Source organism: Netta rufina (genome assembly GCF_964035555.1).
Source record: "Netta rufina genome assembly, chromosome: 7".
Lineage (NCBI taxonomy): Eukaryota > Metazoa > Chordata > Aves > Anseriformes > Anatidae > Netta > Netta rufina.
The window spans coordinates 19,815,131-19,958,450 of record NC_140130.1 but is presented as its reverse complement, the minus strand read 5'-3'; the positions used below and the strand labels follow the sequence as shown (position 1 = coordinate 19,958,450).

At 42.6% G+C, this 143,320-nt stretch overlaps 6 protein-coding genes across 7 annotated transcripts; 2 read left to right on the top strand and 4 right to left on the bottom strand.

Moving 5' to 3' along the window:
* Positions 1-6,643: 6,643 nt before the first annotated feature.
* On the top strand, positions 6,644-15,432 carry ACTA2 (actin alpha 2, smooth muscle). The gene is made up of 9 exons (XM_084289856.1): positions 6,644-6,678; positions 9,224-9,395; positions 10,653-10,781; positions 11,245-11,355; positions 11,860-11,944; positions 12,038-12,199; positions 12,441-12,632; positions 13,568-13,749; positions 14,522-15,432. The coding sequence occupies exons 2-9, from the start codon at positions 9,267-9,269 to the stop codon at positions 14,663-14,665; spliced, it is 1,134 nt and encodes a 377-aa protein (XP_084145982.1). The 5' UTR covers positions 6,644-6,678; positions 9,224-9,266; the 3' UTR covers positions 14,666-15,432.
* Positions 15,433-16,508: 1,076 nt separating this feature from the next.
* On the bottom strand, positions 16,509-28,477 carry STAMBPL1 (STAM binding protein like 1). Its single transcript, XM_084289879.1, has 10 exons — positions 28,351-28,477; positions 27,285-27,502; positions 26,028-26,103; positions 25,290-25,385; positions 23,591-23,936; positions 22,845-22,969; positions 21,768-21,905; positions 20,978-21,090; positions 18,534-18,633; positions 16,509-16,737 (listed from the first exon to the last, which is right to left on the bottom strand). Exons 1-10 carry the CDS (start codon positions 28,429-28,431, stop codon positions 16,681-16,683), a joined length of 1,350 nt encoding a protein of 449 aa, XP_084146005.1. The 5' UTR covers positions 28,432-28,477; the 3' UTR covers positions 16,509-16,680.
* A 15,002-nt stretch (positions 28,478-43,479) lies between these two features.
* LOC311211455 (lipase member N-like) lies at positions 43,480-54,581 on the bottom strand (the record flags this gene model as incomplete). The annotated part of the gene is made up of 9 exons (XM_084290188.1): positions 43,480-43,713; positions 44,714-44,782; positions 46,179-46,250; positions 47,292-47,432; positions 48,406-48,542; positions 50,155-50,264; positions 51,005-51,203; positions 52,026-52,140; positions 54,450-54,581. 9 exons carry the CDS (start codon positions 54,579-54,581, stop codon positions 43,480-43,482), a joined length of 1,209 nt encoding a protein of 402 aa, XP_084146314.1.
* Positions 54,582-62,999: 8,418 nt separating this feature from the next.
* Positions 63,000-72,008, top strand: ANKRD22 (ankyrin repeat domain 22; the record flags this gene model as incomplete). Of its 2 annotated transcripts, XM_084289872.1 has the most annotated exons (6): positions 63,000-63,139; positions 67,461-67,652; positions 68,645-68,752; positions 69,085-69,162; positions 70,264-70,362; positions 71,053-72,008. In XM_084289872.1, the coding sequence occupies 6 exons, from the start codon at positions 63,119-63,121 to the stop codon at positions 71,128-71,130; spliced, it is 576 nt and encodes a 191-aa protein (XP_084145998.1). In that variant the 3' UTR covers positions 71,131-72,008. The 2 variants fall into 2 exon arrangements, with proteins under 2 accessions (XP_084145998.1, XP_084145997.1); XM_084289871.1 differs by lacking the exon at positions 63,000-63,139 and having other exon boundaries at positions 67,437-67,652.
* Positions 72,009-73,499: 1,491 nt separating this feature from the next.
* On the bottom strand, positions 73,500-102,100 carry LOC311211454 (lipase member K-like; the record flags this gene model as incomplete). Its single annotated transcript, XM_084290187.1, is given in 19 exon segments — positions 73,500-73,733; positions 74,195-74,263; positions 76,046-76,117; positions 77,532-77,672; positions 78,263-78,399; positions 79,678-79,787; positions 80,375-80,573; positions 80,966-81,080; positions 85,408-85,530; positions 85,534-85,536; positions 85,539-85,605; positions 89,191-89,414; positions 90,680-90,751; positions 94,984-95,120; positions 95,844-95,953; positions 96,351-96,549; positions 97,561-97,678; positions 98,801-98,869; positions 102,011-102,100. Coding segments are annotated over 19 exon segments (2,289 nt in total).
* Positions 102,101-117,463: 15,363 nt separating this feature from the next.
* Positions 117,464-122,852, bottom strand: TMEM72 (transmembrane protein 72; the record flags this gene model as incomplete). Its single annotated transcript, XM_084289887.1, has 5 exons — positions 117,464-117,924; positions 118,101-118,240; positions 118,950-119,021; positions 119,436-119,502; positions 122,783-122,852. The coding sequence occupies 5 exons, from the start codon at positions 122,850-122,852 to the stop codon at positions 117,464-117,466; spliced, it is 810 nt and encodes a 269-aa protein (XP_084146013.1).
* Positions 122,853-143,320: the final 20,468 nt, after the last annotated feature.

Genomic DNA, 143,320 nt, shown 5'->3' with positions numbered 1-143,320 from the left:
AGCTTTGGACCGGGTGCTTGGTTCTCATTGAATTGCTTTGGTGAGCCGTACTTGAGATCAGTGGTAATTCTGTCATTGTCTCGAGTGAAGCTGAGATCTCACTGCATGTGCACAAAGCGGATGGAAAGACACATTATGCCAGTAACTGGGGACTTACCTCCTTGGGCAGGGCAGGGCTGGCTGCCAGCCCCTTCTTACTCAGCCCCGCCAAGGGGCAGCCCGCTCTGCCTGGAACCTCACACCTGAGGAGTCCCTGCTCAGGGCCATGAGGGCCTTTTGACACATGGAGCTTGTTCTTTGGTCTCCCAGCTACTGTCCTGCTGTTCCTGAGTGATCTGGTCCAAAACCCCACATGTTGTTTTCTTTTCAGAGGGCCCACCTGAAAAACAGGATCTGGCAAAAAGGTCTGCAGAAGAATAACTATGAATTATTAAAATCAGGCTGATGGGGAAGGTTGGGCCCTCACGGAAACAGAAGCTTGTACTGTAAGTAGAGAAAAAGAAATCAGGTGTTAAGTGCTTTTTCCCAAGTGTGATTGTCCCTCATTCCCCTCTCCTGGAGCCTGTTTTTCTGAGAAGACCAGGCTGTTTCCAGTGTAAGTGATGCTCAGTTTTTAATGCTGCCACTACTATACCAACGCTGTTTATACACAATTCAGGAAGGAGAATGTGTTTGTGCTGTAGACCTGCTAATTATATAATTTTCTCCTTTTATTAAGCAATGTGCTCATGCTGTGTAATTCAGACTAACTGGAGTGCAGAGGAAAGATTTATATTTTGTTGAAGAGGTATGAGAATTTGACCTTGTAAGTGAATTCCCAGAGATGGCTAAGTACAGTGCCATAAGTGACAGGCTCTAATTAGGATGCTGAGAAACACGTGTGTAGTTCTGGTATCCTCCTGTGAACACTACCCAGGCATTTCCAAGATGTGTGGGCAACAGTATTTTGCAGCTATGGCTGCTAAATCTATTCAAGAAATTACTAGCGAGGAGCTGAAAGAAAGAAATATGGGAAGTGCTTAAAGGAGTGACAATATGGTAGAGACTGCGATTCTGAGACAGCGGCTTACAAAAGCTTGTCTTTTATTTAGTACTGTTGCTGACTCACAGGAAGAACAGAACATTGTTAAATTCAGGAGTGGATGAAATTGCCCTCTGTAGATCCTTTTCCTTGGTGTCTGCTGGAGGATCAGCTTGACAGGCACTGAGGCTTGTGAAACTGTGATATGACTAAGCATGCAATGAGTAAGTAATAGCCTCATGAAACCTGCTTCCAGTGTGTGTCTTTAATGGGAACTAGCTGGTTTCTCATAATGTGCAAGCTCATCTTGAAACTTTTCTAATTTTGGTAGGATAATTATGGAGCTTCTCTTCAACACAGCCCTTTCCAAAAGTGTGGTGGGGACTTGGTCTCCTTATTGCTGCCAGTCTGGGAATACATTGATTAGGAAGTGAAGAAGTCATTGTGAAAGGAAGAGAGGAGGAAGAACCCCTGTCTCCTGCCAGCCCTCATGCACACGTTCTGCAGGTCTGTGTTCCTTAAAGTACAGTGCTTGTTTCTCACAGTAATAAAGAACATTCCCTTTGCGTTTGGACAAATTTAGATAGCATGTTACCAGAGTGGTTCTGATTAACAGTCTGGGGGAATCCATTCTCTCATAGCTCTTAGGAAACTTGCCAGTGCAACATTATCATGTAGCCTTGTATACAATGTCAGCTAGAGCAGATAACTCTTCAAGAGCGGTGAAGTAGCTACTGAGCAGCTGCTGCCTTAACACACAGCAGGGCCAAGCTCAGCCTTGGCTAGTAGCCTGAGTACTTATCCAGGATCTCTGGTGGATTTGCAGCTCTTGGTATTAAGACTATTGCTTGGACTGTGCTTCTGATATATTTGAAGTTTTCTTTCTAATATGAGGCATGTCCACACCAGCTGGAGTATGAGCTATGGGTGGTGCCTTGCAGATGAAATGTAGAGCTTATTTCCACAAAACATCATGGAGGACAACCTATCTCCAAAACCGTGTTTAAATTAGGCAAGCTTATGGAGAAAAATTGTCTGCACCTATTACACATGAAGATATATGTACAAACTCCTGTCTCAAGACATTCTGACGCTGCACATAAGCAGGCTGGAAGGGTATAAGAAGAAAATTATTGCTGTAGATATCCCCTTTCTATCCTAAGCTTCTGCTATCAGGAAATCTCAGAGACAGGATACTGGGCTAGATGGATATCAGCCTGACCCAGGCGGGCTTATTCTTATGTTCTGTTTATTTACCAAAGAAGGTTGAGGAGGGAACTATTAGCTCATTTTTACTTTGAGTACGTTCCTTTGTTTTTGAATGAGGGGAAACTTTACTTAACATTATCATGGAGAAAGATGCCTTGTTAAGAGGATGAATGAAGTTTGTGAATTAAAATGCTTCATCACCCCACCCAGGAGGCAAAGTGTATCCTTTGGCTCTTGGGCAGCACTGGCAAAACTATTTTCCAGACTTTGTAGGTTGAAAACTCCCGCATTTGAGTAGCTGTCTTGAGAATGATTAGAGACATTTTGTCTTAAGACAATAGAGCCTGGCAATGATAAAGCATGCTAGTCTATATGTCTGACAGCTTATGGTTAATCTGGCACTTTACAGATGCACACTGCATGACAGCTGCAATGAATCAGGTTATTTGAAGGACTTTCTGCTCCCTAAAGCTTATTTATTCCTGCCTTTCTCAAAAGGGCAGAGGGAAGGGGAAAATAAAAGTGTAAAGCCTATCAATGAGGTAGAGGAGAGGGCCTGAAGCCAGACAAACCAAAACATTTAGAGATTCTGCTAATGCTGAGAAGATGAAAGGAATCACCAAATAAAAGGGAGCGGGGACATATTTAGCAGAGCCTCATTCCTAAGCAGCCAATTAGATCTAAGCAGGAAGGTCTCCATGCACATCTGAGAAGTTGTTTTCCCTTATAAAGTAATGGCTTGTAATGTTATGAGTAAAGAGGTTACTTTATTCCCAGTTTTCTATAGCAGTTGGGATAAGACTGCAACTTCTGTCCTCCTTTACCAAAAAAGTATGACATCTACAAGCTAGTGCATGGCCTCAGAGCCTGCATTCTTCAGGACAGCCGTAGCCTGTTTCCTAGGCGTGGTAGCTATACAGCGCCTGTGGCATGGAGTCTCAAGTACATTTTCTGTTCATACAACAATTTGCATAAGTTACTGAAAAATGAAAAGATTGACTTAAGAAACATGTAGCTCTGAGTTTCCACTGGTACCTTGAAAGATGCTTGAAGTCAATGAGGAAGCTCTCAATGTACATGGGAACTTGCTAGTATCACTGTAAAGAGAACAGGGGAAAGTCTATGAAAGAAAAGCAGAATTACTTTTCCCTGTTGTTTTCCTTTCTCTGGTAATATGCTGGACATGCTCATGTGATGTAGGCTGTAAAAGGGCAAACTTTTGAGTGGGTAAGTGTCAAGATCTTGGAGGAACTCAAAGAGAAATCATACACGTTTTGGCTATGGGTGCAATGAAAGAGCTACAACCTCAGGGTGTACACACCCTGGGCAAATTGCACTGTGGTGGTTTCTATACAAATGAGCAGGGTAAGTGCTGAAAGGTAGGCAGCAGGAAGTGGTCTCCAGAGGGGAAATTAAGCTCCTTTCAAGAATGGTATTTTGTTCTTTGTCTTGTGAAAATAGTTGCATGTTTGGGCTAAGTTGGTATGTGTCTGTAGCCATAGAGGAAGGTTCAGAGATTTGATCCTCAGCATTTAAGGCTTGGTTGTCAGAAGACTTGTTCTGTTCCATTCTTTTTATGTTCTTATCCCAGTATCATGCCATGTACATTCCTCCCCTTTCCCTCACCCCTCTGGCAGTAACCTGTGTTGCTGAGAAGAAAGGCATAAACTACTAATGTCATTTTTTCCTGTGTGTTTTTATTTAGCAATATCTATATGATCGTATCTTGAGTAATGAGATCACTCAAAAGAAATACTTATTTTTTGTAATGCCCTTCAAGCTGGACTGACCTCATTTCCTTGCATAGTTCACCTGTTTGCCTTCCTTCCTTCCTGCCCCGGGACCTTCCATAGCGTAACACCCTAGAGACAAGCTGCCTGCTGAGCACTGGTTCACAGTTGTGTGATGAATGCATGGTTGTGCAGCATCTTTAGGGTTTTGCTGTGCTGTGTTCCTTTGTACCCACCACTACTGCTAAGTCAGTCTCTTAAGCAGTCAGGCTGGCTTACCCCTTCCAGTCTGCACAATCCTATCTCTATCAGATATCCTGCATATGGTAGGTCCCTACAAATACCTGTGTATCTTCCTTCTTGCCATATCGACAACTGCCCCTTCCGAGAGAACCTGTGTCTGCTGTGTCCTTCACAAACACCCTGAAAGCTGGGATTCCCCAAACTTTGATGCCTGTGACATGCAAGGTATTTCAAAATGATGCACACTCCCCATCCATAGAACCACTCCTCATTGCAGCCATTGCCACTGCCAGTACTGGGGTATGCACCAGGCTAAGTTTCTGGGACTATGATGAAGTTTAACAGAGAGAAGAAGCTGTCTGTGGTATCTGCTAGACACTGTCCCCTGATATCCACAGAGGTCTCATAAAAAAACTGTTGCCTGTATTTCTAGCTACACTGGGGTGCTGTGTGAATTGCTTGGCAGCCCTACTGAAGCGGTGTTTACTTGGCTTTGAAATCTCATAAGTGCTGTATCCACAAGAGTGTCATCACCAGTAAGGTTTTTTTTTTTTTTTTTTTTTTTTTTTTTGGGTGAGTGAACCTTTTTCATTCAGGTAAGGAGTTTAGATTCTTCTGGATCTTTGTCCCAGTGTAGATATTTCCAAGGAGTAGTAATAGCTTATGCTTCTGAAAACTTTGGACTATGCTTCCTCCAGTCTAGGGGGTAATTGGTGCTTGTAACAAAATCAGACATGATACTGCAGTGAAGGGGTTTCCTGTGTGAAATTCTCATTTCTGTTGACTTGATTTTGCTGATCGCTTATGTTTCTATGAAAGGTACATAATTTCTGTCAGCTATGTCTTTGAGTGTTTGACAAGAGAGTATTTCTTTTCAGCTGTTCTTTGAGGGTCAGTTGGAGATGTGCAAGAAAGTATCTGCTTATATCCTCTGTTGTGGATGGCTTACCTTGGTAGTTTGTGGGAATTTTTTTATCATTATTATTTTTTGGTTATTTTTAAAAAATATCTCTTATCTTTTGCCCAAATGCTAGAAGTGGAAATCACAAATAGCTTTTGCATGGCTCATGATCCAACACTTGTTAGCTTCTGTTTCTGACCCTCAAAGCAATTACATTCCTTAAAAGTTCCTTTCCTTAAAAGTTAAATTCCTTTTGGTTTTCAATCCATAATTCTTCCTGACTGCTATCTTTACATGTTGCCTAATCCTCAGACCTCTGCACCGGACCAACTCCCTCTGCGGTTGTAGGGGGGATCTCTGGCATTAAGACTACTCCATTAGGCAGCACTCTGTAAGCAAACACATGACACTGCTCTCATCTGTAACAAGACTCACAAAGCAAGGATCTCTCTTGGATTTTCATGTCGTTCTTGGCTCGTGTGCATAGACCAGTTGTGAGTTTGTAATTGTCTAGTGATGGAGTTTAGACATGCTGATTTCTTGTCTTTAGTAGTAACTTAATGGCTATGTATTATTGACTATGAAAGGGCAGCTCCACGAAAGTCAGCCTGTCTAGAGAACAGCTGGCCGCAGCTGTAAAAATCCTGTCGTGCTCTGAAAATAACTTGTACAGTGAGAACCCTTGCTTTAGTCGCTAAAAATATGTTCAGTGGCAGAGCTAGCTGGAGGTTATACAATTCAATAACTTCATTATAAGCATTTTGAGATGTGAGTTTACACAGACTTGTGGCCATCACTGGAGTAACACTAGGATGAAGTTGGCCCACGGTTCCTAGGGCTTTGAAAATAAGCTGACAGGGAAAGAAAAAATTGATTCTCACCTATAACAAGCTGATCATAATCTTTTAACAGAATATTTCCACTGCCTTCAAACACCACTGTGAACCCTACACAACAGCAGGTACTTTTTTTCAGTACTTCTAAAACTATGGGCAACATTTAGCATGCAGGCAAAATACTAAGCTTTTAAGGAGAACTTGTAGCAAAATTCAGCAGCTTGCTGGAAATATTATCATTGGTTTTGTCAAAATCTTTTTAATCAAAGTGAAGTGTCTTCTTATAAACACCTTCCCTGTCATAAATGACTGGTCTTCCAGATTTTTACTCTGCCTCTTGGATGTTTCTGTCGAGGCCTGGACCTCTGTCATCTGAACACATGCTCTTCCTGCCAGAGGGTGCCTGTCATGGACACGCTTTGTCTCACTGTGTTAGCCACTCTCCTGAAGTTTTAAAGTGTTTATCTTACACAGCTGAAAGTCTCCTCCTGTTTCATGAGCTCTACATTGGAATGCAGTGGAAGAGACCCAGGGCCTGTGGCCACCCAGATTAGAGGTTTTTGTAATAAGGTCCCTATATGGTTTTGTTAGAGACTTCGGCTCTGTCTCTGTCTGTCTCTGCTCCTTGTTTGGGAGGCTGGTGGGAGGAGAAGAGCTGAAGGGGCTATATAATCTCTGTGCTTTCAGATACACAGAGCACCATCCCAGGGCCGCTATCCACAGCCAAGCACTGTCAGGGTAAGTGGCACTGAACCAACAGTGTGATTTACGGTTTTGTGGAGGACTTTAATTAAGTTATGTCAGATGGAAGTGATTCAGGAGGATGTACTGTTGTACTGCAGTTTGCTTATGCGTTACTTAGTAGAACTGAATTGATAAAATGCTTGTAGTATCTACACTGAGTTGTTTTTATTTTATGGCACTTCTGAAAGGGAAATCAACCTGATGATTTTGCTGATTCCACTAATGCTCCAGAAACTGTCTAAAGGCACACAGGCTGTGTGGTGGTGCAGCTGGAATGATAGCTGTGTTTGTGTTTCAGTGAACCTGTGCCCCTGGGCTGTTGGTGTTGGACACAACAGAGTTCCTGAGGGGGTGGTAAATTTGCCCACTGTATAGCAGGGTTTCTCAGCAGGTTTGCCTCACTGCTCTTAGCTTAGGGTGACACGAGTGTTTTGGAGAATTATGACTGTAATAAGGGCTGGAAGCATGCAAAAAATATGTATATATATATATATCAGTATCTAAAAGGATGCAATGAGGATGCATGTGTATGTACATGTATACCCCTGTCTTCATGAATGTGATACTAATGCTCTGCTAAATGCCAGATGTTTTAGTAAGGAACAGGTTACACACAGTGTTCCTTGTGAGGCTGGGGTTCTCTTAATAGCATGCTGTGGAGACTGGTGAAGGGATTGGTTATCTTTAGATGTAAAGCAGGTAGAGGTAAGAGGCTAGATACTGTGTTAATTGTTTGGGAGAGTATTTTGCTTTATTCCACAGTGCTGAGTGACATTTGCTGCTGCAGGGTTTTACTACTGCATGCCACAGCAATCCTGAGCTGTAACGCACTGCTTGGCACCAGAGAATCCTGGCTGAATGATTCAGCTTTGATTTTTCAACTTTTTGTGCTTTATTACTAAATATGGTTTTCATTTAGAGTCCTCTGAGCTCAGAAATGTAGCCTTTCCTGCCCCCTTCTTTCCCCTCCCCCAAGTGATTTTTGGCATCGCATTCCCTGCGATTGGTTTGAGCAAACCCCCTGACCTCTAGCTCTGTTCCAAAAACAGCCAGTTGAAAAGCCTGCTTCCTAATTAGGAAATGGTTTGTCTAAACCACTCTGTTCATTCACGTTAGATAACAATTATGCCCCATTGAGTAAATGCTTCAATATAAAGAGCTTGTTTCCCCAAGAGTAAATTTAATAAATGCAACCTACTTTTCCTTCTTGGGAATAACGATAAAGTATCTGGAGCACGTCAAGTTGGGTTTTCCATGTCCTTTTCTTCTTCTACACCCATGCAGCCTACAGAAGCAGCACTACAGCCGTGTCTCATGGCTGGGACGGGATGGGGGATCTGAAGTGAAGGATGGGCAGAGGCTGTCCCTGCTTGTTCCACCCGGGTACAGGCTGAGCGGCTTTGTACACACCCTTGCTCATCAGCCATGGCTCTCACTGACCCCGTTGCCACTTTGTCCTCCAGTTCCAATATTCTGTGGCAGAAGGTTTTAGGGACTGTGTGAGGAGCCAGTTGGGTTGGTAGATGACAGCTGTCTCCTTTAGCTCTTAACACACTGCAATTTGTTGAATTCTGCATGGAAGCCTGGGATCCCAGGTAGTCAGGTGGTTCCCTACCACACAATAAATTGTGGGCAAATAGTTCTTCTGAGTGCTGGTATTCAGGGCTTGTTTCTATAATTGACTTTAATACAAAACCCTCAAAGCATTTTTATTACTCATGTTATCTTCCTGTTGTCTGAGGAGGAAAACAATTTCTGTTTTACTGAAACAGGGAGCCAGTATAAATTACTCTGTCACTCTAAATGCAAGATTTTAGCTGGCTTGAAGTTATGATAGAGCATATGCTATGGCCAGTTTTTGAAACACACGCTGTCCCTGACTTCATTTTAAAATTGGGATTTTTTTTTTTGTCCGAGTAACTAAGGGAGGGCTGATTTATTTATTTATTCTTTCCTTCTATATTAGGAACCTTTATTCTATTTTAAAAGGGAAAAATATAATCCTAGCTGGACATCTTGACTCAGTGGGTATGTGTCTTTATCACTGTATAATGTCTGCGTTGTGTACCACTGGTACATGACTAGCAGGTGAAGTGCTAATTCTTTGGGAACTCCAAGACTAAATGGCGATGGCTAAAGTGCTCTTACATCTGTTAGCTTTCCACGTGCACTGGTTTTATCAAAATGATAGAAAAGCAGGGGATGTTGTGTTAAATCTGATGCAAAGGGATCTTTGTTTTTGCAGCTGTCAGTCCAGCAGTCTTTTTTATCTCCCACTCACCCCCCAGCAGTGGATTTCTCTGACCAAATTTAGATAAACGTTTGCTGTCCCAGAGCTGTAATGATCCATCTGTCCATGCAGCAGGATTGGAATTCTCCTCTGGAATCCCTTGAATACTGTCTGGTGCATACAGTATTTCTGTGTGATGGTTCCTTTCATACAGTTCTCTGTCTTCAAGACTGGTTCTCTGAGGTTTGCTTTTTTTTTTTTTTTATATATATATATTTTTTCCTAATTATTTTCCTGCTGTTTTTATAGGTCTGTTTCCTGTCTGGAGGTCCTGAGAACACTGACATAGAAGATGTGTGAGGAAGAGGACAGCACTGCCCTTGTTTGTGACAATGGGTCAGGGCTCTGCAAAGCCGGCTTTGCTGGGGATGATGCTCCGAGAGCAGTTTTCCCCTCCATCGTGGGTCGTCCCAGGCACCAGGTGATGAACTGCTTTATTTATTCCACACTTGGTTTGTAGAAGGTTTTGCTGCCCCATCCCCAGCTGACCACCCAGAGCCACCTTTTCCTGCGTCTGGTGCAAATAGAGCCCTGGGAGGTCAGTGTAACACAGTACTCCCAGGCAGAAGTCCAGCAGTGCAGCCACCTGAGTCAAAGCAATGTCTAGTCTTGTGAGAGGAATCCTTTTAATTTTTTTCACTTCCTTCTATGCTCTCTTCTTCCTGTCCCTTGATTCTGGATCACCCAAAGAACTTGATGAGTAAAGATAGTCTAAAAGCAAACAAGCCTGACAGAGAAGCATCTGTAACTTTTGACTGCCATAAAAGCTGGTGATAGATGATGTATGGAGAGCTAAAGGAGGAAGGAGAAGGTTTCAGTCAGCTTCCTATCAGCCTTCCTGACTTTATTCATTTAGCTTTATAGGCACAAATGGGCACTCATCTAGGATTGATTTTCTTTAGCTTCAGGTTTTACATTTAAGTGTTTCCAAGACAAAACTGTTAGAGAAGCCAAGGTTTGGAGCATGTAATGACAAAGTTCAGATAGGAGTATTATGTAGTCAAAGCATCCTAGTATATACTGTTTGTTAGTTGTTGGTTCTTTTGACAGTATTTCTAATTTAATACATAGAGTAGTTTCCAGTTTCTGGTCCAAGGACCACTTCTACAGGATCCACAAAAATACCCTAAAGTGTAAACTGTACTCATAGATTTAAATTGTTTATATCTTTAATGGCAATATTTTAGTCTCAAAAAAAAAAAAAAAAAAGTTAAAAATAATCATAATAATTTTAAGCTTTGGAAAATGTGAAGTGTGTATTGCTGCATCTTGGCCCTTAAATGGCACAATGTCGCTTTCCGCTTTAACTCCACTTTATTATACTTTAACAGGCAGGTCATCCCTAAACAGTGAACATTATAAATTGCCTATTGTTCTACTTCATCTTGATGAATTTAATATTGTACTTACTTTTTTATGTAATTTACCATGGTATAAAAATTGTACTTGTGTGCTCTTTGTTTTTACTGTACTGGAAACGTGAACTCCAGAGGTTTAAGTTAGCTAAACATTTCATTTTGGAAATTAGAGCAATGTGTAATTTTCCAATAATTAGTATTCTTAAAGTATTTTGTTACTAGTATCACTGACAACTGGATTTATATCAGCCAATGTTGTTATAAGAAGTGTTTGTGACACCTCTCCTTGAGGGAATAACTCCATTTGTGTTATTTTATAGGGTGTGATGGTTGGTATGGGTCAAAAAGACAGCTATGTAGGTGACGAGGCCCAAAGCAAAAGAGGAATCCTGACCTTGAAATACCCCATAGAGCATGGCATCATTACAAACTGGGACGACATGGAGAAGGTACTTCAGCATTGAAATGATGTGTATCACTGGTAAAAAACAAACAAACAAAAAAAAAACACTTGAACCAAATGTTTACAGATTACTCAATAAATTTTAGAGATGAAAGTGTCATGCTATCAAGTGTGATTTAATGAAAAGCTTGTTAACAGCGAGCTGGAATAAAGCCTATTTGGCTCTGTATCTTCTACTGTAAGAATGTATTTATTTTCATTTACTAGCGTGTTCTTAGAAATCATATACCACTAGCAGTGATATATTTAACCTGAGGATTGTGTTTTTCTTTTTCAAGTTACTTTGTAATACCTATGGAGGCAATAAGAACAACTGTATGTGAAACATTACTTATCTGTCTCTGAAATGCTGTAAGCAGAATGCTGGAGCATTATACCTGTCTGAAAGTGATTCTGAGCTGCTAGTTGATGGTATTTCTTTCTCCTTTGCCTTCTTCCATTGCACTCAGATCTGGCATCATTCTTTCTACAATGAACTCCGTGTTGCACCTGAAGAACACCCAACTCTGCTGACTGAAGCACCATTGAATCCCAAAGCCAATCGAGAGAAAATGACCCAGGTAATCTCACTCTGAAGCTATGGAATAATTCCAAGTTTGTGAATTCAGCAGGATGTGAAATTCATAATTTCAGTTAGTCGTGTCAGCTTGACTTTCCAGTAGTGTGCATCTCTTAGTAATGGAAGATGGAAAGTGCAGTGTGACCATGTGTCAAATTTGTACATTATTGCATTTACTTTAAAAAGTCAACATATCAGTTCTGAATATGAAAGCCTTGGTCTGTTCAAGTGTACATCACCTTCATCTTTTTATTAGTATTATTTTTTTTTGTCTAGGCCTATCACAAAATGATCTTTAATATATGCATGTATTATTATTCATACATCATAGATATAGACCAGACACAGAGAAATGTCTTATAGGACAAATACATATGGATTTAGATGTGTTTTCCTTCCTTGTTATTACCAACTATCAATAAATATGAAAATCTCTCTTTCAGTGTATGGCTACAACTAAGCTAAGATCCCTACTGTTAAACTGATTATCTTAATTTCATTTCAGATTATGTTTGAGACTTTCAACGTGCCAGCCATGTATGTAGCTATTCAAGCTGTTTTGTCCCTGTATGCTTCTGGACGTACCACAGGTAGGCCTCTGGGGATGGTGGCACAGGCATATGAAATAGAAAAGCATTTTGGTGTGCAGCTGAGAATGAATTGTGCGTATTGTCTCCTCAAAGGGATTGTGCTCGACTCTGGGGATGGTGTCACCCACAACGTGCCCATTTATGAAGGCTACGCTTTGCCGCACGCCATCATGCGTCTGGACCTGGCTGGCCGTGACCTGACAGACTACCTCATGAAAATCCTGACAGAACGTGGCTATTCCTTTGTGACCACTGGTAAGAACATGCTACTAAAATGAGGAGGGGAGTTATTTAATGTGCAATGCTTCTAGTGGCCTTGGAAGGGATAGCAGTGGTTCCGCAGTTGATTTTTAGCAAGAAAGAATCCAACAGGAAAGGGGAGCAAGACTGGCATTAGAGTAATAAATAGGGAGGGTGTTAGAGGATGAAAGGGAACCAGCTGTTGATACATCTGGGCCCTTTCTGAGCACCATTCTAAACACAATCATCTCAACAGCGGAGCGTGAAATTGTCCGTGACATCAAGGAGAAGCTGTGTTACGTGGCCCTGGACTTTGAAAATGAGATGGCCACTGCTGCCTCTTCCTCCTCGCTGGAAAAAAGCTACGAACTTCCTGACGGTCAGGTGATCACCATTGGAAATGAACGCTTCCGCTGCCCGGAGACCCTCTTCCAGCCATCTTTCATTGGTAGGTTGAGTGATTGTTTGGCCTTGGTAAGCTGCACATAAATATTAAGTCCATGTTTTGGTTTGATTGTACACCTTGCTAGCACACTTAGATGTATACACAAGTGTGTCCTATTGCCCATTATAAACTAATCTTTAAAACAGCACTATTAATACAGTGGGAGGAACTTTATGTCAAACAGTAAAGCAAAATACTTTCCCAAAATAAACCTTGAATGTTTATTCCTGGCTTCGGGCCCACACCATTTTGTATGTTATGGAGTTGGCTACTACAAAAAGTATGGCTGCAGAGACATTTTTCTAAATAGTGTGAGGGTTGTAGTTTGAATGTGCTTGCAGGGAGGGGTTAAAAAAAACAAAACAAAAACCACTACTTTTATTCTTCCAAAAGACTACTCCAAATCCTGAATCCATGGTTCTGTACATTTGCAGAGCAAATCAATAGCTATGAAGGCAGGCTTGCAGCAAGGTCATGTAAAAATCCCGTGTAGTTTCTGCTGATTGGTAAATTTCAGCTTAGAAACTGATACAGTAGCTGCATACTTAGAGGTATTAGGACATATTTTGACTGTTCTGTCTCTGAGCTGTCTCAGTTAAAGAAAGGAAGAAGAAAAAAAAAAAAAACAACAAATGATTCCAGGACCATATAAGGAATTCTTTGGACTTATGAGATTTCTGCAAAAGCCTAGTGGAGACTGTACACCCACACCCCTGGCTTTCTTTTTAAGGAGGCGTTGTGTGTGTAAGCAGGGGAGGGCTGTACCCTCAAGGAACTCCAATAATTTAAACAGCTGCAGAAAGACTTTCCAGTTTCTGTAGCTCTGAAGACTGGTGTCTTCCAAAGAGACACTGCAGTTCATGTTGTCCGTTCTGTATTAACAATTTAAAGTCCCTGTAAGGAGTTGCTTCCTCAGTGTTCTCATGTAACTTCTCTAGGCATGGAGTCTGCTGGCATTCATGAAACCACTTACAATAGCATCATGAAGTGTGACATAGACATCAGAAAGGATCTTTATGCCAACAATGTGCTGTCTGGAGGCACTACCATGTACCCAGGCATTGCAGACAGGATGCAAAAGGAAATAACTGCTCTGGCTCCCAGCACCATGAAGATCAAGGTATGGCACAATTACTTGTAGACTACTTTAGCTGGCATGTGCAACATCCTCAAAAATCTAATGAAAAACAGTAACACTTCACAAAATTCTTTTTCAATCAAGTCTGTATGTTATAGTAAATAATAATTGCTTGGTAACTATAAGAATCACCCTGGTTGCTGGAAGATAATCTCCCCTCTGACTTTCTTTCTCATGCTATGTTCTGCAAACTGCCCTAACAGCATAAATTATAATTTTTCCTGGGGCTGTATCAAGCTTCTTCAGCCCTTTTTGGTTAAGGGAAAGGGGAACGAAGGAGAAATACTGGCTCTGCCCTCAGCCTACAATTCAGTAAAGAAAGAGAGTCTCACCAGCCAATCTTCTCTCTGCTGCTTTGAATCTTCCCCCTTTCTTGCTTTGCAAACATTTTGTCAGCTATACCAGTAAGGGTGTTCTAGGTCACTCATTCTTCCAAACCCTCCTTGGCTACCATTGCGTGTTTTGTCTCATATATTATATGAAAACTGTTTTTCCTCTTTTCTCATTTGCAGTCATGAATACACTCTTACTGGTCAAACTGACTCAGTTGTAAAAATTGAGGACTTAGGTTCAGATTTCAATAACAACTTTTTAACTTTATGACTTGCTGCAATGGCTGACTGGGATGGCAAGGGATGACACTAATGTGTACAAATACACTGTTTTCATTAATATCAAATATCACTGCTTTAATACTTCTGTATAACAAATTCACAGCTGAAAGTTGTGTTTAATGTTTTTATTTCTTAAACAGATCATTGCTCCTCCTGAACGTAAGTACTCAGTCTGGATTGGAGGCTCTATTCTTGCCTCCCTCTCTACCTTCCAGCAGATGTGGATCAGCAAACAGGAATACGATGAAGCCGGCCCATCCATTGTTCACCGCAAGTGCTTTTAAATTGCTTTATCTTTATATGTCTTTTTAGTGTATTACTGTGAATGTATTCAGGAAAATACATTCTTATAATTTCATTCCATAAATCCTTCATCATGACTCATTAATTGGATACTATGTATTTTTTGGAATAAATTTTAAATATGCAAATGAGATTGCTGCTCCTATTTTAAAAAGACACATTTTTGGACGTACCATTACAGCTGGTGTGAAGCTCCATCTTGTGGCGTAAATTTGTTACCACACTATACTGGGCTTAATAGAAAAAGTAGCAAATACCTCTTGCTCAATGGTATCAGTGCTAGAAAATGCTGGACTATCAGGCAGCATGTTGTTGATGTTCAGCCACATTTTAGTCTGCATTTTAGTCTGCAAGCAGAGCTAGTCTTGATTTTTGAAGCTCTGGGCAGCACTAAAGAAGCATAGTGTCTGTTCGATACCAGGATGTGCATGCGCATTCTGCTCTGCATCTGCTCTAACCAGAAATATTATCTGTCTACATCACTTAATTCACAGCTGTCATGCTAGAAGAAGTTCTCTCATTGTATGGCCCAGAGGTACAATGCTTTATACAGCAATTCCAGGTGATTTCTTTAAAGAAACAAAACCTGTTCTTTTAGAGCATACCTAAGTTCTGATATTAGATTGAACACGTGACTTTTCTATTACATGTGCTCAGGATGAGTGTAGTCTATTTTTGTTGTTTGGATTTCTAGCAAGGTCTAAAGGGTAATTAAGCTGGCTTAATACACTTGCTCTTCAGAACTTTTTTTTTTGCAGGGGTGGGGTGGGATACGTAAGGGGATATAATGTAATCAGAGCAGATTAAAATGTTTTTAGAATTTTTTCTTTTTCTGTGACTTTTCTGATTCCACTTATGTCTTAAATACATTGAAATTGATATTAAAATAGAAGTATATGCATAGAAGTTGAAGCCAGTACTACTACTGTCTTACAAGTATATATATATATATGTATGAATAAAGTAATCACGAGGCAGACCTGGAAAAGGTCAGTTCCAAGGAACTTGCTGCACTCTGTATTCATTAGAGTTCAGGATAAAGGATGCTATTTATTTTTGTTACCTCTTTTCCTGTCTTAAACTCAATAGTTTATTTACCTCACTTACCTGTTACTCCTTATCTTCAAGCTGTAAACTCTGCAATAGCACCTGTTATTTACTGTGACTGTGTAACTGTTGGGTTTCAGATCTTGTCCATCTTCTGACTGTTAGCACGCTCCAAACGTTTTTGTACTAACCTTATTATTTAAAGTATAGGTCATCTAGGTTCTTGGAGCAGATATTAAATAAACTCTTGTAAGAGCAAATATTTTTTGTACGATTCTTCCTTCTAACTCTAGACAGATCTTTTAATCTAGCTCTAGACAGACCCAGGGAATCCCTTGCAGAATCAGAACTTGATTTCAAATGGGAGTTTCTGCTAGAGGGTTGCTGGAGAAAACACAATTTTCCACGGGACTCCTAAACCTCTCTGCTATTCCAGGATGTTATGAGGGTCAGCACTCAGGTAAAGGACTTGTGTTTTCTGTTTAATGGCTTAGTCGAAACACGAGCTATATAAGGATGAAAACAAAAATCGCTGAACCAATGTGTTTGTCTCTACCACATATAATGTAAATTCACTGAAGCAGTGAATAGATTTAAGTAGCTGAAAGTCTTAAAAAGCTGTTAAAAAAAACTATAATTCTCAGAGAGCAATTACTGCTAACAAATGACAAAGGAAGCATTACTTATTTTGACTTCATTTCTGTTATTTGAAGTTTGTTTTATTGTTGGTTTTAGCGAGATGATGCTTTTACAGATTCAGGGGTAATGCCACTGAACTCCATCTTGACAGAGCAACAAAATAACTCCAAAACAGGCTAAAGCAATAAATATCAAACCATTCAATCTAAAATGTATAAATATAAAAGTCATTTCTGAAAATGTAGGAAAAACAGGAAGCCATTTTTCTCTTTTGACCACTTATTTAGCAACTTGTTATTGTCCATCTGTATCACCTCAGATCCAGCACAATTATCTTTATGTCTTTTCCAACCACGTGGGTACATGGCTGCAGAAGAAATCAATGCATTACTCACAAATAAGTTTCAGTAAAATTGCGTATTTTAGACAATAGTTTCTTTTTAATTTTCTGAGCCTGCTTAATGTGCTATATATTCAACTTGGACTATACCTATCACTGTGCCTGTTTACAGGCAAACCTTACCTTCGCAGGTGTAGACTGCTGAATAAAGCAAGGACTACAACATGGAAACAGAAAATTTCTACAGAGGATATAGTTTAGTGCTTGGCTTCTGAAGCAGATTATAGTTCAGTGCTATGCTTTACATATCACAGCATGGGATATCTGAAAGGGAGAGAGAAGGAGCTGTGTGTTGCATTAGATCAGGTGCATGGAGGGCAACAGCAAGGGAAGCATAAACTCTGTTCTCTTTCTGCAGTAGCTTCAGCTATCTGCCCACTTTTTTTTTTTTTTTTTTTAAAGATTTAGGACTAGCTTGTGTCTTTAGCCACAGCCTTCTCTAAGTAACAGCATGTGTTGAATCTGTGGATAAGAGCTTTTTTTAAGAAACCTGACAGATGCATGTTAGATTTGTTCTAGTCAGGTTTCAGGAAGCTTCCTATATTAACACCTCTGATATTTTTCCTCCAGGAAAAATGTCTGTGATCTTACTGTTCTTACTGGCAGATAAATATGTTTTGGGGATTGTACTTGCAAGGATATTTGTTTGATATGTGATACCAGCAATGCATCTACTGTTTATAAATGTGCTAAAGTGGCCAGTAACTTAATTTGTAAACTAAGTCAGTAAAGGACTACCCAAAAGAGCTTATCTGGAACAAAAGCATAAATATTTTTTCTGACTTGCACTACCTTCTCAATACCCCTAGGGTCAATGATGTAAGAACAAAGCAAAACACATAAACTCCCCTTGAGTAGTACTGATATTCTGGAAGTTCTAAAAAAATACTTCTTTTTGGTAAAGTCATCTTTTAGTATTACTTGCTTTTAATCATTTTACTTTGAGTTAGAGGTATGACTAGTTGTCTATTTTAACAGAGTCTCATTAAAAAAAAAAATATCTTAATTATTCAAAGATAAATATGGTTTTCTTCCAGATAGCAGTGGCATTTCGGATAATTCTGAATGACTATACAGTTCAGTCATTCATATAGTATATCATGCTATTACAACATTAAAAGATGTGGTAGTTACTGAGAAAAGCTTATTGAGAAGCTGCAAGAAAATGGGAAATGAAGGAAATGGATTTAATCTACTCATAATTGCACTTTTTAGCAGCTGGGATGTTCTGGTGGGACAACACAATTGTTTTTGTTTAAAAACTGAAGCACTCAGGAACAACTCCTACTTGAATCTGTGGCTTTTGCTTCTTCTGAAAACAACTGATAGCAACTGCTTCTGGCTGTCCACTATCTCAATAGCAGTGTGTAACAAAAGTCATGTCAGGGCTGCTACCAACTGCTTGAACAGATTCCTGATGTCTGCCTTTGTCAGAGAAGTATGCATAAGGAGTTATTAAGATGGGGGAAAGTATATTCATTGGAACAGGCTGCCCAGGGAAGTGGTGGAGTCACCATCCCTGGAAGTCTTCTAAAGACGTTTAGATGTAGAGCTTAGGGATATGGTTTAGTGGGGACTGCTAGCGTTAGGTCAGAGGTTGGACTCGATGATCTTGAGGTCTCTTCCAACCTAGAAATTCTGTGATTCTGTGATTCTATAAGGTAACCTAATCTGAAGCAGCTACAATTTCTGCTTGCATTAGAACCACGGGAAAGAATTTGAATAGTCAAAAACATACCAGATTATATAGATTATATACTTACATTAAATAACCTAGGATCCTTTGTATGTGGATGGAATCCCTTCTTTTTACAGGCAGAAACTTCAAGCATGCCAGCATTAGTAAGTCTGAAGATGCCTGTGCTGGAAAGCAAAAGGTGGAACTACTGTTATTTATTGTCCCCATAATACAACTGCACATATTCACATACTTAGCTAAACAGAAGGACAATGTGAGGGTACTCAATAGCCTCTGATATACCGGAGCTAAGGTTGGGTTGAACCTTATAGGAGTCACCTTGCAGCGAAGGGAGACGCGGTGAGGAAATGGGGGGAGAAGACAAAATACTTGGTGCTATTCCTATTAGGCAGTTTAGCCCACTAAGGCAGGAGGTAAATTCATATAGGAACAGCCACAGAGCGTCCGTGTCTGCTCTGGATTGCATTTCACTCACTGAACTCTAGAGGGGCAACACAAAAAGAACAGCCTTGAAGCCCTGTAAGTAGCTACTGGGAGTATACATCCTCTCCAATCACTCTTCTAGGTAGCTTTAGGTAATCAAGTAATACAAAGCACTACAAAAAAACCACTGCTGAATATATATGATCTAACACTCTACTTTGAGTACAGAATAAGTAGTTTAAAAACAAACAAACAAAAAACAAACCACACATCTATAAAAAAAAAAAAACAACACTGCCTCTACAGATCGACTCAAAGGCCTGGCTTTAGAGGGATATTGAATCTATATTCAGGTAAGAAGTCTCCATGAAATCAACATTATTTTGTCAGATGAAAAAGATTTGGAAACTGAGAAAACAAAAGCATGAAGCATTTATTGCATTATTTATTTACATATGCTTGGGATCTTGCTTAGACCAACGAAAGCAGCATACTGGTAAGTAAGGACCTCTTTTGCCACATGTAGATGATGCTTTGGCACAGAGTACTGCTGTGCATATCACAGATGCATACAGAATCCTACCTCAAAGCGTGCCAATATGCTGTAACTGTTTCTCAACAAAATGCTCCATAGATACTCATCTACAGCACAGTCACAGCTGGCAACAAAATCTGACCAGAGTCTAGTCCTGTTAGCAACATTTTTGCTGCATTTAGGGTGCAGTAGAAGCAGCTTGACACTTCCAGTTCCAAAAAAGAGATACACCAAAATCTAAGAAATATCTAGTGAGGATGTATCAAAGTGTAGCCCAATATGTAGTACTGAATTATAAAGTATTATATATTATACATCATATCATATAGTATATAAATATGTATAATAAACATTATATATAGTATAAACATATATGCTTATATATAAAATATGATATATATAATTATTATTATATAATATTATTTATATAATATATATATAATGTATATAACACTTATAAAGCATTACTGGTGATTGCTATCTATTTGATTTACCATGGCCACACCTAAACCTATGCTTATTTTCACAAAAAAGTAATCACCTAAAAACTGCAGGACAACATCTGATCAATTAATGTTACAGACAGCAGTAGCAGACGAGCAAAAGCTATGAAAGCAGTTTACAAGGCCAGAGATTTCTGAAGGTATGCAAACGCTGCTGCTCAAAGTCACAAAGCCTAATGTTCATGCACTTATCACTCAAGCTTTATTTACAGCTCTGCTACCTGAATGGCCCATATGGGAAGTTGGCCAACTATAATAGGAGTCATCTATGTGGGCAGAAGACCAGAAAGGCAGGCTGAAGACAGGTACAAACTAAACAACGGAGTTAGCCACAGAGACTTGAAATGTCAAGCACACCAAAGAATCATCACATAGTTGTCAAAGTTGGAAGGAACCTCTGATAATTTGGTCAAAACTCCCTGCTCAAGTAGAATCACCTTGAGCAGGTTGCCAAGGACCTTATTCCACTCAATTTTATCTCCAAGGATGGAGACTTAACAATGTTTCTGTATAGCCTATTACATTATAAATCTTCACATCATTTGTTATACAGTTCCAGGTTTTTCCACATACTTACTGCTTGCATTTTATGAAATATGAAAATAGGACCTTAATAGGGAAAGTGTCCTTTATCTTTCTACTCCCAGAACTGCAATTTTCATATCATCCTACAAATTTCTAGTCACAGAAATGTCTTACCCTTCCATTTCCTTCATCAGACAGAATGACAAGAGCTCTGTGGTAAGCCACAGGCAATGAAGTCTACAGTAAAACAGCTCCTGTTATTACTACTTGGTTAAGTAGAGTATAAAAATAAATCAAAGTTTAAAACCTGGAGCTACAAACGGGGGAGGAGAGAGAAGCCAGAAACAATACCGTGCATACAGACTGACTGGAATGCAAGTCTAAACAGACTAAAGAAAAACTCATGATATGCCCATTCCTGTCCTTCACCCCAGTTGACATGTGCTGTTTGCATTTGATCACATTTTAAGATAAGGAGTGGGGGAATATATCTCCATATTACTTACAAAAATCAGAACTCACTCGTTATGTTTTGGTGAACAAACAATCGCAATGGCCTCTGGTAACATTAGCTGGTAAGAACAATGCGTATGAAGATCAACGCTGGATAAGAATGCAGTTTGTGTTGGATGTGTCTACAAAAAGGAAGGGAAAACTCAACATCATGAAATACTCCTTATAAGTCACGCTCAACATGCATTCGAGAAGAAACAATAATTTTTAACTCATAAATGCATCAGTACTTTCCCCAGATTGGTTTCTTAATTTACGATTAACCCAGATTCTACATTGCTAGAGTAGCTTTTCATTATGAAGTTCATGGGAACACATTCATGCCCAGATGTACAAGCAGTTTTCTCATCATGGTGGGGAAAAAAAGTAGAATGAAGAAGCACAGGACAAAAGGGAAATTACTTGATTGTTCAAAATCTCTAAGAGTGAAATCACACTCCACATAATTAATACAGAATTTAAGCAACACAGTACCCCCAAAACTTTGAAAGGATTTTGAATACAATGGAAAAGAAACAGCATTAGAATGTAATAAAATACCCACAAACAGACATAAACAAAAGTTGCAATGGCAAAAGCAGGCTCTATTGTGTAAACAGGATGCCTCAACTTCATAGATTAATAGATTCTCATTATCTGCGGAGAACATTAAAGTTCATTTACATCACTATGATTAGAATTAGGTGAGCAAATTCATTTGTATTATGCCAGTTATTTCTTTATTTTTTTTTTTACAGAGTTGTTTACATATAGTATGCAGAGCTGATGCAGAAAGCCAGAATCTATGAGATATACATACATGGATCCAGCCCAAAGTGAGGAGATCATACTGATCCTGAATACCAAATAATTCTTCCACATTCTCCATGTCACAGTAGTCTGGTCCTGCAGATTGCTTTGGCACTATTACATGGGTAATAGTAAATTCATTGTGTGTCTGTAAAAAAAAAAGTTGAGATAACTTAGAGTGAAACAATTGAACTACTGAATAAACGCTGAATGAGAATCTGAAGCAGGTCTGCCTTTCAGCTAAACCAAAGTGGTGTATCTGCAGTGACTGCCACACCACTACCTGACCTAGTACACCTGAAAAGTACGCTGACCTAGTACACCTGAAAACATGCCCTAGCATGTTATCATGGAAACATACAGGGTATTATGAATAACAGCATAAGATTGTTGTATTGAAATGGTCACAGAAACCACTGTGAAAAAGATGTCATTTAAAAACAATAAAAACATTGGAATGAAAAGAGGTTTGAGAATTATTATTTTCTGTGCACCTTGGAACATCACTACTCTTGCTATTCTTTCTCTTTACGTGATTTAAATACAACTGGACATCATCTTCAAAATTCTTTGTATGTCAGCATTAGTCATGACATCTTTCCCTGCTCTGAAAGGACACTGCTATCTAGGTCAAGGGAAAAATAAAACAGGAAAAAAAAAATTAAAAAAATGAAAATCAGATGTTCTACAGGTTAATAGGGATGGTGGTTTCTTTTCTGTTCTGTTGCTGTTATGAATTTGATGACCCCAGTAGATTCTAACAGTCTTTATGTTCCATTGTCCTGTAACTAAACCTCACTTAGCTTAGATGAATGCTAAGAAAGTACTTGAAAAAGCCTGTATTGTACAGCATACTGAAAAAAAAATAAAATTTATGACAACAGCAGGGTTCTTTGATCAAGTATTCCCCCAATAAGGGGAGCTGCAGGCCACACTGGTGAAGTGACCACTCAGGTTATAACATGATGTTAGTTACATTAAAGACTAATTGTTTAAATCTTCTTTTGCTCTGAAGTCAGCATATTACAGGAAAATATTACACTACCAAAAATGTCTTCCCCATATGAATTTGAAGATTGAACTGTACCAGTTTTCCACAGAGAATTCCACATGTCTCTATTCCTCTTAATGTATTTGCCTCTGCTAGCAGCAGAAATTTGTGACAGAGATCCCTGGGTAAAATTACACCTCTGAGTGCTTCAGCCAATTGAGCTAACAAACAAACAAAACCAAAAAGAGAGAGACAGAGAGAGAGAGAGAAATAAAAAGGCATATGTAGCTTACACAGTGAAGTTCCTTAAAATAAGGCAATATACACAGTTACAGGAAATTATTAAAGATTAAGGAATTATCACATCACACATTTCTAATGAGACTACATCTACAGTGCAAGCACGTCATGCCAAAGTGAGGTATAACCTAGCTAGCATGCATCTGAGGTGACAGTGAGTTGATCCCATTTAATAGGCCAGGCTTTTTCAAAAAGCCTCTCTGACTGAGACCCCTGCAGGTTCAGCTTCTGTTCCCTTGAAGCCCTTGACAATATTCAGACTTCGTTCCATAGGAACACTGAGGTTCCATCTCCATTTACTGGCACTCAGATGGAAAATGTGATTTTTTTTTCTCTTAAAACAAGGAAAATATATAGAACTGTTGTGTGTACATTAACCTATTCATGCTTATTTTGCTACAGACACACTCAAAGGGAATAAATCATAGAATCATTTAGGTTGGAAAAGACCTTTAAGATCATCAAGTCCAACCATCATCATATGCATATACAATGTGTGGACTGCTATAAGCAGACAAAGAGTACAAAATCTGTGCACTTACTCTGAACAGAACTTAAAGCAGCTGCTGGCTTTAGGGCCCGGTTTACTGGAGGTGAATGTCCAGTTGAGCCACTCTTCTCATTTTTTTCAAGCAATGTGGTAGATAAGGAACTGTTCTCAGGTACAGAAATACAAGATAGCATACTTCCATCTATCTGTTCAGACATAACCATGCTGTCTTTAATTTTCTGATCCCGAGCTAGTTCTTGCTTCTTAAGTTGATCCTCAAAGAATTGAAACTGTTCTGATTCAAGCTGCTGTTGCCGCATGTGTGCGATTCTTTTCTTCTCTGCCTCTATTAGCCTCTGCTGTTCTAGTTTCTTCAGAAATTCAGTTTTACATTTGTTCTGAAACATGCAAAACAGTTACATTCTCAGAATTTTATATATATACATATAAACTACAAAAATGAGAGGAAAGAAGCAATACAATTGTTCAACAAAACCATCAAACCCTGTCATTAACATTTAAAAGCCTTTTGAAACCTGTTGGCTGAAGTGCCAAATACAGCTCTGGCCCCCAGAGCAGCAAGATATGGAATGGAACACCACAAGCAAGGAAGCTTCCAACACAAAGCTTGCAGCATGCCTACCTATGATGCTCTGTGTTTTATTTCAGTAGTGAGAGCACATGCCTTATTAAGCCACTGCAATATAGGCAGTGAAGGAGTTTTCAGAACAGTGGTGGTAAAGAGATGAGAAGTCCTTACAATTTGCAGTGCAGCAAGAGATCCACATGCACATTGCTTTTCTGGGTAGATTTCATAATCCATGTTATTACCTGATTTGTTGCTTGTTGTTGCTGTTTGGATATGTCAATTTTCTCCTGCTTCTTTCTTTCCTTAGCCTTCCCTGGATTGCTCCTTGTACTGACAGGGGCTTATCTCAACTCTCTGTGCATGCCCTCCCCACTTTCAGACACATTTAATGCCATCTCTGCCACCTGTCTGGGCTCTGCCCCCAGTCCCCGGGCCAACTGCTCTTCCAGATAGGGAAGCTTCAGGTTTCAACAGTTTTTCCTACCCCCATTACAGGGAGAGCACCAAGCATCTTTAAAAGCAAATAAGAAAACTGGAACAAAGTCATTTCTTATCATCCCAAATATAATGGGAAAGTAAGCCTCAAACAAATCAGTGACAGGATTTTTTTTATTTTTTTTTGGTGTGGTGGTTTCCTTTTTTTTTCCCCCTCTCCATAATTCCCCAGGTCCATTTCATGGGAAGGAAAGAAAAGATATTTTTTCCCCAGACACTCTTTTCCAAGACAAGTTTTTAAAACTGCAGATCCTGTCTTCATTGACTTCATTACAAATATGCAGGTATTTACTGTTACTTAAAGACTCAAACGGGATAAATTGAAATTAACAAATTCAGGGTCAACAGGTGTTTTCTATATACTTACAAAAATCTCTGAAAAATACCGTCTATAAAATTGAACCAGAGTGTACTGAAGACCTATTCTGATTTTCTTTGACTATCAATATGTAAATATGACAGAACATGTATTTCCAAGCTCACATGTGCATTACTTATTTTCAAATGATCAACTGATCACATTCTGAGACATGAAAAGTCATTCTAAACAGTCTGCTGGGTGATTATGGTCTTGCAGAACTGCTATTTTACTGCTTTATTTTTAAGAATTTTTATACAATAGAAAAATATTCGTACAACAACGATTTCATAACCACATAAAACTTACTTTGTTTTGCATGTATTCTTGATACTCTAAGTTATATTTCTTTAAAAGATCTCTCTTCAGTTCATCTGTCCGTGGAAATGCAACCTCCTTCAGTTTCTTTAGGTGGGGTGGGATGGGGTAGGGTAGAAAGACAGGTAAGTTAACTTTTTACTTCATAAAAGGACCACCTGAAAACCACACTCATCTGTAATATGGATTTAAAAATAAAAAATAATAAAAAAATACTGCTCTTCTCCCAGGAAAGAAAATAAGAAATACACAATAAATCATCAGCTTATTAAGCTTAGTACATTGATTTCAAATAATGCCGTATTAGTTTCTATCAGTGAAAGGAGTTACCTATAACAAGACTACTTGCTATCTTAGGAAAAGATCATTTTTTCTAGTGATCTGTTATCTGTCTTGTTTAACAGGTGTGTGATAACCAACATTTTTGATGTAGATGTGTTTTATAAAAAAAACTAGGGCCAACTACTATTTCAGAAATATACTTGTGTTTCCAACAATGTACTGACTTATTCAGAGACCATTCTTGTTCTCCTTATAGAATGATAAATTAACTTTCAGTAATGATCAAGTGGTTAAACCAAAATAAAACATAAATGACTTGACAAAGTTATCAGAATTTCAAACTGCATTGGCTGCCTTGGACTACGTTTGCACTGGGAGAAAAGGACTGATAGGAAAGAATAGAAATAGAGGAAAGATTTCTTGAAGTTCAGGAAACAGTAACCCTACCTTAATAATAACTTGTTTCTCTGGTACTGCACATTGGTGATAGTCTCGGTGACTGGGCAGTTTTTCCACAAACAAGCTAGAAAATTAAACAGCATGTTTGTCTTAGTAACCAGAGGAATAACTACATTAGCTTTTACTTTGGCAGAGAAATCAGTTTCACAAGTTATAACCGTTAGACATCGAATTCCACATGACTCCAAGCAGGTTTCTATACGTTCATTTGTTTAAATTACCACTTAATCTCTTGTACGGACTTGTATGGACACAGAGGATAATGACAGGAGCTTATTTTCTACACCTGAATATATTGTGTTTCTCTTTAGTAGTGGGCTTGATTAAAACAGGATTAACTAGAACTCAGCACCTGAAAAAAAAAACCACCATGGCCAGTGTTACTAAATCTTATTTCTGCTGTCTTAATCTGTCTCCTTAGCTGAAATGCTGAATCTTAAATAAAGCGCTGACTATCATTAAAGTAGTTATTTTTACCAGACTAAGCTGCACAGCTAACTGCAGTATTATTAACCCATCCAGACATCTAAATTATCACAGAATTGTCAATGCTTAGCTGCAGAAAAGTTTAGGATTCTCAGCTGCTAATAATTTTTTCTGCAATTTATGCAATGTTCACCTCCAGACCCTCTTTATAGAGATACATAAATTTAAAACAAAGTCGAATAAGAAAGATTTGGCTTAGTTTTTCAGAGTATGATGAAAATTAGGGGAGGGAAGGAGGTTTCTTATTGTTAAAAAAAATAATTTAAGATATGCATACTTTTAGAAGTATCAAAACAAACTAACCAATCCTACAGCAAAGCTAGCTAGACAAAAAGTTTAAATCTGCTATCAATATATTTTTCCAAAAAAAATATGCTTAAACCGCTTGGGGATGAAAACTAAAAAGAAAGGCAAAAATCTTTTTTTTTTTTTTTTTTTTTTTTTTAAAATAGCGCTGTGCAATATTATCATCTATGTCCCGATTTTTGTACAGCTTACAGTATAGTAAACTTCAGCCTTTGTAAATGAGGTTAATTCACACTTGCCAGTTAAGAGACAGATAAGAATATTACCCTAACAGTTGAGATGAAATTGTAAAAAAGATGGGTTAGAGTAAAGATCTCTAAAGAGCACAGCTATTCTGCAAGAAAACAGTAAACATTGTTCTCCTGATCTAAAGGGTTGCCCCATTATCACTGCAAATCTTCGTTTTAATTTACTCAGAACTGTAAGCTCTAATGACCACAAACTTTTTCTTACGTTATGAACTTGTTATAAAAAACAAAAGCATTCTCCAGGTTTCCCTCCTCCATATATACTGATGCCATTCGCTCCATCTCTACTCCAGATCTAAAGTAACGACGTGGAGTGATGTCTTCATTGATTGTGATATTGCTGCCAAGTTTGCTTAAGGCACGTACTCTCTCTTCTGGGGTTACAGAGATGTCTGTATGGTCAGGAATAGCTACTAGCTTTTTCTGAAAAAGAACAGAGATTAGCAAGGAGAGCCAGATACTACAATTCTCTTTCAGTAAATGATGTCATTCAAGAAACTCAAGGGAAATCTTCAGCTTCTCGAAATAGGTATCAGTTTCCTCACTACTAGCAACAGTTAAAATATTTTAATGTTTCTCAATTGCAATAAAAGTAAAAAATTATCTTATCCCTCTCCTCAAATCTTCTCCCTCTCAATGCATACATATAAAAGGAAAAAAAAAACAACAGTAAACCTCAGCAGAAGTGATCAAAAATAACAGTGCGTCCTCTTCAGAATCCCCCAAATATGAAATTCGGTAAGGTTCTACCTTAAGTTACTAAAATAATCTGCATGACTAAGCCAACTACTGTTATATGTTATATTGGATATGACTTCTGGGTACAGGTCACCTAACAAAAAGCAGTATGTTTTCCTGGTTAATCAACAGTTAATTTTACAGTTTCAGAGGAAGCAGAGTCGAAGAACCTAAAAGTGATTCTACTGAAGAAGAAGCAGAGTTGCTTATTGTAATCATTACCTTCCTGTTAAGTGGTTAAATTAAGTGGCTACTGCAAGTTGTTTCGCCTTATGTTGTTGTAAAGGTTTACTTTTTCTATTCAAAACATTTACTTCAACTTCTTAGAACCGTGATCACTGAAACAAGCTAAATCCCCATAAGCCAAACACATGGAAATAAAATTCCAATGAAACCAAGCAGAACATGTGAGGAACTTGCAGAATTTGAGAAAACAGCCTTCCAGCTGACAGCAGCACTGCTAAACAGGTCTTAAATTGTTGCTTATTTGAAAGAGGGTGCTAAGCCATTAAAGCATTTTTCGTAATACATACCAAGGAACTAATACTGAATGGTTGTTCCACATTGTTCTCTGTCTGCAAACCAAGATCGCTCTTTTTCTCAGAAGTCTCCATCTTACTGTGAAGGACAGGATGACTGAAGTATCAATCAGTTCAATATTTGCAGCAGGCTGCCTCTGAGTCTATTAGTCCAAGGGAAACTTAACAGCAATATGCTGATTGTGGTTGGGTGCTGGAAGAAATAGGACAAGTCATTCAGATTAAAAATACATTCAAATGTCACATCAGTCTGCATGCCTGCACCCACTCATCACTTCAGTATCACAATACTTACATACTTAATAACAATCTAGAATTTAGGAGACATCTAGAATTTAAGGTAGGAATGCATGAGGCCTTGCAGGACACTTGTGCGCTAGTTGACCTAACATTATTACAGCGGATTCAAATGCAAATTATTTCTACAATTTTAACAGTAACTTGAAAAAAAACAACAACCAACAACGCAACCAAGAAGCACAAACACACAAGCAAGCCAACTTTCAAGCATTAAGTGAAAAAAACTTCAAAGGCTAAGCACAAAATCTGCTTCCTTGAGCATATGTTTTGACAAACATATTTATAAACAGCATCAATCTAGCACCTTTTTTCCTACTACGCCTATAATTATAAATAAAACTTAGCACATAAACTCATATCAGTAATATAACATACAGGAAATATTTCAAGCACTCTGTGCTCCACCTGTACAACTTGCTGACTTCAACACCACACAAAACACAATGAAATATGACAAGTTGACTGATAGTAGTCGCTCCTTGCACAGCTCTGAACAAGTAAAGACAAATATTTAGACATGGCATGGTCATCATAAAAAAAGGGAAATTAATTATTTAAATTACACTGGAAATATGAAAATGAAGCTGCTAATGTGGCCTTTCACTTTTGAGCTCTCAATCCAAACAGATCTGATTCCAAATGTCAAAGACACTTCATATATTGCAATCCATATGCTTTATGCTTTCACAGAAGCATAAACAGAGGGTTCAGCGAAGATACTTTCTCGGCACATCCTTCTCTAAAAGCAATTCTGGGTTAGAGGAGAACAATCCTAACACATTTTAGCTGGCTCCTAAAGTATTGATTTCTGTATTTGGGTCTTCATTTTTCTCAAAACTAACAACATCTATGTATTAGGTCAGCCTTTACTTTTAATCTTTAGTGTTAATGTTATAACCAAATGTTAGAGGAGACATTACATTCATTTAAGCAAGATGTTTTCTTTAAAATAATCAGAATCATCCTGTTTCTTTGTAATGGTACACTTACTGAATCAACCTTACCCCGTTTTTATGTATGACCTAATCTCAAGTAATATATTCTTGTTTGACTTTACAACCCTGCTTTGCATTTTCAAGATTTTTATTCTCTTCATCTGGTATCTCACAGACCTGTGAATGCAATTTCAAGGCCAGCTTCTTTCAATTCAAGGCATTCAAAACACTTGCATGATTTGTGATACCCTTTTGGAAAGAAAAAAATAGAGCTTGGCTTATGCACTCAAAATATCAACATTAGCTGAGGTGGTAGCACTGATGGAAAAAGTTCTCTAAACAATTTCATTTTATAAAGATGGAGCTCTGGTGTAAACTGGATTAGCTTGGCAGGAAAGCCCTACTCATTGCCAATTCACAGGCTGCAGAAAGATCTCATGGGACCATGATAATGAAATATTTTTGCTTTAGTATATACCGAAGCTATGTTTATAGTGCCTTGTGGCTAGTTCCACTTGAGAGCCTTCTTAGTTGGAAAATGGTAGCCATGGTAGGCTGTGAAAGGAGAGGACTACAAGCCAGGTCAGCACAGAGCTCACATTAGTTTTCTGTCCCTGTAGCTCAGATGCTCAGAACAAATCTTCAGTAAGAGACTGCATTCATATGTTCTGTGTGGCTTAGGAACATTAATAAAACAAACAAACAAGGAAAAGCACTCTCAGAACTAAAAAGCATGTATTTTAAAACCACTTATTCCCTTATCCATCATTTGCAGATTTAAAATATTTTTCTTAGTTCCCCTAATAGCAACTGGGAGATCCACAATGACTGACTGGAAGGCTGGCTTTGATCTAAAGTATGCATATAACTATGACATGCTGCAAAATGGTCTAGACGTTCAATTTATTCCAGAAAATACTGTTCAAAATTAAAGGGTGCAGAAATGTATTTTTATTCAATTCCTATTTCAATTACTTCTATTTCAATTAGCAGTTCTTATATAAGAAAACTGCTTTTCAAACACTGTCCTTATGGACTTTCTACAACATCCAGCATGGAAGCAGTCAAAGGAGGGGATATGGGTTATATGCTTCTTTCAACTGTTAACACAGCTTGAAGACTTTTCAGCCTAGTGGGTAGACAAGTGGAAAAATCTTAGTGTAGCAAGTAGGGAACACAGAAACCACCATTTTTATTTTGTTTTATTTTTTTTTTTGCTAGCATTCTCAAATAAGTCCTTGCTAAAGAAGCTTGTGGTATCCCCCAGCCAAAATCTTTTGAACTGGCAGAAGAAGGCATCACAGAACCCCTTACTTGCAAACATTTCTCATTTAAATTTTTAACAAAAAGAATCATTAATAATAAGAAAAAAAAAAAAACTAACGATGGTTATTTTAAACAAGAGACATCTGGTAAAAGCAGAAACTCACACTTCCTCAAAAGTGTGCCAGGGCTTTGAAAAGCTGAAGCAGCCCTGCAGAGAGCAAGGCACCGAGCACAGTCAGGTCACCGCGCGAGGGGTTAGCAAAAAAATTGCCTCAGATAAAAGAGGAAACGGACTTTTTAAACTTAGCTTCAGGAGCATGTTAACACCCAGACATTTTAAATGAAGAAGAAATACTAGGATGAATTTGTATCACGTTTACAAAAATGCAAAACAAGATTCAAATGCATTAGTTATTACAAGTGGCTGCATAGTTAAAAAAAAAAAAAAAAGGAAAAAGAGTCCTAAAAAGATCATTTGCTGCTTTATGATCGCACTACTATATATTACCCTTAACATGCAGGCACACTGGCCAGAATTATAAATCATTAAAAGGCAGAAGATTAAGCTTTACTAAAACCACCCCCACAAACACATTTGTCTGTTCCCCGGTATGCCTCCACGCATAATGTTCCTCATGCTGCAGCTTTGCACTCTTGCCCTTGCCATATTTTTTTCTACCTCTGCTTTGTTGACGATAGTGACTTCAAGGCGAGTTATATCTAACCTAAATTCAAGTTAAGTAGACTCATTTTAATTAATTACTTCCTTTGAGTGATTTCTCAGCTCAGGACGTATGGAAGGTGGTAGAAAGGTGGAGGTGGTGACAGACAGACTGCCCCTTTCAGAGGGCATGACTGGCAGGAGCTGGCTTTAAAAATGCCCCCTATGAACTTGTACAGAGTCTACCAAGAGCTGCCCAGTCCTGAGCAATGACTACTTATCTTGTGGAATAAACACATACTTTACTCTACAAGAGCAAAGACAAAGGCAAGTAGGAGACCTCTCCATGTAACTGAAACTAACTATATTCAGATATACAAAATAGTTATGCAAATACAGTAAACCACAATCCAGCCCCAAGCATGTGGGATAAGTAGCAACACCAGCATGGAGCTGTCAGAGTCTGTTAGAGTGTGAAGTGCTCTAAATTCTAAGAGTAAACATATTTTTCTGCTATCCGATTTCAGGCACTCCAACTAATTTAGAGGGACATAGGTAACATCTGGTTAAGAAGAAATGTCTGTAGATTTAGCATGCTAAGTTTTCTCTAATGATGAACTTTCTGAAAATCATTATAAGAATATAAGAATGTAACATCCATTCAACAGTTAAGATATTTTTCCTAATTTAATCAGACACTCCTTACCAAATCCCATTTCCATCTCAAAAAGAAAACCACTTATTTTCCTATTCAATCCACGTTATTATACTACAGATTAATTATTCTGAAAATCCAGCTTAATTAAATCAAAGGCCTTCAGCCACAGGAAACAGAGCAAAGCAAGAACTTTAAATGGCATTAAAATCATTCTTTCTGTTCAGGCTAACAAGCATGGTACCAAGTGAAAGGAGAATGAAAGACAGCAATTTTATCAGGAAGTATTGCATATTTAAGCAAATAGCACATCAAACTACATACAGTATTTCAAGATCATCAAAAGTCGAGAGTAAGCTAACGAGACAGAGGTGGTAATGAGAAGATGAACACACGCTCATGGGTTTTCTGAGAGGTACAACACCATAATTCACCACAAATTCTCCAACACCCTCACAGGATGCTGCACTGGCATGTTTGTAACTTTCAGTGTGGGTGGACGTGGACAAACAAGAGCCCCTTTGCCTGTGCACATCCTCAGCTGATTCTGGAAGCTACAGAAGCGTGCCCTGTGATAGCGAAAGGCAGTACGCAGGGCTACACAGCAGGGCCAATTAGCTCCAGTGCAGTACCAAGCTAACAAAGCCCCACAGCTTGTGCTTGCGATGCCTGTGTGGGACCAGCTCACAGTCTGGGCAGAAGGAGTGTGTACCACCTCTGCTCAGAGCTGGGCAGGCTCCGAAACGCCCCGGGAGCACAACCCGGCCACGTGCGACCTGCGAGCACAGCCAGGCCGCATGGCCAGGCTCTGACGGGTCCTGCTGGGGAAGGCACGGCCCGGTGGGGGGCTTGGGGTGACAGCAGCCCTGAGACCCTTGGGCTGCAGAAGCACCAGGATGGGTTTCCCCTCCTTGCTCCGGCCTTGAGGCCGCTTTTCTTTCTTCTGTCTTCACAAGAGTTTTTTAGATATTGAATGAGCTTTTTAGATTTATAAACAAGTAACGGCCTGACTTAACAATGTATTAGTTTCATCATTAGTTTCCACTTTCCCCCCTTGTAACATACTTTTTCAATTTCAAGGGTCTTGCTTAGTCACAACACGCTGATTTCACTACTCCAGCAGCTCTTGTCAATAGTTAGAATGCTGGTCTTACTAAAAAGCTGCATTAAACAGATCACTGGTAAAATTTTCCACAGCACTTTTTAATGCACTGGCTATGATTCTGTTAAAAAATAACAGTGACCTTATTCTTTGCCTATTTTAGTAGTAAATTATTTTAGAAATATCCATCCTTTGTTTGCTATTTTGGTGGAATTAGAGCCCAGATGTGATGCCCATAGAAACCATTCACTTCAGTTCATCGTGATTAGGGTCTAGAAATATTTGCTAGTAAAAGATCTAAAACATGGCACAGTTCCACTTTTTATAAGCTACTCCTGAGAGCACTGTTCTACATTCTTTCTATGATAAAAAAATAAAAAGGTTACTTTAATACTGCAATAAGAAGCTAAAACAGTAATAGTCTGTTTTACTACACTATCAGGTGTGATGACTATAGAATAAAGATGTCTCAAACCACAGAGGCCCGTCCTCACTAAAGTAGTCAAATTAGCAAGTGCAAAAACACCTTTTAACTGCCAATAATAGAATTCAATTGTCTCAGCAAACCCAAAATAGAGCACATCCAGTCATTGCTACATGAAGATAAATGACTGTTTCATGCCAACAAGTCATGCAGATACCTATACTTGTGTGTTTTGAAGTGGATGTAAACTGTCTTTAGTGAAATACAGGCACCTATCTCATTCAAGCCCTTTTTGAAATGTCAAGCATATTGGTACAGAACATAATCATTTACACACACACGGGTTTGATGTAAAATATGCTAAAAACAGCTTAAACAGCAAACTGCCTTCTGTTGGTTCTCTCCAAAAAGAAACACCATGTTTATCTGTCAGCATGTTTTTTGAAACAACAGTTGCCCATTACAACAAGTGATTCAGCTACTATAGTAAGTAGCCTCTTCTGGAAAAAAAAAAGAAAAAGAAAAAAAACACACCACAACAACAAAGCACTGAATGTCATGGCAAGATCATTCTCTTTTGCAGAGAAAAAAAAAATCCCACAACTAACACAAAACAACAGAAGGGCCTTTCAGAGAGAAGCACCACAAGGAACCATTTGCTGACAACCCCACATCATTCAATGGAGAAGTTGCTCTTCATAGTAGGAGCTACCAGTCTTGGCACTAGAAAAGCCTGTCTCAGTAACGGTTCATAATTTAACACTGCCTCTCGGCCCTGTGGCTACGTTTAAAGAGCATTGACAAGATCTCCTCCTAGGCTTCACTAGCACCTACAGGCACCTGCTGAGCTACACAATGCTTTCTCCTGGTTGTGGGTCATGGTTATATCCTTGTTTTCTTCTCCTGTGAAGGACCAGTCCCACACACCTCCCCAGATGCTGCCTAAAGGTCTTTCTGGAGACTGTTGGTGGTGTACAAGCAGTATCATCTTTACCCCCTTCGGTACTGAGAGGGAGAAATCATGTGCAGAGATCTTCCATGCACTGATCTGCCAAACCCAAATGTTCCCTGTATGGTTACACCACTCATCGCTCAATCTTACATCACAAAATTGAGCTTTATTTTCATCTAAACAAGATGAATTAAAAGAATGTGTTTTTCAACAGCTAAAAAAGTGAGAACAATTCTTTGAAGACTTTTAAAGTTGCTCAGCAAACATTTGGTTGACTGCAGTTTGTGAATGTAGCTACTTCCATACCATCGGCTGTTTTCTAAGGACAGTTTTCCCTTTGGAACAGATACAAACATTACTGCATTAAGAAACCACTTCAATAAAATTAGATTGCTATCAGGTCTGCTGAGAATCTGATAAACCACTACAACAAGCAAATAATGCCCAACATGACACATGAAAGAACTGTTTTCTCATCTACGCTTTCTGTTCCTGGTAAGGAAGAAAATCATACAACACAAATGCATGTGCAAAGTCTCTTATCTTTACCCATGGGTAATAAAGTCCATCTCATTATTTCCCCTTCCACAAAAAGGAAGCACACATAAAGAAAACCTCACTTGCCGTCTCAAGCAGTAACTCAAAACTGACAGTTTATTCCACCACTCAGACCTCTTCCACTTTGCCATGATCTTAATTTAGGATCAGTTTCTTTCGGTTTCTCCCTAACACCTGGCACTTACCTATTCAGCTGGCAGGACACTGATCCAACCCACGGAGGTTAACTGCTGATGGTCAGTGACTGAGATGGGAGGGTTGTGCTGATGCATGTTTTAAACTTAGGGTATCAGTAAGTTGACTACGAAACTGAATTAATCACTTTGGGGAGAAGCACCACCACTACAAAGACTATGACTGCGGAACCCACAGACATTTCCCATCACTTCAGAGTACAAAGGGCTCTGACCCGCATCTATTTTCTCATTCCTTTTTACACAGACTGTTTTGAAGTCAAGATCTGCTACGTCTGTGCTACTGTTACGTAACCCTGTGCACTTGTGCTGTATGTGATAATGATGGCTTGCTACCTGATTTATTAATATGCTCTGTCTACACCAATTATTAGCTGCTTTTAAGGGAACGTCTGGAAAAACAGACCGGAGGTTCTGAACACCAAAACATGCACCTGTGAACCAGCGGCCTGTGAACTCAGATGGTTCTTTGTCTTGTGGTTTCTTCTGTCAAAACAAAACACAATTTCTCCCTCTCCCTTTTTGGTAACACCATTCAATTTCAGCAGAAAAGCAATTTTGATGTAACTGATAAAGTATCACCAGAACAACTGGATTTACAGATCAGTAGCATTTTTAGGCAGTGACTGAAATATACTTATGCAACACAGGACAGCATCTCTCCAATAACCCATTAAAAGGATATTTTAGACATTGCATAGAGAAACAGTGCTCTATTCTTCCTTTAGGAAATCCACAACAGTCCCCCATAAAAGTTAGTGTACCTAGGCATATTAAGCCAGAAGAGGGAAGAAACAAAAGAAATGCCTATTATTATATGATTTGTTCTTTGATGGTTCAACTGACGTACTGAAACAAGATACCTGCAACACATATCATCATGGATAAAACTAACTTCCATCATGAAGACAAGAAGCTGTGTTGCCAAGGGAAACAAATGAGAGGCTAAGATCAGCACAGAGGTCTGCAACACTTCAGAGATTTCCAAGAAAGAGAGAAAGCATGATTACTTGCAAATTCTCAGGTTTCACAGATTTCCTGCCTGTAGCCCTACTTCTCTCAGAGACAAAGCCTCAGGAAGGTTTAGAAGTCTTCCTGTTCTTCCTATAAAAGACAACAGTTTGACAGTATTTGCTACTTAATTCTGTAACAGTTTGACATTCCATAACCTCTAATTAGGACACTTGTTAATAGGGCAAGTAACCAGCTGCAACAATCAATTTCTGTTTCTACTGGATGACAAATTCCTATCCTGCCTTATTTGTTATGGCTCATAACATAGGTAACAAAAAAGGGAGAATTAAGTTTAGCAGATATTTTTGACACAAATTCACAGTTCACCTCATGTCTTTTAAATTATCTGTAAAGAATGATGCCTGTCTTGTGGCCTCAAATCTAGAAGAAAAGAAAAAAAAACAACACAAATTGGGGCATTACTTCAATGGATTCTGATTGTTTTGTGCACTAATGGTTAAGTGAACAAAGTGCAGGTAAAAAAAACTGATAGTGCTATTACCTACAGGAAGGAGTGTAGTCAACTAACACAAGTAACCACCTAACCAGGCATAAGCATCATGCTGCAGAAACATACATAAATACTACAGAAACATACAAGATACTACAGTTTGTTGATTTCATAATGAAGTCTTTGACCTCCTGCTCTGACCTAGCTGGAGGATCTCTCATGCTATGAGTATATGGAAAAAAAAAAAAAAAAACAGGAATGTCTGACTTTATAGGAAGAATTTGATGTGCTTTAGTCCTTTTTTTTTTCTACTTGTAAAAAAAAAAAAAAGTATCTTACAATACATATTTTCTCTTTTGTAAGTTTGCTAAGATTAACAATGATAAGCATGTGCTTTATAGGGGCACTGAATGTAACTCAAGCAGCCCTGTAAGCTGGTTTTACTTTGGCTCAATTATCCAGGGTCTCAAAGTTAATAGCACAGTGATGTGCAGTTAACTCATACACATGCAGCTCAACAGGCTGTTCATCCCAGTGATAGGCACAGCCTATCTCTGAGCCAAAATAATTTCCAAATTCATCGTTTGTCCCTTCAGGATGAGTCTGATGATCTTTACAGCCTATCCAAGCTCTGTTCCTTATCAATGGAAAGGGCTAGAAATCTCTGAAGGCCTTCTGACTGTGATTTGGAGACACTAAAGGATGGAGGCACTTTCTGCAATGATTATGTAGAGAGCCCACTGCCTCCCTAACACACTTCAACACATTGCATGCTGAACTGTCAGTCATATAGAACTACTAGTAGGAAGTGGTGGGCAAAGGGTCGTGTCTGAGCAGGTGCCTGACTCACGGCATCACACGAGGTATCATCATCCACATATGATTCAAAATGGTGGATCTTTATAAGAGGGATGCCTGTGCAGCAAGAGTACTAAGCCACTGTGACCCTTCAGGCACCAGATCATTCAGGATCTGTACTGTGTTGGCATGATCACTTGCTTTCAGGGACCGATACTTCTAGTTACAATGAAAACTTTGACCAGAAAATATGTTTTATGGCAAGGCAATCAAAACATTACATGTTTATTAAAATTCGGTAGACAAAGACTTTCATTACAGGTCAGCAACCTAAGTTTCAGCACACAAACTGGATGTGTAACCTTTGATATAGAAATAAAATATCAGGAGTCAGATAAGGCCAAGGAAAAAAAAAACAAAAACAAAACCTATGCATACAAGTTAGGCAAACAGAGACCAAACATTTCTTACTATACTGCATTTGCTCAGTGTCTTCATGTGTAAGTCACCTTGCAACTCCTGCAGCAGTTGAAGATTTCGTGACACCCCTCACCTTGTACTCTCCCCCAGCATGGTGATTAACTTCCAGGAAGTGACTTACGGCCTAATCTTGAACTTACTTAGACACATAAAGGAAACCATGAGAAACGCCTTCACAGTGTTCTCATTGATCAAGACACTGAACCCTGTTTTTAAACATAATACTGCAAAATAAAATTCTTGCAATTACAAGTGCTTAAAATATTACAGAAGAAACACAAACATGAATTTTGCACCTGTACTATAGCACTTGCAAACAAAGCTTTCCACTCTGTTCCATGATCTAGGGATCTCTGGATTGGTCCGCAATGGCCTCTGATTCAGTTAATACCCTGAGCACACAGATATACAGTACACAAGACAGAAATGCATTTGGAGCTTCAGAAAATCCAGCTGTTACAGAGAAATATGCTATGTTGCCTCAGCAACATTTACAACAAACCTAGACTGCCTCCTCCTAGGGGTACTTCATGAAATTATGGACCTGTACCCCATTTTCTAGGACATGCTGGTCCAAAGCAATTTATTAAAAACATGTGACTCCAGCTTGGACAGTCAGCCACTTCAGCCTACAATGAGGAGAAACCCAGTTGTGAAGACAGGAGTTCCTCCAAATTGCCCTGAGGAAAGAAGCCCCAGGAGCCACCAGCCACCCAAGACCAAGTAACCCCACCACCTTTCTTTTTCAGCATGAAGCGTGCCCATGACCTCCCGGACACATAGGCAGAACCACATGCACATTAAACATAAGAAATTCCCAACCAAAAGGACTTCCCCTAGAAGAGACTTTGCCTCGCCCTTCTGAAAAGGGAAAGTGCATCCACGCCTTGGAGACATCACGTTGTGCTGCTTGCTGTGCTATGGGGAGGCAACTTAGGTCCTACGGAGATACCGTAGGTACAAAACGCAGCACACGAGCAGAAACACCTTACGAGAGGATTACAGACAGCCAAGCAACGCACCCCCCACTTTTTTTTTTTTTTTTAAAAAACCTTTCATTTTCTGTTCCGAGCTACACGGAATAGACGCCTACAAGCGGGGTGCCGGCACCCCATCCTTCCCTCCCACCTCACCTGCCTCCCTCCTCACCTCTCGGCTCCGCTGGGCGCCGCTCCGCAGGCTCGGGGGGGTCGCAGCAGCGGCAGCTCCCGCCCCACCGGGCCCGGGGCTGCCTGCGGGCACCGCTACCCCGGCCGCGGGCACCGACCGCGAGGGCGGCAGCTGCTTCCAGCGGGGCCGGGCGAGGCGAGGGGCTCCCCGCGGAGCGGAGCGGCTCGCAACGCCCTGCGCTGCCGCAGCCGCAGCCGGGTCACGGAGCGGGGCGAAGGGAGGAGCCAGCGCCGGCAGAGCCGCCGGGCCGCCTGCCTGCCCTGCGGCCGCGGGCGCCGCCGTGCCGCGGGGCCGCCGTTGCAGCCCAACGGCCGCCGGGGCTGAGGGGGGCGAGGGCAGGGGGCTGCGGCCACTCCCGCACCCCCGGCGGGGCTCGCCGGGCCTCGTCCCCTCCCCGCCTGCCGAGTGCCCGCCGCCATTTCGGTCGGGAGGCTGTGGGGGCCGAGCCCCGAGCCGGGCGGGAGCAGAGTTACCGAGGGGAGAGGCCGTGGTCAGCGTGCTGCATGCAGAAGGGGTCCAAGGCTGCGGAGCTGAAGCTGGAACAAGGCGAACGTTTGGTGCAGCAAGGGAGCTGGCAGCGCCCAGTGGCACTGAGAGAGGCTTAAGCAGCGTGTCAGGGGACAGATTCTCTGCTCACCCTGCCAGCCTGCTCTGTCTTGCCTTGGTTGCTTGCATATTTCCAACTGGTGGTTCACAAAATGTGGAATCAGGTGTTATAAAATAAAGTCTTCAGTTTGCCCCATGGTGTGTGTTATATATGGAGTGGTAATTCGTGTCGACAAAATGGTTGATATTAGTAAAGAAGGGGGAGATGTGGGAGTGTGGCCATAGGGGTCGGAAAGCCCTGTGGTTGATGATAACATTAGACTCTGAACGATGAGGCCATCAGGAATGTAAAAGAGTAGAGGGAGCAAAGAAGGGTGATTCAGGAGGCTCCATGCAGTCTCAGGGTTGCTTGTTCTCCAGCCATTAAGGCATGGAAGTTTCTGGGTGTTTGCTGTTGCTGTTATATGCAAAGTTGTTTGACCAATGAAAAATTGTTTTGAAAAGGACTGCTGTGGAGAGAAGGGTATAAGAGGGGAGCCTGCCCTCAAGATAAAAAAAAAAAAGAAGGCAACACAATGAAGTTATGTCATCAATAAAGAAGTAGGAAGAAGGAATGAAAAGGAACAGGCTAGCAGGACAGAGACCAAGACGGGAACAGGCACTTTGATTGCCTCATGAATATGGGTTCAGCCAAACTCAGCAAACCACTCAGAGAAGCTCGTACAGGAAGTCTTTGGAAATAGGCACGCTGGAGCTGGGAAGAAGCTTGAACTGAGAGAAGTGGACCCATACACACAACTGCCCCTCGCTGGTAAGCAGCTGCGCATTATGGGGAATCATACGTCCTTAGAAACAAAGACTGTCCTGGTAACCTTACAGCTTATTCTCCTTATTAACAGACAGTTTATGATCCTGAAATATGGGACCAAATTGAGGTCAAGGTGTGGGACTCTGCTACTAAAAACGACAAGGTAGCAGCGGGACTGCTCGGCACCTGGCGAGCAATCTCTGAGGCCTTAAAGAGCCATGTGGGACCACAATCACAAACGTGTGGTTTGCCAGACAGTGAGGGAGCTGCGGGCTCCTTTACTGATCTGACTGCTATGCCATTGGCCCCTCCGCTGCTACAGCCATCGAAGGCTTTTGCTGTTACGCCCCCTGCTGACCTGGATGTGCCTTTTGACCCAGGCCCTTTTGGCCTTGAAAAGGAGATGGATACGCTTTTCTTCGATTCGGGAAGAACAGGATACATAAGGCCCGAAGACTGAGTTGCTTGACAACTTAAAGCAAGACATATTGTTCAAAAGGAATGGAAAACGGAGACTTGTTTGTAATCAAGAAAAGGAATGGAAAATGGAGACTGTTAAGTCATGGAATTTAAAGGATTGTTTGTTACCTTTTCTGATTGTACATATGTATAGGCGTACTCGGGTTTAGTATGTAAAAGCAATGTTATGTTTGTGTGTGTGTGTTGGTGGAGCGTAGACTCCCTGCACAACCAGCGCTGTTTACTTGCCTTTTATGCCTTTTATAAATATTACTAAATTCAGATTGAGTTGAGACTTCATTTATAACAGTGTGGTTTCTTGGTGCTGGGGGGACTGTTGAGTTAAGCCCAGCCTGACGCAGAGGAGCATGGGCTCCTCGCAGTGCTGCAGGGGTGACAGTCTTGTGAGGGGAGGTATAAAGGGTGGGTGTTTTTCTTTGTCCAGACACTGTCCATTACAGGATTACACTCATGATCTATTCTAGTATGAAGATAATGACTGGTTGCAGGAAACTATATTGGCAAGCGTTCCGATCAAACTATTTGGAAATTGTTTTTGTCTTCCATGAGACAATTTGGCAACCCTTTGTAAACGTCATTTGGGTCAGAGGTGATGTTAGGTTGGAACATTAGTTCTCCATCATGACACTTAGGTTTTCAGTCTGCAAGACACTGCATGTTGCTTTCTTTTCTGAGCGGTGTTTCACTGACCTGAACGCTTCCCTCTGACCTCTTGCAGGGTGTGTCTGTCTGTGGCTGGTTCTTCCTGCAGAGCACTGAAAGCTCTCTGGAGATGCCAGTGTCCTTGAGTGCCCCTTGGTGGCTGCTCCCAAGCTGAGTTAGCTTGCTGTCAGCCTTGTATCCACACAGCCAGGTTTTGAAGAGCTGCCAGGTCCCCCTTCTTTCACCTCCCACACAGCACGGTCCCCAGTGCCTGCCCTTTGTTCTCTTCAGTCGGGCAGAGCTGTGTGCTCTGTCCATGGAGGGTCTGAGGCAGTTCCTGGTTTGCCCCAATCCTGCAGCAGGGAAAGGGCACCCCTGGTGAGGGTGGGATGAGTTTGGTGTTGGGATTCTGTGTTCTCTGGTCCTTTTATCGTATGTTTTGTGCAGATTCACGCTGCTAGGTTCTGGTGTGCAGCTTGTGTCAGTGTAGGTGGTGCTGCAGGAGGGTGCGAGTAGAGGCGAGGGGCTTTGCTGAGAGACCATTTAAAGAGGTGTTCACTTCTTTACCTGAGCTCAAATTGTTGGTCCTGCTCCCTGCCTTTCAGACCTGGAGCTCTTGTTTGTACTGTGTGTAAAGCCATGTCTCCTCTGCTACGCTGAGGAGCAGGGCTAGGCCTCTGCTGAGCTCTGGGGTGCTCAGGTCACAAGCAATATGGTGTAGGTGAGAGTAGCTGCTCTGAGCTGTGGACTGCAAACCTCTCCAGAAACTGTGATCCCAGTTCCTGGTACCACAGGTGCCAAACAGGTTGTGTCATCTCCTTTGCATATGTTTTGTATATTGCATGAGACAAACATGTTTTGCTTATATATTGGTGTCAGTCTCCCAGATTACGATCAATTTCACTGGCAGTGTCAGGAATGTTTCTTGGGATGGGTGCTCTAGTCCTTGGTGTGCAGGCTGCCTGGTATGTCTGCATATCCTTAATCCTCAGCTGCCAAGTGATGGATGTGAAGATGTTTGTGCTCTTTGTAGTCAGGGGGTGAACAAACTATTCACTGGTGTGTGGGCATGAAAGACAAGAGAGCATCTGTGTCTGTCCAACGGTTAAGTGATTTCTCTCTGGCACACACTTTCTGAGGTTGGGTTTCCTGGGATTTGTGCCACTGAAGCCAGCTCCTGTATGTTTAGATGGCAGGGTAGTCTTATGGCAGAAGGTCTTGTGGCTCAGCCTTGATAAGGTGAGGAAATAAAAACAGGCCAGCAACTTTATCAAGACAATAGATGATTTAATTTAAACGAAGATTGGCAATACTTCAACAGAGAAATGAATATATTCAATTTTTATGTTTTCATGTGATATCACCTCTGTCTCAAGTGGAACGTGTAATATTGATATACAAGGGAGAGAAAATAAAAGCCTGGTTATAGCAAATTCATTCCTGTAACAGTTTTAAAAAAGCAAGCCACCTGCACCTCTGAAGCATGCCTTCTAATGTTTGTATATTCACTGGTCATCCCCATGTACCTCAGCTTCCTCAGAGAGACTCCAGTCACCAGAATACTGTAATGCCACAGAAAACAATGCAAGAAAATACAAACCCCAATACCAGTCCTTATGCCTATATTCTGCTGCTAAATAGAAAATGGAGGGGGTTTACTGCATGAATGAGCTCCCTGAATGAAGCTTTAAGCGTATTTTGTCATTAGTTCAATGATTTTCCGATACATTCTCTCAGTTGCATCAAGGCCCCAGACGAAATCAAGATGTCCCCACTCAGGAAAGTGCTTATAGTAAAAGAGATTAGTAATCTGAGAAAGTAGCTTTGCAATGTCTTTTGGACCTGCAAATTTGTCTTGTCCGCCACTCCAAACAGCAATGGGTGTGCTTATCCTCTCTATGTTGTATACAGGAGGAGTAGGCTGCAAGAAAGGGAGGAGACCTTAGTGCATGCTGTTATATCAGAAGCTGTGTTTAGAGAAAGGATGCTGTGCAGACATCTCTCTGTTTCCCTTCTGCACTCGCTACAGGAAAACAGTAAGCCAACCCTCTTAGTGTTTATTTCCATAGCAAAAGATGATTTTAAATTGACTGCTGTTATTTAAACACAGTTCTATTATATTTCTCAGCCTGCTTTTTTATTTTTTTGACCATTTCCTAAACATTAAGTGTACTGGGAATAGAACTTCACCCAGTCCAAAATTCAAACTTTGGTATTTAAAGATCGTATATGAATGGAAAGTGTCTGAGAAATCTTTGGAGTGTTTTTCCACCTATAAAATAGATGGAAATATACTTTGGAATATTTGTCCACCTATGCCACATGTAAAACAACCTGCCCTGACTCACAAATATTACCAGAAGTCAACAGATCTGATCAAATCTCAAAAATTGTCAGACCAGTTCTCAGTGTTGCGGGAGGAGAGCAGCATTTCTGAGGGCTGACTAGGCAGTAACCAAGTTTTATCCGTTTTTATCTGTTTTATCCTTTTTTTCTGTACAGTGTACATTAGTTCCCCACAGCAGTATTCACTGTGCTGTTCTGAAGCATCCCTTCTATTTCATAAGAAGCTTTCCAAAAACAAGGTGAGAGATGCATTTCCTTCTCTCTCTCTCTTTTTTTCTTTTTATGGCCAGGCTGTGACTCTGAGCCTTTGGGGAATGGCAGGTAAATCAGCATGTCACTAGATACATCCCTGCACCAGTAGGGAAGGGAAAATGAACTTCTATTAGCTGCCCGCAAGGAACTGTCTGTGAATAGACTTTTACACATAGCAGCATTAGGTTTGGGTGAAACATTATCTCAGAGCATTCTCTCCTTTCTGTAGCAGTGGAGCTCATGGATTCTAAAAGCTGAAGTTCTTTGTTCTTAGTTTTGCCAGGACCCAAGGAAGAGTTCTCAGGAAAACGATATTGCCTTACCTGGTTGTATTTCTTCATGTTTTCCTTCAAGCCATAGTCATAAGCCTGGAATCGGTCTGCATGTGCTATCTGTGAATATTTTAACAAAGATAAAATGAAAGTGTTAGTGATAAGAGACAGAGCAGAGTGCAGAAGGTATTTTCCTCCCTGTGATTGACCCAAGGCTCAGATGGTGGCTTGTGGCTTCCTCCCACCCCTTCCTCCAGTTTCAGATTTCCACAGGTACTGAGGATGGGTCGTAGGATGAGAGGCTTTATTGCCTTTGCGCTTGCTAGTGTTCTATCCTGATCCTCAACTATCACCCTTTTTATGTTTTGTTTTTAAAGTGCTGTTTGACTAAGTTAACTAAGGTGGTGTTCCCGTTTGTGATGCGGAGTTGTGCTCAGTTTTCACCTTGGTGGGAGGGCCAGGCTGTCTAGTACCTGTCATGGCTCTCAGTGGCTATCTAGTGTAGCTTATGATTTCTCCTCCCACAAGTTGTTGTTTTGTGTGTCAGCAGTGTCTGGTCTGCTGACAGTAGTCTGGGGTGTGAATAGTCTATCACTAAATAGTAGTCTGGAATCTATTTTGAATTACAAAAAAAAAAAAGTTACTGAAAAGGTGAGTGCGTTTTTTAAATTCCAAACCTGATTAGTGGTTTGATTTGTTAGTGTTTTTATCTAATGCAAGGTGAGAGTCATTATGAAATTGTTCCTCAGTTATTGATAAGTGAATTGAGTTCAAGTCTTTAAGTAATTGAGGATGTGCTGGATATCTCTTACCTTGCCTCCATTTGCTGGATCTGTGTGCTGAGTGTCTGGATGGTGGAAATTTTAGTCAGGGCTGAATGCAGGAGCATGCACATACTTAAGACCATACCAAGTGTTGGCAGAAATGGCCGTAGTGTTGAGCACGTGCTGTAACATGCTTCTGAGCTTCTGAGACCTGCTCTTGCTCTGGTCTGATTCAAGCTCAGGTCTGAGAGTGGCGTAAGTTTCCAGCAAGAAAGGCGGATCCCCACTTTCCCGTTGTGCCAGCAGAAGTGCTTGTGTGGTTAACTGGCTTTGGGAGGTGATCCAGGCTGCAATTAGCCTTCTGGGAGAAAAGCTTTAACCTGGATCACTTTGTTCTGGCTCATCCCCTAGCTGTTCACATTTCCGCTATCTTCCTACTGCCTGCCAAGTGCCTCGACTGTGCTCGAGCGCTCCTCTGCAGCTTTTAAGGCAATTGCCTTCACAAATGGAGCTGAAGGCTGGAAGCCACTAGACCCTAACATGCAGAAAGGTCTGACATGAAAGGGACAATGTGGGTAATGGTCTGGTGAGCGACGGGAAGCAGTGCTTCCTTGGTGGCAGCTGCTTACGGCACTGTGCGAGAAGACGTGTTGGGTAATTTCCCAGAACCAGCACCTGTGGACTTCCCTATAGGCTGTCAGTTGCATAAAAAGCAGTAGTACGAGTCTGCTTATGTCAGTACACAGTTATACCTGATGCCAGTGAATAGTGTTCTGTACTGATGTTCCAGCTGGGTAATGTGCTACGAATGCATCTGTTCGACTCTGGAGAGAAAGCAGAAGTGTTACAAAAGCAGAGATTCAGTGTTGTAACAGAATAAAGCTGTGAAGGACCTGAGCAACATATAGCTGCTGTGTTAAAGCCCTGACCATATTGTAGGATATTTTTCAAATATTAAACAAAATTAATGGTCGACTCCCATATAATGTGATTTTACAGTAGGAGGTATTATGTAGAGTTTTATGCTTTGTTTTGAAAGACAAAGAGAGTCTTTCCCACATTAGTGCTTAGTCATATGGAAAGCTACATTCAAGGAGTATGTATGGCTTTATCTTTTCTGAGTTTTTACAGTCTGCATGATGCTTTTAAGTAATTCTCTGCTCAGTCATTAGAGAAGGACTGTTAGTAGGCTGTTGACTTGAACATGAGACTCCATGTATGTGAGCTTTTTATGGGAAGACTTGTTAAAAAACGAGTGTGCAAAAGCCACCGAGAACAGATATGTGGAAGGTCTGGAAAAAAAAAAAAAAAAAAAAAAAAAAAAAAAAAAGGAAAGAAAAGAAAAAAAGATAGCAGCCAAAGTCAAGGAAAGATATATTGGCATTGAGAGAAGTGGAGAAGTGTGAAGAAACAACTTTCAGGACTGAGTTTTGGCTGGAAAAGTTTTGACATGTAGGGACCAAAAATAAACAGTCTCCTATGTTCATAAGATCTGGTTGTCATCCTATTTAGGAAGAAAAATCATAATTTTGCAAAATCAAAAGATCTTTCTCCATCATCCATTTCTTCATTTTAGAGAGCTTTGGTATCTGGCCAATATTTCTTTGGCTTAGTCCCAGAAGAGGCAACACTGAGGTACATCATTGCAATATGAAACTAGGCTGAATTCAGCCTTTCTTCCTTGTGTGATCTGAATGTCAGGTGGCTGATTTCATCATCAGCTGAGACCCTAGTTGGCATTATTTGAAAACCCCAACACATTTCTATATATCCCCGCAATTTATATAGACATAAGGCAGAAAAATCATTTTTCTTCAAAATTACTTCAGTTTTACTTGTATAAAGGTGTTCTTGGACGTGCTTACCGTGTTCAGATTTTGTATACTGCCCCCAGCTATGAAGCAGAAGATTCTGGCACAAAGTTTTCCCAGAGTTGCGCATAGCAGTGTTGTAGGCCCTTTTGTCAGTTCATTCTGGCGAAGAACTCCTTTGCAGCCAAGAAGTAACTGAGGGGCAAAAAAGTGCAATTTTTTTCTTTTTCTTGTTGCAGGAGCAACATGCAGGGAATTGTTTCTCCCTTTCTCCAACAGCATAGCCTCTTAACTAAGATGGTTGAAACTGGTTGCCATTCCATTATCCTTTAAAGTGCATTTTCCCCCAGAGCACACAGAACATTATTCCTGCCTCTTATTATTGGATATGAGTCTTGGAGGTTGATATCCATCTGTTTTTAGTGCACAGGCCTCAATGAGAAAGGGCAGTTGGCTGCAGTCATGGCTGTAGAGTATAGGGAGACCCTCTTTGCCCCAGTCCTTTTTCCAAGCAGGTGCACAAAACTGTAATCTGAATATTGATACTAAGCAAAGGGGGAGAAGACAAATGAGAGGGTATAGAAGTGGGCACTCTATAGTCACATACTGGGTACAGCTTGGGCAGAAAGAGCATGAGCTTCTGTAGTTTGGAATATAACTACAGCATACAGGGTTTCTACCATTTCCAGAACATTCTATTAAATTGGCAAATTATGGTGTCAAACAGATTTAAATTTCCTTTAAATTTCCCTTTAAATTTCCTTTATAATTTTACAAAGAAATATTTCATGAGCATAAAGCAATGGTATGTCTAATGAATTTAAGTTGTGGAATACTTTATTTGTAGTTCTCTACTAACGCTTAAGGCTCAGATTAGTAGATTATGTAGATACCTTTTATTTATGGCATTTGTGAGCTTCTTTCAAAAATATTTGATTTCAACAAGTAATGGTGCAAGAGTGCTGGCTTCCCTAACGAACTTCCAAAGAGATGTTGTGTCAAGCTTTGTAATTTATCTTTGTGGAAAGTCTGAAGTCTACCAGCACTATCAATGCTCTGATGCCCTAAGTTCATTCTTAACTCATCACCCCCTTAAGACTCAGTTCAGCCTGAGTGAATCCAGTAGAGACAAGGCAGGCATTTAGGTCTTTTAGAAGGAATGACATACCCTGATCAGTGGCTGAGGAAGACGTGCAAACTTTACGAAAGGACTCGTAGCATATGTGATTGTGGCTACTGGTCCCAAAGCAAAGAACACTTTAACCCTTTGAGCCAACTCAGGATATGTAGAAAATGCTACAAAGCCTGCAAACACAGGAGACACAAATCAAGTTAGTGAAGAGATCTTCCACAGACCAAATATATAAAAAGCAGTAGGTGGCAAATAAAAAATGACAGTAGAATAACAACCCATTGTCTGTTGTCCTCTTCTGTGCTGCAGACCTAAGGAAAGTGTTTGATCCTTGAAACTTTATTTGGGGGAAAGAGTTCATTCTAAGGATACATCTTCATTAGAGGGTGTCCAAACATTGATTTTCTCAGAATTGACAATTTTTTGTTAGGCCAGTTTTTGGGAGATGATACATCAATCAGATTTTCTGAATTCAGATTCCTGCTAAAGTTCCCCAAACTCTAATACCATAATGAATTTTTCAGCTTGTAGTCTCTAAAAGTCTCTGTATGTTGATGATGGCATGCAGTAATGAAATAAATACCTGAAGGCTGGGAGGCTAAGAGCAGAATTTTTGACTTGCAACAAAGTGTAAACTCAGGTGAAAGTGAATGCACAGAAAAGTAACCCTATGAGGATGGAAGGAAGAAAGGAAGGAAAGGAAAACAAAAAGGGTACATCCTATCTTGTTTTCTGAATGTGTCCAAATTTTTCCACTGATGGATTTGGTGACAATCTTAGCTGGTTGCCTAAAACAGAGGTACCTGTGGACAAGGATGACGATATCTTGGTCTGAGTGATTTATTCTGTTCCAAAAACTTAGAATGCTCTTATGAGAGAAAAGGAAAATAATGGTCTAATAAAATGGCCAAATACAACTCCACCCCTCTCCCCCCCCCCCCAACCAAATTTCTCCTCAGTTTTTGAGGTTTATTTTTATACAATGGCAATGACACACAATAGCATAAAACTCAGTATCTCTTCATGGATCCTATGCATAAATAATAAACACTAACAACATTCAAAGACCATAAGTGTGTTGATGTTACAGAGGAGCTAATAACAATGAAGTTTTGAGCATTGGTATTTCTTTTCTGATTTCTAGTGTCTGGTAATTTGTTTTAAAACAATAATGTTTTGAGTTATAGTTGTACATTAACTACGTTTTAAATAGTAAGTCTGGTGTTAGGTCATGAGACATTTAATTTGTTATTGTGTTCTTTTTGTTTGTTTGTTTGTTTTGGTCTCCTGTCCTTAGAACTGTTTTATGGATTGTTGCTTTTTGTATTTACATCTAATCCATGAGGATTATTGGGTCTAATCCATTGAGGATTATTGTAGTCCATAAGGTATACATTTTAAGAATTTAGATTAATAAAAGCTCCTTGTTGCTGAAATATCCCATTGCTAGAAGACTCTGAAAAAATAACAATAAATGGCAAGAGTATAATAAAAAAGGATACTTAGAAAACTGTACCTGGTAAATACTAGCTTTTATGTATCAGTAATCCTTTCAGAAGTTAAACGTGTTTCTGGATCCTCTGTTACTTGCTTGTTTCAGATACAACAGATCATAGAAAAAAATCCCTCCCCTCTTCCCCCCCCCCCCCCTTTTGCAAGTGTCAAGTTAAAAGTACGTCTCCCTTTAATAACTTTCTATGAGAGAAGAAGATAGTTGACAGAGAGAGAGAGATTCCAGTCAGGTAGTGACGTTAACTATTTCATACTCAGGCGTCCTAACATTACCTGCAGTTGAACCCTCTGAGTGACCAACATAATATACATCCTTCTGTCCAGTTTTATTCATGATGAAGTCCAGCTCAGCTGGGAGATCGTATATACCTATCTCATGGAAGCTAAAAAGGAGAAACACAAAAAGCTGACAGAGGGGCATGTACTTTATCACAGCGTGAGTTACTGAATGTCAGTTTTCTTCATAACACCAAGCCGGACCCGTTCAAAGATGAGGATGCACACTTTGTCTGGATTCTTTTCTGTGAGCTGGGGAAGGGGACAGAAGGACACAACTGTACTGACAGGCTGCCTGATGCCTTGGACTTTCTGCTGAGGAGGTGCCAGTCCAGGATGTGGATTTGAGTCCTTTCACTAGCAGGGGTAACAAAATTCATTTCTCTGTCAGTTAATGTCAGGTGTGATAGATCAGATTTCTAGACTCGGCTGTGTATTGTCCTCTCCTGTCCATACTTGGAAGAATGATGTCTAGCAAGAGACCACCAGGTTAAAGATGCCTCTTCCCAGTTTTGGAAATGTTTTCCCCAAAATAAACCAGCCCTGCATATGTACAAAGATGGTGGGTGACCTGTTTACTTCCAGCTGTGCTTCTTTGTGTCCTGATTCCAGAAAGGCCTGTCCAGACCAACCAGCCAAATCCTTCCCCTGATCTCCCTGACAAGCCCAGTGTGGCTGCATCCACAAAGAATTGGTCTGGTCCCCTTAGAAGTTGTACATCCCGCTTGAAGTCAGATTACATGAAAACCAGTTGCCTGAAGGGGAAAGGGTCTACCAATACTAATTGCCCAAACTTGTTAGTCCCCTGAAAATTGCTGTCTTCAGATATTCTTTCTCCACAGAGTACCTGAACTGCCAGAACTCTTTCTGGCAGGGCTTAAGGGTCTTGTGTTTTGAAGACCAGGTGTTTCCTCGGCTGTTTCCCAACCAGACATCATAGCCAACATCTGCAAGGATGAAGCCTAGGCTGTTTCTGGGCAGGTTAGATATCCAGTAAGTGCAATCTGCAAAAGTACCATGGTGTAGCAAGACTGCTGGCTTTTTCCCTGAAACAGAAGAGCATTTTCTTATGTTATAGTAAGAAGTAATGTGTAGTTAAAATTGAGTTGCAGAATATGATTTTATATGAGTGTTTTTTTTAACATTCCTTCTTCAAGAAACTGATGGATGCTGGCCATGGGTTTTGGGGTAAGATGCGTGGAGGATTTGGTTCCATGCAAGCTGTCTTATTTCATGTCAGGACTAGCTAAAAAAGAACACATTCAAGTGGTCAGTGCCAACATCCATTTTCACAGAGAAACCAATCTACAGATCCCTTGATTTCTAGACATAAAAAATTAAAGACAAAATAGCATATTAAGATGACAATGGAAGAGCAGGAAATGGAGCAGCACTGTCCCGCGTTTATGACCTTTGAATTCCAGGAACAAATTGTCATTCTACTAAGAAAATTTGAAAAACTATTTCTTCCCAACAAATGACGTGATTTCTACCCAATAGATGGATACAGAAAAATCAATCACCTTCTTGACTTTAGGTTGACTGTCCTTCATGAGGCAGGGAATGCCTATTTCAATGTCAACTCAGAGAGTTATTGTCAACAAAGATATTGCCAACAGTTGTACCAAATGTGAAAGACAAGAAGGGGAATTATGGAAAAAAAAATCACAGAAGTTTGAAGTCTGAACACAGACACTAAATTTGCGGTCTTCAGATAGATTCAGAATTCAGACCGTGCTCCTGACTAGGTGCTTTTTCTGAGGTGGAAAGTTGTGGAACATGCCATTACATGTGCAAAGTTGAAAGGTGGGGGACCCACGTAGGAGTTGGATCTCAGACCTTCCTTATGTCCTATACCCGTGTCACACCTGTATTTTGCATGTTCCTCCCACTGGGAATTCTGAAAACACCAAGTATATATCCATCCTTCGTGGTAACTTCATACTCCTCACAGGGGTATCCGTAATATCTGATCATTTCACTCTGTGGGAAGCCAAAGGAAAGTTTGTTAACATGCACTTACAGTGTAGAGGTTGATGGAAAAAGTGTCCAGAGGCTGCTTCTGTCCAAGGATGTGCAGCTAGCCAAGAACACGCCAGGAAGATGAACACGATTCCATGCTGCTGGACTATTCTCTATTTTCCTGTGTTACACTAGTAGGAAGGGACCCTACAGAGATTCCTGCAGGACAGCACAGCTTTCTGGCCGTGTTTCTCTTGGGGATGAACAGATATATATGGTGAGGCAGCCATGAAAGGGAGGCTGGAGGATGCCAACAACAGTGAGAGAAGCTGACCTGTCTTTGATTGATGTGGTTTGTGTATGCTGTTTAATGCTGTATCTCTCAAAGTTTGCCCGGGTAGAAGCATCTAATTATACTTGGAGCATTCCAGACATACACTACTATTGTTTAGGTTTTGGCTGGGTAGTAATTGCTGTGGCAGTGGTACCTGAGCACTACTCAGGCTCATAAGAATGGTAAGATGACAAAGATCGCATGTGCAAAATGAGAATGTTCCTCGGCTCTGGAGCTTGTTTGAATGTGTCATGTATTAGGACTGCTCGAGGAGTAGATTTTCTTGTCCATACCAGTGCTTCCCACCACCTCTCCTGAATGCATCATTGTGCTTTTGGAGCTGCAGGATGATGTAGTTAAACAGCTTGGATGAAGCATCCCATTTTGGAGTGTAAGAAAGATGAATGGTGTGGATGTTTTGCTGTTCCCGGGCAGTAGTGCAAGGGCTGTGGCTGCAGGGACCATAATATGTAACAAGGCTTAGGGCTGAGAACAAATATTACAGGTCTTGTAAAAAGATGCATCAAAAGCCTGCTTCAGAGCTGCATAGGTGGTAGTGGTCAGGTTTTTGATGACATGTGAGACAGAGCAGACCTGTACTGGGTAACTAAGCTGCTTGCCTGAGTGCAGCATTGCATTCAGTCAGCTCTTGGGTCACACCCAGCCAGAGCAGAAATGCCAGAACTGTGTTTCAGCAGGGTCCTGTCCCTCAGCACTGCATGAAGCAGATGCACAGGGGGAGGCAGGAAGGTAGCATTGGCTGTGCTTGGCGTTTTGTGTGTTACAAAGCCAGAAAGACCTACATCCTCCTCACTAGACCTGCATGTCTGAAAATAAAGCAGACAGGTCCATTGCTTGCTCTGAAGTCTGGTGGCTGGGGAGAGGAACGTGAAAAGTCAGGTTTCACTGTTTTCAGGTTCTGCCTCCCAAGGGGAGACTGCTTCAGCTCACACAGCAAATGCAAGTGAGATAGTTTGTCCTGTTTTGCAAGGCTGATACAGGTGGTATCTTTCTAGAGGGTAAACATGCAGCAGTATCAGTATTAGACTGTGCCAGAAGATGCAGTCTTTGGTCCAAATGAGTCCTTTCCTGCCAAAGTGCGGTTAGGTAAGCTGTGTAGGGTGGAGCTCCTGTTACAAACTCACAGTACCACCTGTTCTTACACTCCTGCCAATTCTGTGAGGAAAGCTTCGGTGAGTCAGAACAAGGGGTCCTGGATTACCCTGTGTTGTGAGAATCTACTGCTTTAAGAAGGGATTCAACTTCCCTTGCCACCATACTGAGGAACCGGGTTGTTAAAGGGGAGGACTTTGCTTCTCTTGAGAGTAGAAGCCAACCTTTGCCTCTGCTGCAAAGGAGTCTCTCTCTGGCAGCTCTGACTGTTTGGATAAGATGTCGACGTTTCTTGTACGTGGGTGCTCCCTATCAAAATGTTGGAAGGATCTTTGTCCTCTTGCCAGGATCCTACCCTCCCCTTCTTTGTGCACTAGTCTGAAACATCTGGGTGTGTTGAGGAAGGTGACTGTGCAAGCAGGTGTCACAGTTATAAGCCACATGTTCATGCATCTGTTGGGGCTCATTCTAAATGCAGGCAGAAAAAGCCTGTTGTGCTGGCTGTGCTGTGTGTGCTCTGCCACAGTCTAAAGCTGAGTCCTGCTGCTGGGGTTAAAATTCAGCAACCCAGATATCCAGGGCCCTTCAGCAGGTTCTGGGGAGTTGCTTGGCCTCTGAGCCAAAAGGGGCAGCTAGCACACTGCTCTGGTGCTGTGTGTGATGTACAAGGGTCCCATCTGTCCCTGGCCCATCCCGAGCTGGTGCTCACAGCAGTCCTGGCCCTAACACAGTGGCTTTGAAAGAGGCAGGTTGGGAAAACGGGTGACCAGGAGGGGGCCCTTCTTGAAGCCTTCTCTCATGGGCTGTTAGAGTTGGTACCATGGTGGTGGTGGTATTGTGAGAGAAACTTTAAAAGAAAGGCAGAGAAAGTGCCACAACTTACAACGTTCATAAAGTCTTCAGGGTGGCGGTGCTTCAAGTGCTGTCTTCCCTCTGAGCCAAGAGTGAAGGGTGCTGCGAACCCTGCTGAAAAGGCAGCTCCCTGGGAGCAGAGCAGCACGAGGAGGCACCACATCTCGGGGCTGTGTGAAAGAGCAGAGGCATGTGCGTTTGCTGTAGGAAGGGAGAGCTGGGGAATTCCACAGGGAGACCCAGGTGGGGAGTCTCTTGGAGGTTGCCCCAGGTGCTCCCCAAGGGGCTGACAGAAACACATACCTGTGTGAGGAGGGACTGTCTACAGTTAATGTCAGGTAACAAGGGTCACGAGTGAGTCAGGGGCTCCAGGAGGATGTGGAACAGGCCTGAGGGAATGTTCTTGTAGGACATTAGTGATAGCTTGTGCCTTAAGTTTCTTCCTTTCTTTCTCACATATGGTCTTCCTATTGTAAATATGTGTCTTGGCAACCTAGAGGTAAGACTCCCTTTTCTTGTGTTTTGGAGGGGGTTAACTTATGGTCACTGGGCAGTGTTGCTGAATAGAAATTGCAGAGTGGCATCTATCTCATTAGTGCCCTGCTTGGCAGCAGTCAGCTGTTACATGTTCTTTTTGGCTGTAGCCACCTTTATGATCAGCACAGAGACACCAGACAGGTTGTAAAAACAGTGTACTATCTGGCATATTGCAGGGAAAACTTTTAAGAGTTGGGAGAGCCTGGAAGGGATAACCAAGAGATTCATTCTGTGTGAACTTTTTAATGAGGGAGGGCATTCTCAGTTCTTTTAATTATTTATTAAATATTTTGTCCCCTTCAATCACTAGAACTATCAGGTTAAATAAAAGCTGGGAAATACCCTCAATTTTAATATTAGCATCCAAGTTTAGTCTATTCACTATATAGGAAAATGCTTCCATTCTTCTGTCAATAGAACAGAGGGAGATCCTCCCAGCTGTGTGCACTGGTAGCACAGTTTTATAGCAGACACTCTTCACTGCTTTCTACTGTTTTATTCTGTTCTATTAGAAGTAAATTATGCTCCTTTGTGTCTGTCTGCATGTGGAACGTAGTTTGGGAAGCAAACTCAGAAGTTCAACTTAAGTCATAGTTTGTTTTTCTACTAACAGATGAGGCAAGAGGGTAGCAAAATTGTTGCCCCTTTTCAGGTATACTTCTTTCCATGTCCTATATTGTCACCCATCTTAGTGCTTTAAGGCACTTCCAGATGAATGCTTTCTAAATCAGATAGAGAACACCAATTAACTACAAAGCTTGGCACACGCTGTCTCATTAATTTCAGAGGTAAAGTCTTGACTGTAGGAACCTTGAACAACAATCTACTCTTTTTATCTTATGAAACAATGGTAAAGGGAAGCATTTAAATGGCAAATTGAAATTAACAAATATTTAATAAAAAACAAAACAAAACAACAACAAAAAAAGTAGTGAAAGAGACCACTTGAAAGGTACATTAAAAAGGCTATTCCAAACTTCTGGAAACTTTTGATATTTAATGAAAATAAGCTTTAAACCTTCTAGAAATTCATCAACATACTCTTGAGAGAGTCATAATATTTTTTTCGCATTCAACTATAAGTGGGACTGAAAGCCACCAGGACAATTAGAAGATATCTGAGTCTCATGGTTAACTTATGAGGAAAGCTTAAATGCATTTGAGACTGAGTGCAAAATGGCCAATTTATGCACACTCTTTCTATGCTGACATTTTCACTCAACCACAATGATGGTCTCAGGAAAAAAATAAACATAAGCAGAGCAAGATGAAACTGTTAGTTATTCCTTTTTTGCTTTAGCTGATCAAATACTTCTTCCTCTACTCAAGTTTGGAAAACATGCACTTAGACGCATAGCAACAGGCTTACAGATCAGAGAGGATGCAGGCTGTTTGCTCATACAAGCAACTGCACGAAACCAAGACTGCACATCTTATGGAGACAGGCAATGGAGACAGAGACCACGAACACATACATACAAGCAACTTACCTCTGCTTTCACTGCCTCACTGTCTTCTGTCTTCTCTTTCACTGCCTTTCACTGTCTTCTGCTGCAGTCCCTTGTCTGTCTCTGCTAGTGGACTGATTCACTGGCAGAAACTTATGCCAAAAAAAAGGAAATCAAAATTCACTTAAGAGCAGCAATAGAGTGTTGTGTGTTGTCTGCGTGTATAGGCGAGGACGTTTAAGTGCTGATTTGGCAGTACTTAAGGAGTGGAGATATGTTATGATAAATAGCACCTTTGCGTGACATACTGAAAGACCAAATTGCACCATGGAGCAGGAAAGGTTAAGAGGCACCTAATCTGTGGTTAGGCTATTTAGCAGGGACCTGGGGGTTCATGTTCCCTGAGGCTGTTACAGGTCTTGCTTTGTACTACTGCTCGTCTCGGACAGTGATCATGTTATTCTGGGATGAAGATGGGGATGAGTCCAGCTGTTTTCAAATACTTTCTACATACGAATGTGGTCTCTGCTACTGTGGTTTGCACAGAAGCTGGCACGGTCCTTGGTTCCACACCTGCCACTTGTTTTCTGAACTGCACTTGCAAGTTTCCTGGGGACAATTCTTTTTTGTTAGGTAATCTTAGAATGAAAATAGAGGTAATTTAAAAGGAATATACTTGGCATTACACATATATCCCTAAAACTGTTGGTCGGTGAGTACCACAACACAGAAAGACCAGTTTGCTCTGAATGAGCCTGTTCCAGTAGGGACTCCCAAGTTTTGAATGAAGTTTGAAAACATCATATAAACTTCTCCTCAGACAGGATGCTAACAACATTTCTTGTTTCTTCCAAACAATTTGCATGAACTCCGTGTAAACATTGCTGACCACTGAATTAATTATAGTCAGCGCAGGGGCTCAGTCCTCACTGAAACTGGCTTTGTGACCATGGCCAGAAGGACATGTTCTGTATCCTTAGGCAGGTATGCTACAAACAAAATAGAATCCTCCTGCATGAGCACCAGTCTCTTCAGCAAATTAACTATTAAGTATCTTCAGAAGGACTTGTGGTTTATTATGGACAGATGAGCTTTTAGAAGAACACCACAGGAAAGTGATGCCTGTGCAGCAGGTTCTCTGGAATGTGGGTGCTAATAATCTTCTGCCTCATGTGGGGAAACAGAGTGAAGCAAATCTTTGTTAGTAAACAGAACCTAGAGAAACTGTAGAAACAATTCTACTTTATGAAGTAGTGAGCAGTCTGTGGAATGGCCAAAAAAGTGATTGCTTGATGAAAGATCTTATGGATTGGTAACTCTGACATCTCTGCTCAATGAGAGACAGAGATGAGTGCTCTGCTAAAGTCTGAGCTAACACCATGCTACATTTTTAGTTCAGGCTGGAATCATCTACATTTTACCTAGTTCTACCGCATACCAACATATGGGGTGTACAAAGTTTATGTAATTTCTGATATTGATAGATACTAGGGATCAGATGAAGAGCAAAAGATAGGTGAACCTGAGTACTGTCCCTTATTTTTAGTTTGGAAAAAGACGAGACATAGGAAAGAGACAATGAAAGTAATGCATATTAAAAAAGCATAGGAAACGCAAAGCCTAAAAGATATACAGAAATCTCCTAGGACATGTGATGTTGCCTTTACCCAGAGAAACCACTCAACTGAGATAGATTTTATTCAGTTTTGAAAACACTGGAGCAACAATTTGAGGTTCAGGTAGTCTGGCTTACAGCTGAACATAACATGAAGTACCTAAAAGTCTTAACCCCCAATGTCTGTCAAATATCTAGTTACCCTGTGCCTCTAACCACATCTATGATGGTCTGCAGGCTTGGGGAGGGAGGACAAGGGGAATGCCTATGTTCCTTTCTTCCTTGCAAAGAGCTGCTAGAAACATGAAGCAAACAGGACTTTAATTTCCTTTTCCATGGTGTGCCATCATATAGAGGATCTCTGATGAGACCAGCAGTCAGAGTACGAACAAGGAGACAGGGCCCTGTGTGAGGTCTGGCAGAGGGCAGCCTGCAGGGTTGTGGTGGAGCAGCTCTGTGTTGAAGGGATGATGCCAAGAGCTCTTCTGAGGAGCAAGGCAGTGATGCCCTGCCAGTGTATTGCTGGCTGGTACTGGGGGCTGTTCCCTGCAGTGTGATGCAGATTAACAGAATTTGAGGATTCATACTATAGGATTGAAGGTAGGTTTTGGGAGCAGCAGCTTAAGTTCTTGATAGAGCTGGTGAGAACTTTACATACCATGTTGATGTTTTTCATGTTAAGCCACCAGACTGAAGAATATATTTCTACAAAGTCTGGCAAAAGCATGGTGGCTATTAGGGATGATTCTTAGTTTTCTGAGGCATTCATTCTGAGAATCACAGAATTGTAGAGGTTGGAAGGGACCTCAAGAGATCACCGGTCCAAACCCCCTGCCAAAGCAGATTCCCTAGAAAGATCAAGTAAACACTATAAAATACAAAGGTAGAGTTCATTTAAGGAAATGGTTTGTATGTGTTCTTCCCTTCATCTTTGAACTCTATTCCTCTTCCCAAGTACTCTCACGGTTCTCATAAATTTTCTTCCTGCATTTGCCAGATGATTACCTGTTGTTTGAGTAGGCATGTATGGGAAAGAAACTAGTTGTTTATCACATGCATCGCTCTGCTGAGGCATCGCCCAGTCAATATCCTACTTGGATAATTTAGATGAAGAGATATCATATGGGATAACACTGATGCTGCAAATATTTGTGCATCTGCAGGTTTGTGCAGATGTAAAGCTCCACTCATTTTTAGGGGCCGTTGTGTTTCACATTGTGCAATACTGCCAAAGAACTGGTTATGGAGGTCAGTAGCTCAGGCAGGCCAGGATCAGCCTTTATGAGTGATGAATCCTAAGAGTGATGCAAAAGGGAAAGATGGAAATTCAGTAGCTCTGGCTCCTGTATTCTGTCCTCAGAACGCAATTGTGAAGTGTGCACATATCTGTGTCCTGTTTTGTAGCACCTGCTGGTGTTGGGGAGATTTTCAAATGGACTGTACTCTGCAGGTATAGTCAATCAACAGCTTCAGCCCTGGGACAGAACTTTCTTAAAACTAGACAAAGTCTGAAGAAATGGATTCTCTGGAACTAATCATCCCAGCCTACATATCAGTCTTACCACTTTTAGGTCCAGCACATGTTTAAAACCAAGTGTGCAGTAAATAAATTCAAAACCAAAACTCATCCTTTTCCTCAAGTAAGGGGGTGTGAGAACATGTGAGAGACAATAGCCATGTTTCTTAATACGACCAAAAGAAATGCGAAATAGGTGCAGAGACAGGTGTTTGGTGCAAGAAGGGAGTAGAAAGAGCTTATGATGGAGCCTAAAGCTCTTCATTTACTGTATGTCCAGATAACATTTTTGCTTTTTTACTTTCTGTTTGCTTTCTCCCCATTTGTTTATGGTAATTTCCAACAGTCTTTGGGAGTTCAAGGCATGCATTTGGAAACTGGGAAGGAGATAGAACAGATCAGTTGTGCACTGGGAACATTCCTGAGGGCAGCTGAGTTGTTGGAACAACTGTCTTAGGCACAGGATGGACTGTAACAGAGGTACCCCAGTAGCAACCGTATGAGCATTGGGATGTAAGGCTAGGAAGTCACCAGTCACCTTGAGTCACCCCAAAGAAACCCATCACATCTCAGCTGTAGACACACATGTGCAAGCATCACAAGATTCAGTAGTTCCTACTAAGTTTCCCTTACCGTTTCTCAGGTGAAGGCCCTTCTGATAAATTCCTAGTTCGATTCTGGCTCACAGAAAACTTTTCAAGTACTGTAAATTCTTTCAGGAAGTACACAGACTAAATAGCTCCCAGTTCACCCATCCACTCAGTCTTGGCATCTTTTGCAGAAAAAAACAACTTATTCAACAACAACAACAAAAAGATTAAAACAGTCAGGATTTGAATCTTCATTTATAATCATGTTAAAGAACAGTAAGGATATACATCTAGCAGAATTGAACCTGTGACTACATGAATTTCCACAACTCATATCTCATCTCAGTTGAGAGTTCAGATCTCATCGCAGTTGGGCTGCTTATCTCCTTTCCAGCTAAAACTCTGACCGCAACAGTCACTTCAATAATTTATAAGAGGGCCAGAGATGTGACACTGGATTAAATGGTAATTTACACTGTCTGGGGAAAGGTGATGCCTGAAGCTATCTATCTCTGTGCTATTTGAAGACAGGTTTGTTAGTTTTTTCTTTAAAATTATTTTCCTTTTGTTGTGGGTTATCTCTGGTAGACAACAAAGTCCCACACACCCACTTGCTCATTCCCCGTGGTGGAACTGGGGAGAGAATCCGAAGAGTAAGAGTTGGGAAGCTCATTAAAAAAAAAAAAAAAAAAAAAAAAAGGAAAAATAAGGAGTTTATTCACTGCTTCCCACTGGCAGGCAGATGTTTAACCATTTCCAGGAAAGCAGGGCTCCATCACATGCTCCATCACATGTAATGTTTACTTGGGAAGCCAAAAGCTGTAACTCCAAAAGTCCCCCAACAACACTCCTCCTTATTTTTCCTAGCTGTTATTGCTGGATGTGATGTTTTATGGCATAGAATATCCCTTTGGTCATTTGGGGCTAGTTGTTCTGGCTGTACCCCCTCCCAGCTTCTTGTACGTCCCCAGACTGCTTGCTGGTAGGACAGCGTGACAAACAGAAAAGGCTTCGAGGCTGTGTAAGCACTGCCCAGCAATAGCTCAAACATTGGTGTATTGTCAACCCCATTTTCATCATAAATCCAAATCTCAGCACCATGAAACTGCTATAAAGAAAATTTGTCTGTCCCAGCCAAAACCACCTTAATACCATACATTTGTATATTGGTTTTAAGAGAGAATTAAGTAATTTACTAACGTTGTTCCCACTAGGGAACAGCTGAGTGATTTAAGCCTTTATAAGCGTTTATAAATTCCAACAACCTTGCCAGCTGATGTTGGAGAGTGCCCATTCCTTAGGATCTGGACATGACAAAATACTGACAAGGAATGAGGGCCACAAAGATGATACGGGGCCTGGAGCATCTTCCCTATGAAGAAAGGCTGAGAGACCTGGTCTGTTCAGCCTGGAGAAGAGAAGACTGAGAGGGGATCTCCTCAGTGTATATAAATACCTGAGGGGTGGGGGACAGAAGGATGTAGCCAACCTCTTCTCAGTGGTTTGTGGGGATAGGACAAGGGGCAATGGCTGCAAGTTAGAGCACAGGAAGTTCTGCACTGACATGCAAAAGAACTTCACGGTGAGGGTGATGGAGCATTGGAACAGGCTGCCTAGGGAGGTTGTGGAGTCTCTTTCTCTGGAGATATTCAAGGCCTGTCTGGACGCCTACCTGGGCAGGCTGCTCTGAGGAATCTGCTTTGGCAGGGGGGTTGGACCCGATGATCTTTCGAGGTCCCTTCCAAACCCTACAGTTCTGTGATTCTGTGATTCTGTGAATACCTTTTACTTCTCAGGTGTTACTACTCTGATCAATTCATTGGGAGGATACCAGCGAGGTTTGTTGCAGTTAGGTGTACTGTGTGTTTCTGTTCCAATCCAACCTAATTTTCTTCCAGTAAGGAGCCAGTGAAATGGTTAGAACTGGTGCCAGCCAACTGCCACTAGTTAGTGGAGCTATCCAACTTTAACCAGAGAAGGATAAGTAGTTTTAAATGTCTACCCACCTCACTGGAGAATAAGTTTGAAAATTGTATGGTAATAAAAGTTCTCAGATGTAACGCAGATGGATCGGATTTAAGATGGGCAGTTGCACGCATTTGTTTTAAAACTTTGAAATAGAGGACATATAGTGGGTTCCAATTATAAAGGGAAAAGGGATATTGGAGTGTCTTAAACACTTAAAATATACATATCCTACCCAGAAAGGCTAAGCATAATACAGAAAACTTCATCATCTTATTCTTAGAACCATGAACACTCATGCAGAATGGAGGCATTGAGAATAAATCTCTTCCCAAGGAAGCTCTACGGCATTTAATGTGTAAAATGAGCAGCCTAAACATGAGTCATGTTCATTGTTTGGGCTGGGCTAGGAAGAAATGAGTAAGCAGATGGTGATGAAATGGGCTGGTGTGTTTAATAAGAGACTGAAGCTAATTACACCTGGAACTCTCATCAAAGGTGTGGGATCTTTCCTGGTAGACATCTGACGTGTTCTTGCAGAGAGTTTGAGTTGTATGCAAGTGGGAAGTCGACTGACTGGCAAACTAGCTACTGTTCTCAGTTACTTGTTTCCAAGTTTAGTTTTCTTACTTTTTTTTTTTTTTTTTTCCTCCCTTTCTTCACTAGTGAAATTTTCTTCTCTTTTTCTTTCCCCAACCCCCTAGTCTGTTCTGCTGCCTTCCTTTTTAGGCAACCAGAGGCTGTTATTGCAAAAATAACAAAGGAAAATGCTTCTCTCTGTTGTAACTTGTTCTGTCAGTCTCCCGTAAGCTGCTGTTCTCACGTTTACCTCACTGGGTTGGGTTTCTGAAGACAATTGTTTCATGCTACCACGTAGAAAGCACTTAAAGGAAATGTAGCTTAAGAAAGCGAGATAGCTACGTTTTAAGTTAAATATTAACTAGAATTAAACGAGCTCAAGAGCATTTCAAGTGAGGTTAACTTGTTGGGCTGGTGAACAAGAAAGAACTCAAGCAGTGAAGAATAGGCATGGGAATACTCTATTCAGAGGTACGTGACCATTTTCTGCACAGTAACTGAAGCTATTGGAGCTGTGGATATACAGTAGTCCTGTGGTTGTTTTTTTTTTTTTTTTTTCCTTTCATGTCCTCACATACACAGGCTTAAAACCATGGAAGTTCTTTTCCTTTGGAAATGCTGTGCTTTGGCTATTACAAATTGCAAAAGTACTGTTTGTAGGAGCAAAGAAAGTGCAATAACCAGTGTAAGTGTTGTGACTTCACAAAGAAAGTATGTGTTTGTTCAACATTTTTTTGCTGTTCTGCGTTAATATCAGAGAGATTCTGAGCAGTGTGTAATTAAGGACTGCAAGCAGACTCCTCGGCTTATGTTGAATACAAATAATAAAGGTAGTATCTAAGGAAACCCCCTGCCCCAGGACTGCTTTAGGAATGTGATTTAAAAAAAAAATTAAAAAAAATAGCTCTTTATGGGTTTATCCTCAGACTATTGTCCATTTAGCACAACTCTGGATTTCAGCATAGGTGCTACCTAGACTTACTAGTTGTTTTATAACCTTTCCATTTGTGCACTTAGAAACAAACGAAAGTTTCAGTTCTTTTTGATTGTGAATACAGTGAGTTGTACTGCTGTTTATCTTCCTGGAGATAACATCAGATAGCTGCTCCTTTAAAAGGTTACATTTTGATGCTGAAAGCCACCCTTTTATTTTTAAAAGGCTATTCAATGAAATTAAACATCTTCTCCTCTTTCAGTATTATAGAAAGCTTGAATCTGTGCATTCATATGTTGATAGGCTGAGTAGATTGAGTCTTATTCTGAAAGTATTTGTTTCCTCTTTCCAGTTCTACTACTCTGAGATAGTACTATACAAGAAACCAGTCATCTAGCTGAATTAAAGTGGTGTTTAGAGAATGCTCAAATGCTGTCTCTATCTTCCATGCTTATTAATTAATAATTTCATATGGTTTGTTATCCCTCCTTTAATTTTTTTTTTTGAGTGAGAGGTAATTTGCTTGGTAAAAGCAAATCATTTACACCTGATAAAAATCTACACAAGTGCAAATAAGAAAGTCCAAGTTTTATTTGCTGAGAAGTATGGAAGGGATGATAGTACATTCCTCAGCATCCCGAATATGATTTAGACTTTCCTGTTAAGTTCATAGCATGCCTCTGCATGAATTTTAGCACACAGGAAGACTTTGGATTGATTCAGAATATCTGGATGTTATGAAGTGACTCCATTTTTGTCTAAACAGCTGGTGTCTGATGTAACTTTGGTAATCCCTTGCAGTTCTTGAAGGAGAAGGCAATTATCACCTGAAATTATTGTTCCAGTTGCAAGACCAGCTTTACCTTTAGCTTCTTCTCTAGTGGCTGAATGCTTTGTCCTTAGTGCTTTGCCTCACACTTTTATGTCATGTTTGGTAGAATTTGCTGAATATCTGGTATCTTACCACTACCTCAGCAAATCTAAGCAGAGGAAAATACAAGAAGCTCTGAAAACAAACCAGGAAATTCACATGTGGCAATTCATCTGAATCTGAGCAAACTACCAGGTCCTGATTTCAGACATATGACCCATAATTGATTCTATAAATAAACAATTCCATAGAGGCATTGTCCTTCTATCTGACATCTAATGTTTTTTACTTTCACCCCTTATCTGGTGATCTTGTACTGAGTGATTTTAAACATTAAAATCCTTGTCTGTCCTATGACTACTTCTCACCTTTCCTGTAGCCTCAGATACCGAACAATGCAATCCTCTTCTAAAGGGCTCGTAAAATGTGTTTGTATAACGAGAGATTCTGATCTAGCTATAGAGCTTTTGCTTAAAAGTCCATATTCAGCTTTTCTTTGAACACCTGACTTGGGTGACCATCAGTCATTGCCATGTGTAATCCTCAACCCCAGATTTCATAATAACCATACAGGCAGGCTCTTGCACAGCATTGTGTCTGTGGCTGGTTCTTCCTGCAGAGCACTGAAAGCTCTCTGGAGATGCCAATGTCCTTGAGTGCCCCTTGGTGGCTGCTCCCAAGCTGAGTTAGCTTGCTGTCAGCCTTGTATCCACACAGCCAGGTTTTGAAGAGCTGCCAGGTCCCCCTTCTTTCACCTCCCACACAGCACGGTCCCCAGTGCCTGCCCTTTGTTCTCTTCAGTCGGGCAGAGCTGTGTGCTCTGTCCATGGAGGGTCTGAGGCAGTTCCTGGTTTGCCCCGATCCTGCAGCAGGGAAAGGGCGCCCCTGGTGAGGGTGGGATGAGTTTGGTGTTGGGATTCTGTGTTCTCTGGCCTTCTATCATATGTTTTGTGCAGCTGCTAGGTTCTGGTGTGCAGCTTGTGTCAGTGTAGGTGGTGCTGCAGGAAGGTGCGAGCAGAAGTGAGGGGCTTTGCTGTGAGACCGTTCAAAGAGGTGCTCACTTCGTCTTTACCTGAGCTCAAATTGTTGGTCCTGCTCCCTGCCTTTCAGACCTGGAGCTCTTGTTTGTATCTTGTTTGTGCTTTGTGTAAAGCCATGTCTCCTCAGCGTACTACGCTGAGGAGCTACGCTGAGGAGTAGGGCTAGGCCTCTGCTGAGCTCTCTTGTGTGCTCAGGTCACTGGGAGCTGACAAGTAATGTGGTGTAGGGGAGAGCCATGGACTGCAAACCTCTCCAGAAACTGTGAGCTCAGTTCCCACTGATATTTTCCTCATTTTTTTTTTCTCTTCTCTTCTCTTCTCTTCTCTTCTCTTCTCTTCTCTTCTCTTCTCTTCTCTCTTCTCTTCTCTTCTCTTCTCTTTCTCTTCTCTTCTCTTCTCTTCTCTTCTCTTCTCTTCTCTTCTCTTCTCTTCTCTTCTCTTCTCTTCTCTTCTCTTCTCTTCTCTTTCTCTTCTCTTCTCTTCTCTTCTCTTCTCTTCTCTTCTCTTCTCTTCTCTTCTCTTCTCTTCTCTTCTCTTCTCTTCTCTTCTCTTCTCTTCTCTTCTCTTCTCTTCTCTTCTCTTCTCTTCTCTTCTCTTCTCTTCTCTTCTCTTCTCTTCTCTTCTCTTCTCTTCTCTTCTCTTCTCTTCTCTTCTCTTCTCTTCTCTTCTCTTCTCTTCTCTTCTCTTCTCTTCTCTTCTCTCTGAGATCACTGGCCTTAGTATCTCATGTGCCTAAAGAGAGGCCATAGACTTATATCTGTCCTCCAGTTGGCAGTGCATCTATAACAAGGAAACTGTGTTGATTCTTCTGGCTGTTATACCCTTCTGGGCAAGGGCAAGAGCTATTTGAGACTTCTGCTGTCATAGTCCTGCACTTCTCCACAGCTGAGTCAGTCTCAGTCCAAGTTGTGAATCTTGGATTCTTCTGATACTGCCTCCCAGTTGCTCTGAGTATGTATCGTGTGATTTTTTTTTCCCTCTTATGCATGATTGATGGACAGCTAACAGTAATAGAGTAACCATAACATCAGAAGCTGGTTGTTTAGCTGCACCACTACTGAGACAGGCTTCCTACACTGTGGAAATCTGGGTGAGGGCTTCCTGACTTACAGTCTCTCCTTGCTTTTCTGTAGACATGAAATGTGTTTTCTAGGGCTTAACATGGAATCTACTGTCTGTACATTACGTTGTCAGAACTCTGTAGTTGCCTCAGTGCTCTTTGTTTGTTTAGACTGTGATAAAGGATAAGAAATAATAAACAATAATAAATAAATAAAAAATAAATAAAACAATAAACCAATGTATTATTAAATATAGTATTGAATCAAAATATTATTAAAATAAATTAGTAAATAAATAATGAATTATAAATAATAAATCCATAAATAAAATGAAAAAGGATAAGAAAGAAAAACTGTAGGTAATTTTTAAAGAAAAGACCTGTTTGAAAATATAAATAAGCTGAATGTTTTTTAATGTGAGAAAAATTAAGCTAACAACTGGAGGGGGTGGGGAAGTGGCTCAGTGTTCAGGGCTAGGTCTTGTAGCATATTTAGACTGTGATAAAGGGAAGATGAGAAGGAAAAACTGCTGGTGATATTTAGAAATGCCCTATCCTGGAAAATGATGAAGAACCCCGGTACAGAAGAAAAAAGAAAAGAAAGAAAACTCTTCCTTTTGAATGGAGAACTTCAAATGTTACCAGTCTGCCAGACTTCCCACTGTTGGGCTGTGTTAGGATACTAGAAACTCAAAGCATTCTTGTTATTCTCAGCTTCATTTGCTGTGTGTCATCTCTTACCACCATCTTCTGGAAGTCACCTAGAATTACAACCTCTGTCAGAAATGCTTGGCAGTTTCGTAGCATGTGCAAGTAAAAGCCAGGATGGGCAGTACAAATGTCTTAGTGAATCATATCGGTTGATGAATATTATCTTCTCTTTTCAGCCCATTTGCCAAGCAGCGTATAATAATGATTTCAATGAAGTTCAGCTCCTTTTGGATAAAAACAGCAATTACGTGAATATCCAGGACAGCTTTGGTGGAGATACCCCTTTAATTTGTGCATGCAAACAGGGAAACAACAGAATAGTTAGCTATCTTCTAAAAAGAAATGCTGATGTCAACCTCAGAAACAAGGTAAGTGGCCACAGACTCGCCCTTTGCACTGACTGCTCTTTAAGACTCTTGGAGTACATGTGTGTGAACATTGCCAGTACTTCCAAACCTTACTTTTGATTCCAGCTGAGGCATGTCTAACCCCTAAATTGTAATTCAATAAACCTTTATGTTTCTTTTTATCTCCTCACTTATTTTCCTGACTTGCCAATGCACACAGGATACAATAAACATTGCCAACCTGAAATTCTTTCTATGTTCATGATCCCAGTTTAGGTAATACTGCATGGCATCCCCAGTATATTCTGCCTGCAGCAATTATTTGCATTTGTCCTACACTCCAGCTTATTTCTGTTCCTTCTGTTCCTCTGTTTTTTTTTTTTTTTTTTTTTTTTTTTTTTTTTTTTTTTTTAATTCATCCTAGTAAAAAGGAAGTTCTGAAGGACAGCCTGTCCATTTTTCTTACAGCATGTCCATTTTGGGCCATGATGTAACACCATAACCTAGTTTGTAAGACTCCAGTTTGAGGAACTGTAGGGTGTTTAACATGAGTGTTCTTTAACACCCAAGTCAACAGCTCTGCCCTTTACTAGCTCTGGTACATGCAATACTCAAAGATTTTGAAACTCTGTTCTCACTGAGAGTCTGCTAGGGGTCTTGCTATTTCCTCTGTGTGTATCTCTACGTGACATTGAGCTCTTACAAGTCTCTGCAGCCAAGTTTGCAGACATACTTTTGGAATCCTTTGGATCCCACATCCTTCTTTCATGTGGAGTCCAGTTTTCACGGGTCTTTACGAGTTAAATGTGCTACCACTTGAAGGAAGCAAAATGCATGTGCCAGTTTCTGCTTGAAAATCAGAGAACTATTTATAGTAGATAACCTGGGGAAAAAAAAAAAAAAGAAAAAAAAAAAAAAGATTGTGAAATATAAAAGGATCGAGTATTGTCAGTATTAAACAAATATAATCAGATCAGTGAATCTGATACTAATCAGAGTTATTTTGTATTTAGAAGGACCGCACTTGTCTGCATTATGCTGTGAGAAAACGGTTTACCTTCCTTGACTATGTGCTCATCATAATACTCATGCCAGTTTTGCTTATTGGATATCTTCTCATGGTGAGTCTGGAGGAAAGCAGAAAAGCCCCGATATCTTTACATTTCCCCTTATAACCTTTCTTATGGTGATATTTTAGGCCAGGAATGCTTACAGAATGCTCTCTTTGAAACAAGAACTGATGGAGAGCAATGGAAGAAGCAGTGTTTTTGCTACAAGTGTAACTGTTGAAGTGGCAGAATTGTATCACTGCATCAGTTTGGCATTTGTAGAAGCCAGACAATTTTATTATTGTTATTATTTTTTAAGGAAAAACAGTATCTGCCAACATCTACTTAATCATGTATGCAGATGAACTGTCTCACTGTGTTATTCTTTTCCTTGCACCAAACAGATCTCAAAAACTAAGCAGAATGAAAACCTGATCAAGATGTTGCTTAGGGCTGGAGCTGATGTTAATGCTACAGACTTTGTAAGTGGGATTATACAAACGTAAATATGGCTCATATGCATAAAATGTTACTAAAAGCAAACTTCAGAGTCTTCTGGCTATAAAATACTGCTTCCAGAGTAGGACCAGGGACTGAACTGATTTTGATGTAAAAGGAAGATTCAGTTTTTCACATTGACACTTTGGCAGGAGTTTTGTAATGTACACAGCTAATTCTCCACTGACAGCTCAGTGCAGCTTTCTGATCAAGCTTATTATTTTCTTAGCTTTAGAGCCAGAACAACAGTTGTTACAAACACAGCATCTAAAAACCAATGTGATGTTGTTGGATGTGCACTTTTACTTTTTACTTTAGACTATTATAATTGACTATCTGCTTCTTCACTGCTGTGGTATGTACCCCTGGAGGGAATGATTTTCTGTTTTTTTGTTTGTTTGTTTGTTTGTTTTAACTTTGTCAGTCCCTTTCTGACCAAAGTCTCTTAGAAGAGAATCCAGGCCAGCTGGGTCAAAATACTGATGTATTAAATACCTGATCCTATAAAGATTCTAGTAATATAAGGATCTGGGTTTATCACCATTTAAGAGTTCTTGGACTGGAGTAGATACATGGGCAAAGGTCATGTCCCAGTGCTAGACCCTGTGTCTTTTCTTGGTTTTCAGAGTGCATTGATCTACCACGTGTAATGTCTGTGTTGACTAGTCTCCTTGGGTGTGGCAAAGAGCTCCTCTCCTCTAAGGTAGAAAAGGAGAAACCACAATTTCACCAGCAATCAAATTATAAAACACTTAAGCAATACTGTTTGCTCAAACTTAAGACATAGTTGTTGAGCAAAAGATTATGGAATCCTTTGAAATAAGTAAAGAACTATTGGCTTCCTGATAAAAGGTATCAGATTTGTTTTAGCAACTACATCTGAGGAGAGGAACGATTTTTTATTTTCCTGTTGTTCTTATGAGAATGTATTTTACTGTGTTGTGCATTGGGAAATGAGATACGTTTTTAATGCATTTAGTTATTAGGGGAAAAATGATAAGGCATAGAGTAAAATTGATAGAATTAACAAAGATCTAATAAAGAAGTGATAAAAATAAAATTCTTCTGCTACTGTTTCCCTTCAGTCTGGTAGCACAGCCCTTCACTATGCTTGTGAAATGAAAAACCAGGCAGTCATTCCTCTGCTTCTTGAAGCTAATGCAGATGCCTCTGTAAAGAATCAGGTAAGACAGTGGAGTTAATAACTGTATTTCCTTATCAAGAGGGTGAATAATTACGTTGTAGGCCTTGGTTGGTGTACAGCAGTTAAAAAAACAAAACAAAACAAAACAAAAAAAGACAACAAAAGGTGCACAGCTTCTTGGCATCAGACTTGTTTGCTGTGGGGGTATAATACAATATTTGCCCGTTTGCCTTCATTGGCAAGACCAACTTTAAAGTCCACATTCTTCACTGTCAGATTTCTTCCATTCAAAACTGCCTAGATGTTCAGTGGATTGGCAGATCTCTTAGCTGTCTTTAGAATACCTCAGCCTAACTCATAGCTGTGATACATTTGTTCCTAAGATGCAGGCTGCAGGGAAGTATTAAGAGCCCTCCTAGGTGCTTTGTTGAGCACCATTCTTCTGAAAGGAGCTAAGTCAAGCAGCTGCTGTCCTCAGAGAAGCTCAAACATTGTCCCAAGAGATATTGGGAATACCTGTACTGCTCAGCTGAGATGAGCGAACTTCTGCCTGTATAGATCTTGAAATCAGCTCTGCAGTGTCTTTGGACATTAGCCCCAGGAAACAGTGGATTGGCTATCACTACCTAAGTGGGGGCAAGGACTCTGTCCCTGACTTTAGCAAGACTAGTATTAGACCTGGTATGTTGGTGTTTATCATATTACAATGTATTTCATCTGTTTCTTTCAGGATGGGGAGACTCCTTTAGATATTGCAAGAAGATTACAGTTCAGCAACATTGAAAGCATGCTAAGGAAAACTTCCTAGTGCTGGATGGGGTGCTATCAAGGACTCTCGAACATGCAGAAAATTACCCCATCTGGCAATCCACCTCTCACAACTGCAGGAGTCCTGCGGAGGACTGCGGTCTGGTACTTGATAGAGTTTTGGTCCAAATCGACCTGTTCTTTGCTGCAGACTTTGACTGTTTTTTATGTGACTTGTCAGTACCCCCAAGGCTGTGTGGGTTGAAAGGAGTTCATTTGCTTCTACTAAGCTGTGAATGACTACAATAATGGTCAAAATATTGCCCTTCGCATCTGCTCCCCCAGTTTTACTGCTTGACTTGCACAGACAAGCAAGTCAATGGTAAGACTTCTGTAAACCTAAACATTGCACATGATTGGCAGCTGATGGAGTAATAAAATATCCTTTAGTGTGTGTTACTGGTTCTTTAGGGGATATGCTTGACAACTGAACAGTATACCACAGCAGCTTATATAAGGTCTGGCACCCTTCCTCTTAGTATTTCTTTTCCAACAATGGAAATGACTTGTCAAACAGATCTCTCTGTTCTACCTCCTTCCATCTCTGCTACAAATTTCACACACCTTGTTGCTGTGAGGGAAGTTTTATCTTCTCTTTTCTCAGATAAGAAAGAGCAAGAAGAGATTAAGTTGTTGAAGTCCACAAACAAAGCCAGTTCCCAGGTTGCTTTAATGCATTAATAAATAACAATGAAAATATGTTAGTCTCAGAAGAGAAGCAAGTGTCTAGACTGACTACCTTTCCAATATAAACAGTTTACTAATAGAAAATAAATCAATAATTGAAATGCTGATGATGGGAGCCAGATGTGTCATTCCCAGGGGACTAGACAGGATAGTATGTTTTTAAAAGTGGTGCACACAGCAGAGGATGCACATACCAAAACAATAATAATAAATTCATGTTTCTTCTCTTGCATATATGAAGGCAGTAGAAAACCAGCAGTCGTAAATGATTTGTAAATGTGGCCTGGCACTTTGCGATTTAATAACGTACTAGTAAAGCGGAATCTCTCCTTTCAAACACTGCTGTATCTTGCTTCCTTGGTCTAATGGATCTTTGTTTTTATTGGCAGTTTTGACCATTTTCTGTAAGCTGTCATAAGTTTAGAAAATAAGTGCCATGATCAACACTGCTAAGGCCTCTAGACTATATGTATGAGCAAGTTAGCATGTGTTTTCCATGTTGCAGAAAGCCGGTGTATTTTTCAGTGTACTTGTCCTATTGGATACTGATTCCAGCTGCAGAGGGTCTTGATTGAGCAATATGGGGTCAAGGCCCCACACAGAAACACCTGGGAAATAAACTACCCTGTCTGAGCCTATAGCTATATATAATATATATATGGTGGCTATACCATTTTGGGTATAGCCTGGGGACAGTATCTACCAGATCAACTTGTAGGTCAGTAGATATGAGGCACTTGTTTGGATAGCATGGATTTAGTATGGATTTAGCTGCTATCTCTTTGGGCTGGAAGGGAAAACTGTTGACTGTTTTCCTATACTGAAGAAATTTTGTGAATACAGAATGATCAAGACATAGTATTATGTAAAAGTCAAAGCTGAAAGCCCAGAGTGCTTTCAGCAACTCAATTGACAGTGTCAAGAATACTATATGGGGAGGAAGCTGTATTGCTTGGAGTGCAGCTTGCCTGATGCATCTGCATCTCCTCATTCCTCAGCTGCCACCTATGGTCTTTTTTTTTGGGGTGTTTAGAGTGTATGAACAAAGCCTTGGGTGATGTGTGATCATAGAAGGCAGGAGGAAACTGGGATGAGTCCAAAAAGAAAAGGCTGACACAGTTCTTCTGAGGTTGTTTTCCTTGGTATTTGGAAGTCATTGATTGTCTCCTCAGACTCTTATGAGTTAAAATAATCTTGTTGGTCATGACAATGTTGGTAAACATGAAGAGGGGAAAAAGAAAAAAAAAAAAAAGCTAAGCTCTCTGGCAAGTGGATAAATTATTTAATTTAAACAAAGGTGAGTTGTTCTTTAACAGACAGATGAGCAAATCCCATTTTTGTGTCTTCATGGGATAATGGTGCTGTGGGATACATAAGATACACAAGAAAATCAGTCTTGTACTAATAAAAGCTGTCTAAATTAAGTGATCCCTGAAGAGTAGGCCCAAATATATTTGTGTTTTCAGTTTTCATTCCCATACACATTAACCTTCTTAGGAAGATGATGGTCACAACAACATAATGTAAAACCTCAGACTTTGTGGAAAGCAAGAAACAAACAAGTACATGTGAACACCTATTGTGGTATTCATTATGCATGTCTGTGTGTTTCTCTTTTCCCCTTATCACCAAATAAAATTTTTGGAAGTTTATACTAAATGAATCAACACTCTACATGTGGTTTCAAAGGTATTTTATTATTAGTTCAATGATTTTCTGATACATTCTCTCAGTCGCATCAAGACCCCAGATGAAATCAAGATGTCCCCACTCAGGAAAGTGCTTATGGTAACAGAGATTAGTAATCTGAGAAAGTAGCTTTGCAATGTCTTTTGGACCTGCAAATTTGTCTTGTCCGCCACTCCAAACAGCAATGGGTGTGCTTATCCTCTCTATGTTGTATACAGGAGGAGTAGGCTGCAAGAAAGGGAGGAGACCTTAGTGCATACTGTTATATCAGAAACTGTGTTTAGAGAAAGGATGCTGTGCAGACATCTCTCTGTTTCCCTTCTGCACTCACTCCAGGAAAACAGCAAGGGTCAAGCTGCCCCTCAGTTATGTTTATGTCCCTAGCCCTGGTCCCCACCTACTCTGGAAGGGAACGATCCATCCTATTTCTAAACATTTCTGAAATGCAAGGCAAGAAATTGTCCTGGAGTTTGACATTTGTTCGTGCTGTTCAGAGGTGGGCATAAGGAAAGAGCAATGTTTCTGTTTATCATGGAAGGGCTGTGGAGCTTATTCGTGTGCATACTTAGCATGAGTACTTTAACTTTTGCTGGGGCAACAGTTGGTCTTAGTTGTTTTGTTTGTGACTTACTGTGACTTGTTACTTAACAATATTGCCTTACCTGCTTGTGACAACCATATTGCCTTACCTGGTTGTATTTCTTCATGTTTTCCTTTGAGCCATAGTCATAAGCCTGGAATTGGCCTGCCTCTGATATCTGTGAATATTTTAACAAAGATAAAATGAAAGTGTTAGTGATAAGAGACAGAGCAGAGTGCAGGAGGTATTTTCTTCCCTGTGATTGACCCAAGGCTCAGATGGTGGCTTGTGGCTTCCTCCTACCCCTTCCTCCAGTTTCAGGTTTCCACAGGTACTGAGGATGGGTCGTAGGATGAGAGGCTTTATTGCCTTTGCGCTTGCTAGTGTTCTCTCCTGATCCTCAACTATCACCCTTGTTATGTTTTGTTTTTAAAGTGCTGTTTGACTAAGTTAACTAAGGTGGTGTTCCCGTTTGTGATGCGGAGTTGTGCTCAGTTTTCACCTTGGTGGGAGGGCCAGGCTGTCTAGTACCTGTCATGGCTCTTAGTGGCTATCTAGTGTAGCTTATGATTTCTCCTCCCCTCCTCCCACAACTTGTTGTTTTGTGTGTCAGCAGTGTCTGGTCTGCTGACAGTAGTGGTCACATTTCCAGTGCCTCTGTAATTGTTAGAGAATTTGGCTATATGTAATTTGTGCTCTGACAGCAGTTTTGAGGAGGGACATTAGACATATGGCCTTTTGAGCTTCTCTTGTCTAGAAGACATGCCATATGCCCTGTAGGACTGAGGAGTGAAGAAGTGTATACATATCTGTTGTGTTTTTATTGTTCTTTTATTTTATTTTTCCACAAACCTGACACGTAATTTCATTTTTAAGTGACTGTGTAATACATGGTGAGAGAACGCCAGTATCTCACTTGGATTTTGTGGTTTAGAAAATCTTGACTTCAAGGCTTAAGTAGTTGGGAATGTGCTAGAAATATACTTGGTATATCATTGTTTTTGCTGTTTTCTTCTATAGTATCTGTGTTTACTTTCTAGCCACTTGACTTTGTTAGAGGTTGACAAAATAGGCTGCAAAGCCACTGACTGTCAATGGTTTGGTCCTCATTTCCTGGCTCTGGGTGGATGTATCCCGAGTGACCTACTGTCAGGAATTTTTGTCAGAGGATGCACACAGATATTTTACACCATCATGTTTGTAGAAACGGGGGATCTGTCTAGAGGATATGTGCAGATGGATCCTGACTCAGTGTGTGAGTTACCTTGGAGGCATGCAGTGATGTGCTTCTGCTCTGGAGCTTTTTTGCCCTGGTCTGATTCAGAGGACAAGCAGAAAAGAGCTCAGATCTGCCCGTGTATAAGTAGAAGCCCACCTTTAAAGAATTGGAATCCAGGAGATGGACACTGGCATGAGTGGCTAAGATGGTTTTCTAAATACCTGGCTGTTGGGAACAAATTTTGCATGTCATGTACTGGAGCATTATAAAGTAGTTCCCCACTTTTCCATTGTGCCAGCAGAAGAACTTGTGTGGTTAACTGGCTTTGGGAGGTGATCCAGGCTGCAATTAACCTTCTGGGAGAAAAGCTTTAACCTGGATCACTTTGTTCTGGCTCATCCCCTGGCTGCTCAAGTTTCAGCTGTCTTCCTACTGTGCCTTCCAAGTGCCTCGACTGTGCTCCTCTGCAGCTTTCGAGGCAATTGCCTTCACAAATGGAGCTGAAGGCTGGAAGCCACTAGACCCTAACATGCAGAAAGGTCTGATATGAAAGGGACAATGTGGGTAATGGTCTGGTGAGCGACGGGAAGCAGTGCTTCCTTGGTGGCAGCTGCTTACGGCACTGTGCGAGAAGACGTGTTGGGTAATTTCCCAGAACCAGCACCTGTGGACTTCCCTATAGGCTGTCAGTTGCATAAAAAGCAGTAGTACGAGTCTGCTTATGTCAGTACACAGTTATACCTGATGCCAGTGAATGATGTTCTGTACTGATGTCCCGGCTGGAGAATGTGCTACCAAAGCATCTGTTCGACTCTGGAGAGAAAGAAGTGTTATAAAGGTAGGGATTTACTGTTGTGACAGAGTAAAGCTGTGAAGTACCTGAGTAACGTCCTGCTGCTGTGTTAAAGCCCAGTTTTAATAGGATACTCAAATCAATATAATAGTCATATCAATATCAAACTGAAGACTGATAGGCAGACTTAGGAATAGCTGGTTAATGGTACACATCTGCATGCAGAGCTTTCTCATGAAAGTGCATCTGTTCATGAAGATAGTGACACTGTGGAATCACGTGGTTCCTTAGTGGCAGGAAAAAACGTTCCTGTCCTTTCTAAGTAGAATCCTCACCTTACATTAACCCCTTCACAGACATAAGTCTTTGAAGATTTGCTTTTGTCTTCACTTTTCTCCTGGTGCTAAAGAAGCCAGCTTACAAAATACAGACTGCCTTTTCTTCTGCCTGCATTTTTATAGTTCTCTTGAGGAGATGTTCTAAGTCCATCCCCTCAGGTTCCTCCTCAGGCTTGTTATCTCGCCCTGAGAAGCTGGTTGGTGACTTAACACAAGTCAAGAAAGATCCTAAAAGGTTTAACTCTGTTGTTCAAAAAGGCTGTTATGCCTTTAACTGCTTTTGCATTGAACCTTTGAGTCTCATTGCTTTCCCATATGTGCTTTTATAAGTCATCACAGATGGAGAAAAATGGGCCTCAGTCTTTCGAGAGATTTTAATAATAAGCATTGCACAGGCCAGCTTCTGCATACTTTGGCCTCTGTAGAGGGGAATTAAGACTACAGGATCCATATGTTGGCAAGTATAGGGCCAACTCTCCTGTCCGTCCTGTCCCCCTTACTAGCCCTTGTGAATCCCATTGTGCTGCACTCCTCAGGCACAGGCAGGGCATTTCTGTAGCCCTCTGTGTTATGGACTGAACTGTTGGGCTTGATTCTGAGGACAGCAAAAATGGGATGTGCTCCTTAGGGTAGTTCTTTGGGACCATGTTCTAATGCAAGCAGTCTAAAATATGGGAAGAGAAGTGGAGCTTTTCCTGTCTTTTAATTATTCCAGGGTTCAGAAGACCGTGGTGTCTGTGTGCTGAGGAAGAACACTGAAATCTGACTCCATCATCCACTGTCTCTTTTTGAAGAGCATCTGTGTATGACCAAAATCTGGTCAGATTGGCTTTAAAAGAGGACACAGATAGAGACATATGCAGTATAGCTCCAGACTGAATTCAATCCTTTCTGCCTGGTTTTTGGTCCCATCATTAGGTCTAGCCCTATTTGGTACTGTTCACACAATGTCCTGCATTCCCTCAGCCTGCTGAGAACTGTTGTGTTTTATGCACATTTACATTTGTGACAATTACTAGTTAACGATGGAGTGCAAAATGCAGTTTCCAAAATGGCTTTAGTTTTACTTTGACTAGGTGTTGTTGCACGTACTTACTGTGTTCAGATTTTGTATGTTGCCCCCAGCTATATAACAGAGTATTTGGCCACAAAACTTATCCATGTTTGTACAGAACTCCGTCACAGGTCCTTTCATAAATCCAATCTGGTGCATGGTTCCTTTCCAGCCAAGTGTTAACTGAGGAAAGGGAAAAGTGCGACACTTTTTTTTTTTCTTTTTTTTTTTTTTTTCTTGTTACAGGAGCATTTTATGCAGGAAACTGTTGCTAATATTCTTGCCTCTTAACACTACAGTCAGAGACTTCTGAAACAGCTTGCCCTCCCAGTACACCTTAAAACATCTTCTTCCCCGTAGTGCACCACATGTCCTTCCTGACTCATATTACTGTCTTCAGTCCTGGAGGAAACCATCCTTCCATTTCTAGTGTAGTGATCTCAGTGCTCACTCATTTCTGAAGTCTGAGATCATCATGGCTGTTATTCCAGCTCTGTTTTAGTTCCTCCTGCACAAGGCCAGCATGATGTTAGTTAACAGCAAGAGTCCTATGACGAGACAGTTTCACAAGTCTCCTGCTTCACTGGAACCCACTGCAGCAAGCCCCATCTTCCTGTTCTCCAGTGCTCTGCCCCAGAGTTTCAGAAGAGATTTTTCAACAGCACTTTGTTCATCCCAAGCATCTCACCCCTTTGGAAGCACTTTGGCTCGGGTTGAGGAACCCTAGAAGGGTAAGATGGACATTGAGCCTCTGAGGAGGAAAAAAGACATACCCTGAGCAGTGCTGGAGGAAGATTTGCTATCTTCATCAGAGGGCTTGTAGCATGCGTGCAGGTGGTTACTGGGCCAAGAGCAAAGAACACTTTTATCCTTTCAGCCAGCTCAGGATATGTAGAAAATGCTATAAAGCCTACAAACAGAAGAGAGAGCCTGAGTTAGTGAAGACATGTTCCACAGGCAAAAACAAACGAATAAGCAGTAGGTAGCAAACAAGAAGTGAGACTAGATTTGTCATCGGTTGTCTCTTTGTCTTTGCTGTGTGTTTTAGCTAAGGCAAGTGTTGATGCTAAATCCTGAAATACATTTTATTTGGGAAGCAGAGTTCATCCTGAGGTTGACAGCATATCTGGACATTGCTTTTATTCAGTTTTTGCAGGTGACATGGCTAGGAGGTTTTTGTGATAAAATCAGATTTCCTCACAAAGCTATTATTAAAAAATGTTTGTTTGTTTGTTTGTTGTTTTTTTTCATATTATAGTCTCTGAAGGACTATGTATGTTTGTGCTTCCATGGGGCAGTAGAATAACATGCTGAATACTGGGAATTTTAAACATTTTCAACTGATTGCATCAAAGGCAGCTGACGAAAGCATGAATGGAAAGTTTGTTTTGCCATCAGAGTCTTTAAATACTCTTATGAGAGGAAAAGAAATAAAACGCCTGGAGATTTCACAATATATGACTTTTCCACATTTTCTTCTCTTTTTCCAGGCAGTTAACACTAATGAATGGGCAGTTGATCACTTCTAGTCAATGTTCATTCACGGGTCTTGCACATAAACCATAAACATTAGGAACTTTTACCTGGTGCTGAAAGAAAATTGCATTCGAACACTACAAAGCTGGTTAAGTTATTAATACTTTTTATTTCCTAATTTTCAGTCTCCAACAATGTGTTTTTAAACAGTAACATGGACAGTTTTATATACACTCATGAACTGTGCTTTTAATTGTAGGATTGGCAATAAGTCATACAACTTAGTAATGTGGAGGTTCTTTTTACTTTTCTCTTCTTTGAAATTTTGCACTTATGTGCAGTTTTTTCTTACTAGTTTTTCCTTACACTTCACAAGGAAAGCAACTGTACGCCTTAATAGAAAAGATGAACTTAATGAAAATTCTTGTTGCTGAGAATTTCAGAATAGTGCCCAGTGTCAGTACTTGGAGTACCCAGTAAGGACTGGCTTTTATGTCTCTAATTATTGGTTGAACAATGTTTAGATCTACTATTAGATTTATTTTCTTATTAATGGTAACCAAATCTGGCTTTAGAAGTGTCACATTTTGTAGCCCTCAACTCAGAAGGCACTTCTCCACAAATAAGAACAATTGCCAAGGCAATGGGGAAACTCTCCTCCTGATCAGATGGGAACACGAATGATTGTGAACCATAAATGTGCTGACCTTACCTGATGCGGTGCCTTCAGAGTGACCAACATAGTATACATCCTTCTGTTCGGTTTTATTCATGATGAAGTACAGCTCTGCTGGAATATCATATTTACCCATTTCATCAAAGCTACAGAGGGGAGAAACACAAAAAGCTGGCAGACTGTTTGGCTATCACAGTGTGTGTTACTGAAATGTCAGTCTTGTTCATTGCACTGGGCAGGACCCATTCAAACAAGACAAGAAGGGGACAGAAGGATGCAGCCGTACTGACAGGTTGCCTGATGCCTCAGGCTCTCTGCAGAGGAGGTGCAAATTTTGTCTGTCATATGTGGCCCTTGGGGAAGTGAATTTAATCAGTGCTTTCACTAGCAGGGGTTACAAAACACATTTCTCTCTTGGTTGAATTAAGCCGTGAGAGATTAGAGATTTCTAGACAGGGCTGCTAAGCCTGTTCCAGCTTGCTTTCCTTCTCACAGTGCTGTCTCCCTTTTTCTCAGCATCCCCTTTCAGTTCCCAGTGTCTGAAATCTCTTCCTCAGCCAGTACTTCCAACCACAACTACTAGTGACCATACTTCTTCATCTTGATCTTTACTGTCCTTGGCTTGTAACAAGGACCCTGTTCTGATGATGTTTTAAGTAAAAAAACCTTTAGGCTGAAGCTATCTAGTTCCCTTGGACTTTCTGTCTTGAATAATTCCCCATCCAAAGAGTACCTGAACTGCCAGAACTCTTTCTGGCTGGTTTTAAGGGTCTTGTGTTTTGAAGACCAAGTATTCCCTCGGCTGTTTCCCAACCAGACATCGTAGCCGGCATCTGCAAGGATGAAGCCTAGGCTGTTGTTGGGCAGGTTAGAAATCCAGTGGGTGGCGTCTCCTAGAAAAGCATGCTGTAGGAAGACTGCAGGCTTTTGCCCTGGAAAAAATTAAAGTATTCTCATATTGGAGCAGTAGTTAATGTCATTCTGAGATTGGAGTACGGGGTTTAGTCTGTGAGAGGCTTTAAATCTTTCCTGCTTATAGAAGCTCCCAGGAGAACTGTATAGATATTGGGCTGAGAAAACCTAAGAATTTGTCACATGCAAGCAGTTTAACCATTTAGTGACAGGAATGACAGATAAAAAATGTAATGAGGTGGCCAGTCCCCACCTACTTTTGTGCTAGACAGCCAGTGTACAGGTCCTACATTGAAACCAGCTATCTACAGCTGAAAAATGCTGAAGGCAGAACAGCATGTGGAAAAGAGTATCCTGATTTGTGTAGGAGTTGGATCTCAGACCTTCCTTATGTCCTATGCCCATGTCACACCTGTATTTTGCATGTTCCTCCCACTGGGAATTCTGAAAACAGCAAGTATGTATCCATCCTCAGTGGTAACTTCATACTCCTCACAGGGGTATCCGTGATACCTGATAATTTCACTCTGTGGGAAGCCAAAGGAAAGCTCGTTAATATAAAAGCCATCCCCTTCTGGAGCATAAACAAGCTGAATGGGCAGGCAAGGCAACCAAGTGTGGAGCTCTTGTCACAAGGAACCTGATGAGACCACCTACACCTAATTTTGCCAGTTCTGTGAGCCAGAGCAAGGGGTCCTGGATTACTTTGTGTTGTGAGAATCTACTGCTCAAAGAAGGGGTTAAGCTCCTCCTGCCACCATCCTGAGCAAACAGGTTGTTACCAGAGATTGTTAAGAAAGATGACTTTATAAGAAAGTCACAGTTATAAGTATAGCCCAGCCTCGTGTTCATCATGTTCAGATAAACGATGCTGTGTGTGCTCTGGACACAGTCTAAAGCTGAGTCCTGCTTCTGGGGTAAAAATTCAGCAGCCCAGACCTCCAGGGCCCTTCAGCAGGTTCACGGGAGTTGCTTGTTAGAGTTGGTACCATGGTGGTGGTATTGTGAGAGAAACTTTAAAAGAAAGGCAGAGAAAGTGCCACAACTTACAACATTCATAAAGTCTTCAGGGTTGCGGTGCTTCATGTGCTGTCTTCCCTCTGAGCCAAGAGTGAAGGGTGCTGTGAACCCTGCTGAAAAGGCAGCTCCCTGGGAGCAGAGCAGCACGAGGAGGCACCACATCTCGGGGCTGTGTGAAAGAGCAGAGGCATGTGCGTTTGCTGTAGGAAGAGAGAGCTGGGGAATTCCACAGGGAGACCCAGGTGGGGAGTCTCTTGGAGGTTGCCTCGGGTGTTCCCCAAGGGGCTGACAGAAACACATACCTGTGTGAGGAGGGACTGTCTACAGACCACAGTTGCAGAATGGTAGAGGGAAACACCTGGGGACACCTTCTGAGAATATGCCTGAGCATTTTGTAGAGGACAAGTGAATTGTGGTTGGTAAGCATGGCCAGCTCCTGCATTGAGTCAAGCAGAAACTTGATATGGAAGCACAGTCACCTGGGATGACGATCACCCAGACTGGCTACCTATATGTGCCTCCACCTCTCTGCCAGCAGGAGAGTGAGAGGAGAAATCCTTTTTCTTCAGGAATGAGGTGGTGGAGGTTTGGTGAGGGCCCTCTTTCCACCTTCCCCCTCCTCCTTCAGAAGCAGTGCCATTCCTGGTGCTGGTCAGCAGTGTGCTAGGGTGAGAGATCAGCCAGGGAAGATGGTGAAGAGTTATGCAGGGGCCAGGAGTGATTCAGAGGCTCAAAGAGGATGTGTAATGGGATTAGCGGAACAAATTTGCACCAGACCAGTGCCAGCTTGTACTTTCACCATGGGTGATCTGCCCCAGACCATGTTACAGTTCTTCTGGAAATTAGTTCCTCTGAGATGATGGTGCTAAAAAGATGACTATGTGTGGCCACCAAAAAGCACCATGAGTCAGTTCCCAGACAACCTTTCCTTTCAGGCTGACACTGGCTCATCCAGGTCTTCATTCAGCATCCTCATGAGCATCTTCATCAGCCCTTCGCTGCCCTCTTCATCCAAAAGCCTCCTCTGCTATCCCCAGATAACTGCGTTTGTGCTTCCGCTACTTCTGAGCCCAAAGTATCTGTCTTGAAACTGATGCTTATCACCACTGAGAAACTGTGGAATGATTCATTTTTAGAGCAGTAAACAATGGAGACTGCCTGCATGTTGCCATGGCCCTGTATCCTTTCTCTCTTTGAGAGAGCTGTCATTACAGATCTTGTCTTGGTCACAGGGAGGTGACACCTTGCTCTTTCCTGGGCCCACTGATGATCACATGGGAACTTTTCTGAATAGGAATTAGACAGTGCAGTCTATCTAGTGCCAGATTACACTGATACCTCCTACCACAGATAAGATTCCAGGCCTTAGTCATTTTTCCCCACAACTGAGTCAATGAGTATAGGAACACTGCAATCTGTGAGCCTCCCTGACCTTTTTGTCGTCATGCAAATTTTGTTTCTAAAGTTCCCTAGAAAAGGAAAGAGCATGTTATATGCCATAGGAAGCTACTGAGTGTGCAAGTATGAGCTAAAACTGCAAGAGAATGGCAAGAGAAGTGCTATTACGCACAGTGATCCTTACTTACAAGAGAGCTGCAAGGAGGTGGGATAGGATTTTTCTTTCTAATGCGAAGAACTGTACAAAAATGATTCATCCATGAAGCTCACAATTGGGCTTACACTTTCTGGAAATGCCCTTATACACTTAATTATTATTGTATGCTGAACCTGCCTGTGTGAAGAGAGAATGAGGGCTGGGAAGAGAAAAGTAGCAACCATTCTGCTTGTAGATAACAATCTTAAAGGTCAGGAAGGCTACCTAAAGTTCAACAACAGATTCCCTGGATGAGTAATGCAACGTAATGTTTCAGCTCGTCAGGGCTTCTTGTAGGACTGCCTCACCAGTAATGACTGGGGACATTGCTGCTTGTGTAGGCCGGGTTTCCTCAGAACAGGGCATGCTTCTGTGACTGAGGGGTGTTTATCCTAGCTCACCTTTCTGTCCATCCTGCTATTAACTTCTGATGTCAGTTTCTGTCAAGTTTAACACTGAGATACAAGCCTGCAAAGTAGTGGGGCTATCAGGAACCCTTGAGTACTGTTTGCTGGGAATGACTCTTCAGTGGGGTTCGTGCCCAGCTGGGGGAAGGCAGCTGAGGCATGTTCTGCAACCAGCTGAGCAGTCAGCATGGGTAAACTAGCCAGCTAATCAGCATTCATATGGCTCCAAAGTAGCCATGGCATGTGTGGCTGGTCAGGAGGGTTTGTGAGGGAATTTCATAGGAGACCCATATGAATTATAGGTTGCGTTAGGAAGTTAAGCAGTCTTGGGAAACAAGTCCTTCTGAAACCACACGTTGGTAGGTCCACTGAACACAGAGAATCCAATTTTTAATGGAGGACAGAGGTCCTCATGCAGTCACATTTCTGGAGTCTGCTTCTAGCGTAAGACATCTGCTATGGCGAGACGTGCCACTGTGATGTTTATTTCAACTGGGAAATGGAGCTGTCGATCAAGGTAAGATAAGAGAGTACTCCCTGGCAAGTAATGAGGAAGGTGATCAGGATCTGTGGGGGTGACGGAGAGGTACCCAAGCACTCTCTGAATATCCATATAGGAGAAGGAATTCTGACTTTTTTCTATTCTTCAATTTAACCTTCAAATTTGACTGAACAAATTGAAAGAAGCCAAACCTCCTGAGTCATCAAACAACTGGAATGAAGCAGAGTTTGGAAACACCCAAAGCTTTAAACTTCACATCAAAACAAACACCATTCAATTCCCCTTATATGTGAAATACTTCTTAATTTTTGTTGTCCAAACAGGAAGCCTCCCAGCTACACACTGAGTCAGCACAACACTCTTTTCTGGTTTTTGCCATTTTGCTCTGTTCTAATGGGAATAAAACATATCTCCCTTTCTGTGCAAGAGGGAATAAAGCATTTTGCTAATGTCTCAGCTTGCTTTCAAATCACTAGCAAGACTAGCTGAGGCAATGTAGAGGCAAAATTACTTCGTTTTTTTTTAGGGCAAACTTTTCTCGATGCACTCTATTATCACGTAGCTCAGCTGGCATAACTCACAGACTTCCAGGTATTCACCTTTTAAATCAGATACAGCAGGCTAAGTAACATCAATCTTGGCAGGCCAGTGCTCCCTTAAGCTTCAGGAGCAAAGGCTTACAGTTAGGAGCTTTCAACAGCCATTTTTTATTGAGAGAAATGAAGTCATAGGGAAATATTGGACTTGGTAAACTCATAAAAAACATACGTAGAAGGAAAAAAGGTCAGAGAGAGAAATGCCCTTGAAAGATCTTTAGGGACTTTTAAGATTTGCTGAAACTAAGTTATAAGACTTGAGAAATTTATCCATCTAGCTTTATGCTTTAAGCAGTATAAAACTTACTTCATATTGGCTGTAAGGCATACACACACCAACCACAGAAGCAGCTATGACTGAATGCATATGAGAGTCTGCTGGCTTACTAATAAAACATACATGTGCATGGGACTGCAAGAACAGAACATCCAATTTACACACACAGCTGCAGACCTTCATCCCCTTGCTCTCAGACTGAATAAAACAAGTAGAGAAAAATGAAATAGTTGCACTTTCTTCTTTTTCTTTTTTCTTTCTTTCTTTTTTTTTTTTTTTTTTGCAGGTTGAACTTCTTTGTCTTCTGACTTGAGCAGACATGCACTTCTGTGCGTAGCAGTAGGCTTACAGAACAGAGAAGAAATAAGCTGTCTATTCTTACAAGCAACGACACAAAACCAAGACTGCAAAACTTTATGGAGACAGGCAGCAGAGAGAGACCATGATCATGTATGTACAAGAAACTTACCTCTGCTTTGACTTGTGTCCTCTGCTGCAGTTCCTTGTCTGTCTCCACCAGCAGACTGATTCACTGGCAGAAACCTATGCCAATAAAAGGAAGTCAAAACACAATGAGCACTTCAGGGTAGCAGCAATGAGTGTCATGAGTTGGCAGCATGTATTGAAGAGCATGTTTAAGTGCTGATTTGGCAGTACTTCAGAAGTGAGGAAATCTTTGTGATGAAAAAGATCTTCCAGTTAAATTCACAAAACCATGGAGCAGGAGAGGTTAAGAATTGCTTACATACCAGTGGTTACGATATTTAACACAGACCTGGGCGTCCCAGTTCCCTGAGGCTGTGGCAGACCTCGACCTGTACTGTTGCCTGTCTTGGTGGCTGCTCTGAATGTAATATTTTAGGATGAAGAGGAGGAAATGTCCAGCTACCCTCGACATACTCTCTCAAGAACTCTCTGCTGCTACTTTGCATTTATCTATGTTAATTTTAAATTTAGCACTGCGCACACATTCCCAAATATATTTTTCAGTGAGCACCACTGCTCCTGATACCCATCGTACTCTAGATCAGTCTCTCAGAGTTGACATGGCTCCTGCAGGGATCCTCTGGTGCCAAAGAAGGCTTGAACACTTCATATAACCTTTCTTACAGGGAGGAAGGGGGGGAACAAATAAGGGTTCTAGTTTCTCCTAAGCCATTTCCATGAACTCTGAAAACATAGTGTCCTTAGAGACCTCTGCCTAACCGCTGAGTTAATTGCAGACAGCCCAGGGGCTCAGCGCTCACTGAAATTGGCCTGGTGGCCGTGGCCAGAAGGACACGTTCTGTGTCCCCAGGCAGCAAGGCTGCAAAGTAGATTTCTCCTACCTGAACACCAGTCCTTTCAGCTAATTAAGTCATAAATGTCTTTGGAAGAACTTGTATTTTGTCATGGACTGATGAGCATTTAGAAGAAGACCGGGTGAAAGGTATGTGTTCTCAGGAACATGGCTGCAAATAACATGCTGCCACTGGGTGGTGGAGAAAGGAGAGGAGTGATGTAAGAACAGGGTGTCAGAGTAGCCACAGTACTGTGGTTGTGCTCTACATGTAAAGCACAGAACTGTCACACTTTGGGCTGTGATAGGGTTAGTTTTTTTCATAGAGGCTTGTATGGTGCTGTGTTTTGGATTTTTAATGAAAATGGTGGTGATAGCACACCAGTGTTTTAGTTGTAGCAGAGCAGTGCTTACACAGAGTCAAGGACTTTTCAGCCTTTGGTGCTGCCCTGCCGGTGAGGAGGCTGGGGGTGCACTGTGAACTGGGAGGGGACACAGCCAGGACAGCTGGCCCAGACCACCCAGAGGGATGTCCCATGCCATAGGACACCATTATCAGCAACAAAAGCATGGATGAAGGGGGGGATGTTTGGAGCGATGGTGTTTGTCTCCCCAGTCTCACCATCAGGCCTCAGGAGCCCTGCTCTCCTGGAAGGGGCTGAACATTGGCCTGCCAGTAGGAAATAGTGAATGGATTCCCGGTTTTGCTTTGCTTGTGTGTGCAGCTTTTGCTTCACCTAGGAACTGTCCTTATCTCAACCCAGGAATTCTCTCTCACACTTTTACTTCTCTGATTCCCTCCCCCATCCCACCTGGGGTGAGCGAGCGAGCGGCTGGGTGGTGCTGAGCTGCCTGCCGGCGCTAAACCACAACAAGAGCATTCTGTAGGATGATGGAAAGGGTGATTTCTCAGTGAAAAGCACTGCAGCTCAGCAGCTTTGATGTCTCTGCATGACAAAAACTTTCAGCAGAGCATAAATTCATCACTCAGAAGGGCTCTGAGACATGATGAAACATGTCTGTCCTCATGTCCCAAGGTGGGATCAACAGTCCCCATGATGTTTTCAATGCTCCTTGTCCAGCCTGCTTTTATTGGTTTTCCACGCCAGAAAATTTAACACCCTGACTCTTATGTGGTCTCCCAAGTAGCAAAATAGGGGTAGAACTCTGATCTCTTTCCCAGGTGAATCTGAAGGATGTTCTGACTGCTTTCAAACGTACTGCTATTGCACTTCCAATCCTAAGTACTAGAAACTCATAAATAGGCCTCAAGTCCTCATGCATTTCCCTCACAATCAGTAAGTTAGTTGATGGGCTTACTCTCTGGAATGCTTTGTCCCCAGGAATTTATATTGGGTGGAAGGGATGTCCCTGACTGGAGGGAAGCTGTTTTCTTTGGGTCAAGCTTTATTTACATTTGCGGAGCCCTTGATCCCAAGGAAATGGGATGGGCTTCAGCAGTGGGCTCAGAAAGGGATAGAAGTGGCATTGGCCGTGGTTAATTTGTTTGGCTAATGAACCATTTCATAGAGTAATATTGTGTCACCTGCGAACTGTCTTAAGTGTCACAGCTGTACCTGCCCTGGTTATCATCCCAGGCTTCACCCACATTGACACTTGATTCAAGTGGAGAATGAGGGTCTCACTCTGAAAAGAGGCCCCCTAAAATGCACTGTGTTTCTTTTCGTGGTGAAGCTAATGGCATTTCCTTGTGGAGGCATGGTGAGCCATAATGCTGTAAGCTAATAGCATGGAGGCTACCCTTCAGGTGAGTGCCTCTGTGCAGTAACTATGTCACTGCAATGAGGTTTGTAGAGGCAGACTTCCCCCAGGAAATGGAATAGGATGACATTTCTTCAGCACTGTTTTAAAGCTATCCTTTCCGCTGATGGGCAAATTGTACCCATGGGTTGAAGATAGTGATTTTTTTCTAGAGATGATTGGGTGCCCTTTATTTGAATGTTTACTCCCCAGAGAGGCTTCTCAGAGCTGTGATAAAGGTTCAAGCAGCTCTACCCTGTAGTAGTTAGTAGCTTCCATGCAAATTAGCAGGAGATGTGAAGTTCCTGATGGAACTGGAGTGCTGTTGTTGCCAAGATGAAGTGAGTTCCTGCCTCCCACCCTGGAGAGTTCAGGTACACAGATCCTGAAAGTGTTGTCAGCAGAGATCAAGTCTGACAAGAATTCTTTGTCTTGGGAGGTACCTTGAACACAAGTTTCCCATCTTACAGGTGCATTTTTGAACCACAAGACTGGCTTTCTTCTTTCTGACAGAAAACTGCTGTTTTCTGCTGTCTTCCCTCCTTTTGTGCCTTGTTATTCCTTTTGAAAAAAGTGTGAAGCTCTTTCAAATGAAGACAAACCAACTTTTTTTTTTTTACTTTTTTATTTTTTATTTTTTTTTTCAGTAGTGAGTATTTTGTGTGAACTCAATTCTTATTTTCTGGTGATCATCTTATCAAATAATAAAGCATAAATGCCATGGCTGCTAGAGTTAGTCTCAGTTTACACTAGCTTTTCGGGAACTTCCAGTCCACTAAACTGAGAAATGATATGATCAGTGGAAAACTTTGACATCATTGACCATATACAGAGAAAGTCAGTGCTTTCATTACTGTTAGGGTCTAAAGAAGACATCAGGCTGCAAGAAAACCCTGGTTCCTGTTAGCAAAGTACAATGTGTTGCAGAATCTAGGCTTTATCAACTACAAAGTGATTACTGATCTCAAGGTTGCCACAAAGTATGAAGTGCACCATCAGGATCCAAAAGGCACTGTAGTGACACGTAGTGTGGAAATAGCATCAGCCAGGAGAAACCCTCTCTATGACTCCAGCAGAAGCTGTATGATGCTATATGATTCCTTTGTACCCAGCAAAGGCTGAGGAATGAGGGAATGAGCCAGCTATGGCAGAGGGAAAGGGAATGAGCCAGGTATGGCTACTGCTTGTGAGTTAAGGATACTTCTGCATCAGATCAATAATTTCATTATACATACGCAAAGGTGCATCCAATCCCCAGATGAAATCCAGGTGTGCCCATTCCGGAATCTTCTTGTGATAGATAAGCCTCTTAATATGAGACAGTAAAATGTCAGCATCCTTAGGATCTGCAAGCAAGTCTCGTCCCCCAGTCCATACTGCAGTTGGTACAGTCATTTCTTCTACATTGTAGAGAGGAGGAGTAGCCTGGAAAACATGAAGTAGGGCTGGAAAGAATGTCCAGTAAAGCAGAGCAAACTTTAAACATGTATCTGGTGTTTTTTGTTTTGTGTTGTTTTAGGTCACTGTTCAAAGCAGAGGTGCCTAAAACAAACTGGAGGGAAATGCCCTCACTTGCCTTTTCTGTCTATGTTCACAGGGGTGATGCAACTGATAGTACGGCCAAAGGAAAAGCACCTCCTGAACTGACAAAGAGTTACTGTTGGATCGTTGCTCTCTCAGCTAGGAATTCATAGGGCAGAAGCCAAGAACAAAGACAGAGGATGTCAGGATGCATCTGGATAAACCCCCATCTTGGTCCTCAGCTTGCGTACTTGTTTTGGAGTACCAGTCAGCTCCAGAAGACATACGCGGTCTGGTTAGAAAAGAACGTGTGACGAGTATGAAAAGGAGCATGAAGTGACTTCTGTAGGAGGAGAGAGGAAGTAGCTGAGGATTCCTCAGTTTGGAAAACAGGGGCCAGCACAGGGACAAGAGGCAGGCTTATACAATCATGAACAGTATGAAGAAAGAGCACAGGAAGTAATTACCCCATTATTTCTCATAACACAAAACCTAGAAGGCATCCAGTGACTTTCCAGGGGTAAGCAAATTCAAGACAAACCAAAGGAAGTTGCCTTTCATGAAAGCCATCATTAAAACAAGTAACTGCTAATGAGAGGCTGTTGTGGAGACCTAAAGGGCAGGAGGGTCAAGGATGGGATTGGAGTCTTGGGTGGAGGAGAGGATCCTCAGGGTCTGCTTAAGGACAAAGTCCTTTTGTCTCTGGCTTCCAGAATATAGGAGCAGCTATTAGACACATTAGTGCTCTCCAGTTGCACTTTTCATAGTATTGTTTCCCTGAGTATTTATATATTGGCAACTGTGTCAGTCACCCTAGCAGGCAAGATTCCTCTTTGGCCTGATCCACTAGGTATACTCTTCAAAATTAATTTTACATATTTCCTGCCCTTCTTTCCTGTTATTATTATTATTGACTGTTTCATTGACAAGGTTTGGTCTTCCTCTCTCTCTCTCTCTCTCTCTCTCTTTTTTTTTTTTTTTAATATTATTACCACTAAAGCTTGCATTTTTTCTCTGTTAACTTCCAAACTGGAAAGTCATAATACAGATGGTGGTGGCTAATTCCATCTACATGTATTCAGAAAATGTGTCTCCTACTACATTATTGTTCTCTTCCTCTGTGCTTCTGTGTTGTTCAAGGGTGACAATGTTGTTTCACCAAAAGGTACCTGCTGGTATTTCTCGATGTTCTTCTTTGAACTGCCCCAGTCATAAGCTTGGAACTTCCCCGAATGGGCTTCCTAGTAGGATGAACCAGAGAAGGGTAATTACAAATCCATCATTCAGGAAGGTGATGGGATCTTTCCCTGCTAAGTGTCTGACTCCAATCCAAAACCTCACCTGAAGCTTTTCTCTTTTAAAAGGTTAGAAAGAGACAGTGGTAAGTTAGTTAAAAGTTTCAAGCAGTGAAAAGGAGTCAAATGCTTTTGTAAGCATCAAAAGACTCACTGCTCCTGTAGAAAGACCTAGGGTCACTTTCATGGATGATATGTTCTAGTTTGTAAGCCTGCAAGTAGCAATTGCCTCCAGCTATTTTCCCTAAATGCTGCTGCTGTGTTGCCTTCTGACAGTCATGTTGCCATCACTCAGCTCTGTGAGTGGCTCCTTCGTATGTTTTCCTTTCCTTCTCTTGTCTAAATACAGAAGTCACCATTTCTAGATCTTCCTTCCATCTCCTTGGCTTTCCCTACAGCATGTGTTGTGAGAGACCCCATCAATGGGATCTTAATACTGAGGGCAAGGTGTCTGTTAACTCCTGTAACAGTAATAACAGCAATTACAGCAAAAGCTTAGGAGCATTTCTCCTGCATGCCTGTGCCTGCCAGCCTGTGGCTAGGTGCCGAATTAAACCCGAGTCAATTTGCAGACCTCCCCCACTAAGCCTTTGTAACCCTTTTACTTTACAGTTTAGGCCATGGTTATGAAAGCAACGTAATCAAATCTAATATCTCATGTAAATTCACAGCCAAAAGTATTGTTTGATTTTGAGTGAATGCCTGTGCAGCTGTAACTCAAACATGTCCACATGTTTGCTATGTTGAAAAGTGCACGAGCCCTCCTGCAAGCTCACCCTGCTTGCAAATGCTTCCAGCTGTGCTGCTGAGCCCACAGTACTGCCAGGAAACCTGTCTTTCCTACAGCAGCTTGTGTGACAAGCCCAAAGAGAGACAAAGGCAGCTTCCAACAGCAGTGCTGCTGAGGAAGTCCTGTGATAGAGCACAGTGTTCTGTAAGTAAGTGTTACAGCAAGTCCACTGAATGAAGGGTTTATTATTTACAGTTCTATTGCTGCCCACAAACTGAGCACTTTGCTTTTGCAAGAGATGAAAATACAAGGGCCTTATTAGTCAAATTTTATATTCTACAAAGTGTCATACATCTTTGCTCATTTCTTGACCCTCATTGGAAAAGTAATGGTCATTTCTTTAGGCAAGTTCTACACTGGAGTTTAGACATTTATATAGGGCTCTGGATACACCATAAAAAGAACACTATATGTATCTGCATGCACAACTTCCAGCATAAATGTATTTACACAAATGCAGTGTCTCATTGTTGGCTTCAGATGTACCTGTATCACATAGGTCATTTCTATCTATGTAAAGCACACAGTGCTGTATTTCCAAGCAGTTAGCAATGGCTTCACAGCAACATTATCAGCTAGCCCCACTCCTTATGGTACAGCCAGAGGTGAGTACCTAGTTTGTGTTCCAGAAGCTCACTAGTACCTGGCTCCAGTGGACTATATTTTGCACAGATGTTCCAGCAGGGGTTTGTGCGATGTACACATTGATCCGGTTCTGAAAGAAAATAATCAGTGAGTGTTCTTTTCCTCCCTTTTACCCATATGTGCATCAGAAGAAGCCACAGCAGTGTCATGTATCCATAAAACTGAGAGAAATCAAAGCGGTGTGATCAGAGACTCCCCTGAGAGCTCCTCCAGGTGAATCAGGTTTGGAGCAGCAGTGAAACAACAGCCCCCACACAGATCGTTTTCCAGGACAGGTGAGTATCTGAAAGAATCTAACAGATAGAGAGGGGAGAATGGAAAGTCAGCAGCCTAGATCGCAAACCTGTGATTTATTCAGGAGTCTGCAGCAGGTCCTATGTGAAGCAGCACCGCTGTCAGACAGAAGAACAAAAGGAACTGCAACTGTCTGAGGAATGTGTGTGTGTTTTTGAAACAAACCCACACTAGTTCTGCAGGGGTTTCTTAACAAGTCACTGTGTGGTCCTCCTTCTGAGAACACTCTGAGGCATATGTTTGAAAACAATGGAGCAAAACTTTGAAGTCCAGGTGGCCTGGCCTCCAGCTGGACATAGCATGGAGTGACAGCAAGCTGAGGATCTCTGATGAGACCAGCAGTCACAGTATGAACAGGAGACGGAGCCCTAGGTGAGGTCTGGCAGAGGGCAGCCTTCAGGGTTGTGGTGGAGCAGCTCTGCGTTGAAGGGATGATGCCAAGAGCTCTTCTGAGGAGGAAGGAAGTGATGCCCTGACAGCAATGGGGCAACCAGCAGATATTGCTGGCTGGTACTGGGGGGGGCTGTTCCCTGCAGTGTTATGTGGACTAACAGAATAGAGGATTCATACTATAGGATTGAAGGTAGGTTTAGGGAAGTTATCGAATTCTTAATAGAGCCGGTAAGAGTTGTACATACCATGTCAATGTTTTTCATGTTATAGCCACCAAGACTGAAGAAGATATTTCTACAAAGCCTAGCAAAAGGACGGTGGCTGCAGACAGGAACTATCAGCCTTCTTAGACATTCAGCTTGGGGAAAGAATTCTCTTTTGCCAAGCAAACCCTGTGAAAGACAAAAGTAGCATTCATTTAAGAATGTACATTGTACAACATTACTTTTAAAATATGTTTTTGCTCTGTTCCTCTTCCCCAGCACATGCTGTTGTTCTCACTTACCTTTTCTTCATTTGTCAGATGACATTCCCACAAATGAGAAACAACCCAGGTGTTTTCTATTGCATCAGCTTGCTCAGGCATTGCCCAATTTGTGTTACATCATTTTAATGAGTGTATATGTTAAATGTTAACTCCAATTCATATTTTAGCTCTAAGCTTTCAGATATTTACATGTAAAAGTAACTTTGCATATATGATCAACCACATTGATTTAACACTCTTTTTCCTAGCACTGTGATCAAGTGAGTACATTAATTTCCGATTTCAGTGTTTGCTGGATTGGAGACCAGGAATTTTTTTTTTTATTGCTGTAATTAACGGCAACTGATGGGGTGAGTAAATGTATATTTTGAGGGCAGGTACAATGTTGTTCTGGGATTCAGCTTTGTGTCCTTTCCAGAAAAAGGACAGATACTGTCTGTGCATGTTACACTCACTCTCATACCTTTAAGAAGCTAAAGTTTAGAGGAGATTCAAATCTGGCTTATGAGCCACCAAAAAAACATTTGGAAGAACTTTTGTGAGTCTCATCCAACCACCTCCTCCCAGCAGAACTAGACCAAACTGGCTGTGGCTTTGTCTAGAAGAATTTTGGAAACCTCAAAGATCTGCATCTTTGTGCCTCTCTGGGTCACCTGCCCCTGTGTTGCACTACTTCTATGGTTGTTATATGCCATATCTATTGTGTTACAGCAATAATCACCCAGATTAACAATGAATGAATTTTGATGGAACTGAGCAAAGCGCAGGGTGGTGGAACCAGAACTGGCTTCAGCATGCAACAACCCAACACCACACACCATCTCCCCTGCCCTGTAGGACAGTTACAACCAATGTAACATAGAGGCTTGTATGATGCTCTGTTTTGGATTTTTAATGAAAATAGTGGTGATAGCACACCAATGTCTTAGCTGTAGCAGAGCAGTGCTCACACGGAGCCAAGGACTTTTCAGCTTCTGGTACTGCCCTGACAGAGAGGAGGCTGGGGGTGCAACATGAGCTGGGAGGGGACAGAACCAGGACAGCTGGGCCAGACTGCCCAGAGGGATTTCCCTTATCATGTGGTGTCCTGCTGAACAAGTAAACTGGGGTGGTTGCCTGGGGGAGCTGCTGCTTGGGGTCTAGCTGGGCGTTGATCGGTGGGTGGAGAGCAATACATTGTGCATCACTTGCTTTGTATATTCCTTTATCATCATCATAATAATTATTATTTTCCCTTCCTTTTGTGTCCTATTAAATCATCGTTATCTTGACCTGTGAGTTTTACTTTTTTTTTTTTTTTTTTTTTTTTTCCTGATTCTTTCCCCCATCCCACTGTGTGTGGGGGGAGCAAGCAAAAGTCTGTTTGTTATTTAGCTGCCAGCTGCAGCTGGGATAAACCGCACCTATAGAAACGGTTTATGATTGTCCCATAGGAACTGCAGTCAGAAGTTAAACCTACCTAGCTGCAAATGAATATGCTTCATAAAGCCCCATACTTTCTGTATATATACCTTAAGAGCTGAGTGAACAATTGCATGGTTCAACACTTGAAGACAAACTAATACATACCCTGAGCATTTTTTCAGGAAGGTAGAGGAGCTTTACTGCTGCACTTCTGGCATACTTAATAGTAGTGACAGGTGCCAATGCAAAATAAACTTTGATTTTCTCTGCCAGTTCTGGCATTGTTGAAAAAGCAATAAAAGCTGAGGAAATAAAAATAAAGTGATAAGAAAACCATTATTTGTACATTAGACTGTTTTTAGCATTTATGTAAGCTGATCTGCAATTTCATACCAACAAAGAAACATTGTTATCTGCTCAGAGACTGGTTCAGCCTAGCTTGGTGCAAAATACTTCTTCTCCTTGTGTTATCAGCTTGTAGTCTTATTTCTCACTTCAGAGATTTTAATTTCTATATTTTGCCTTCACGTTTTTTTTCTAAACCCATTTAAATGCACACTTTGATGTACATACATGCACTTCATACAATACTCTGGAGTTGCATATGTTTTCCTTCATATCAATCTTTTTTCTTTTTTTTCTGTTGTGCCACAAACTGCCCAACTTCTCTTTCTGTGCTGTCATCTTCCTATTTTGTTTATTTTTGTTAGCTGACCAGCTGCTGTTGGGCACACCCTTACATCTTGAAAAAAAAAATCTGCAGGGCCCAGAATAATTTCTGGTATAACTCTAAGTTGATGGATTTCAAGCTGCAGTGCATTTGGCCCTTCAGGTTTAATCATCTTTATAATAAATTAAGCCTGCCTACATGCTGAAAACAGCTTATCTTTTTTTTTTTTTTTTTAAATATATATATACCAGCAAGGAGCTGTTGGAAAGCCCTGGTACATTCAGCATCTCATTGTCTCAAATCAGGTTTTACTCCTGTGTTTTCCTGAAGCATCAGTCCATTCTGTGTAACTTACCGATGGTGGTGCCTTGTGAATAGCCAATATAGTACAACTTTTCCTGGCCAGTTTTCTTCACAATAAAATTTATCACTGCTGGAAGATCAAATTTTGCCATCTCATCAAAACTACAGGTAGGAGATTAAAAGAGAGGTGTGTATAAATTAAAATACCATTTGAATTTACATTTTATTACAGACTTGTTAGCAAATGAACAGCATGAACTGTTGTGTGAATCATTCAGCTGTATTAGAATCTGTGCCTTTTGGGCACTGGGTATAGGAGACGCTATTCAAGCTTTTCTGGGCTATTTTCTCCCTTCACATCAGTAGGAGGACTCTGACTACAAGAAGCATCAGGTTGAGCTGTAAAAGTCTACACACAAGGAACAGATGTTGTTATATTATCAGAGATGTTTCCGTAGAATCACACATTTTACACAATTTGCCATTAAAGAGTATTTTTAAATGTTCATTCAAATAAAAGCTTGAAAAAAAAATCTTCAATCTCAATCATTTGATCTACCTGAAAGCCCAGAACTCATCTTGATCAGTGGAGTAATTTTGATGTTCTCTGGACCAGCGATTCCCTCTGCTATTTCCCATCCAAACATCAAAGCCAGCATCAGCTAGCATGAATGCCAAGCTGTTGTTGGGCAGGTTTGAGATCCAGTTACTGGCATCTCCCAATAGCCCGTGTTGGAGAAATACAGCAGGTTTCATAACTGAAAACAAAATCAGAAACAAAACAACCTTTATAAAATTTCTTGATTTTCTGGTAGTTCAGGGACATTACAATCCCATATTCAGTACTGGGATTTGGGCCTGCACTGACTTAAAGGGAGACATCTGATCATAGGAACAAAGCATGCATTTCTGTAAAGAGAGAACTTGTAAAGTTTTGTAACGATCTGTAGGAAGATAAACCCAGTATCAGCGAACTCTGGCTTGGCAGCCTCTGGTCATTGTTTGTATAGCTCAGCCTCATCAACTTAAGATTCTCAACAGTGATATAATAAAGGAAGGTGTGGGATCCTTTCCAGTGGTTTCCTGTACCCAAAATATGAATCAGACTGAAATTAAACAGGTGTAAGCAAAAGTAAAGTCAGAGGCTAGAACTGCTCTTCCAAAACAGCATGACTGGGAGGTTGCAGCCTTTACACTACTTTAATTTCTGTTCTTTTTCTCCTTTCCTTCCTTCCTTCCTTCCTTCCTTCCTTCCTTCCTTCCTTCCTTCCTTCCTTCCTTCCTTCCTTCCTTCCTTCCTTCCTTCCTTCCTTCCTTCCTTCCTTCCTTCCTTCCTTCCTTCCTTCCTTCCTCCCCCCCCCTCTCTTTCTTTCCTTCTTTCCTTCTTTCTTTCTTTCTTTCTTTCTTTCTTTCTTTCTTTCTTTCTTTCTTTCTTTCTTTCTTTCTTTCTTCTTTCTTTCTTTCTTTCTTTCTTTCTTTCTTTCTTTCTTTCTTTCTTTTTCTTTCTTTCTTTCTTTCTTTCTTCGCTCACCAACTCATATTATGAAGATATTATTATACTTAATTTATATTGTAGCAGTGTTTTATTGTAAACAAGGGTGCTTGACATAAATCCTGTTTATCTTGCAAGCTGTTCAGGGCAGCCAGAATTCATTACTTAAATTTCACTTGTGTATACAAGCTCTGGCGAACATTTTACAACTGGAAGGTACCTCTTTTCAGAACGTGCACTATCTAGGCTGTTTTTGTCTCATATGAAAGAACTGTACCTGGGTTTCTCTGATTCTGTATACCATCGGGAATTCTGTTAATGGTAATGATATAGCCATCTTCAGTCATCACTTTGTACTCCTCACTGGGGTACCCTTTGTATGTAATGATCTCATTCTACAAGAGAAAGAATAAATGCATTTGATTGCAGAAGTCCGTATCATACATTACCTTCATGAGATATTCGTAAGGAAGAAATATTAGAAAGCAGCTACATCTGGGGATTTAGTCTATGTTTTTAAGCATCTGAATAAAGCAATATCAGATTGGAATATAACCTGAAACTACCACAAATTTCCTTCGTTCTTTGTCTGATCTCCAGGATCTATTAACTAACTATTCAGTTAAAATCTTTTTCTAAAAACTGTGTTACACATGCCATATGATCACAATCTCTTGCATTACAGTGATATGAGAACTAGTTTAACCTGATAGCAGGAGCTTACACTTCCCATAGCTGAGATGAGGGGCTGCCTGGGTGCATGCTCCTGATCTGCTGCAATACGAAGTGAACCCAGTTCACCTATACGACCCTCAGAGAAATCCTGTGAGCTTCACAACTGTCCTTTCATGGATGGCATATGTGCAATGAGTACCACTGTACAAATGACTACATTACAGAAAAGACAGGGCCAGCCCCTTGCATAGTCACGCTAGATATCATTAGCACAGATGATTATCAGCTCTGAAATAATCATTTATCTACTTATTATTCTATTTATTTGTTTGTTTTACAAAAAAAAATGTTATTTTGTAATTTTATTCAATGTAATCTTTTCACATGGGACAGAAAAAAAAAAAAAAAGAAAAAGATTTTAGCAAGTGACTAAAGATCCAAACAAGCTTGCTTCATGAGATATGTTCTTCTGAAAAGCTGGCCATTCCCAATCTAGGCTGGTAGTTCAAAGGAGGAAACATAAGTCACTGTTATTTGGAGCTGATGAAAAGGTGGCATTCCAGATACTCATTCTTCCAGATATAGGGATAGTGCCAAACTAGTAAGTGACACTAAAAAGAAAATTAACTCTGCAGATGTACTAACGAAAGGGGTTGGTCTTGATTGCTGTCAAATATAAGAACTGCTGTTACCTGTACAGACAGAAGGGAATAGAAAACAGTAGTCTGAGAATGGGTTAAATGAAGGCAGCTTATCTACCTTGTTATTTCAATACCTAGAAATCCCTCTGCCATGAGTCATGCATTCCTTCTGTCCCCAGGTAAATCCACCAAGAAACTTACAATATTCATCAATGCTTCTGGATCCACAGCTCTCCTCATTTTTTTGAATTCTTCTGAGCAAGTAATTCCCTGAAACAAATACATCACAGCAAAACCCAGCCATATCTTCTCTCTGGATAAAACAGCATATTAATCTGTTAGGATTCATGATATGCACTTGACATCTAGACAGGCTCTGTGCTCTCTGGTTGAGAGAAGTGCTGCCTAAAGCTAAATGGAGCTGGTGCTCTCTACTTGTTAATTAATCTGAACAAAACTGACTTTAAACATGTCTGAGGGAATTTGGCAGCAGTCTGGTTTCTCTGCTAAGGACTGAACTAGGACATTGCTCTCCATCAGGGTGCAAAGCATCAGTGAATCTAAGGAAAATAGCAAAGCTTTTGGAGAAATGGTCTTCACTCGTTCTTATGAGAAGCAAACCACTTGCATTACAATGCCACATATTTGTTCTGTAGGTTAATTAGAAAACTTCTGTCTAACTCTGGGGAATGCTAAAGTTATCTGCAACTCATAACTAAATCATTGCTAAAAGGAAGTTTTCAAAGTGGAAGAAACCAAGTTGTTGGATAGCTAACTGAAAAAGGAAACCAACAAAGACAAATGAAAGTTAAATTATATAACATTTAATTAAGGATTTAGGAGTCTGAATAAAGTACTTATTTTGGTTGCCTAGTATAATTTATACAAAACTCCTCAATGTCAAAATGTGTCCACTCTGTAGGATGAGGACGGAGAAAGGAAAAGAAAGCTTTGCTAAATGTAGTGATACATACAGACTATGTGTAATGACATCCAGTTTTGTTCAGGAAATGGCAAATAAAAAAACCTGAGAGTAAACTAGCCTGCTTGGATGCAGCTCCACAATCTATGAATGCCTACATGCTCTCAGTTGAAAGATGCAGGGTGTTTGAATGAGCATTCTCTGTACCATACAAACCAAGACCTAGAGCCCGCATCTAAACCTCTGTGATCCCAGTGACACATTCATGAGGTAGACTGAGTTCACCAATAAATCTACTGCATTTATTGCTCTCCCAGTCAACAAGACGGTGTGATTTTTTCCCCCATGAGTAGAAGTTTTTTATTTTTTAATTTATTTATCACAGAGCAAGCATACAATTTATATCCAAACTTCCTAGCAGTACATTCTGATATAATCTATATTTTTAAAATATTTGTCTCCTTTGTAGTAAAAATAAGAGATATTGTAAAAACGTCCTTTTACTTAGCTACTGTTAGGTAAGTTAAAGTATTACTGACCTTGTGCCAGAAAGCATGTGTTCTGCCGAGCGACTGAGATGGCAGAGGAATGGAAAATCAATTTGCAGATGATTGAAAGCAATGCTGGGTAAAGAAGGCAGCAAAATGGTAGTCATGCAGCGTTTTTCCCACAATCATGCAGAAACTTGCCAATAAACATTGATTTCATTCCCACTCCTCATTCCTTCTGCTAGAGCTTGAGCTTTTACTTATAGCAACAGCAGAGAGGTGACTGCTTTTATTCTCAGACCTGCTTTTCATCTTCTCATCCATAATGGCTCTAACAGTGCTCTCTTTACTATCACAGATTGCTGGATTTTTAAGGAGAATACCAACCTCTGTGGAGTGGCAGAGCAGGATCAGGAATTTTGAGAACAAATATCTGCACAGGAATCCCTTATCATACCTAATGAAATTGTCAATAAACCTGGCACAACGTCCTTGTTTACTTACAGCCTGCCAATTCCAGCTTTTCATGTTACGTAGAAAGGATGGGATAAACTCTGATTCCTTGATACTTCTGTAGATGTTATTGCACAGGTTTTTCTTTCATTCTATTAATGCTCATGTTCCAGAGTTTAATACTGCTGCAAGAGTGGTTTCAGAATATTTTCCTTTATTCATGATGTTTCACCACCAAAGTGTCCACAAAACAAAGTGGGTATTCCCTAAGTCTATAGGTAGGGAGGTAGAATGCTTTTCCGTATCTGTATGGACATAGGAAAGGAAACATGTCTCAGTGTTCTCAAGCATACCAGGAGTTGACCAGTACTGCCCAGCCCTAGAAGTTAGGTAGGTTTGAGCAGATTATTAGGTTTTCAGGATAGGGGCCTTTTTGAGGCTCTTCTTTGTGCAGAACACAGGCAATCCAGCCAAGTGCCCTAACTGGTGTCCAAGCTACCACTGTAATGCACACGTTGCAAGAGTACAGTTGAAGCTCTCTTCTCTCTTTTTTTTTTTCTTGCTTTTTTCTTTTTTCTTTTGTTTCTTTGTTTCTTTTTCTTTTTTCTTTCTTTCTTTTTTCCCCTTTCTTTCTTTCTTTCTTAATTTCTTAATTTCTTAATTTCTTTCTTAATTTCTTTCCTGAGAGGAACACCTCCCAAGGTTTTGCAAAGGCTTTGAGATTTCTATTTATATTATAGTTAGTCTGTATATCTTTTCCTTACATTACTGACTCTGCTTATGACCAGATTTATTTAATATAACTTCAGGAAGGATTTTGTCTAGTATTTACAGAGCAGGCAGAAATATGAAAGAGAGTCTCATGAGAAGACCTGTACCTACAAGATTGACTAGAATGTCTTCAAAGAGAAATATAACAGTCCAAGTTCAGGTTCTGGCAAGGAAGAAGGAGAGGAAATTGTTTTCAGAGCTGGTTTAGCATGTGTTTCCAAACACTGTCTGCTTGTGTGTTGTTGTTTTGTTTTTTTTTTTTGAATCACTTGTTTATTTCCTTTTATACACCTTAACATCTTACATCTTCCCTCTAAGAAAACCAGGTTTTCTCCTTTTTGAAGTCCCAGTGTCTGTTGAAGCTCAACATGAATTGCACGAATGAGCTATTTAAATACAGACCTGTCCTCAGTACTTCATGATTTACTAACTCATTAAGGTGTGGTGTTAACAGGCTCTGAACACAGCCAGCTTCATTCTTTAGCGTGAAACAATGTTTTGTTGACCAAACAAACAAACACCAAAAAAACAACAGAAAAACAACCCAACAAACCAATATCGAGTACAAGGGAAACACATAAATGGCTAAATAACATAAATAGCAAAAGAGGGGATACAATGATCATTGCAGGGTATTGACAGCCCTTGTTTGAAACAAGTGTTTGAACTGGGGAAAGAACATGACCAAAAATAAGTGTTCAGCTGTTTATTTTACTTTTAAACATAGACAAGCACACTGCAGTTTAAGTTGACAAAGCTTCAAGGGTAGTTACTCACAGTATAAGCAGGCATAGGATACAGTGGAGATGCTTTAAGGTTGAAATAGTGCTTCCAAAGGTGTGGCTGCAGCTTCCCAAATGTGGGCATGCTCAAATGGACATTCAACTAGTGAATTTAAGTGTTCTTTTATAAGTAGGTGTGTTTGTATAAATTGTTGGCTGTGTACTCCTTCCTGTACTCTCTCTGGATAAAAAGAAATCCATGGGATATAATCTCTAGCATTTTGGTGTTTTCTGCAGATGCATTGCTTTTTCCATCCTCTCTTGCTTCAGGATTAGGCCTGGCTCTGCCTGGAAGTGACTTGGAAATGGAAGATATTTACAAGCAGCTGAATATAGCAGTTCTTCGTGGATCAAATATGTCCTTTTGGCTTCTTCACCCAGCTTGTGTATGCAGTTTTCAGGAAGGAACATTTGGCTATTCTGAGTGTGCTGAGGAGGGCCTTTATAGCAAGGTATGCTTCACTGAGAGACAGACTTGTTTTCATGCGAGTTGCCAGCCAGTAGTCTCCAAGGAAACAAACAGCAGCAAAAAACAGAAGGAAACTCTCTATGCACCCTCATGGCTTTAAAAATAATTCATGCCATAATGGTATGAGGAGTTGTTACTCCAGAGTGAGCAAAACATGCTGAAAACCAAGAACAAGGCCTAGTAATGCATTTTCCCTGTGCCCCTGGGGCAATGCCCGGCTTCCAGCAGGGTGGATGTAAAGCATGCCCTCAGCCACCATGCCCCTCAGCCGTTTCCTTGGCTGGAGCAATCTGGGCCAGCAATGGCCCCTGCAGTTCAGGCAGTGAAAGGGAGCACTTCATGTGGAGTCCACACACATTGTGCAAAAGCACAATGCACTGGGGACAGCTGGAGTTGGGTGAGGGATTGTTCTCAGCTCTCTGAGGCCTGCAAAAACACTCCTGGTGTGCACCATCAAGGCAAAGAGCATGGGCTTGCCTTGAGGGGTTCCAGCAACCACGTCTGAGTGTCACGGTACTCAGGAGTGATGAGTGAGGTGGCTCTGAATCAGCACTTACACAATTACAAACCTTTCGTGTAACAAAGGTGAAGTTGAAGTGTCAACGGGCAGAGCTCAGGAGGAGCAGGGAGGGCTGCACGCCTGTCTCTTCCACTCACACTGCTGACACCTTGGCTGGGAATGCCCCAGGAAATGCTGGGGGAAACTCCTGCCCAAGCCTCTTAGAGCCTCAGTCACCCAGAGAAGGCTGCAGCTTGCAGGCAAAAAGCTCAGCACTGGCCCCTCACCGTTGATTTATCCAGAAAAAACCCAGCTTCAGAAAACAGAAATAATTTCTGTAGTACCTTTTGGCCGATGCTGAAGTTTATGAAATGTATGCAAAATAGGATTTCTTCACCTCTGAGGGTGGATGGAGACGAAGTCTCTGTTGCAATTCATGAGTTTTGCATAACTGTTCAAATTGTTTTGCCCCAGAATCCACAGGTAATTCTTTTTACCCTTCTGCTTATTTTGTAGTAATATACAGTCATTTCTTCTTACCCCTACATGAATCAAATTCAATTAGAAATAAAAGGATTTCATACATGTGCATATGTGTGCAGAAAAGTTCATTATGTATGCATTTTTCTCATACATTTGTTGCTAAATTAAAGCCTCAGGAGTGTGAACTCAAACCCTCTGGCTGAAGAACTAGAGCCAGTACTAGTGCCAAGCTGGTCTGGTGAGTGTGGTTGGGGTTGGGTTAGATAATTTCCTCAGTTCAGTTTTGTGTTGGCATCAGCAGGAGCTACCTTGCTAATTTTAAGTATCAGAGTGTCTATGGACAGTGAGTTTTTCTTTTAGAGGTGAGATTTAAAGTAAGGGGTTTACTCTGAGACAGAAAGAGGCTGCTAGGGGAGTTAGAGGTGGCATCACAAAACCTCCATCCTCCATTCAGCCTGGCATTTTGGCACACCTGTGACTGGGCTGGACTGAGATGAGTTGGGTGCAGCCTGGTGAGGGCATCAGCATTATTTTTCTCTCATTAAATGGTGCATCATAAAAGTAATAAAAAAGAAAATAAAATTAATTACAAAATTAAGATGATTACTTTGCACCTACTGATTAGAATATTGTTCTGAACTTTTGCAGGGAAAATGTAACATGAGAGAAATGTTTTAACCTTATCTGTAGAATGCACTTTAAATAGCAAGGCTGCATACCAGATACGGGCTGTATTTTCAATACAAGCTTTCCCTTATAAAGATAAAATTTGTCTGCTGAATCCAAAGCAATACTTTTCAAAAACAAACGAAGAACCTGCACATTCTATTTTACTTACATTGGCAATATTTCATTCTCTTGCTATGTAACAAACTTCTAACATGCTAGTGCCAACAGGTAGTTTCACACTGCTGCACATAATCAGGACAAATGAAGCTTCTGGACTCAGCCACTACTTATGATGGTCTCACTGGGCATTCAAAAATTCCACAAAACAAGACGATATTCTTTCATTAACCCAAATGATACCAGACAGGAGCATAATTCTTGCCATCACACAGGAAAATAAATATCTATTTTATGGTAAGGAGAGGCACTGGTACAGAGCCTGCTGTGGTGGCACCACCAGGATGGGGTCAGCACAGGGCTGTCACCCAGTGCTGCTCACCCAAAGTGCTCTGTGCTTGTGGTATACAAGAGGAGTCTCACCCAGGTCGTCCCAATTTCCTGCAGTAACAGGTGGCCAGGTCTAGGGAGCAGGACACCAAGCTGCTTGACTCTGTTGTGCCCATTTCACTTCAACCTCCGGGGTTTTTGTTCCTTTCTCCTTGTCCAACTGGCACCTCCAACTACAAGTACTTTGTGCACAAGCTGTTCCTAGTACTTGTCTGAACAGCGTCTGAGTTGTATTTCAGTTCAAGTTGCATTCCTGTTAATCTGAATATTCCAATTGCTGATAGCTGATAACTAAATGAAAATTATGGCTAAAATCCTTGCTTTCGTGCCCTAAGGGATATCAACTTTGATTCACATGAGCCATAAAAGCAGAAATGTCATTAATTACAAGGTGTATTGACAAAGGCTTAGTAGATTCTGGAGACAAAGAAATTCCTGATGAGTATTTGCTTTTAAAATATGGAATAATATCTGAAAAAAAAAAAAAGATGTAAACACATTTTTAACAGGCGGATAGATTGGAGCTAGCAATACTGTCAAAATGTTTGTTTGATCATACCAGAATTCTTCTGTGTTTAAAATATTGTTCTTTTAGCATGAGATACAGCAAACATCAGTTCCTTACCAGTTTGTACCTTACAGCTGGTTTCATGTTCAACATTTCAACACTGTCTGAGGTTTCACTCTTGCTCTTCTGCTCCCTCCTCTCCTGATGTGTATACTCTGTGGAGTTGGATAAAGGCTTAATTATTTTGCACAGGATTATGCTGCAATCAGTGAGAACTGGCTGCAGGAACATACAGACAGACACACAGAGAGCATAACACCCTGAGCATTGTTTCCCTAGGAAGACAGCTTAGCCATCCTCCCTTAAACACTGTGTGGTTCTGTACTTTTGCTGGATTGCTACTGGCTTCATGTATTGAAAAGGGACTGCACTATTGTAAAACAAGACAATTTTTTTAGACCATTATAATTTTCAAATGATAAAGACAAGTACAAATGTTTTGCATAAGTTCCTCTGATGTTACAGACTTGCCCTTGGCCTTACAGGCAATATGCAGTGTAAAACTCATGGCTGGTACATATACTGGCTGTCTGCCTTGTTAATCTCATAAGAAAGTGTTTGTTCTCTGCAGAAGGCACCACCTTAGGAAGCACCCTGAAGTTAGTGCTGTTGCCTTCTGTGCTGCTGAACATGGTTGAGATTCGAGGAGGAAAGAACTGAAACAAGACATATTCAGAGAAAACCTCGTAAGACTCCAAAAAAATGGTTATGAGATTCTGGTCTCCAGAGGTTTTGGCAGTTACACAGAAAGACACATTACCATTTTGTATTGTATGAGTTCTCACCTGACATATTCATCACCTTGGAGGTTGTTATGCATTGTAGAGAAATGAGCCACATCATGTCTTGTTCACACCTGAGGTCCTAGTGAGGGACAGTGAGGATGGCCACTGGGATGATCTCCGGAAGGAGCCAGGCTTCCCTTCCCCACCACAACACTGCCTAGCCCAGGTGATCTCCCCCTTGGTGACTTCCCCATGTGTGATGCCACCCACTGCATCATGCTTTCCCCACGGTGTCCCTTGCTGCTGGCGCCAGGGAGGGGGAGCAGGTCAGCTCTGACATGGCTTTGGTGACAACTAGTCTGTAATTTTCATTTGGGGCTGCAGAGAATTACACCATGGAGTTTATTTATTAGAAAATAAAATCAAAGCCAGACTAGATAATTGCTTATGGCAAACCTATTTCTACACAAGGTACACTAGGTGTCAAATACTATTGGGTGAAATCATAAATACATGGTGTATGTACAATACAGGGTGTGTGTATGCAACCCTCTACTCATAATGGTTATTTTTCCCCTAAATGACAAGGCACAGAAGTGTGAATTTTAGGGAAAAAAATGCCAGGAGAATATTGCTGAATTTCATCCACTGACCTGCCTCCCACTCCTTTTTTTTCTGCCTTCCAGAATCTCTGGATTCTGCTGTTAATGGGGCATTGGACAAAGAAGAGGTGTGCAGCAAGACAAGGGACTACCTGAGGCCTCAGTACCCAGTGTGTTGATCCATCAACAGACAGTACCCAAACATGGTTTCTTGCTAGTTGGGATGTCCTCAGACATCCTATCTGCCTCTGGGATTTCTCCTTGGCTTTGTGTGCATTCATTTTGATTGAACCAGCTTTCTTCCTGGATCATATTTGGAGGTATTAAGTGTTTTATTCTTATCTGTTAAAGGTCACTTTATTCACAAAAATACTAGTAAATAATGAAGACTAGGTTTGCAGACGCCCTTCTCTTGGTTTAGACAAAGCAGCAAACAGATTTGGAAATGAAGAAGAAGCTTTCTGTCTGTGATGATATGGGCACAAGTTGTGCCCATAATATTTGTGAACATTGCTGTCTGCAAATTGTTTACTCTTTGTACTGAACATTACAGAAAACATGAATGAAAAGTGAGAGGTCATTTATGAGTAGAATTCTGAACAGTTTTCCTTTTTACAGGCAATGCAGAATAGCCAGCCAGCTCCTGGCATTCAGAGCCATGAACAGGATTCCACAAGAATCATCAAATCCAACTCCTGGCTCCACACAGGACCACTCAAAAATCAAACCATGTCTGGGAGCATTGTCCAAATGCTACTTGAACCTCAGCAGGCTTGGAGCAGTGAACACTGCCCTTACAAACTACGAGTTATGAGTTATGAATTATGAGCAGATAGGGTTTCATTTGTCCTTAGACTTCCAAATACTTGATAGATAATTTTATAACCTTTTATCTAGTAATTTGATGTTGTGCAGGTTAGATTTTTTTTTTATTACTTTATTACTGATGCTTTGGAATTACCTCTAGTGGTAAGGCTACTCTATGCCCAGACATTTCTAATCATGCTATGTTTCCTTACATGGATTACCAAGCAACAGGCCATTGTGCTTGTGTACATATGTACAACCCTTACTGAGTCAGTCTGTGTGGGGAACTGAAGAGCATGTGGTGCAGAGGTTGGCATGATTCCTGAGCTAATCCCGGAGTGCTTGCTGTCTTTGAAACATCAAATGCATAATGCGTCAGCTACCCAGCAAGCACACACGCATTTTTGCCCAGGAAATCACAGTCAGAAGTAGTGTAACTGCACCTAATTGGAGACAATCATCATGATACTTCCCACCAAAGCAATGTGGATTACTGTAGTGGCACAGAATGAAATAGCAGGCTCTCACTATGCAATGCACATTTGTGTGGTCTGTTCATAATAGATAGGGGAGGCCATTTAGGATGAGCTTGTTTTTCCAAATACAATTGTAGCATGAAGGGGTGTGGTATCTCCCTTACACATGGAGGGAAGGCTGATTAGCTGCAGTTGTGCCATGAACATGCCCCATTCCCATACACACCCTGGTGTGCTTTGTCTTTGAGTCGCATCCAGTCATCTACATCTGCACTGTGAGGTGGTGCACATCGTCCTGCCGTTCCTCCCATGAAACCACACAGCTATGCTGCAAGAAGCAGAGGAGTATTGCACAATGTGTTCAAACCACCTCAGAATTAAAAAGCTGATGAAAAAGTTATGCGGGATAATTAATTAGTGTATATCCACATGTTTGCTTATGCTTGCCATTTGTTTGTTTCTTTCAGTCTGCCTGTTGGTCTTTGAAGGGGAGGGAACTACTGCTAATTTATGCAACACAATTTGGAATTTCAGACTGAACCATATGTTGCCATACATCTGCTTGGGATAAATGAAACAAGTCGTCCTTTAACCTCTCTCTGTTTATGAGGTGAGGCCAGCTCCTAACCTAGCCAGTCTCTGTCCCTTGCTCTTCCATACTTCAGTTCTCTTTGCAGTACTGTCAATGTCCTCTGCTCTCACTGTTTTCTTGTGTGTCCCTCAGCACCTTCTGTCCCTCATGTTTGCTTTTCACTTGAGTGTCTTGTCATGTTTTCTCACCTATCTGTCCTTTTTCAGTTCTTCAGCTGTCATAAATCCCCTTTCTTCCTGTTTCTCAGCTTTCCTGCACACCCTTTTCTACTCTGCCTTCATGATCCTCAAACATATTTTCTTGTCTCACCACTGTTTTTCTGCTGTCCACCATAGTCCTTTATGTCCTATCAAGTGCTCACATATACCAAGGCCCCAGGTGAAATCCCAGTGCTTTTAGTTATGGAATTTCTTCAATTAAATCAAACTGCTGATCTGAAGAAGAAACATTTCAATGTCATACCATTGGTCTCTTTCACCAGACCATACACCTGTTAGGATGGACTTTTTTTACCTCATGGTGAAGACAAGTATATGTGGGGGGAAATATATGTATTTGAGAAATTATCATAGTTTTAAAACAGAAACACTAACACCTCCTTTGGACTTTGGGTAAGTTTCCTCAGGGAACAGCCATCAGCAATTCCATTTCTGTAGTAGCAGAAATTTGAAGTGTTACCTACATTAGAATTAGATTTATATTAGCTGAAGTTATTCTATTCTATTCTATTCTATTCTATTCTATTCTATTCTATTCTATTCTATTCTATTCTATTCTATTCTATTCTATTCTATTCTAATTATTGTCTATTACATACAGTCTGTGTACTGACCCATGTATCCTCCTGAAAGTCAACATTTTTCTTATAAAATAGATGCAACCTGTTGTGTCAGGTCTTTTGTCTGTATTTCAGGCATGTGTAGTAGAAATTATTTCTGAGGTATTGGTCATAAAATTATTTCCTGACTGCTTTTCATATATATCTATTTGCGATTGACTCATTTGAGACAGAATAAATGTATAGATATGTGAACTCAAAGCCCTGTTAAAGGTTCTCATGACTATTTTGAAAAAAGTCAGATTTTAAACATGTTTAGATAGATCAAACAGAAAATATAAAATACAGTGTATTATAACAGAAATTTTACTTGGCTTCAGTGCAGCTTTTTAACAGCTATTCTGTGTGAAGATTGAAACATAAGCATATACACACATACTCAGGTTCATAAGAAAATTTCTTAAAGATTTTAGCTTTTTTATTTTTTTTTTTCCTTAAAGGATAGAACAAAGGCAAAAAGGTATTAATAAAAATACCTTTCGTCTTAGTAAGTATGGCATTAAAACCATTGAGACTGCCAAAAGAAAGGAATGTTTTCAGAAATGTGATCTATCTTGTAATTTCTAGTTACAGTTACATGAGAGCTCTGCAAATCTTTTTTTACAAATTGTTGGTAACGATTTTCTACTTGAGACTATCTTTGACTTAATCCCATTCAACTCATAATTTTCAGTGGGCTTGACTGAGACATACCATCCTTTTAAATTAAAAGAGGGTAGATTTAGATTAGATCTAAGGAAGAATTTCTTCACTGTATGTGTGTGGTGAGGCAGTGGAACAGGTTGCCCAGAGAAGCCGTGGGTGCCCCATCCCTGACAGTGTTCAAGGCCAGGTTGGATGGGCTTTGAACAGCCTGGTTTAGTGGGAGATGTCCCTGCTGATGGAAGGGAGGTGAAATTAGATGGGCTTTAAGGTCCCTTCCAGCACACATTATTCTATGATTCTATGATTATATCCTTTTTAGGGAGGAAAAAAAAGCCATCTGAATTGCTCATCAGAATGCCAGTAACATGGGATTTACACTCACATAAAATGTTTAAGACATTGCCTAAGCTGATTTTTCTTCCACTTTTTAGTTGCTTTATTGCCTTAGTTGCTTGTGGGGAAATATCTACAATCATTACTTTTGCTAATAAAACTACTGAGTAACAAAAATAAACTTTTCCATGGTAGCTCCACACAGTCTCAGGTGTCCGTACAAGTGTTTCATAGCTGTCAGCCACTTGGATGTGGAAACCATGGAAAATACTAGGATGGCATCTGGAGCCAAACTGCGGGTATTTCACTGGTGTCATTTACAGCTCTGAGCGAGTAATAAGAAAGGAGCTGGTCCTCTCAAGGCAGAATCAGCATAGTGGCTGCATTAGTATTTCTGTGGCAGTATACATTTTGTGGGGTACGTTTGCTTTTGCCTTGCCTGGCAGTTTGTACTGCATTATCTGTCATGGTAACTTTTCTACAAAATACATGTTCACTGTTGGTAACTCAAACATGCGCTGCTGTTTCAGGAAATAGCAATGCTGTAATTAATAGGCTTAAGGCGTTGTGGCTGCAAGACATAGAACAAAAAATATTCTGTCATTTTGTGCCAGTTTTCCCATGATTGAAAGTGCCACTTACGTGCTGTTTATATTATTAAGCAAGCTATTTATAAAGCAAAATGTAGAGTAACAGCAACATTATGAGCAATATCAGGCTAAAACAACTGAAGATAGTTGTATTTATAGCTGTCTGATAAACACGTCAGCAGAGGGACTGTGATGTGTTTTTGTTTGAAGTTTTGGTTTGGAAAGAAGCAGCTTGAATGAGAGAATGTTTGTGCCTGTGACTACTGGTTGGAAATGAAGAAATCATAAAACAAGTTAGCATGGGGATGATAAAGTAATGATATCATGAATGAGATAGTTTACTACTGGGTAAGAGCCAAGACAAGTAATGACAGCAACAGAGCCTCCTCCATTTCGAAACCCATCAGCAAGCATTTGTTTGCAGTTTCCTTCTTGTGGAACTCAGACATGAGAGATACTGACAGTAAGATTGTCATTTTTTTACACTGCCACCACATGTAGTCCTGGTGTGAAGTACATAACACTTCTTTTTCTGGAGAAGATGCTTTGACTTCCATGTATGCAGCTGCTGATTTCTTCTGAGCTTGCAGATGCTTGCATGAGAAGCAGACGATGGGAGGAAATAGCAGTTAATTAGAGGGATGAGCTGAAGCTCACTTTCATGCCCGAGCCTGGGTTTTTGAAGGAAGGGATGGCTAGAAGGTGTAATTCCCTTCCCAAACCCTTCCCCTCAAGGGCCTCCCAGCTCCAGCTCCCCTGCCATGCTGCTACAAAGGCATGAAGGCATATGCCCACGTGCCTAGGGAAGAACTCCAGGCTGCCCGGCCCTCCTGGCTTCACCCAGCAGGTCAGGGAGCATGGAGAGGGTCTGTGTGTTGTAATGCACCTGTGCCTTCCTTGGAAGCCTTGTGTTTCAGGCTTCCTGACATGTGGCATGGGAACATAGCTTTGCAGTGTGACATAAATGGGACGTGGCCCTCCCAACTGATGGGCCTCAGAGGCACCTTGCTCCCATTTTCCAGGATTGTATCTGCAATGGCCTTATAGGCACGAGCGTGAAAAAAAGAAATAAATAACACTGACAAAGCCTTCCTAGCTTGAGAAGGGGAAATCTAGTGCTACTATATCAAATTAAAAAGTAACAGCACTATGGAAAGTTCTCAGTGTTCTCCTTAAGTGTGGCTGGGAGAAAAGCCAATACAGAAAAGCTTCTTCAGCTCAGTTTTGTGCAAAAAGGCTTTTTTTTTTTTTTTTTTTTTTGTACAAATCTGCCTGTATTTCTGTTTTCCTGTGCTGCTGAAGGAAGTAACACGGTCTAGCACAGTGCTACTGAAAAGCCAGCCTTGCTCTATAATGATGCAGGGTTTGTAGCACATCAGCAGGAAGTAAGAGTTGGAAGGTGAGTTTTGCCTGAAAACAGCAGAAAAAATGTAAAGCAATTTAATCTCTACACAGTTCATTCCTTTATTCTTCTCACTGTTTTAAAACTGTTAAAAATTCTCTATCCCAACAATTACACTTGCTTGGAGTGTGCTTTTGGTCAATTCAGACATGCTCTTCTTCACACTGAAAAGAATTAATTTAATTAATGGTATAAGAAAAAAAATCAAAAATGATTTAAAATTATTATTTTTTAATTATAATTAAAAATGTTATTAAACATAATAGTCCAGTCAGAGACTAGCTAACTAGGTAAACTGGTAATAACTGGTAAACTGCATCATCTACTATCCTGAAATAATATTTCCAAGCACATCATTAAGAACCTATTAAAGAAGGCAAGCAAATGAATGTAAAAGATTCATAACAAGGCAAAATTATGTATGTATTCAGTATTCTCTTGCTTTCCAAAGATGTGGGGGAAGAAACAAAAATTTCTTCTAGAATTTTAAGAATTACTCTTAATTTGCATAAAATTATTTCTTCCAGGGCATAGAGGACCAAAAATATTCATTTGAGAGCATTGCAGAAGACACTGTAGACATGTGTAGGCAAAACAGCTCATGGCTGCCAGTTACGTTATGGAGATGATGCAGACCTGGGACATGGAGGCATTGTTACTCTGGTTTTGAAACCAAGACAATGTGTCTCTGGACTTGATCTGCCAAAGGGCTTGAACACCTTCAGGTACCAAAAAAGTCACTCCCAGATGGGCCTTTCAGAGGTAGGGCTGCCATAGAGACTCCGTTCTCTCAACTCTTAGCATGTAATCTGAAGAGCTTGGTTGGGAAACCAGGTTCCTGGTGGTTTACGCAGAGCCTCAAAACAGGACCCAGTAGAGTCACATGCTGAGTGAGTAGCTGCTCAGAATTTAGTTTCCTAAAGGTATTGTAATCATTTACTAGGATATAACCTAAGTGCAGTCATCGTACCTGTGGTATGCAGACTGACATATGGCAGACAGCAGCCAGATTCCGGCTCTTACCCACCCCACGCCAAGCACACAAGGGAGCAGAAAGCTCTGAGGAACCCCAGGCAGGTTTGGGACTTTGTTTCTGGTTCCTGTAAAGTTCCTGCACAGCACAAAATGCAGGAGTCCAGCCAGAACAGGACCTGCAATTCTGGCCCAGCCCATGGGAGGAACTCCTGAATAGGATGGGGGAAGGTGCAGGGCTGAATAAAGAGTGGTAGGGCTGCAGGTATGTGAGCATGCAGCATTTGTTCCCAGCTCAGGGAAGTGAATGGAGACAGGCCCTCTCCTGCATGTGGGCATGAATCAGTACTGAGTCAGGAGCCACCCATGCCACTGATGCCAAAAGTGGTGCTTGCTGCCACCGGCTTTGCTGTTCAATAGCATTGTGGGGTGTTTCCAATGCACATATACAAGCAGAGCAGAAAAATGTTAACTCATGTAGGAAAATCTTTGGAGGAAACTTTGGAAGAAATGGTTTCTGTGAGGATTACCTTTCAGAGTGTCACCTTACACATGCATTTCTTTTGGATGACTCATCTTGTTTCCTTTCAGCATATGAATCTGTAGGAGTTTACAGCCCTATACAGTCAACTCTAACTCAGGGGGTTAATTGCAGTGGATTAGCTGCATCATGAACCAACTACAATGCATGCAAAAATCATGTTCATGTGGTGCGTGGACCTACAGTTCAGGCAGCTCAAATTCAGGTATTGCTGCACTGCATGATTAATGGTGTCACGTTCTTCCCCTTTCTTTTCTTGCAATTACCCTGCCTTTATGCAAGTTTTTCATAGAGTTCTCTCCCCCACCTCCAGCTCTCTGCTCCCTCTGGTGCTTTCAGTAGCCCCTGGGGTGCCCCTCAGAGGAAGACATAGGGAGAGGGTCCAACAGAGAAGCTAACACTTTAGCAAATAATCTCGGAGCCCTCTGCAAAGTAATCCAACACCCCCTGAGGCTAGGAATTTCCTCTGCACTGGGATTTTAAGGAACGCCTGAGGCTGCATTTCTTTGAGCAGCTGAGCTGCTCTAACAGTCTGCTGCTTTTGAAAGGAGTGCTCTTATCCCCTGTCCCCTTCATTTTGTGGCTGGCCCTTCTTTCCATGGATTTATTTGGCTCATTATCCCAGAAGACAGCAACCTGCTTTCTTTTTCCTAATTATTTTTCCCCTGTGCTAATGAGGTCTGTCAGCTGATGGAGCTGGCAGATAGCACCCGGGTGGGATGGGTGGTGAGGAACAGGGCTGGGGATGCACAGACAGGGTGACCTAGGGCAGAAGCTTGGCCCACAGGGTGGGAGTGCATCCTTCTGCGCTGCTTTGGACTACAACTTGATTACCTTTGAAGGGTCATCCTTTCTGCAGTGATAATCTGGAGCTGTTGCTACAGGGTGAGACAGGGATGGACCTTAACTAATGGGCAATTTAACACTGAAGGAACGAGCAGTTTTTCCAGCCTTCCTGTCCTAGAGCAGCTAGCTGTGTGGTGGGAGAAGAGCCGGGCCAACACAAGGGAGCAGGCAAGAAAAGCAACCAGGGTGGTGGGATAGGAAAAGAAGACCCTGCCCAGGGCTGGCCCCAGTAAGGCTGAACAACTGGATCACTGGCAGCTCCCCCCAGCCCCACTTCCCAAAGGAAACCTACTGCTGGCTTTCAAAAGACAATCCTGAGCACCAAAGCACCTGCTTCTGCAGACACTAAGGACTACGAACTCTACATACACATTTCACAGCACAATGAAATCTGTCCCCCACATGCACTTCAGGGTGCCACAGGCACTCTCACCCCATTGCTGCTCCCCTGGCCAGCTGCCCCTGCTGCCCCACAGGTCTGGGACTGGTTGGGTGAGGGCCGATGGGTGAAATTTGGCTGCAGAGAGGCTGTCCACACCCAGGCTGCCCCAGTGCTTTGCTCGGGGCTAAAGAGGCAGTGGCATGAATGTGATCTTTCTCTCGTCAGCAGATTGATTGATCTCTGAGGAGCTCTGCCTTTTTGATAACCCCTGCCTCTGCTTATATAATTAGTTATGCAATGGTCAAAGAGCAGCCTTGGATGATGCAGGAAGTGGAGCCTGCTAATGAGAATTGGTGTAGATGTGTGATCGAGTTGAAGAGTCAGCTCTGAGCACAGCCTCCTGGGGCAAAGCGGGCAAGGATTGGTGCCCTGTTAGCATGGCTGGCTTAGGACCTTTGCTGGTGCAGGTATGTTGTTTGACCACCTACTTTGGCAGAAAACATCTTGATTTTTATTTCTTCCTGTGCTGAATACACTAGCTTGAGGGTGGAGCTGTGGATAGGTCCTGGGCCTGTTGTTATCAGTGGTGTGGCATTAGGCTGTGAATTGGTGCAATTTTCTGGAGACAGCGTTGCAGGTGCAGGAGGAGACTAAACCTCCGTGAAGGCGGATGTGTATGTGACTCTTCCCTAGCATGCAATTTTGGGGTGGAGGGTTAATTTGTGCAGCTGGAAGGAAGAGATCTCTAATCTGTGCATCACGTATAGAACAGATTGATAGCAGCTAGCATTTCAAATGTCAGTGATACAACAAGTTTTTTGTTCATGTCTGGCTGTAGGAACAACTGAGTGCATGAGACCATTCATAAGCTGCTTTTGAGGACAGAGTCTCATTATCAAACACAAGCAGTCAAACATTATGAGTCAGTATCTTCTGCCTTCTTCCCCATCTGTCTCCCAAATCAGGAGCAACTTAATCAGAATTTATTAAAATGTAGCACTGGGTTATCATTTGCCTTTTGATTGTAACTTCACATTTTCCCACTTCCCTTCAAAATACAGTGCTTTCCTAAATGGACATGGTGATTGTGACTCAGAGATCTGACCATATAAAAAGAAAAAGTAATGTATTTCCAAGAAAAACATCCAGCCCCACTGGCTTCTGCTTTACAATCAGTCTAAGCAAGTCTCAGAGATATTCCCTCCTAAACACCGCTCGCCCCAGTGCTCTGTGTCTGGGCTTGGAGCAGTCACGGTTATTTGTCCCAGCAGAGGTGACAATGTGGCCTCACATCTATGTCAGAGCAATCCCAGTTGCCTGAGCTCTTCTCCACGTGGAGCCAAAAGAGTTGCCTGACGTTGATGAGGTGGGCTTGGTGAGGGTATCTGTAGGCACTGATTAAATTGTGGGGCCCTTTCTACAGGGGGCAAGGAGCAGAGACAGGAGCCCTGGTTTGGCTGCCCCCGTACTGCCAAGGGAGCGCCCCAGAGAGGTGACAGGTGCTGCCTGGTGGGTTGAGCAGGAGAGAAATGCATGATGATAGGTAAATGGTACTCAAAGGGCAGAAAATATGGGAGGATTAAGGCAGAGGTGAAGAGTTCAGGGAAGAGCTGGTGTAGAGGGGACCGGTGCAGCAGCATTGTCACTTTATTATTGCCTTTGCTCTCTGGGGCCCATAATTAACATGCACAGGGAATTGCACACAGTCTGCTGTGCCAACAACACAGCACTGAACCTTGTAACTTGAGCTGCTGCAGCATCCCGAAGCTCTTCAAACTCACAAGTGCTGTCTGGGCAGGGGACACCAAGAAGCCCCAGGCAGGTGTCCCCAAGGCCAGAGGTGACTTCTCTGCTGGGTCCAGACTGTGTTTTGGGGGAGGACACTTAGCAGGTGCCAGCCCCAGATGTGCCTCCAAGTTTCCCTAAGCTTCTCCAAGCACAGTGAGGACAGGCAGAAGACAGCTGCCCTTCACAGAGGCTGCTCAGGGAGGATGGTGCTACCTCTTGCTGCCTTGAGACAGGCAGATGCTAGGGCTGTGGTGTTAGGCAGGAGCTGCTGCTGTGCCGTGGCATGTAGTGCTGTTACACAGAGGTGAGCCGTGTATAAATCCATGGAGAAAGATCCCCTGGGTGGAGAAACCTTACTGTCCCCTGCGAGCCCATGGCCTGTCCCCTGGCATGGTGTCACAGGGGCTGGGGACCACCATGGATCCATCCCCAGATATAGGACCACTTTGCCCTTCAGCCCCTTGGAGGAGGGTTGTCACAGCCATGGCAGGGAAGGCAGAGGAGCAGGGATGACCACCCCTCCATGCTGGGGCATGGGTGCTGTACCCCCTCACCCCTCATCCTCCTAAGTGGCTGCAGGGTTGGCTCATGGTGGTGCCTGCAGTGATCTGTCTTGCAAGGCAGCGCTGCCCATGGCACAGGGTCCCTCAGTTGCCCAAGGAGGGACACCAGCACCAGAAGCGTGTCTGCCCCGTCCTTGCTGCTGGTGAGCCCTCAAAACAGGCCTGTGGAGCTGAGGGGAGTGAGAACAACAGGGGCATCAGGAGGGGTGAGGATGGGTGCTGTGTCTGACGTGGTCTCCTCAGCCTCGCTCTCCATGTCATCCAAGCTCTCACTGACAGAGGGGATGATCTGCACCACCTTCTCCTGGAAGTGAACTTGCTTGCGAGGAGCTGGTGGGGCCTCTGGTTGGGTAGGGACTGCTGGTGGCAGGCTCCTGTCCTTGCTGCCTTTCAGGATGCTCTTCATGTGTCCCAGCAGCGAGCGGTGCTGCTCTCTCTGGGCTCCGTGGAATGTGTATGTCTGCTCGGTGTCACCAGCAATGGTGGAGGCTGCTGTGGTGGCTGTAGGATCCACATATTGGCCCGCCTGGGGATGTGCCTCTTTGTGCTCCGGGCTCTTGCTCCTCTTGCTCAGCAGAAAGTAGGCCAGGGCGGTGAGCACCAGCATGGAGCCTGGGGAGAAGGGCACAGCAGCTGAGGGCTGGCCCAAGGTGAAGTCCTAGCCAAGCAGTGTTTGGTCCAGCTAGCTCAGCATCCCACACATCCCCACCATCTCTGATCCACTGCCCCCAACAGACCATGTTCCTCCTCCATCTGCACTCCTCCCCACCCCAGCACAAGCTTCTCACCGGGTATGGTGACGTGCCAGACGAGGACGGGATGAAGGAAGCATGCCACCGAGAGCAGTGTGTACCCCAGGAATTTCTGGAAGCTCCCCGGGCGCCTAGCTTGCTTCCAGCAGGCGTGTGCCAGGGAGTCGGGCTCATATCTGGGGAGAGAAACAGAAGTCCTTGTGGGATAAGGCACCGAGTGCATGACAAGATTTGGGCCTAACCATGACCCACCTAAAGGTTCAGACCCTTACTCTAGTTCACCAGGAAACTGGTGTGCAACTGGTGTGTTGGTGAGGGAGGATAAGTAAAGTCTGAGACCTCCTTGTGGTGGGCAGAGGCCAGGGGCCTCATCTGCCAGAAGTCCGCATCTCAGGTGACCTCTCCTTGGCACGCTTGTGCCTACTATCTGGTAAGGTGTTGCCTCCTAGCTATCAGGGCTTTTGAGTTTATGCTACAAGACAGCAGAAGGGCTCAGCCTCTGAGAAGTGCATAAGTATTTTTTAGATTTTAATTTAAATTTCTGTGCTGTCCCTGGAAGGGAGCTCTGGGGATCTGTCTCTTTCTTCAACCCTGGAGCCTTGCAGGAGTTCACACTGCGTGCTAAGGAGACGCTGCAGACTAGGGTTTGTTGTGCTGACGCTCAGTGGATTATGGCACAAACTCAGGTTAAAATACAGGTTTAATTGGCTGCAGACAAGTCCCCCACTCACCTCCCCCCTGCCTGAGTGTGCTGGCCATGGCAGTAGGGGCAGGACCTTTGGTGTGGCACTTGCAGCTTGGCTAGGTCTGGTGCTGCCTGTAAAGGACAGGTTTCCTTAGAGAGGGCCCACCAAGGCTGGAGAAGACTGCCCAGAGGCTACTCACGTGAAACACATCTCCAGGAACAAACTGATAAAGAAGAAGCCTTCACAGACAGTGACTGCAACCCCTGAAAAACTGAAAGGTGGATCTGTCAGGGGGGCAGGGCTGGGCTGGATCATGCTCTGCAGATGGCAGAAGGAGCATAGGGGTCTGGGATTTACCGCCCAGTTCACAACACAGACTGTGTGCTGGGCTCTGAATGCTCTCTGCCCGGGTTTGTGGAGGAAAGACCAAGACCTTCCACCCAGGAGGGGTCAGCTTGCAGCCAGTATCACTTCTGGCCTGCTTTAGTCTGAAGTAGCACGGGGAGAGGATCACTCTCTCTAACAGGATCAGCTTACTCTTCTGAAACCTAACAAAGATCTCAATTCCCCAAAGCCTTGGATATTGCTCCCTGCTGCTGTTGTAGGCTAGTTTGACACTACATATGGTGGAGGGGTTGAGTGTGGCACCCCTACCAGATCTGTCTAGAAGGGCAAAAATACTCACAGCAGATAGAAAGCCAGGCTTTTGAACTGCCCTTGCTGCAGAGTTTCTACCCCCACGCCGATCAGCACTGGAAGAGAAGGCAGGAAAGATGCTGAGTTCAGTCCCTGACTCCGGTGTCCTGGTGGCTGCCAGCATCCATGCCCCAATTTCTTCTCTGCAGCGCTGGTGACTCATGCTGACACATGAACCCCGGGGTCAGAGCCGAGCACTGGCCTCGACGTGCAGCCCAGGAACCCAACCCAGCGTCACTCCTGCCAGGACAGCCTTGCGGCTGCGTGGGCTGGGGAGAGGTGCTCTGAGGATACCAGCTTCTGGCACCTACAAGAGGTGAGCAACGGTGTCCTGTGTCTCTCCCACCCGCAGCTCCAGCACAGCTACTATGGGACTTCTCTCCTACCACCCCATCCATCTGCCCCTCATCCCCACGTTTCTCCTACGCTGGGGAAATCTGCGCCCAGGTCCCCACCATGCCCACCAGTCCAGCACCCCACCTCTCCTGCTGCACCCCACACGTGGCTGTAGGGCAGCAGCAGGTCAGGGGAAACGTGCCAGCTGCATTCACGAAGGGCCGTAGCCATGGCATTAAAATCCTTTGCTAGGCAAACAGAAAAAGCTATAACAGGAGCAGGCAGATTAAAAATGAGGAATGAACATCCCCTCAGTGCCCCAGCCAGCACAGCACACTGGGGGGTCATTTTAAGGGGGATTAAGAGTGTTAGCAAGGCTAAAATCTTCCCTGGACTGGCCGTTAGGGGCCAATAGCTTTATGGGATGGAAGCTTTCCTTCAACATCCTTCAGGAGTATTTACAAAATGGCACAGAAATGAAGTGCCTTGTATCAGCTACAGAGAGCTGGTTCACCACTGATCCTGCTCAATGCATGTTGGCCACGTCCTCAGGAGCCAATTCGCTTTGACTGTCTGAGCTATGCCTTCGCCCCACATGGAGCAGGGGCCATGCTCACAAGTGGGGAGGCAGGTGCCAGTGATGCTGGGTCCCTCAGCCTATGGGGTGGGTCAGTGCCGAGGGTCTGTGCCTGAGCACACAGTGCTTCTGGCCCAGCCAAGCAAAGCCCCACCAGGATGCTGTCATCATGTTGGTTCCTGTGGTGCCACCTGCAGCTGCTGGTCCCCGAAATGCCAGGGGAACACATGGGACCCACGTGCTGCCCTTCTCCCCAGAGGCTGCCTCTCCAGCCCCAAGAAGAGGCAGGGAAATCAGCCTCATCGGAGAGCTGTGAAGGGACCAAGCTGTGTAATCCTATGTGCAAAGAATTGTCCTTTGCTACCCTGTGATTGAGGAGCCTTTTTTATACTCTCCCCTACAAATGCAGAATTCATTCGTTCATTCCTTTCCTACAGACAAACACAGAATTCAACAGCTTGGCTGTTGTGCTAGAGTCCCTGCTCTGCCTGGGGAGGTTTCCTGATCTTGCACAGCTTCTGCTTTATCCTCAAAGCTCTTTGGGTGAAGTATCTGCAATAGCAAAGGATTGTTTCCAAGGTGCTTGTTTGGGCTCGTTGCTGCCTTGATTTGGATCTTCTCCAAACCATGTGGCTGAAGGCACATGATTGGGAATTAAATGGTTGAAAGCCTGAGAATTAAGAAATAAGTAAGAACTCTCTCCCTAGATGTAGAAATCACAAGGCCTAAAATCTCTGAATTACAGATATGCCCCAAACATGGCAGTGATTTGTGAGGCTGTTTGATTATTCCTCACTAACTAGCCATGGACAGCAGGACTGTCTGATGTCTCCCACACAACAAGCCCCATTGCACTCCAGGGTCCTGTGGGAAGAGGGGGTTACATTTTGTGGGCAACCTTCAGTGTTTGCAAGCAGCTTATGGAGTTGGCCAGGCCTTCTCAGGATCAATTAGTGAGGCTGATGCACTCTCCTCTCCCTTTAATACTTTTATTCCAGCAAAGCCTGTGGGATTCTTTTCTGTATGGTTTCCATTTCATGCATAAACCTCATGCACCTCATCAGGCACTAAACACTGCATCAAGCTGTTTTCTTCCCCCCTTGAGACAGACAGGAATAAAACACAGGCACCTCCCATTCCTTTGCTGGCCTTTTGGGAAAACCAGGTGGTACTGGGAATGCATCAGAGTGGAGATATGGAAAAGTACAGAGACCAGCTGTACTCTGTGGTGTGTGATGTCTGTGGTCTGGGAGGCTCAGCTGAGAGGGGACTGTACTGCTCATTTCAAGAACTACAGAGAGATGTAGATGATGCACAGTGAGGAAAATAGAGAAAACATATGAGAGAGATTATATTCCATTAAGACACTTCCAAATTTTAAGCTACTTTCAATTTTTGTGTTCTAGCTTTAGTTTTCTGATTGCAGCAAGCTCGTGTTTTCTCTGAGGAGCTTTAAGAGCGAATATGACCAACATGAGGCTCATGTGGGCCAGAGGGGGATGGGGATGGAGAGGTTTACATTTGCTGGTTAAAGTTGTGTCCTGGCTCCTGTCTGTTGCAGCTTCATCATGATGTGCACTTATCTGCTGGGCGTTTGTACAAACTCCAGAACTCAGACCTCAGCCTCTTATCAGCCCTCCAAAGTACACTGCAGAGCACAGACTCCAGCATTACAGCTGGGCTTCAGCTGTCCTTGGAAACCTGTGCTCTCTTCAGCAGACCTTTGTGCTTTCTACTTGGCCCCTGACTTGAGCAAAGTGCAGCTGATAAAGGAAATGCCATGGTAGGAAGGCCTGCTATGATCTACCCTGTGCTGTCTGAAATCTGAAATTCCCAGAGTCTGACACAGATACCCCAGACACCTCTCATCAGGAACCTCTGGCTCACACCTCCAGCCTTGAGGCAAACCAAACCCTTTGATCCCTGCTTTGCTGATGGGGAAACTGAGGCAGAGAGTGCTGCCTGCCCTGCCCTGTGACAGCTAGTCAGCAGCAGAGCCAGCACACTGTGCCTGTAGCCTCTGCCCTGCCTGTTCACCACATCCAGCCGGTGGGTGAGATGGTGATGCTGGCACCGCTGCTGTGACCCCAGCTGCTTCCTGAGCCGGGCAGAGAGGGCAGAGGCTGTGCCACCGAGGCTGGGACCTCTCCATCCTGCCTGGCCCCGGGGCACAGAAGAAATCCCAGCACAAGGAGCTCCCCCTGCATTTTTGACTCCCACAGAGCAGCCTGCCTGGCTTGTGCAGCCCTGGGTATTTTGCTTTTCAGTCCCACTCACATCATGCTTGTCCCCCTGCATACAAGTATATAATTTAGTTTTTACAAGCATATCATTTAGTTTTCTCTCCAATTTGTGCATTAGCTTGTTCTGTCACTTACTTGGTGCCTTAAAAGTCAGCAATGAAAAAGAGAGCTTGCTCCTACCTGCTGCAGTGGAGATGCCCAGCAATCGGCAGGCATATTCCAAGGCACTCCAAAACGCCTTGTGCTGCATGGTGAGGAGATGAAGGCGGTGATGCAGGCCAGGCAGAAGCTCCCTCCTCAGACCTCCTGCCGTGTGCGGCGCCCAGCTGCAGGCAGAGCCTCCCGTGCACGGGGCAGGGTGACCTTTGTGAAGGACCAGCCACCTCCACGGGGCCTCCGGGGGGAGAGCAAGCTGCCACCGCTGGGAACCGGTCAGCACTGCTTCCAGGGCTGCGGACACTTGGCTTTTTCCTCCTCGCTTGCCGGGGTTGCTGGCCCGGGGATGATTAATGATTGGTAAGGGGGGGTGCGGCTTTCGGAGCATTTGCACCCAGGGTGCACGCGTGGCCTTTCCTGCTTGGAGGCAGCAGCTTTGGAAGCCCAAGCTGATTACATGCATGTGAAGTCATTAGTGCTGTGCGGCTCCTGGCAGGTTAACCATTTGTGAGGATGGTGGTGCTTGCTTTTGGCAAGAGAGCAGCAGGCTCCTGGCGGATCGTGGGGCTCCCAGGGTGCCCTGGCCCCACTGTCTCCTGCTGCTGATCCCCTGCCATGGGTGCTGCTTGCCAGCCTGTGAGTGGTGCTGTGTCAGGGCAGGTGTGCAACCACAGGAACGAGGAGGTCAGACCTGTTCCCAAGGGTCCTATAGAGCCAGGCTGGCAATGGCAGGAGAGATGTCTATTTGTCTTTTTGGAAACTTCATTATTTCTGTACTGCAGTCACCCAGATGTTCAACAGCCCCACAGCCATTTGCAGTGGGGTTCCACGAGTGTCCTGACTCATGGAGTGGGGGCAGAGGAGGAGGGCTGTGCATGTACACTCTGGCCTTTTTGTTTTGGCTTTAGTAGATGGCATCAGGGTCCGTGGCTTGCCTCTTCAGGACACTGCCTCTGGAGAGGGGCAGCCCTTGGCATGAAGACTGGGATGGGACAGTGCTGGCCTGCTCCAGACCCTTGCTACATACAGAGATCATCCCGGCCCCTGTGGGCAGCACGTACGTCTGGTTCCTGCGGGGCTGCAGGCTCACAGGGCAATGAGTCCACCTGCGGGGCCAGTCACTGCAGCCCCTGCCCTCGCCCTGCCTTCTGCCCGTGCAGACTCAGCACCGGCCCCACATGCGGGTGTTCCCCTTTCCTCCCCTCTGCCCACACCATGGCGCCTGTTTGAAGGAAGTAGGGCTTTAGGGATTTCACAGCTGATGGATGACTCAGTGGTGTGCCTGCACTTCCTTTTCAAGAGGGATGGACAGAACAAGGGCACACCAGAGGCGCCACCCCCTTAATCTGAGCAGACCCCGCTGGGGTGTCCCGTTCCCTCCCCATTGCCTTCAGGGATGCCCCCTGCACTCCTGCTGCCAATGGCTCCAGAAATCACCAAGCTGGCTTAAAAGCCCTGAGACTGTGCAAAGTGTTTGGGTGCCTTTTTCTTTGCTGTCTTCGTATTGCTTTAGTTTGGTTTTTAACATCAATGCGTTGAATTTCAGGTGTTTATTTACAAATGCAAAAGCTAGAAAATGGCTTAGGTACATAGACCATAGGAAGGCAATGAGTCTTTCAGGATTGTGGAGAGCCACTAGCCCAGGCTTGAAGAAACTGCAGCCCAGGGAGGTGTCAGCAGCCGCTGGCTCTGCAGAAAGGGGCTCCCTGCCCACCCTTCTGTGGTCCCTGGCACCTCCCCTGGTAGGAGACCTGCTGCCAGTGCCCATGGTGGAGCACACTGGGCTCGGTCACCCTGGAGGTCTCACCCCGAAACAAAATGACTTTGAGTGCCCTCGACAGCAAGGTTTCCTTTCTTGCCAAGAACAAGCCCCAGGGTTTAAAATAAATGCAAATTTGTGGGCGGGGTGGTAATGGAGGAACAGAATCCATTTGGGAGAGGCATATTAATACATTAACAATTTAAACCTTCCATCATTCCCTTAGCTATTGCCCAACCTCTGTCATGGGATTGGGCTTAATCAGCCTTCCTGAGGGTCCTTGTCCACTGCCCGAGGAGTCTCCTGGCCCAGGTGACTTCTCCACTTGCTATTCAGGGGTGCACTACTGCTTCTTTCACTCAAGTGCCCAGGAGGGGGCATGGCGTGAGCAGGACAGGCATCCCCAGGTGGCTTTGTACCAACTTTCCTCTAGCGGTTCTTTCCCTCCATTTAGGAATTTTTTAACTAGTTCTCCTGTGAAGCATCCTCACATGAACCTGACCTTTCTCAGTAGAGGTGTCTCCGGTCCTTCTGCCTCCTTTCCAGTGGGGAGATGGTACCCTCAGTGAAGCTCTGAGCCATTCGGGGGTTTTTAGGAGTGAGTTTATGCAGTCGGAAGAGGACTGAGAACTTATGACCTTACAGAGGATTAATAACCTGTAACCAACAGTGCAAAGCCTATGCACCAGCACAGCCTGTTCTGGGAGGCTTGATAGCAGAGGTCCCCACTGCACATTAAGCCACTTTCTTTGCACATAGGCTTGCCATTTGCACACTGGCTGCCAGCCAGGATTCACATTTACAGGCTGCTCCTAATGATGTATGGGTTGAGCTGTAGGGTTTTATGTCAGGGTTTCATAGCAATACTAGTCCCCACCTTCATCTCTCCCACCCCACACTTCGCTTTAGAAATTCAGCAGTGGCACAGCCACCACAGCCGTTCTGTGACCAAGGCCACTGTTCAGCGTCTGTGCCATCGGCAGGCACCTTGGCCTGTGAAACTGCGATGCTGCCAGAGCTCTGCGGCAAGCCGAGCTTCTGTCAGGGGGCCTGGGGGCACCACAGCCTCTTCCTACAGGGTTTTGGGTGCTGTACCTTCAAATATTTGTCCCTGCTGGGAATCAAAGAAGGTTTCTGGTTCGCTTTCCCTCTGCATCACCCCTGGTGGTGTGACGAGGTGACCCGCCTGTGGTGCCCCAGGGCCTGGTGCCACCCTGGGGCAGTGCCACGAGCCATGCAGGATGGCTGGATCCCACCCCCAAAGGATCACTGGCCAAGCTGCCACAGGCTCCATCTCCCTTTTTCCAACTCCTCCATCCCTCTGGCTCCCCCTGCAGAAACATCTCTAAGATGACCTGTCCCCCAGGGAGACAGCAATGCCTGGCAGCCTGCAGGAGCCCTGAGGGGTGAGAGGGTGATGGCAGGGGACTGCTTGCCCTAGGGGAGCGTGACACACCACGCCACGGTGTGCTGCATGTGACACCCGATGGCATTGCCAGCAGGAGCACTGTGCTGACATGAAGAAATGCTCCTGGTTTTGTTATTGCTCCGACACATCTCTGTTCCACACAGGGAAGCCGGGGCACGGAGCAATGCCTGAGCAGCTCAGCCAAGGGCAGCAAATGAATTTGGGACGCCTGCCAGCAAGTCGGCACATCCCAATGGTACCTCCAGTCAGGCAAGTTACTCAGCTAAATTGTAACCTAAATAAACATGATTTGCTCACAGGACATGGGGTAAATGCTAAAAGCTGTGTTGTGATGCTGATGAATAAAATCCTCCTCTGCAGAGTGGGTCTGTAACAGGGCTGATGCCCAGCCTTGGCACCACAGAATGGGGCTGATGCTCTACTTGTTCCTCTACAGAGAGGAATTGCACCAGGGGGAAATGCAGTAGTGGAAAAGGAGCTCACAAAGGCATCAAATATTCATGTGCAGTATTTCATAAAGATAGATGGAGAAGGAGTGTTTTATCAGCCAGCAGGAGGAGGGAGTACTAGTAAGTCTCAGTGTAAACAAGCTCTGCGCAGGAGGCTCAGCCCACAGACGTTTATCCATCCATCAAAACCGTTTGACTTTTTGCCCTCTTTTCTGGCAAAGGGGACCGGTAACTTCTCCCTGCGTGGGAGCAAACAAGGTGTACGCAGCAGTGATTGAGTCACCTGGTGCTTGAGACACACATCAAACAGCCTGCTTGCTGCATTTTGGGGCCCAGCGAGCAATTTATAGAAGGGTTTGCGCAGATAAATAACCAGAGAGATTTATGTAAGGCAACACAAAACACATGTTTTTGGCTACAGAGATGAAGAAATGGATGAGGACTTGCAAGCTGTGTAGCTGAGGTTATTTATGTAAATGTTCCTGTTTGGTAGAATTTATTCTGGGTCTACAGCTTACTTGGCACTGCCTTCAAAAGGCTGCAAAGCAAACAAGCACAGCAGGACCCATCACCTCTTTTACTGGGTTGTCTCAAAGGGGTTCGAGCGTACAGGTTTAAAAGAGGTTTGTCACAGTATCCACGGGTGGGGGTACTGAGTACTGCAGGATACTGAGGAGCTCTGAGATGACATGAGTACCTTTACCTGACACAGTCCTACATGTGTCTTCCCTTTAAGCAGGCACAGCCTTATACCGATTTACTTGGTTTTGGCTACCACATAGGCCTGCCCAGAGCCACATCTGAGGTTTCTCGATGCAGGGCTCTCAGCGATGCTCTCCTCGTGTGAGTCCCCAGGAGGTTTGCTGCCGCTCCCTCAGTACAAGCCCCCTGAGAAGGGGAAGCTGCCCGAGCAGGAGATGTGATGACAGTTGGGAGCGGATTGTGCATTCCTTTTCCTCCCACACCCGCGTGTCTGGTATGCATTTGTCTTCTTTCGTTTACTAGAAACACACTGTGAGGCAGTGTTTGCTTTCAATTGGGAACACTTATTACAAATGAAACATCAGGCGGGGTTGTTGCTCACTAGCCTGCCATGAGCATGATGTGACTGCTGGTTGTCCTACCCCCTCGCTGGCACTGTGCTGCTCATCGACAACAGAATGGCAAAGGTCTGGACTGCCCCTGGGCAGCAGGGTTGATTTTGAGGAATGGCTTCTGAACAGGCTTTGGTGCCAAATAGGAAGTAACTTGTCTCATTTTCTCCTTTGTCTTCCTCAAAGGAAATGTTTGGGTAAAAATGGTCACAGTATGTGTTGAAAATAATACTCATTTTCAGAAATTTGCAGCTACGATCTGGTGGCAGATGGACAGGCAGCAGCAGATGATCTTCTCCCGTGAATGTGGTCCAGTTGGGCTTGTGCTGCAGCTCATAGCATACCTTAGAGCCAAAATTGGAGTGAAAAACAGAATAAAGATGTATGAAGTTTTCTTATATCTTTCTCCAACTCCACCACATGCTTTTCTAATAATCTGCAGTTGTTTTTTGTTTTTGTTTTTTTTTTAAAAAAAGATGAATGACTTTCAGCCTGTGGATTGTTAACAAGCTCTTTGCTTGGACTGCCTCACCTCCGCTGCTGGTTGTTTGGGGAATGTTACAAACCAGTGCTCGTTGCCTTCTTTCAGGATGGCAACTGTTCAGAAAGGAGAAGCATTCTTATTAATTCAAAGGACAAAGCAATAACTTTCTTTGTGGTACAAAGCTTTTGACAGATTGTTCCAGTTAAGAAAAAAGCAACATTTCAGGCACACAGTTATGCAAACAGACCACGTGCCTGAGCACAACGTATTTGTATCTGATCACAAACTTTATTTTGTACCGTGCACTGCCTCAGCTTGCCCAAGTACAGCTTGCTGTTGTGCCCTCCAGAAATTTTGTTGTTTTGGGGTTGTCCCAATACTCAAAGCTGTGATCTGGGGCCACAAATAGATACCATCACTCATCTGCTAGCTAACATGCATGTATTTGTTTCTTCCCTGGCCTTTTTCATGGCTCCCAGACTACACCTGGAGGCATGGTGTTTAGGATTTTATAAGCCAAGATAGGCTCCACCTGGGAGAGCCAGGTGCAGGGTGGGCTTGACTGGTTGTGGTGGCCTATGGGAGCACAGCAGGATGCTTAAATATCAATGGCAGGAGGTGGGTAAAATTTGCTGGGAGATGTCTGGGATTTTTTCATGTGGAGGCAGTACCTCTAAACTGCATGTTCTTTGGGAAGTGGGCTTTGAGATGTGAGGGGATAAGTCCTGCTTTCCTACTGCTGCTGTCACTTGATGCCTTGGTTGGAGGTATGGGTGCATGCCCACAATGGCTGCATTGCCTCCTTTTTGCTGCTGGAAGTTCCCATCAAACTGCCCACCTCAAGAGTCTCTTTTTTTTTTTCCCCCCCATGCCAAAAGAGCACCTTGCAAGTAGGACCTGGAGATGTCTGGCTCTGAAGGTGAGTGTCCTGTCTAGAGAAGAGTGCTACCCTAGGGTCAGAGCACCTGGCACAGCAGGTGGGAGTCCCCACTGTGCCTGGCTCAGTGGGGAGCCTGGGACTTGGGCAGGCTGCAGTGGGACCCTAGTGGGATCTGGTGTCCCCACTGAAAGACTTTTCCTTCTATTAACATGTTTGGTAGGAATGCTAAGTTCAGTGTATCTCATTCCTTCAGCTATTATGACAGAGCAAATGGGGTTTTCATAGGCCTGGTGTCAACTCCCCTGTGTCCCAGGCTGTCCCACGGCAGCGAGGACTGTGCTGGGGCCTTTGGGGCCTGGAGCTGCCCTCCTGTGCTGCGGGTGCAGGCTGTGCTGAATTTGTGCTCAGCAGCCTCATCCTCAGCAGACTTTGTGTAGCTGCTGATCTGTGCAGTTCATGAGTTTTGCTCTCTGAGCAGCAAGGTCAGTGTGCTGCTTACCTGCCCTGGCTGGGATTGCTCCCTAAGCAAACAGCCAGGGCTCACAGACCACCCGTTAGTCAGCAGCCTGTTCCCATTAGCTGAGTGCTAGCAACCCCCATGCTGAGGAGGCAAATTGCCCCGTGCCCTCTGATGAGAAGAGCTTTAATTATAAAGAGAACAAAAAGCACTTTCCCCCCAGACTTAGTGGTGCAGGGCTCCCTGGCTCGTTTTGTGTTTTGCTGGCAAATTGAGGGACATGAGCAGGGCTTACAGCCCCTTTCCATGGGCCTGCCAGCTTGCTTGCGGTGCTTGGAGGGGTGCCTGGGCTGGGCCAGTGGGGTGAGGAAAGGAGCTGATCCCCCAGCTGCAGATGAAACCCCAGCACTCTGCAGTGGCTCTGCTCTCCTGTGAGGAGCTTTTCCCTTCATGTTGGGGTATCTGAGCCCCTGGAGGAGCTGAGGCTTAGGGTACTGCTTTCATGGCCTGCGAAGGCTGCATCTAAGTAGTGTCGGCAGATAGAAATTTTGCTTACTGCCACTGTTTCAGTGGCTTTAATACCTTCATGGGTTGGTGTGCCAGCATTTTCAGCTAGCAGTTATGAAATAAGTTGTGATAGGATTGTGAATCTCTTGTAGCCTATGACAAAATTTCATTTTAAAAGCCGGATTTTAAACTGTAGTGCAAAATTCAAAGAAAACTTTAAACATTCAGAAAGTCTGGCAGAAAAGGGAGATCTTAGGTGAAATTATTTTAATGAATTTGAGCTCTCTGTATAATGGAATAACTTCAGTTAAAAGTTAAACTTACTTTAGATTCATGGCACTTTGAAAAACTCTCAGCTTTAAGAAGGTAACGTCACATGAGAATGATGTGCTATCCTGCTCTAGTCAGAAGCCACCCAACATTAGCTTCCAAAATGTAAAGTGAAGTGTCAGAAAACTATATCTTTCAAGTGACCTAAGCTATGCTGGTGAGATGGACTTGGGGGGGATTAGCTTCTCATTGGCATGAGGAGAGACAGAAATGGAGACAAGGTTTTGTTTGGTGCTCTGTGACCTTGATAAACCAGGCATCACAAATCACTGGTTCTGATCCAGGACTTTGCAACCCTTAACAGGCAGGAGGTGGAAGTGCCCTATCTTTTGAGGAGATCCTCCTGTTTCTTAGTTGCCTGTTAAATTATCAGCTCCCAAAATAGCAATGTATAGTAGCCACATTCATAATTCATAATTAAAACTTCTACTGGTGTTCAGGCCCCACTGTTGCTTTGACCTTTCTGTCCCTCCATGAGCATCTATTTCAAGGGATGTGTGCCCTGCTCCTAGGGGAGAGCCCTGACACTCATCCTATCAAGCTAACAGAAGGTCATACAATAGTCATAAAAATATTATGGATCCCTCCCACATACTTCACCCATGGCCAAACACTGTAACAGGGAACAAGCAGACTTATAGCAGGGCATCCAATAAATCTGGAGAGGTATTAGGCAGAACTGAAGCTGTACAGCTGTTGGGGTGGAGGGTAGGTACATAAGGAAGGTTATGGAAATGAGCCCTATCTTCCCTGTAGCAGTATGGAAGCAAATCTGTACTTCAGGAATATCTGTAAAAGATGTAAATGTTTCATTTGACAAAAGATATTGCTTGCTATTTATTCATCAGCTGTATTGTGTAGTGATCCCCTAAATTTAGTGAAGTAGGTTTGTAGCAATGCTGTTCTGCTCATTTGCTTTCTCACTAGTGGTTGTATCAGTTAAGGGGCTTATTCCATATCTGACCTATCTCACAATGGTATCTCTCCTGAAGCCCTGTGCTCCTCCATGCCATGGTCTCACTGCTGCCAGAGGGGCAGGTTTTAGCTTTGTCACCTGGATCCTGGGAGCAGTGCATAATTCAGCCTTTCTGTACAGAGGATCTGCAATGTGTCCTATGGGCTGTCCTTTTGCTGCACAGCTCCAGCCCACCCTCCTGCTGCTTTGTCCTGGGCTCTGCTTGCAGCAATGAGTGGGCCTGCCATACCTGCTGGCATTGCCAGCCCAGCAGGCAGCCAGGGCACATCTCAGCCCCTGTGGCAGGTCTGGGGGGATTGTGACCTTTCTTATGCATCCCCTATCTGCTCTGGGCTGTAGCCTGCTTCTGTCCTGAGATTGGGTGATTTGGGTGAGTTGTACCCTGTGGGGTGACCCTGGTTGCTGCGCTGACTCCTGCAGTGACACTAGCTTTCAGGCTGAGAGCTGATCCTTACAGGCTTGTTTGAAGTACATTTCCACTGAAAGGATGGTCATGGATGTATTTCCCAATGAGTTCTGTGTGTGGTAATTAGCTGGAAGTTGAGGGTGTTGGAAGTGTCTACAGACAATTGACAATTCTAAGAATTTGGTGTGCTTCTGTCATCAAGGGTTAGAGTGCTCATGTGGGCATTGCATGAACAGTGGAGCAGGCTGCCAGGCTGGGGGTGCTGGAGGTCAGGACCTGTTAAAACTTCATCTTGAAGTAAATTAAAGTGTTGGTAATGTGCTGCAGGGTTAGGGTCACATGCAGTCACTAGATTTTTCTCAGGGTTATTTTGCTGCTCTCACACTGAAACTTTGTATACGGGGGAGGGTATGATGAGACAGGATTCCAACTTTTCCCCTAAGAGCCTTTTGGCTAAATGTCAGGGGCTGGGGTGGAGGTGTCAGCCATGCTGTCTGGGAGGAGGGGAGTCTGATTTCCTGCATCTGCATGCTGCTGGGAAGCCCTGGTGCAACTTTGGGGTGCAGTGTGTAAATGAGCGAGTGCTGCAGTGGTTCTGGGTCCAGGCTGGCCTGTGAGAGGGGGTCCCTATGAGCCCTGCTCGCCCACAGGCTGGGCATGAGAGGAAGATGGACTGTGAGGAAGCAGCTTCCCCAGGGAAGTGCCTGCAGGGACAGAAACCCAAAGCTCCTGGAGCAGAGCCAGGCATTGATGAAGAAAAAAAAGCTAACTTCCCCTTGAGGAGCTCATAGTACAGGAAGCGTGGCTGCCTGGGATGTGTAAATGTAGGCATGCTAACTTAGTGCTGCGCTTGTTTGAGAACTCCCCAGATCCAGGGTCTCTCTGTTAAGGTTGGTGGTGGTAGTGGGGAGTGGACTGGTCCTATGGCTTCTTCCACTCCATCCCCCCAGTGTGCTCCCAGTATGTAGGTGAAGGGCAGTGGTATAAAATAACTGGCATGAGCTTTCACCTGGTTCCTTTGGCTTTCCACATGGCCTGGGATGGTCAGCATGGTTCTGTGCCAGTTTCCACAGGGGTATAAGCTATTGCTTCAAACTTCTGTGAGGCAGTTTGGTGTAGCCAAGTGAGAAAAGATATTGGGATGTGTCAATGTCATATACTATTATACTGTCACTCACAGCTGTGATCTCTAACTGCTTATGGTGCAATATGCACACAGCACTTGGCATGGACTTGCTGGTGGTAGGAGTCTGCTGGGTGGAAATTGCTTGAAGAACCCATATGGCTCCTTAGGCTTTATTTGGCTATTCCAACAAGAGGTCTGTGCCTTTAGGAAGGTGGTGCCAGAGATGTTCCAAGCAGATTTAAGTAAATAGCTTTCTTGCATGAAGAAAACATCTGGAGTAGAAATCCAGAAGACCCCAGCTGCAGAAGTAACATCTAGGATATATGCAAAGTGTTCTGCTTTTATTTCCAAAAGTCTTTTGTTGTGGTAATCGTTATTCAAGTGTTTTTTTCTCACCATGCTTTGAGGAGTGGCTCAATGCAAAACACTGTCCTTCCAAATGAAGGAGCAGCTATGTGTGCTAGCTGGGTTGCTTGGTTTTCTGTTCCAGGAAAAGGGGGACCCTAGTGCTCAGCTGTTCCTAAAACATTGCTGCTGAAAAAAAACCTAAAAGACACAGCAGGACTTTTGAAGCAGACAACTGTGGGGTTGAGATCTTTTCCCTCACACAACTCAGTACCTGTGTGTTCACAGCTGGCAAGGCAAGGTCTCAGCTGTGCTCAAACTCAGCCCTGGTGAGTGGCCTTGTGGCAGGGGTGGGCCAGTGAGAGCCAGGAGGAGCTGGGTCCAGCCAGGACTGGCAGGGAGCTAATTACTGCTCAGGTTAGGCTCACTGTTTGCAAAATTAGGGATCAAAGGGATGTTATCTGTAAGGCTTGTGCAGCTCAGATTAGAACCTGTCCCACCTTAGTCCATGATGTTGCAGCATTGTCCTGTGAAACCTCAATGAAACACAGCAGCTGATGTGCTGATGGCAGAAGATGTGTGATGCTCAGTTGTGAAGGCTTGTTTCACTTACTGCTGAAAAGCTGCCAGTCTCCCTTCCTGGACTAGTATCCCCCTGGGAATCAGTAACACTGGTTTATGTATTGGCCTGAGTGCCTGTTGGCTTTGTCAGCCCAGAGCCCTCATGCTGCTCTGTCGTGTTCAGCTGGAGGAGAGCAGAAGTGGGTGAGGTGACATTGCCCAGACCTCTCTTTTGGGCAGCGCCCAGAGATGCAGGCAGCTCTACACTGAAATGAAGCTCTTGGTAGCAGACTGAGCATATCAAGCACTCAGTGCCCTGGCAGCACTTCTGAAAGCCAAACTCGGAGTGAATGACAAAGCGTTTTTCCGTTCCCTGGAAAGTGCATGCTCCCAAACTGCTTTCCTTGCTGCCCTTCTATTCACTGCGTGTGGAAGATTTGTTTATGTTAGGCTGTGTAAGAAATATCTACGTGTTATCTCAGAGCTAGGCAGATAAATCCCAGGGAAGATTTACTTGAGTGTAAATCAAAGGTTTTGTTTTCTTGGATAGTTCTTTAGTGTCTTGAGTTGAAATCCATCATGTTATCCCTGCAGCACTCCAACATTTTAGGGGAATTTGGAAACTTTGCCATCTACCACAGTTTGTAACAAGACTGGAAGTAGTGAACATATTGCTGTCTTTTCTACTCCTAGAGCTTCTGCTCTGCTGTCTTCCATGAAACTTATTAATAATGTTTAAAGAGCTCTGAAGCCCAGATGAGAGCTGTGTAAATGAGATATAACCCAAATCCATGACAGGCACCCCTAGTTGTGTGAACAGATTCTGTAGCAGCCCTGAGCTAAGCCTGTTTAACTGTATGCAACTGATGTGCTCAAGGATGTATTAAACCAGCTTTTCTGTATAGGAGCAGGAAAACATGCCCATGGCTGCTGTACTTTACTATATTTTCCAAAGTGTTTCAGGCAGGAGTTATAAGGACTTTGATTTAAATCAATGTAAAATGCAATTGTTCCCAAATTTCTTGCTGAAGTGCTAGATTTTCCTGCATTTTATCATTTACTTATAGGTACCAGACAGTGTGCTGTGCCACTCCATCTGCACCTGACATTTGAGGAGGTTTTTGGGAGCCACAAGCTTCCTACATGCTCAGATTTCTTACCTGGGTAGAAAGAACAAGGAGCTGTTTCTTGTCCTCTTACCTTGTAGGTACATCTGTGCAGGTAATGCTTTAGAAATGGGTGATGCTTGTATCTCCAGCTTCTGCTTTTGAAATATGCCTGTAAGCAGAATATAGGTCTCAGTACATTCCCAGCTGGAGATGGGCAGTCCAAGAAATGCTGCCAGAACTCTGGAGATTCACCAGAACAGTATGGGTCTGGGTTATGTAGAGAGTTGAGCAGGATCAGTTCTGTGTGTTGACAGACAGTTTATGGTTTGTGTATAGCAGCTTGGCTTCCTGGGCTGATCCTTGTGTTCAGTGTGATTTGGAGGCATTCCTGTTGAGAAATTGAGTTCTGCCTCCAATGCTGCATCCATAGGGCAAGCTGTAGGCTTGCTGCTGTCTGCTTTTGCCAGCAACATGAGCACCTCTCAGGCAATCACACATATACAAGTCAAATCATTTTCAAGTATAACCAAATAGTTGGTAGTTGTTGGTGCAACCCTTCAGACTGAAAAGTGAAGTGGCCCTGAGGCTGAGCTCTGCATCTGGCTGTTGGGCTGGGGTGAAGCTGAGTGCATGGGGCTGGTCTGGAGGAGAGGGGAACTGAGATTCTCAGCCAAAGGTGCTAACTAGGATCACGGGGAAGGATGGAAAACCAGGTGCAGGATCAAGAGTGGTGTTTTCATGGTGTGATTCCAGCAACAGGGCAGAGAGCTTAAGAGATAAAAGGTTAATTAGCTAGAGCCCCGGGTGTTGTTTGGTATGTGCCTTGTGTTAGGAAACCAGCATCTTTAAGGAAGAATCTTCCTTTGGGATTTAAATGCTGGGTTCAAATAGCAGTCAGGACAAGGAGAAGTTGTTTCCCATGTCACATCAAACTGGAAATGGCAAGATATCCAAACCAATTGGATTCTTGCACTGTCAGGTGCAGAAGGCTGAGAATTGCTAGCCAATACTTTCCTAAGCTGTTTAATTCAAGTTGCTGGTGTGTAAAGCTGCTGCCTTCATTTTTACTCAGAATCCCTAAGGATCACCTTCTCTTCTTTTTGGCTTGGGGATCATCAAAAGCAGAGCTCAAATGGCCAGTCCTCTTGCACAGCACCTTTGAAACGAGGCAGCTTTCTCAGGATTTGTGCAGCTGCAGGCCACCAGACACTCACAGATTTTTTTTTTTGCTTTTGTCCGTGTTTTGGGCTCCAGCATCAGAGCTAGACAGTATTGTTCCTGCACTGCTGCTGGAGGTTTTCTGTCTTGGTGCTGATGCTGACAAGGTTTCCTGTTGGCATGAGACTCCAGCAATCAGCACTTGCCTTTGCATCACGAAGTATCCTGTCAGTGTATTGCTGGTGCTTATAAAGGATATAGCTTGCAGAAGTGAACTCGTCAGGAGTTTAAGGTGCCCTTTTCTACGCTGATGGGATTGCCCAGGGATTTAATGTCTTCTAAGCCCCTTAACAAAATGAGTCTGCTGCATTTGTCTCAATTGCACATGAGTATATTTGGGGGGCACTGTTAGTGTCCATTATCAGACAAATCTTCTTCCAGGGAATTCCCTTTTCTGTGATGCAAGTCTGTCTCAGAAGTCAATAGCAATTCAGACAGCTCCTATGAGCAAGTTCAAATTAGTTAACTTATGTTCAGATTAAAACATCTTTGGCAACTTTCTGGAAAGTCTGGATAAACAAGACATCTAAAATCTGTTATGGAGACACTACTTTGTCAAAGTTTTCTTGGAAGCAAGTTAATTCTGGACAAGAAGCAGCTTTGAACTCATTAATTTAATATTTTAGTGTTAAATGGGGTGAAAATGTTTCCCATGCCAGAAGGAGTACAGAATCAGTTTTGCTCAGAGCAGAAATACATTTCTTTTGGTTCTACCTGAGACACAGACAGTGTGGCCATATGCCTACTTCAGTTTGTTACTGTTAAGGGATCCAGCATGTTATTACCTTATTTTGTTCTTCAGGGTTCATTCAGTTTCCACTGTGGACTAGGGGGTGATAACTTCAGAGCCTTACATTCTGCTTTTCATGTTTTTCAGAGCCATTTTCTGTCCAGATCTCCCTGGCACAGCTCTGTGCTTTGTTTCTTTTCACCTAGTTCCAGGTAATCTCTAGCAGACATCAGATGAACAGAGCATTTCAGAATTCTGCCTTTTTGGAAAGGCCCTGCTATTACAATCTAATGTAAAATTCACTGCTCTGATCCAGTCTTCGCTTCCACAGGCTGATTCATCTGTTTCTGGAGTCACCTGCACAGATGCTGCTCCCCTGGATACCCTCTTGCATGGTTATAAGACCTAAAAAACTATTTGCACTTAAAACTGGATGACATGACATGGCCTGATGTTTTAGTTGTGTCAGTCTTAAAACCAGATTCCCATCTTGAACCTGCCAAAAACTGAAGAGGATAGATAGTATCCCAGCTGATGGCAGAGGCAGGAGGGGGCTGGGATAGAAAGCTTGCTGCTCTCTCCAGCACTTGTGATTAGCAGTGTTCGTGAACAAATACCTGCAGCCTTTTTGCAGACCCTGTATGAGAAGCTGAGGATTTCATTAAATCTGTAATTCTTTGCATATCTACGACTGTGCAGAAACAAACATGAGATTTCCAGGGATTCCTAGTTCTTGGAAGCATTTACTTCCAGGGTAAGATCCATTTGAAGGAAAAATGTCCTGTTGTCTGATATTTCTTTGACTTCTGGGAAAGATGTAGTGCTTTGTAAATGTCTTAAACCACTTGTGAGACACCCCTCCCTCACCCCCCCATAAGCAATTCCACTGCCAGGGCTAATCCACAGCCCCTTTCTCAGCCCCCATTTGAGTTTTCCTGGTCTTCCCTTTCCTTCTGGCTTTTTTAGCTAATCTCCTATTCAGCCTGTCTCTGTGTAGTTGTCACTTTGGCTCATCTATTGATTTTTGATGTTAATTTCTCCAAAGCAGTGGACAGAGCTTGAGTGTGTAGAATTTTCTAGGGAATTTTAGAGCTCAAAAATTGCTGTCTTGAGACTCCTTTTTGAATGCCATGCTATTTGTTGTCCTCACTAATGCTTTATCCCTTCCAGATGTTTTCTCAGACTTCTTCCCCTAGGAGGTGCTCTGAGATAATTTCACAGTGTTGATAAACTGGTGAGTGTTCTCTGAGTTTGTTCCTGAAATCCTTGTTTAAACCACACCAGGAGAGCATGCTAGTTTTTTTGATGTTTTTTCTGCTATAATCTAATACTTGACAGCTGAGACTCTCACCATGAACAGAATCTGTTCAGCTTAGTTATTTTGTAATCAAAGCCTGGGAAGGAGAAAAAAGAAAAAAACTCACTGGAAAGAGTCGAAGTTGCATCCTGGGCCTGCTAAAACAAAGAATAGTATAATGCATTTTTTAAACTGTAAATCTGAGCAAATATCCTTTCAGAATGTGCTCTGGGATTGATGCTTGGCAGAAGATCATGACTGAAGACAGGGATATATTTGGCCCCAGTTAGGATTTCCCTTCGTTTTGTAGCCAAGTGCAAAACCACCATCCAGCTGCATTACTAGATATAGCACTGACCTTTTTACCTTATTGGACTGTAGTTTGACTCTTAATTGAAATTGCTCTATAATTACACCTTATGTCCCAATGGATGCTTCTGTCTCATAAAACCAACACAGCATATTGGAACAATCTGCTTGCAAGTGATACAGAGCAGGCTAAGAGGAATGACTGCCTCTCATCTTCACTGGTGGTGGCTCCTCCTGGATGCTCTTCCAAGGAGATGTACACCTGGGTTTTACATGGGTCAGGGAGGTCGTGGCTGGTTCCAGGGGAGTCAGTTCTTCACTTCAGCTGACTGTCCAGAACATTCCCATGAAAGAAAAGCAAAGCCCCAAGGCTGTTGGAAAAATTTCCTTGAGATCTTATGGCAGGAAGAAGTTGTCTGTGGAAATAGCATGGTCCTTCAAGCCTGCAGTGAAACTAGAACAGATGGCATGTGCAGATACACCCCAATGCTGAGTGGCAGGAATGTGGGGCTTCCTGGCTCCAGCACTGGCATCTTTGTCCTGGCCATGTTTCAACCACGTAATAAGGAAAGTACTTGATTTCCATCAGCCTCACTGCTGCCTCCCTTGCAAAAACTTCCTGTGGGAGAGTAAGTGCCAGCTGCATGTTTAGCTATACTCCTGATCAAGTTCCAGGAGAATGAGGGCATAAATGTACTGCTAGGTTTAACATGTTCACTCTTGCCTCCTCTGGTTCTGATGCCTTCTCATTGAAATAAAATGCAACTTTCACCAAAAGTCTCAGTGAACTTTGTGGCAAAGAATATAGTGGGATTTCTGTGGAAGATTACTTGCATTTGCTCTCTGTACCTTGATGTTCTGCCTAGGAAAGGGGATGCAGCAGTGTTTTTGTAATACTGATGGCTGCAGGCTGTGTCAGCAGGGAGTGGATGGGCTCTGGCTGATTTGGCAGTCAGGTGTGAGTAAGGTAATGCTTCCCACCTAATGAGCAAGATTAAGATGAGTATTAAAAAAGAGAAGCTTCTGTAGCTGAAATAATATCCGTAAAATACAACACAGAAATGCTATAGTAGTGAGCCAATTCTGCAGTATAGTAGAGCTGAAGCAGTAGTCATTTGGCATGATGCATGCAAAAACTCAAGTCAATTATTCCTTCCTGAACTGTCCAAACTGCCTTTAATGGTCTTGAGTAATGGCATATCTGTCAGTCTTGCCTGAACTACTCCTTGGTTGAGGATCTCTTTCTTCCTATCCATCTGTGTTCACTTTTGGTCAGATTCATCCAGTTTTACCTGCTCTGGGCCTTCTTTCTCTCACAGATTCTGCTTTATACATGCCTGAGAGCTGCACAAACAGCCTGTACCTCTCTAGGAAAGTTACCTGTCCCAGGAGGGATTTGCCAGTGCTGAAGATGGGTTATCCATCATGATCAAAATGTGTTATGGAGACAAGTGTGGAGTCCTGGGGACTTGCCTGAGAAGTTGGGTAATTGGTTGCATGTGAAGCTGCTTAATCACTGTCAACTTGTGTGTTGAGTGGATAAAAAGAGTCTTGTGGTGGTTTGGGGCTGTCTGGAGGGGATGTGCAGTGCTGCAGAGCAGTTGGAGTGATGCTGTTATGTTCAGTGTGAATTATGCTGGTTAAGTCATAGGAATATGGCGTAAAGACTGTATCCATGTCCCAAAACACATGCACATGCTCAAGATGGCACAGGACTGAGGGACAGATAGGTAGACATTTGTCATTAGTGTTCATCTGGGGGGGAGTGTGAATGAGCTATGATGACCTCACATCAGGTGAGCACCTAAAACCAGGTGGAAAAACCAGGTGGAAGAAACTGGGCTTTGATTTCTCAGCATGGCAACTCCTGTCCTTTAGTTGTTTTATCTGTAAATTGGGGTAATTTTGCCCTACCCTCACAGGAGCATATTAAATTTAGTGTTTGGGGGCACTGAGACTGAACAGTGGTGAGCAGGATATGTGAAGGGAGGTGAAAGTAAGAGCACTGTGCAGACAGCAAGGCTTAGGAGCTCATGCTGAGCAATGGAGTTTGAAAGAAAATAGTGAGAAGCTGTTAAATGAGTCCTGTCCTTCCTGTGTGCTGACTGAGGCTGGGATCTTGTGGAGCAATAGTCCATGAACTGTATTTTAATGCTAGCTACACTGGAAGTTTCTATGTTATAATGGTTGTTTTGGCTTTCATTCAGTACAGCTCAAGTGGGGATGGGTATAAATACTGTCATGAGGCACATAAGGAGGATGCTGGGCACATGGGAGATGCAATTGAAGCTCTGTGCATGCTGACCCCTCTGAGCAGCTTTCCTCTTCAGCTGGGTTGCTGTGAGTATATTTCGTGAGCACAGGGATAGTGACCAAGAGTAATCTTTGTAAGAAATGGCAAGCCTAGAATGATGGGTATTATCTTTGTCTGAAGAACTTGTGGAGCCTGATGGCAAACTGCCATTTTGCCAGTTGATGGAAATAATTTCCCTGAAACTATTTGCAACTACCTGGTAATCAGCTTTCTCCAGCTCATGTCATGCCATCTGGAAATGCCCAAAGCCTGGCTATTAACAACTGGGTTTCAGCTCAGCAGGAAGACTTTGGGCTCTTGATTTGCTAATCAAAGAAACAGGCAGATACTGCTGCTGTTGGGGCTTCTGGTGTGAAATAGAGCATGCTTACATCTGAGGGCAGCATTACTGTGTGGGGCACTCCACCTTCCAGCAGCCTACTATTCACCCTCCTGTGCATGAAAAGTAGGCTGTGTACACTCATGAATCAAGCATGGATGGGTAGCTCCCCCCTTCCACTTGAGATTGTTTGTTTGGGGTTGTCCAAGGGGCTTGGGGAATGCAGCACTTGGCTCCCACAGTGGGCTGGTACCAAACACCCCTGCAGGCAGTTTGAAAGCTCCAGGGAAAACTTTCCTGTCCAGAGCATTAGCTTGATTTTTTTTTTTTTTTTTTAGATGGCAGAAAGGAGTTCAGAAGTTTCAATGTTTAAGGAAAACCTATAGCAAAACCTGCCTGCCAAATTTAAGCACTACTTTGCCCAGGAGCTATCTGTTCAGTGTGGGACCATGTCCCCAGCAAAACCCCAGCCCCAGCTTGCACTGATGTGAACCCTTCCCATCTTCCCATTCCAGAGTGTCCTGGTGCTTGGCTGACCCTGTGCTGCTGTCCCCATAAACTTTCTTTTTTCAAGTAGTGAGGCTTAAAACAAAATCCAAGATTCCCATTTCCTTTCCTGAACACTTACTCTGGACAAAGCATCCTACATATTAAGAGGTAGGATGAAAATCACAAGACTTTGACACCAAAGAATTCTTAAGTTTGGCCCAAGCTTCAGGTTTTTGAGAAATAATTTTCATTGGTCATCCTAGGGGAGTGCTTCTAAACAAATATGTTTTACTCTGATGTTTACAATAAGATGGAGTAGCCAGAAAATCTGAAACCAGAGAAGAAATTGGTCAGTGTCTTTGCCAATGGAGAAGTTCAAGTAAATAAACAGCATCTGTTATGAAAATATCTTTTGAGAGGTGTTGTCCCATCCAGGCTCTCGAAGGCTATTAGCACCGGTGTTGAGAACTCCTGGCTTATCCTTAGTTTGTTTCAACTTGTTCACATGCATTGAAGTGAGAAATGGACAGTTTCACAAAGCCTTTTATTCATCGCTATACATGCTTCATATTACAGCTTTCTGTACAGACAATTACTTTGTCTTGATGTTACTGCTTTTTGTTTGCTAATAGTCAGAGTTTGCCAAAAATTGATGCCTTTCTGGGGCCTTTGCTGCAGACTGTTGTTTTCTTTGTAATTACCACTGATTCAGCAAAGCTCTTCTAATTTTTTGTATATCAGACCAGCTTTTGACTTTAGGGGTATGCCCTTACATTTACCTTGAAGTCTGCAGTTTACCGGATTGTGGCCTAATCTGGGAACGATCTTCAACACAGGTGGTTCTGAATAATTAAGATATCATTTGTCAGTCACCAAATGAAGTACTAGCCTGTTTAGGGTTGCATCTCAGCAATGTTGACGCCTGTAGCTTTCTGAGGCATTCAGCTCCCCACAGGACCAGCTCTGAGCACAAGCACTTGCTTATCAGACAGCCTTCTCACTGGCATGGATGTGAACTTCTCTTGAGACTTGGAGCCTGTCCCAGAAAGATTCATACGGACAATGGGGATGTGTTAATCTGTGAACAATTGGTCTGGTAAAACCAGATTAGGCTCCCAGACAGCTCTTCTGTTCATTGTTCAGCCACATGGCATTCAGCATGTGCAACCACAACTGGTGATTTAAATACTCATTTGCCTTGTAATGAGCATGCCACTTACCTTCAGAGAGATTCACTTTTTTTAAATTTTACTAGCTCTCAAGATTTCTGAAATGTAGGAAACTCTCTTTAAAATGTTTTTCATTCCATGCTCAAGACAGAAGAGCCTTTTAGCCTTGTGATGAAGATGCCATTGCGTTATTTGAAATTGTTTTCTACTTTTATGTGGTTAATACTACTTTACAAGATAATATGGAAAATTCAGAGGTCATGTTGCTGCTAAGTCAGCACATTAAGTGCATGTTAAGATGTGCATTTAGCGCATGGGTAATGTGAGTTCTGCATGACCATCGTGCCAAAAGGAGACGGTAAATCCTTCAGAGCAGGGAGAAGTTCTGGTTTAGAAATAAATACAGCAAAAGCCTTCTATATTACTATGTGCTTCATGCTTTACCATAGTAAACAATTTACTTTATAAGCAATAGGCATATGCTCAGAGAACTCCCCTTCCTCAGTCCGAGTTTCCATCACTGCAGGCAATGTACTCCACCTTCCTGCGTGTAGAAGGGGGGAAAAGATGGTGAGAAGGGGGAGGTATCTCTGCTCTTTTCCAATTGCTTCTTGCAAATGCAATGCTAAACGTTGTCAGTGTGCAGGAGGACAGTTCTGGGAGTACAGCAACCCATCAGAAAATCCTGTTAGAAGTTTTCCACCAAAACTCATCAAGTTTCCCAAGGAGCCTGTAGGAGGGTCTGGCAGGCAGGTAACAAAGATGATTCCTAGCAAAAAGGTTTATAATACTGGCAAATGGGAGT

What these genes read in the sequence shown, in the direction of transcription:
- STAMBPL1 (XM_084289879.1), bottom strand. Translation starts at nt 28,431, where the DNA reads ATGGAGACTTCTGAGAAAAAGAGCGATCTTGGTTTGCAGACAGAGAAC. An exon ending in CATTCAGTATTAGTTCCTTG is followed by an intron (nt 27,503 to 28,350) that starts GTATGTATTACG and finishes GTTCTTTTTCAG; the next exon opens with AAAAAGCTAGTAGCTATTCC. An exon ending in AAGAATACATGCAAAACAAA is followed by an intron (nt 23,937 to 25,289) that starts GTAAGTTTTATG and finishes TGCATGTTTCAG; the next exon opens with AACAAATGTAAAACTGAATT.
- ACTA2 (XM_084289856.1), top strand. Translation starts at nt 9,267, where the DNA reads ATGTGTGAGGAAGAGGACAGCACTGCCCTTGTTTGTGACAATGGGTCA. An exon ending in ATCGAGAGAAAATGACCCAG is followed by an intron (nt 11,356 to 11,859) that starts GTAATCTCACTC and finishes ATTTCATTTCAG; the next exon opens with ATTATGTTTGAGACTTTCAA. An exon ending in CCAGCACCATGAAGATCAAG is followed by an intron (nt 13,750 to 14,521) that starts GTATGGCACAAT and finishes TTTCTTAAACAG; the next exon opens with ATCATTGCTCCTCCTGAACG.